Genomic DNA, 101,040 nt, shown 5'->3' with positions numbered 1-101,040 from the left:
CGATCTAATAGAAGCCATAATGTAGATCAAATTGAGGAAAAGGTTAATGCTGATTCAAATAGAAAGATGTCAGAACACACAGTGCATGACTTTTTTGTAGGAAAAGGGTCCTACTCTATATAAGGTCATAATGTTAAGGCTTATGGATGGATGGATGGATGGATGGATGGATGGATGAATAGATAGATAGATAGATAGATAGATAGATAGATAGATAGATAGATAGATAGATAGATAGATATAATAATCCCATAATTCTTTTAAGGAAGTTGTGTGGAGTTGGAACCTTTATGGATCTTATTTGTTTGTCAATCACATTTTATACTGTAGATGCTCAATCAGATTGAGGTCTGGGGAATTCAGAGGCTGAGATGTTCCTCAAACAGTTCCTGAACAATGTGTGCAGTATGTCAGGGTGCATTACTCAGCTAAAAAAGGACAATGCCATCAGAGAACACCGTTTTCATGAAACAGTGTAACTTGTTAGCAACAATGTTTAGAGGTTGGTGGTACGTGTTGAAGTTACAGCCATATAATTGGCAGGATATGAGGTTTCCCAGTAAAACATGTGATACACAAAGGATTACACTGCCTCCACCTGCTCGCCTTCCTTCTCTTTCCTAGGAAAAGTAATGCACACACACCTGACCATCCACATGATGTACAAGAGAACATGATTCATCAGAACAATCCACTTTCTTCCATTGCTCCATGGTCTGGTTCTGATGCTCATATTGCCAATTCAGGAGCTTTCAGTGGAGTACACAGGTTGGCATGGGTGCCCTTACTGGTCTGTGACTATGTAGGCTCATATGCAACAAACTATGATGCATTGTGTATTCTGGTTTCTTGATACCAGGAACATCCCCCAAGACGTGCAGTTTTGGAGATGCCCTGACCCAGTCCTCGAGCCATCACAGCTCGGCCATTGCAAAAAAAGTCACTGAAATCCTTACTTTTGCCCATTTTTTCTCCTTCCAACACATCAACTTTGAGAATTAATTGTTCGTTGCTCCCTAAAATAATCAATTAAATCTCATTAGCTCATTGTAACAAGATAATCAATCTACTTTTGCTTACGTACTTGTACTTTTAATGTTATGACATTAAAGTGATACTAATTATGGCGTTTATAATTGTTTAGGAAATGCTATATAATGTTAATAAATTTCTGTAAACATTTAAACATTGAAGTGTTATTTTTAAGGAACACGTATAACAAATTTCCATCTTATAACATCTGTATATACTGTATATACATATTTTTTATTATATTTTGTCTTATTTATTAAACCACTTTCATCATTTGACCACCAGATGGCGTTGTGTGCCATAGTAATTCCCCTGACTGCAGTTGTAGAGGGTAAAAGGGGTGTGTTATTCCATTTGCTGCTCAAACCTGACAGCGTTAACACTCCTTCGCTGATCAGGATGTGAGGATGGTTTTTATACATTTGTTTCCTGCTCACGTTCACTCCTGAATTGAACACCCTCCATGTGTGTGTGTGTGTGTGTGTGTGTGTGTGTGTGTGTGCGTGCATGTGCATTTATAAATAAGATCTCTTATTAAAAATCATTACAAGCTTTCTTTCTTCATATACCTAAATGCCTTCTCATATTTGCATGTGTTTCATCTTTAACAGGAATGTAAAATATGCGATTGAACGCAGGAATGCTCTAAAACATCTGTATTGAAATCCCAGACACAAAGGAAAGGTGCATTGCAGGGTGGAACATCATCCTGAGTCTAAAAACAGACCGTGGTGGGTGTTGAGTCTAAAGAGAGGCACTTGAGAGAAAGAGAGAGCTGTGTGAATAAACCTCCATTGATGGTTTCTTCTCCTCCTATTTCTTTTCCTCCTCCTCCTCCTCCTCCTCTTCCTCCTCCTTCTCCTCCTGTCTGCGCTGATTAGAGCGTCTGATCCTCTGCGGGACTGAGCGACCCACATCTCACTGCTGAAGCCTCGAACTGTGGACTAGAGGATTTCCAAACACATAACACGCTTCAACACTGAACACTGAAACACTGCCGCTGAACTCCTCAACATGGGTGAGTCCGAAACTTTCACTGTCCAGATCCACGAAATCAGTGTGACCAGGATTCTATACACAATACACTGGCGAAGTTTAATCAACACTGTCACTCTTTCTTTTGATTTAACACTCTGTGTGTTCAGTGGAGGTGTTTAACCATTCGACATTTATTCTGTGTTGATTCAACAGCTGGGTTTTTGCTATGTACTGTCTCTAGCATGTTAACACTGTAAGAATGAATGCTGTGTCTTTCACTTCGTGTAAAATAGTCTTTAAAATAGCTGTAGGTGTTGACTCAAGACATTCATTTATTGGTATTTGTTCTGTGATGGTATTTAACCAACATCGGTTTCTTTTGGTTGATTTTCTTCAGTGATTTATTAAGCAGTGATTTATTGCACTTTTGTTTGATGCCGTAAGTGTTTATAACACCTGTAGGTGTTGACTCAACATTTGATGGTATTTGTTTAGTAAAGGCGTTAAACCTACACTGCTTTGTTCCGGTTGAATTTCTTCACCACCCCAACAATACAGCTGTGTTTATAACACTGGGTATGTAGGTGTTGATTCAACACCCTGATCTAGCAGTATTTGTTTTGTGATGGTATTTGAACCAACGTTGTTTCCTTCTGGTCGATTTTATTCAGCACATGACAACTGCAGCAGTTATTTGGTGTACTTTTGTTTAATGGTGTATAGATGTTTATACTGTAAATTACACCTGTAGGTGTTGACGCAACATGTTCATTTAATGGTATTTGTTTGTTTTGAAAGTGTTTAACCAACATTGGTTGATTTTGGTAGATTTTCTTCAGCATATCAAGACTGCAGGGTGTACATGTGTTTGATGTTGCGAATGTCTATACTGTAACACCTCTAGGTATTGATTTAATATGCTGTTAAACACTGTGAAGGTATTTAACCTTTTAATATTTAAATGCTAAATTTGAACTTGCTATATTTTTTTAAAAGTAAGTTTTTGCTCCAAATGTTCAACTTTGCAAGTGTTTAGGATTGCTGTATGGGGCTGATTCAACACTACACAGCAAAATTCCCAGTGTTGATGTATCACTTCTTTCCAGTATAACACTATATGATGTTAATTTAGTGCATTTGTGTTAATTTAGTGTAGGTGTTCAATAAAAGTGTTTGACCAACATACAGTAAAGCACTTGGCATTTTTTTTCTATTTGCCCTTTTCATTATCACAGAAACAATCGTTATACAGTACAGTAGATGTTGAATCAACATTGTAGGAGGTAGAACAAAGACTGTAGGTGGCGATTAATCATGGTAGGTGTTAACAGAGCACAGTATGAGATGGAGGTGTAAATATCATGAACTCAACACTCAAAGATTAATAGCGAAGGATCAATATCAAAAACTGTAGATGTTGTAGGAGTGAATTCAACACTGCATGATGATACCAAGTATCATGGCTGTTTCCACAACCTCAACACTGTGCTGTATGTGTTAGGAAGATGGCTTTTGTGGTAGACTGAAGATTAGATTATTTGATCAGCTTTATCTTAGCGGTGTGCTATGTCTGCCTTGAAGGAGTTTTTAAACATCATGAGTGTTAAGCAGCTTTCCCACCGTCCTTAAATTGTTGCCTAAGCCAATACGCTCTTGTTAGGTTCTTCCTAGGATTTCTTAATAACCTTGAGAGCGTTTTGGCTTCCGCAAGAGACACAGCCTTCGTAACAGTACAAAATGTATTCATAGTTGGGTTAATCAAGCCTCTAGTTCCTCAGTTTTTTCTCTTTATATGCATCTATTCCCTGATTATGTATTGCACCACAGTATGTACTGTAGGGAGCCAGAACCAACAATGTAGTGTATGTGATTGGGAAAGAGATTTGATGATCGACCCTGGATTACTTGCTAGCTGCTATGAAATACATACTGTATGTGACATGATGTGGTGCACTGTCTGGATTTAAAAATAATACAAAACAGGGTGATCCAGGTCATTATCAAGAGGTGAAAATGAAATAAAGGTGAAGATGAAAAACTCTAAAAATGGGTTGCCAAGTTTACCTAAAATCACATAAATAGGTCTTGATGAATTTTAGGGGGTTTTGAGAGAATTTCTTGAGAACTCAGTACTTGGCATGAGTTTGCTACGGTTCAAAAGAGAGTTTGTACATGATTCCAGAGTGCATGATTGTCTACATTCCACAGGAAAAGCATAGCCAATTTGAGGCAAGAAACCAAGAACCATATTTTTTACTGTTGTACTAGAAAACTCTGCACGCTCAAGCAAAACATCTGTCGAAAATAAGCTTTACTTTAAAATGGTGATGTCGGTAAGACTTAAGTTGACCTCAGTAGTCTTTTAATCCTCAATCGTTTGAAGCTACATCTACCTCTAGGCATTTGGCAGACACCGTAATCCAGAGCGACTTACATTTTTATCTCATTATACTGTGCACCTTGTTTTTTTCCCCGATTTTCTCCCCAATTTAGTCATGGCCAATTCCTTCCCGTCACTAGGGGGCTCCCACATTTAGGCTACTACTAACATTCAGCCGGGAGGGCCGAAGACTATCACATGTTTCCTCCGAACCGCGTGACGCCAGCCGAACGCATCTTTTCGAACTGCTTGCTCACGCACCATTAGGGTCCACTAGGACCTTTTACAGTACCTCTCATCCCTCCCCTCTGAGAGAGCTCGGCCAATCAGTTCTCTCTAAGCCTCCGGCTGTGAGAGGTAACAGCATCACCCGGGGATTGAACCATATCATCTCCGGATGATAGGGCGAGCACTTTACTGTATCACTGCGCCTGTGGTTGTGGGGTTTGAACCTGGTATCTTCTGAACCATAGTCCAATGCCATGTCCATAGCTACCCCTGCCCTAAACTAAATCAAATACCATGCCTGTTGACTTAGGTGTTATAACTATTATTTTTGCACTCTGGGTATTAATTTGAATTGATCAACGCTAATTCACCAGATATGCTCAGTTAACACTAACAAGATTCATATAAGCTAGTTAGCTTCTACCGAACACTGGGGATTTTGCTGTGTGCTGGTTTTGTTACTGCAACACTGTATTTAAAGATAATTTACTTAGTTTAAGTGCTCTCTAGCTTTGAATTCAACACCTCAGATAAACTGTCTTGTCTGAACTTTGTAGTCATTAATTTAATTTCTCACATACAGTAAGTATCGACTCCTCCCTTCTTTTGACTGACTATGCAGATGACCAACCACAGACCTTTTACAGTATGGAGTGTACAGTGTTTGTGTTTCTTTTAGCTAACTGCTTTACAAAACTCATAACTTGATAAGTCAGGATTTTAATGTCTTACTCTATTCAAAAAGTCAGTGCTGTCAGCCAATCAGATTGCAGCTTATGACATCCTGAAGCTCATGGCCAGAAACGTAAGCATACGGGCGATATCTAATGATCCAATATTTTTGTTGCAGTATGGTTTTTGCATCCACTGTAATGGTTTTCAGATCTATCCAGTGTGAATGAGGCAGAACTTGGTAGGAGGTTGGTGGGCTGTTGTTATGTGACCTTAAAAATTGCAAAATGGCCAAATTTTAATGATGATGTTTCACTATTAGAGATGTGTGTGTGTGGATGGGGTTTGCCCGTCCCACTGTGCTTAATGGGTTTCCTTTAGATACTGCCAGTTTCCTCACACAGTCCAAAGACATGCAGATTAGGCTAATTGCCATTTCCAAAATTGCGGAAATTATGTATGCGTATGCCCTGCAATAGATTGGCACCCTGTTTAAGGTGTATGCCTCATGCCCAGAGTCCCCAACGCGTCCAGGCCTCCCACGATCCTGTACTGGATAAGTATTATAGAGAATAAGAGAGTAAATGAGTGAGTATGTTTAAACTAAAACACGGACTATTCAATGTCATTTCAATTATTTTCTTTGAAACTGCACAAGGTTACAGGACTCCAGGTTACTGCTCAGAGATGTTTTATACAAATAAAAAACAACTAAAAATTAAAATTCAACTGGGAAGGTGAAGACTATTATGTGTGATAATAGAATATACAGAAAAGCATCTATTCCATTCATTCTAAGCTAAACACTGGCCGATCGTTTGGTGGATCTGTACCGCATGCCTTCGTCAAACGTATTGAATACGGAAAGGTGGTCGAACCACCACCCTGACGTTCTGAGTTTGATTCAGCTTGGACCTGGTGTATGATTTAGCAGCTTGTGATAAAGGAGAAAATGTTAGTGTTGAGGACTCTTTCTTGAATCATCTGAAATCTGTTTATTGGTTTATGTTACATAACTGTGCTTTAGAAACAGTCTGGGATTGCAGATGTGTGGGAAGAGACGGACTTAAACTCTCAGCGGGAATTCGATGATAAGAGTGTGTTTACATCAATTTATGTGCATCAGGATACTTGATACTTATAAAGAGATCTCTCACACAGAAACACACACAAACCTTGAGCTCTGAACATGCACGTTAAAATGATGTATATAAAATTATATGAAAATGTGTGAAAAATCATATAGCTTTTGAATGCATGCTGAAGGCACCGTTACTCTTTTAAACAACTTTTAAGTCTAAAAAAAAAATATATTGTAAACTCATTTTGCTCAGCTTCCGCTAATGCAAAAAATTTTTGAATGACTCACGCCTGTATGCGCAACTTAGCTGGCGTTCGAATTGGTTTGGTTTGTGCATATGCAGAAAATGATTAGTATGCCGATGCAAAAAAAATAAATAAATAAAATTTATTCTTAAGGTGAAAATTCATAAGGGAGGGCATTTGTATGCCGAGGTACCACTGTATATGGTACATAACCCAAATAAAAGTTTTATGTATATGGTACATAAAAAAAAAAAATTAAGAAATAGCTAATGAATAAAACAATGCATGACATGCTGTTATGGGAAAATAATCATCGATGGAGTGGTGTTAGACTCACAGTACCACACTAAGGTTAATTATTTTTCTATAACAGAATATGCCAAAGTGTTTAATCTCCCTTATACTGCAGCAGTTTCTTTATGCTAGCAATGATTTATTTATTACAGCATGACTTCAAAGCTTTGAACTGTTTACTGATGGAAATCAAGTCATTACCTCACCAACCTCTCTCTTTCTCTTTTTTCTCTCTTTCTCTGTTGAAGTTATTAAAAAAACAAAAAACAAAGAGAGTACAAATCCTCAGCCCCGAAGACACAGTTAGAGTTTTATCTTGTGACTGTTACAGACAAAGTATTGCACTGGAGGCTGTTACTATAGAAACGACAACATATTCACAGTGTGTTAATATAAACCTCTGATTTGAAGTATTATAGAAAACAAATCGACACTGCGTTCATCTTATCGGCTCTAATTCAAAGCAGAGGTCCTCCGACAGAACCCCGAGTCGTAGTGTGTTGCAGTGATGTGAGACGGGTTCGGGGTGTTGAAATGACAGACAGGTCCTCTTTGAGCAGAACATAGGAGCTCTCTGTGGCTTTTGATTGCATGTGATATGGCTCTCAGCTGCGTCTTTCGCTCTTTGTGTGTCTCTTTCTCTTCATGACCGAGGCTCTGTAATATATGCACAAAGTCACATGAAGGATAAATAGGCGCATTATTTGGAACTTTTTGTGCCTCCTCCAAACATTCTGCTCTGCTGTGTGGGGTCTTTGACGGGCCTAACAAGCGTCCTCGTGTTTGTGTTTCCCCCCTCCGTCTGGATTCTCTCTCTCTCTCTCTCTCTCTCTCTCTCTTTTTCTTTTTTCTGCAGAATAGAAACTAATGTCAAGAATTTGAACTGGTGTTTAAGGGTATATTGGCCTCGAGCTTAAGACAGACTCAGAGACAGAGGGAGATTGTCTTGGTGTTATAGTTTCGGGACTAAATGTTCAGTTTTTCAGTTCAGTTTTTAATCTGATACTGTTTACTGATTATTGAGGAGGTGTTGATTAATTTTCTAAAACAGCAGCTCTGACAGAAATGCATCCACAAATCGCAGGTTCATGCCAATGTTATGATATGTTATGGTTTCTATAGTAACAGTCCCTCAAAGAAAAACATACCGTATATGGAAAATGCTGCATGCACTTTCCGTATATACAGATCAGCCATGACCTTATGACCAATTGCCTAATACTGAGTCCCACCCCTTCTGCAACCAAATCAGTGACATTCCGTGTGCTCTGTCACCTTCCTATCAGAACCAGCATTAACTTTTTCAGCAATAAGCTAGAGTAGGCCTTCTAATGGATTTGCCTGATGACATACTGTATGCATCAGTGAGCCTTGGTCGTACATTACCCTTTTGCTGGTTCACCAGTTTTCCTTCTTTGGACCACTTTTGGTATGTCTTCACCATTGCAGAATAGAAACATCCCACTAGTACTGAAGTTTTTTCGAGTTGCTCTGACCCAGTCATCTTGCCATTACAATTTGGCCCTTGTAAAAGTCGATAAAATCCTTATACAGTACTTGCCTATTTTTTTCTGCTTCCAACACATCAACTTCATCAGTGTTCACTTGCTGCGTAATCCAGTATCCCACCCACTTCTAAAAGCCATTGCAATGAGATTTTGTAATTGTTGTTTGTAATTACTGTTACAAAAGCCACATTGTGATGTCTAGACGCTGAGATCAGAACAACTCCAAAACTGCAGCTCTTGTGGGATGTTGGACCTATCAAAAGTGGTCCAAGGAAGGAAAACCGGTAACAAATGTAACTAATATATAAAATATACTGTATTTAGCTTAAATTACTGAATTTGTCTCCTAGCCTTACTTTCTCATACAGCCCTGTCAGCTATTCATTTTACTCACTCTCATTCATCGTCTATACCACTGTATCATGCGGGCACCTAGAGCCTACGCCAAGACACTTAGGGCACAAGGCGTGGTACAACCTGAAAAGGGTGCCAATACATCACAGGGCACAAACACACACACACACACACACACACACACACACACACACACACACACACACACACACACACTCTAATTCACACACTATGGGCAATTTGGAAAAGCCAATTAACTTAATCTCTTTGGCATTAGACTACGGTTCGGAAGGTCCCAGGTTCAAACCCCACAACCACCAAGTTGCCTCTGTTGGGCCCTTGAGCAAGGCCCTTAACCCTCAACTGCTTAGGTGTGTAATGAGATAAAAAATGTAAGTCGCTCTGGATAAGAGCGTCTGCCTAATGCCTAAATGTAACATGCAAACTCCACACGCAAAGACCCGCGACGGGAATCGCCACCAGTTTTAAACTTCCTTTCAGAGTAAAACACATAGTGTTATATTCTGTGGATAAGCTAGTGTATAAAGCTGCATCTGGTCATTGAAATCATGAGAAGACTAATGTTAAGCATTAGTATTAGCATTAGTCGAGCATTAGGATTGGCACTCCCAGCATTGTTGTGCTCTCGATTGTGTTTCCACTTGCTGAATTGAGTTCTTTGTTGCTGCTGTTGTTACTACTTTACCTTTCTCCCTGTTGGCTGATCGGCAATTTTTGACTTTGACATTTTTGAGATTGTTCGCCTCGTTGTTTCTATAAACACCAACCTACACCGGCATCCGTCTTTGCGAATGCATGACAGTTGGCACTTTTAAATCCAAAAGTTCTGGCACTGTGAGAATTTTTTGATTACGTGATCGCTGCTGTGAATAATGTTTGTGTTAAACCTACCGGCAAACGGAAGGGACATGATGGCGCCAATGAAAGAAGATTAGATAACATTAGATTTAACTTTACTGACATTGAGCAGAGTACAAGTGCGAAGCCAATAAAATAAAGTTTGCATCTATTAAAAAGTGCAAATGTGTCTGTTTCCACTAGGGATTGTCTAAAGTTCTGACTTGCTCGTGTTAATTAATGTAATGATACGGTACAGGGCCGAGGCCTTATAGAGCGACCATGCATGCGAACTACTATGCATGCCAATAAACAGAAAAAATAATCTTATTTCTACAAGCTTATGCCATCTGAAAAGGTGTTCTACACTGCAGGATGTGTTTCCTCTTCCAACCATAAATATCTAAATTCCTTTCCCTTTTAAAAAGTGATTTCCTAACACATGACAGTGCCTTCAATCTTTTTCTGAGTCAGATCACTCTGACTGGTGACGTACAGAGTCATATTTGTTAATAACAAGATAGATCTCCTTAAAAAGGACCTTCAATGTATAATCTGACATATACATCATCTTCTAGAATTTAGATGTTATATGGATCTCAATCGATCTTCCAGTCTAGAACTGTCTTAGGTGGAATTTGTATTGTATAAAATTTCGGATCATCCTTGCTTTATGACGATCATAAACTAATACAAGACCAGCACTCAAGTTAGCACTAAATTGTCTTTATTACATTGTTGTTGTTCTTTTCGAAAAAGTCTAGAGAAATCCAGAGGAAACAGCATCTGCCTGGATGCCTCATCTTCACGCTCCTCTTTTCTTTTGTGAAATGACGTGGGTAAAATTTCAAAAACAGACCATCTAACCTCGAGCCAAGGCCACCTGGCAGCTCGCAGGCTTTCCTCCCTTTATTATCTCACGATATGTGCAGTGTAAGGTTTCTAAAAAGAACAATAAACAGCTAGCAGAAGTGGTGCCCCTTCAAACACACCCTCTCGTGCTTTTTCCCCCTTCCTGTGGCTGAATGAACCTTCGCTCCATTGTTTTTGTTTTGCTCACTCTATCGCGCCTGTAAGTCTCAGCCTGTGGGCAAGTCTCTGATGACCTGACAGACAGACCGCGCCTCCAAATTCAAATGCACCCACTCTTTAACTGTGGAACGTTTGGTCATGTGCAGTAAAAAAAAAAAAAAAAACTGGAGAGAAGAAGAGTATGTGTTCTCCAATCCCGGGATCAGATTCCCTCAGAGATGGAGTAGGAGGGTGGACAAAGTCTTGAGTAATCTTGAGTGTGTGATAATCCTGTTCTTCACCACAGAGCACTTCTGTGTACTGTGTAATTATTTGTACCGTCCTACTGATTAGTTCTGTAGCTGTGTTTGTACACTCTCATATGGTGTATTGTCTGTCTTTACACAAGAAGAAACCATGTCTGCCCCAAAAACAACAACCCAAAAAACCACCTCGAGATTTAAGTGGGTTGAGTTTAAAGCACTACAGGTTCAATAGGTTTGCTGCCGGGGTGATTCCAGAGTCTGTTGGGGTGCTAGGCAAATATTTGCCTTCCCACCAGCATTCATCGCCTTTATCTTGTAAAAATAGTTCACCAGTCTAAGGCGGCTGCGTACTGGCCTGGAGCCATAAGCACTTAACTGCCTTGCCTGTTGAGGAGCAGCACCACTGGTTGACTGTAGTCTGTAATAACCTTGAAGTCTGTGTTTATAACCTTTGCAAACTGTTGTAATCCCAGTTTCTAAACCGGGCGGCATTGTCGCCTTGCACATCCAGGGTGCATGCAGTTTGCATGTTCTTCCTGTGGAGCTTGGTGGGTTTTCTCCTAGTCTTCTGGTTTAGTCCCACCATCAAAGTATGCAGATTAGGTTTTCCAAATTGCCTGTGATGGATTGGCACCCTATCCAGTGTGTACCCTACCTTGTGTCCTAAATCTTCTGGGATAGGCTCCAGGCCCCCTGTGACCTTGTCTACAGGATAAAGCGATATAGATATAGAATGAATAAATGAGTGAGTTTCTAAACCTAGTAATCTCTTTACCATTTGTTAAGTTTTATTTCACATAAACACAAATCCAAGGTAACCAGCATGCGCTACGACAGGTCACGTAAGAATGGAAGAATAAAAGTTACCACTGCTCACTGGGTAAAAGGGAACATAAACACATACAGAACATCTGTCTCTTTTATTGTTTTATATTGCTATGCTATGAAGATGCAGTTTTGATGCAGCCAACCTTATGTGATATGCAACGATATAGACACTAACCTGAACACAGAGTCTACCCCAGGATCCTTGAGTTGAGGGGGTGGCAATGATGAATATCATACCACCTCTACTCCCACACATAACTTCAACGTCTGATCTGAACATTAACCAAATTCCCAGATCCGGATCACCACGACCCTCGCACTGTGCCATGACCACACGACACAATTTTCACAAAATGTTGTAAGTTTCCTTTTTGAATGCATTTGCCTAAATATTATAATTGATTAGGTAAAATGAAAAATTTGGTGTATCTAGTCCAAGCTTGAGCTTGAGTGGGAGCTTCATCCAATGTTTGAAACCGTCTTCTGTCTTTTTAACAGGGGAATATAATTAAGGTTTCTGACAGCCTGGGACATTACTGAGATCTAATTTATTTAATGTTGCCAGTGTGGAGTGGGAGGTGGGAGTCTTGTGCTTCTGGCATCCTCAGAGAGCTGCAATATTGTTGATTTGTTCCAGTTCATTGTTTAATTTAAAGTCCTGGAGAATATATCTTGAAGCTTTCCTGTAAAGAATTGAAGAGGTCCTGTAGATACAATAAAAGTTCATCTGCACAAAGACTAATTTTATCTGGTGAATTTATATCCTGTATTCTATTTTAGTGTAGTTATAAACGGTACTTTATAATTGAATAAAGAATAGAAAGAGAGAGAGAGAGAGAGAGAGAGTGCAGGCATCCTTTCCTGGTTTATTTGTGAAAGGTGAAACTTTGTAAAGTGACTACATTTAGGATACAAATGTACTATTTCAAAAACCTGGTCTAGCTGTTACAGCTACTGTATGCCCTTTGGTGGGATTAGGGAATATTCAACCGCCTTGACTGCCTTAAAGAATGACATTACAGTGAAAAAAATATTATTATTATTATTATTATTATTATTATTATTATTATTATTATTATCTCTCAGTGTATTCGGAATAGAGATCATGTTTAACAGATTTCTGCCTTGTTTGCACATTCAACCTCCCAAAAGCTGGATCCTGAAGAAATAGTTTGGAAAAATCGGTTCAGCACAGATTTCTGCTCACCACAAATGTACTGCAGAAACTGCAGCATCTGTTTGAGATTGACTTTCAGTTCCTGAAATTCAACTAAATTAACATAATGTGTTTTGGAATTGCATAGATGACATTTTTGGGGCAAAGTGAGATATACATTTATGGCTCTATGAAGAATAATGTTGATTCTCAGTCAGGGAGACTGCAGGACAAACTCATACAGAAACTGACAGAGCCGTAGTTGAAATGAGGGTTGAGGATTACCGAGTGGTGCAGATCTCTAATAGCTTGAACCCCAACTATGTTATGAAATCCCTGGAGAACGATGTTGGAAACGCAAGTGGAACTAGTAGCCAATCTTTTTCTTCTTTCGGGCTGCTCCGGGAAGGGGTCGCCACAGCAGACTATTTGTCTCCGTCTAACAGAACTGGTAGCCAATGATCTTTATTAAATAATGTATAGGAATATGACAGTTAATTTCTCTTACAAAGCTGTCAACTCACTTCACACTGCTCTTACGGAAACACATATTTGCTTACATGCAAGAACACATATAGTTTGGAGGAGCATAAACTGACATTCTAGAGTGCCTAAAAGGGGTAAACAAGACAAAGACCTAATGAGCATCAATAAGACTAAACGATACAAAATAAGATAAGGCTTGACAGTATAAAGTTTGACAAGATAACGTAAAAACTTAAGACAGAACAGGTCAACAATTAAAAAAGACAATTTAACAACATAATACTTAGCAAGACAATACAAGATGGGAAGCAACAAGACAAAATACAAAAACACATGATAAGTCTTAATAATATAATGCAATACATGACACAGGTCAGCAAAATACAGACTCAGCTAGTCAAGGTTTAAGATGGCAAGACTCGACATAAGAAAGACAAGAGAAGAGAAGTTAGGTCTTCTTATGGCTGGGCAATTTAATACTTGACAGCTCAAGTCTTAAGACTTAACACAAAACAATTCAACACAACTAGTCACAGCAAGACAAGTCTCAACACCACAAGACTAGCCTTAACACAAGACTTGAATAGAGTTGTTCCTATTACTTTTACGCACTTAACACAATCCATGTCAATACAGAAACTGGCATTGGACCTGACTTTCTCACTTCATTTTGAAAGTGTTGAGGCAACATGATGGCTGCACATCACCATTTTGGTTATATGGGTGGTCGGATCATTATCCTCCACCCTTAGAACTCCAGTGGGTGTGCCCTGGTAACCTTATAGCAAGTTGAATGCTCCTTCCAAGTCAATATTATGTTTAAGTATCTTTGGACCAAAGTAATGGAAGACAATAGTGTAAGAAGTGTTATGCTCATTACACTTGCCTACAGTGGTAAAACACAAGCTTAATTTGTAGACAAAGGTTTATGGTTACTTCTTAATCCATATGCAGTCATAGAGCCAGTGATGGTCTCAATCAAAAAAGGAGAAATTGCAATAGGTTCCTGCATAGGGTTCCAATGGCTTTCCTTAGTCTCTGTGATAGTTTAAGGGGCTCACTGATGCTTGGAGTAGAGCCACTGCTCCCAAACTGAGCAAAGTCAGTTAAGCGGGCTCACTCAACATGCACTACAGTTAGCTTCCACTAGAGTCATATCAGGCATGTATTTGCATTTGCATTTGGGCATTTGGCAGACGCTCTTATCCAGAGCGACTTACATTTTTATCTCATTACACATCTGAGCAGTTAAGGGGTTAAGGGCCTTGCTCAAGGGCCCAACAGTGGCAACTTGGTGGTTGTGGGGTTTGAACCTGGGATCTTCCGAACCGTAGTCCAATGCCTTAACCACTGAGCTACCCCTGGCCCCTGGCATGTACCACAATACAGTGACACTGGCACAGACCCAGTATGCTCTTGAGAGATTCATAGCAATATAATACATGAGAAGACTCAACAACACAGGCTTTGACACAACACATCCTGTACATGACAATACTTGGCGTGAGAATGTTACATTTACCCAATATGGCTGATTCTTCTTCTCCATAGCTACTGTACTGTTGCAATTGAGCAGTTGTGGGTCAAGGGTGTTGCTTAAGGATCTAAAAGCAGCAGCAGCTTGGTGAGGCCTGAACTCATAACCCATAACCAGCTGCTACCCAGCCCATATGACCAGCTCAAGTCACCCTACTACCCCTTGGGGATCCCCTAAGAGTAACTTTAATATCTGAGTAATTTAGGTGCATAGAAGTACAAGTAATAGATTATGTTCTGAAAGCCTTTTTTGTAGCCAAGGAATAGCTTTGGTGGTCTCTGCCTTTGACTGCCAACCATTCAACAATGCAACGGACCCTCACTTATCCTCCAGCAGGTGATTGACCCACAGAAAGACCTGGGAGGGGGGCGGGGGGTATGTTGGTCCAGTCCCAACCAACAGGCACTGGCGAGCTCCCCCAGGTGTGGCCCTAGTTTCCCTATTTCAATTGATGTTAGAAGGCCCACTTTAATTTTTCATAGGGGTCTATGAGTCGCTCTTGGTCAATAAACAATAAATAATAAAGTTTTAAACAATAAATATTCAAGACCACATAAGGCAATGGATTCTGTAAACATGGATTATCTCACTGATACTCACAGCCCTTGCCTCTCTCCAGACCTGGGTTTTTGAACATTTAGTGTTATTTAAAGCTTTTTGCTTGAGCATGGAGAATCTCTTACCAGCGTGAAGCCTTGAAAAGGTCTCCCTCACACATATTGTTACTTTTTCCCCTGAAACCATCTAACCTTTATTCTTATAGCTTTGTATCAGCACAGGCTGATGGCATTCAGGACAATAGCTGGGCATGTGACCTCTTTCACTGACCTGTACAGTAAATTACGCTGATTTACAGTCTTGATTCAAGGAGGCTGGGAAAGGGATTTTTAAAGGCTTGCTGATTTACAGTGTGCACCTCTTATTTAGGGGGTTGCTGGGTATGATGACCTGGTCATGCATCTCACACTAAATCCAGATTAAAGCACCATAAAAAGTATTATCTCTTATCATATGAAATTAATCCAGATTTGACTCTTTTGAATCATTTTTGTACTTTTTGTAAGGTTACAGTGCATACACTTTAGTATTCTTGCAGTATTCCAAATGCTTAAGTAACAAGATCCCTTTGGGAGGACATAACTAAGGCAGATGTGAGTGTTGGATTCCTGACTTTTGCCTTGTAAATGTCACATTGTGTACTGTATTTTTACTTTTATGCTACATTTGTTCATACGACTTGTTGCCTTCATCATTGAGCTTATGCATGTGAACAGATCTGTCCTTCGATTAACTCGGCTCTGTGGAGGTGTGTGTTACCATGGTGACCATCCAAGAGTGATAACATAAAGCTGTTTTTTCCACTCTGACACTAGGCCAAGTCCGGCAAATTGAAGAATTCTTGGAAGTGTGTACGTGTGTGTGTGTGTGTGTGTGTGTGTGTGTTTAAGGAATTTTAATAATCAATCTTGAATCTGAAAATAACCAACTAAAACACACTACATCAGACAACCCTCTGACTGTGCAAAAGGTCTATAAATAAACCAGTGTGCATATGCTCTACTTTCTTGATTTGTTCCCTGATTTTCTTTCCTAGCATAATGCTAATGTACAGTATGTAGCATTTAAATGCTAAAAAGGTAGCAGCATGCTGGAGTATGCAAAGTTTAAAGGCTAGCCGGTAGCTAAAAACATTAAAGTATAAAAGCTAGCATAATGCTAGAGTATAAAATGTTTAAATGCTAACATGTAGCTAAAAACAAACAAAACACAAAACTCATAATATAGCTGGGATATACAACATTTAAATACTGACACAGTGCTTAGAACCTAGAGTACAAAAGCTAGCATCATGCTGGAGTATACAAAGTTTAAATGGTAGCATAATGCTTAAAACCTAGAGTACAAAGGTTAACATAATGAAGCATACAAAGTTTAAAGGCAAGCCTGTAGCTAAAACAAACAAAACACAAAAGCAATCTTAAAGCTGGAATATACAAAGTTTAATGCCTAGTCTGTAGCTAAGAACATCAACGTACAAAAGTACATAATGCCGGAGTATACATGGTTTAAAGGCTAGCATGTAGCTAAAAACAAACAAAACACAAAAGCAATAATGCAGCTAAAGTTTAAAGGCAAAAACATTGTTAAAAACATCAAAGTAAGAATGTTGTATGCAACAGTAGCATATGTATGCATATGATTAAATGCTAGCGTAACATGTTGTAACTTTATCAGTAGTGTTTTCTTGCTGAAAGTGCTTCTGTTACTGATGTTAAATGTGGGTTTTGGCTGGCAGCTGCTCTACGCTCAGTACTGCGGACCTTACCGACCTACTCTCGCCCATGCTGCGACCGATATTAATGTAATTATTAATTAACGATTGTATAACAACTGTGATGCAAAGTGATACATATAGTTAATATATTGTCCCAGTGCTGTTACTGCCTATTATAACCAGTCATGGATCGGAACTAATTATTGCACAACAGCTTGTATAGAGTTGGAATAAATAAAGCTCATAGCATGTGAGGAAAGATATTACAAAAAATGCAGATAACTGGAAATAAATAAAAGAAAAAAACGAAGAGAGGAAATTAGACAGAGACGGACATAGTTACAGAACTGTACCTAACACACTTATGCTAAGCAAGCCATAGTCTTGCCTTGCATCCTTAAGTAGCTGAAGCTGTGTAGAAATGAAATATTTAAACTGTGATAGACAACACAACTGTTTAAGCCATGGTAATCATCCTCCATTGCTCTCAGTTACACACAAATCTAATTCAGAAAGACACTGGGAGACTGCTGGCTTTATTGATGTAATAAAATACACTTTATCACTACAGGATTGAGTGTATTTATAATGAAGGTTTATAGAGAAAGATGTCTCTTCATATATTTGTAGTAGTAGTGTTATGTAATATTGTGGATTGGTCAACATAGCAGGAGTGCTGCTGACTGGGTATGTTTTCCGGCTGATGCTGGTGTGTTTCAGCGGGTGTTTCTGGCGGATGTGACCCAACTCAAGCCCTTTGACAGCGTGCACAGGAAGTGGGCTGGCTGACTTTTACCATTGCCTGTGGCAACTGAATAAAGGCCATCCAGAATTCGGACTGCATTCAGTAACATGACGGGTGTCTGCTTTCGCTTTTGAGTTTCCACAAAGAGAACACTGTGATGGCCTTTTTGAGAAAAATAACAACATTGTTTTCTCTATTTATTAGCCCAAGGTGACGAATTTCACATGTCTCGAGAGGATGCTTGCGTTAATCCGTTTTTACGCCAACTGGAACATTAGACAACAAAGCACCAAGAAGTTACTGATTTACATCAAAGCAAAGTGGGCGGAGACCCAGACCTTAAAATAGTTGTAGTTGCATAACAGCGCATTGAACACATTGTTCCACAACTGCAAGTAATCAAGCATTTTCTATTGATCCATTTATACAGTACAGTTTTGGAAACCTTTGAAGAAGACCATATGAGATCCCAGGTCTGAATTCTGTGCATTATTGTGGGTTTTCCTTGTGAGTGGGTCAACAATCCACATTATCTGGTAGAAAACTGACCCACATGAATCAAAAAATGTTATGAGAATTTAATTTTTCTCTACATTAGCATGTTTTGCTCATATTGTGTTTATAACATTTTAAAAGTTTAGCTTTATGCCAGTTAGCCCAATCTACATGTCTTTGTACTGTCTTTATACAAAATTCACACACAGAGACCTGAAGACGGGACTCGGGCCCTCAACCCTGAAGGTGTGAGGCGACGGTACTAACCATCAGGTCACTATCACTTTGGTTTTGCTGCTAAGTTTGTTTAAATACAATTAAAATGTCTCAAATGTTCACCCTTCATGTTCGTCATAAACATCATCCAATATCTCAAATAATGTAGCAGTAATTTAATTATAAAACAAACAAACAAACCTGGACAGGGTGCCAAACAAATAAGAACAAAATAAGAACACAATGTAACAAAAAACAAACAAAACAAACATATAACATTTTTTGCTTCATGGTTTTATATGTTAAAACAGCAACCATAAAATAATTACTTTAAAATGTAATTGATAATATTTCTATTAATTATCAAAGAAAGAACTTCTAAGAGTTTTTAAACCAATAAATATGTATTTATAAACTTTTCCCTGTTAAATAATAATAATAATAATAATAATAATAATAATAATAATAATAATAAAAGAGTTAAATCAACCTGAATCAAAATTCTGAATCTGTTTGTGTGTGTGTGAGTGTGTTTTGTTTTTCTGGTTTTTTTTTGTTTGTTTGTTTGTTTTTTGTTTTTTTAGTTAATTTGAGGTAAAACCCCCAAAACAGTTCCAGTATATTTACTGTCTTAGATAGACATCTGGTCATGTGACTTACTGTTTTCAACCAAAGCTTCTAGCATTAAATCACTTTTATTATTTGCCTTTCTTTTACTGCTTTATTAGTTTTACATTATTTTGTATTATTTTTAAACTAATTCTTATATATAGTTTTTTGAAATTTATCATATATGTTAGTATATTTCTGTCCTATTATTTTATGATTTCACAAATCTTACAAAATTATTCAAAATAGAATAAAATAGGGCCTCATGCCCTAAGTCACCTGGGAGAGGCTCCAGGTCGCCCGCAACTCTGTACAAAGGATAAAGCAGGATAGATGATAAGTGAGCGTGAGTGCGTTATAATATACTGTAACATAATAAAGCAATATCACATCTGATGTCGTGCTGCCGTATTGAATTATATAACAGTTCAATTTATTGTCATCATATTATGATTTGTTTCTCTCTTTAACCAGTTATTTTGCTCCACCAACACATATCGTTCCATGACTGGAGGAACTACCTAATTGTTACAGGGGTTAGAGAGGGATTTATGATTCAGCCTTGTGTTTAAAGCTAGTTAGTTTTGTAACTTGGGTTAGTTGTGAACAGAACACAGGACAGTTTAGTGGTGGTTTGGAACAACTGAGAAGAGAGTACTAAGGAGACATTTTGTTGTTTAAGATGACACAACATTATCAGGTGTTTTTTCTGGCTGAAAGTGCTTCTGTGACTTGATTTGAATGTGGCAGGCAGCTGCTCTCTCCTCGGTACTACAGACTGTACAGACCTACTTTTGTAGTAATTTAACCACAAAATATTAATTATGAATTGTGTACCTAAACAGATAGTGTTTATTCTACAATATTATATATGTAGGGAACAATATAGTGCAAAATGTATCATTGTACCCAGTAAAGAGACTGATGACTTAACACTGTGCTGGTCCACCAAGGCCTCAGTATGACCCTACAAAGCAGATGCTTCCTGCTGTAGAATGGGAGCGTAGGGACAAGCTGTCTAATTGTGTGATGTTTCCTTTAGCCATAGGATGAACATGTATGAGAGCATTGTGTCTTGTGTGAATGAGTAAACATATGTACTGAAGCGTATCTTGTTAGAAACAGAACACATGTTTGAGAGAATTGTGTTGGTGGGAACAAGATGTTAAAGAAGTGTCACGTAAATGTACATAAGCATGCATAGAAGAGACGAGAGCTTTTTCCTCTGCAGAGAAACTGCTCGGCTGTATTTTGAAAAGAACAACCGACAGTTAGTGTAATTAACGATTTGTAAGACATCTAGGACATAGAGTGATACATATACAGTAGTTAGAACATCCCAGTGTTGTTCTTCTTTATATTACCACTCTTGTCCAATCAGCTCATTTTGGTGGAACTGTTGTATGATAATAAGAATATAATACTTATGAATACAATACTTGTTGCATTGTTATTTTTACCTAACTTAATTAATACTTAATTATTATTATTATTATTATTATTATTATTATTATTATTATTATTATTATTATTATTAATAATTTTATTATTATTTAATAATTTGTGAGACAATTGAAAATGCATTTGCCATTCAATAACCAATAAAGTTTTCTCATTAATTTATTCATGCACATATGTACATATGTATGTTAAAGCACAGACACCTTGGCTCTATATACACCACACTCCATAGTTTACCCTACAATAAAACCACATCAAGCATTAAATTAGCAATATTCCCTTTTTTGTTAAAGAAAGAATTTTTTGTATCCTACACCATTTTTTTTAGTTCCAGTGGAAAAAATAAGTAAATATTTATTTTGCTTCTAAAGCTAATAAATAAAATAATGCACTGAGCACTGTGAAAGCCCTTACAAGCTTTCTTTTTTAGAGTAATGTCATTTTATACATTTAATTAATATGACACAATAAGATGAGTGGGAGGTTTTTCTTTTATTTTTGCAAGAACAGTAAATAGGACCTAATTGCAGCTGAAGAAACGTCAGACCTCTCATGCCGTAGGATTGGTCCGATGAATCAATGAAGCCAATCGGTTGTCTTTGTGGCTTTACTGAGGCATATCTGATTTGGTTAAAATTGAGAAAATCTGCATCATGGCCCCAGAAAACGAACAGTCAATCTCCGTCATGGTGTGTATTAAGAGATACTCAGCCGGAGCTGATTCCTAAAACAGCCCTGTGTATCAGTCCTGCTCTAAAGGGTTCAGCTCCACTACATCATCAGCTATAAACTATTCCTGGTGCCAACACTGGGTGCGGACATGAGCCCGACCGTATGGCAGGGTGTATCAGAGCATAACCCTGTGTGTGTGTGTGTACGTGTGTGTGTGTGCGTGTGCGTGGAGCTAGGATTAATGTCTCCTCTTTGCAGCATGGCAGAGCTAGCAGTGGAGATATTACCAAAGCTTTTCAGCTGTGTCTCTTCTCACACACACACACACACACACACACACACACACACACACACACACACACACCATCAGGCACACATAGATATCAGGCCCACTTTGGACTCAATTTCCACGTAGTGATGGGAAGTTTGAATCATTTTAGTGACTCGATTCTTTGAATCTCCTAAATTAAAATGAACGAGTCATTTAATTCATTTTGTTCTTTTGATCAGAAATAAAATTAAATGTTACATTATTAATAAACAGACCCCAACAAGTCTACATAGACAAATTTTTGCTATAGTTCCTGTAATAAAAATATTACAATGCAGCTAAGGATATATTATAATAAACAGAATGAGCAGCTCACCTCTCATATCTTCTAGTCTGAATCGTTCGTTCTTTTGAATCTATTGCACTGCCTAGCGTGTATGGGAGTCACGTGACAAAAGAACAAACGATTCAGACCAAAATAATCAAAGGTAAATACTCATTTCTGTTTTCTGTTTGTAACCTACGGAGGTTTTGCGATGCCCAGTAGAAAATGAAAGAATCACTCTCCGAGACTACCCGTTCTTCTGAGTCATGTTAATGATGTGTTCAAAAACAACTAATCGTTCATGAATGACCCATCACTATTCACATCGATTAGGCCCATCTAATTACTGCTATGATGTGTGATTGATTAATTAAACACACATTTGATGGTGAGATCCACAACACAATAATTTACCACAACTTTCTGTCTTTGATTATTTTCCCATAACAGAACAACTCACAGTGTTGGAGGTGGTTGAGATGATGTAAAGCACATTATCAGAAAAGGTCTGTGGGGAATGGTGATCCTGGCAGTGCTTTAACACACACACACACACACACACACACACACACACACACACACACACACTCATGTGAAAAGAATAAAGTATTAGAATCGATTATTCAGCTGGTGATTTACTTAGTAACGTTAGAGCACAGGCTTTTAGCGCACACAGTGTAAGATATATCCCAGTGTTTTAAACGCTCTTCGAAATGTTTTTTATCACGATAATAGACTCTGTGAATGTTGAACTTTTGCTTTATTGGATATGCATTAATGTGAGTTTCCTTTATAAGGTGTCAAATATAGGTGGAAATGGATGTACTGCTTGGAAATATTTTCAGTCATACTAATATTATTATTAAACTTTTATTAGATAAAACAATTTCCCTGGTTATTTCACTCTTGCTGTTTATGGAATAGGCTCCCGATCCACCAGGTTTCTTGAATGCGAAAATTTTTCCCTGATTTCTAATCAGGTGTAATTATGCTTCTTCACGTTAAACAAATGCAATCATTTCATTTGTATACCAGTGGACTCCTTAAAATTGGGTCAGTGACGAATCAGTATTAAATCAGTATTAAATCAGTATATATTATTACCGCTGAAAAAAATTCAAGGAAAGACTTAGTTCCGGTTTGACTTGAACCATACATACACATATGAGGGGCATTTAAAATGATTCAGGGATACGTCTTCTCTTAAAATTTTTCTGAGCAATACATACAGTTGAGCAGTACATACAAGTCATAATGTAGTATCAAATTTGTACTAAATGAGTCTCAGATCGATAATGAATCAGAATCTGTTGGTGCATGACAGATCTGTGTTGACCCAGTATTTGATCAGTATTAAATCAACACTATATCAGAATAAGATTTTCATTAAATCAACGTTGGATTAGGACTAAATCTGTATGAAATCTCTGTGCTTAATCAAAATTACATTTGTATTAAATAGGTATTGGATCAGTAAGGAATCAGTATTCAGAATTTGATTCCTACTTAATCAGCATATGGTCTGTATTGAGTCTTTATTGAATCAACATTGGATTAATAGGGAATCTGTATTTAATAAGTATTGGTTCAGTGTTGAATCAGCATATGGGTGAGTACTGATCCTGCTTTCAATCAGGATTGAATCTTTTTTAAATACCTATTCAATCAGTAATTAATCTGTATTTTATCAGAATTAGATTTTTACTGAATCAGCATTGGGTCTGTACTAAATCAGTATTGATTCAGTATGGAATTAGCTTTAAATCAGAGTAAGATTCTTACTAAATCATTGTTGGATTGGCACTAAATCTGTATTGAATCTGTGTTTAATCATCATTGATTTGAATTGAATAAGTATTAAATCAATAATAAATTACAATTCGATCAGAATGTAATTCTTTGTGAATCAACACAATTGATATAATCAGAATTAAATCAACGTTGGATTAATTCGGAATCTGTAGTCAAAAAGTATTAAATGTGTATTGAATCAGCATTGTTTTAGTATTAAATCTATATTAAATTAGGATATAATCTATTTTAAAGATGAAGCAGTATTGGATGTGGAATGAATTCCTACTGAAATAGGTTAGGATCTGTGTTCAATCTTATTTAAATACTTCAATCAGTATTAAATCTGCTTTAAATGATTCGGTCAATACTGATATTCTATATATTAGAATGCCTACTGAATCGGCATTGCAATTGCACTGAATCAGTATTGAATCAGTATTGAATCAGCATTATATTAATAGGGAATCTGTATTAAATATGTATTGAAATTATATTTAACCAGTATTGACTGAAAATTAAATAGGCATTTGCTCACTAATTAATTATTATGGGATCAGAAACAAGTTTCTACTGAAATACTGTAGCATTCTATTTTACCGAATCCCTATTGAATCAGTATTGTCACAGTTTTAAAACATCATTAAATCAGGACTAAATGTATTTATGTAGTTTTATGTAGTTTTATGTAGTTTTAATGTACTTTTGTCTTTTTATTTTTATTTTTTATTATTTAGTCAAAATATAAAAGTTCTCTCAGCAATATGCTCAGGTTCCAACCAAATCACCTGATTATGAAGATGTAACAATTGTGCAAATCACGTTACTCTCTGATCACTCTGAGTTAACCAGGATAAAAGAACATTTTTGTCTCTGACACACACAAAGGTCAGACGTAATCATGACTTGAATTACACGCTGCCTCGGATGCTTTAGATTAAATTAAGTGTACTTAAATAAAAGGGACTGCGGTAAACTAACAGATGATTGGATTGACTGGTCAACTTATCCCTTCTTCTCTTTCCTCGCTGTTGTTGCTAGGTTCATTCATGTTGCTGTCATGGTGACCGCAGTGCCATGGTGACAGTCTCTCAGGTGACATTAATGCCATTGACATTTTTATTATACAATGAAGACAAATACTGTACAGTATGACTCCCTGAGATAGCAGCCATGTCATAAACTCAGGATGAGTTTGATAAGAGAATCAAGTTGGTTAATGCATAAGTTATTTAAATCAGTGGTGTGAGTAAGGGTTCAACAGTAATGTGGGTGGAGAACTCTGGAGCTGGAGCTTTGAACAGCTCCTTCAGTTCATAAGACAGACATGTTCATGATAAAGACTCTTAGGAAGAAGGTGTAATACTGATTTAACACTAATCAAAGTTTACTCTACCTATACAGACCCAATAACAAGTCAATACAGCTTCAAAGCTGCCAAAACAACACTAAACCACCACTTTCCTAATCTTATATTATTGTAATTGGCAGCCATGATGCTGTATTGACTTGTTATTGGGTCTGTATAGGTAGAGTAAACTTTGATCAGTATTCTATTAGTATTAAGTCAGTATTTGATCAGTAAACAGTCACTTCAATATTGACATCTGTTTAATGAAAAATCTATTTCTTTATCAGTATTGTAATAGTATTCAGTTGGATGAGCATCAGCTCAGAAGCAAATAAATTCCAAATAAGGATTGGGTCAGTTTAAATTTATTATTAAATCAGTATTATATCAGTATTGAATTTGTATCTCATTATTTTAAAATCTGAATTAGCTCAGTGTTAGGTACAGATCAGTATTGATTCAGGATTTGAATTAGTACAAGCCTAGTTTTGAGTCCGCATTCAATAAGTATTGAATGAGTTCAAATCAGTATTGATGGTGGAGTGACTGGTTGCTTCACTTCCCAGGAAGTCCTCATATCTGTGTTTTCTACTCGTCCTTTTAGTTATGCTGTAATCATGGTTAGTCCTTGCATGCACGCTGCACTAACTAGACATTCACCAAAATAAAAGAAAAAATAAAGAAATTCAACACAAACAGTTTTGTATCTGAGGCTTTAATAACAAAAATAGACTCCATATTAACTTAAACATGTCTCTCCTGTTGTACTGAACGTCCAGCCTCCTAACACACAGTATGACTACAGATCAATCCCTGCTATCCGTTATCACCTAAAGAGGATGGGTTCCTTGTTGAGTGTGGTTCCTCTCAAGGTTTATTCCCATTGCCATCTCAGGCAGTTTCAATCTGATATTTTTGATTTATACATATTTCCTCACACTTGTCAAACTAATTTCCATAATTCTTTGTTGATGTGGTAAAGCTGCTTTAATGTGCTATACAAATAAAACTAAATTGAGTTAAATATTGAATCTGTTTTAAATCAGAATAAAATCCATGTTGAATCAGTGCTGACACAATTTCATGTTAGTATTGAATCAATATCATATTAGTGTTTATTTAGTGTTAGTTCAGAAGCAGATCAGCTCGGAATCAGTGTGAGATTGACTTTAAATCAAGATCACATAAGTGTTGAATTGGCATCATATCTGTATGAAATCAGTGCTGAATCTGTATTTCAGTATCAGATCAATATTGAATCAGAAGCAGGTCATAGGAAAATCAGTATCAGAAGAGCAGTGACTCATTAGATTAGGATTGATGATCAGTTTCTGATCTATATTGAATATTTTGTAGCTAAATATTATTGACTCTGTATTGCCTGTGCATTGACTTAAACACTGGACTCTGTAATGGCTCAGTATTAACTCAAATACTGACTTGGTACAGAAACTCAGTATTGATTGGGTAGTGACACAAATACTGACTCAGCAACGGCTCAGTATTGGCTCAGTGTTGACGCAGTGTTAACTCAAAGTTTGTCTCAGTCTTCTTTGTCTTTCGGCTGTTCCCTTTCAGGGGTCGCCACAGCGAATCATCTGCCTCCATCTAACCCTATCCTCTGCATCCTCTTTTCTCATACCAACTAACTTCATGTCCTCTCTCACTGCATCCATAAATTCCCTCTTTGGTCTTCCTCTAGACCTCCTGCCTGGCAGTTTAAACCTCAGCATTCTTCTACCGATATATTCACAATCTCTCCTCTGAACATGTCCAAACCACCTCAATCTGGCCTCTCTGATTTTATCTCCAAAACATCTAACGTGGGTTGTCCCTCTGATAAACTCATTCTTGATCCTATCCATCCTTGTCACTCCCAAAGAGAACCTTAACATCTTCAGCTCTGCTACCTCCAACTCTGCCTCCTGTTTTTTCTTCAGTGCCACTGTCTCTAAGCCGTAGAGCATTGCTGGTCTCACCACTGTCCTGTACACCTTTCCTTTCATTCTCGCTGATACTCTTTTATCGCACAACACACCTGACACTTTTCTCCACCCATTCCAACCTGCCTGTACCCGCCTCCTCACCTCCTTTAAACACTCTCCGTTGCTCTGGACCATTGACACTAAGTACTTAAAATCCTGCACCTTCTTTACCTCTGCTCCCTGTAGCCTCACCGTTCCTCTTGGGTCCCTCTCATTTACACACATGTAAATGCGGCTAACCTTTATTCCTCTGCTTTCCAGAGCATACCTCCACCTCTCCAAATTTTCCTCCACCTGTTCCCTGCTCTCGCTACAAAGCACAATGTCATCTGCAAACATCATAGTCAATGGAGACTCCTGTCTTACCTCATCTGTCATCCGGTCCATCACCAGAGCAAACAAAAAGGGGCTTAGAGCCGATCCTTGATGCAGACCCACCTTCACCTTGAACTCTTCTGTCACATCTATACCACATTTCACCACTGTCTTAGCACTCTTATACATGTCCTGCACCACTCTAACATACTTTACTGCCACTCCAGACTTCCTCATACAACACCACAGCTCCTCTCTCGGCACCCTGTTGTACGCTTTCTCTAATTCTACAAAGACTCAATGCAACTCTTTATTACCTTAAAGCAAATAATGCATCTGATGTACTCTTTCTAGGTATAAAACCATATTGCTGCTCACAAATGCTCCCCTTTGCCCTTAACCTAGCTTCCACTACTCTTTCCCACAGCTTTATTGAATGGCTCATGAGCTTTATACCTCTGTAATTGCCACAGCTTTGCACATCCCCCTTGTTCTTAAAAATCGGCACCAATACACTTCTTCTCCATTCCTCTGAAATCCTCTCATTCTCCAAGATCTTGTTAAACAAACTAGTAAGAAACTCTACTGCCACCTCTCCTAAGCATTTCCATACCTCCACAGGTATGTCATTAAGAACAACAGCCTTTCCATTCTTCATCCTCTTCAACGCCCTTCTCACCTCACTTTTACTAATATTTGCTACTTCCTGCTCCACAAAAGTCACCTTTTCTACTCTTTGTTCTTTTTCGTTTTCCTTATTTATCAACTCTTTAAAGTACTCCTTCCATCTTCCCATTACCCTCTTGGCACCAGTCAGTACATTTCCATCTCTATCTTTAATCACTCTAACCTGCTGCACATCCTTCCCATCTCTATCTCTCTGTCGTTTGGCCTTTGCCACCTCTACCTTCACCTTACGCTGCATCTCCCTGTAATCCTGTCTACTCACTTTAGGGTCCCACTTCTTCTTAGCTAGCCTCTTTCCCTGTATACACTCCTGGACATCCTCATTCCACCACCAAGTCTCCTTGTCCACTTTTCCCTTACCTGATGATACACCAAGTACCCTCCTACTGTACCTGTCTCCCTGATCACATTGGCTGTAGTTGTCCAGTCAACTGAAAGCACCTCCTGACCACCCATAGCCTGTCTTAACTCCTCCCTAAAGACTTCACAACATTCTTCCTTTCTCAGCTTTCACCACTTTGTCCTCTGCTCTACCTTTGTCCTCTTCACTTCCTCACCACCAGGATTATTTTACACACCACCATTCTGTGTTGTCTGGCTACACTCTCCCCTACCAACACTTTGCAGTCACTGATCTCTTTCAGATTACAACGTTGACACAAGATGTAGTCGACCTGAGTGCTTCTGCCTCCACTCTTATATGTCACCCTATGTTCCTGCCTCTTCTGGAAGAAAGTATTTACTACTGTCATTTCCATCCTCTTTGCAAAGTCCACCACCATCTGTCCTTCTACATTCCTGTCCTGAAGACCAAACCTGTCCATCACATTTTCATCACCTCTGTTCCCTTCCCCAACATGTCCAGTGAAGTCTGCACCAATCACCACTCTCTCACCTCTGGGGATGCTCTGCATCCCTTCATCTAACTTACTCCAGAATTTCTCCTTCTCTTCTAACTCACATCCTCCCCGTGGGGCATAACCACTAACAACATTGAACATTATCCCTTCAATTTCCAGCTTCACTCATCACCCTATCTGATAATCTTTTCACTAGAACATTCCCTACAAACTCCTCTTTTAGGATAACTCCTACTCTATTTCTTTTCCTTTCCACACCATGGTAAAACAATTTGAACCTTGCTCCTAAGCTTCTAGCCTTGCTACCTTTCCACCTGGTCTCCTGGACACTTCCTTCTCTGCATCATATCAACCAACTCTCTTCCCTTCCCTGTCATGGTCCAAACATTCAAAGTCCCTACTATCACTCCTAAACCCATAAACGCCTTTCCTCTTCTCTCTGTGCTTTTGAACACGCCTTCTTCCTCTCCCTCTTCGACCCAGTACTGAATCAAAATGTACTTACTTTGACTTTATTTTGACTCTACTGTTGACTTGCATTGACTCAAATACTGACTCAGCATCGGCTCAGTATTGACTGAGTATTTGCTCAATATTGGCTCATTCTTAACTCAGTAGTGACTCAAACAATGACTCGGTATTTAATCAGAACTGACCTAATACTGACTTCATTTTGACACTCTGTACTGACTCAAATACGGACACAGTACTAGCTCATTGTTGACTCAACACTGCTCAGTATTGACTCTGTACTGCCTCAGTATCAACTCAGTACTGCCTCGGTATTGAAGCTGCACCAGGTGATATAGAGATATCATTTTGTAAAGAGAAGCAGGATTCATGCTTCTGCATCTCGTCTATTTCTCAGTGAAAAGTGGAGTGAGGAGGGCAGTAGGTCTGGAGGGGGCTTTAACAAGAGGACCTGAGGGTGTGTGTGTGTATGTGTGTGTGTGTTTATGTGTGCATGTGTGTGTGTTTCTGGGACCCGCCCCTCCATCTGTTCCAGCGTTAGACATTGTATCTGTTTAGAGCATTGTGTGTCACAGCCACAGCACTCCAGCGCTCCTCCACCGGCCCTAATCACCTGCTCCATCCCACCATCTCTCTCTCTCTCTCTCTCTCTCTCTCTCCCTCTCTCTCTCTCTCTCTCACACACACACAGGCTTTAACTCTCTCTCTCTGAACTGCGTGATCATTAATCCCACCCGTCGTGCAGACACAGAGAAGGATCCCCAGCACACGCCCTCCTCCTTCTCCTTCTGCTTCTCTTCTTCCTCGTTTTTTCTCCTCCTCTAAGCGATGGTCTGCTTCTGCTGCGTGAGGGGTTTGCACATCTGAACGGTTTCAAGCTTACAAGCGTGTGCGTGTGTAAATCAGAGGTGAAAGGACTTTCCCAGAGCATCACTGGCCTCAAACACACTCTTTGGAGCGCACACGAACACACTGACACACACACACACACATACACACACACACACACACACAGAGTAGAGACCGTTACCTCGATACTCAGAGCAGAAACCGTGTCAAGTGCAGAGGGGCGAGTTTGGGCCGCGATGGAGGAGAACATGGAAGAAGGACAGACACAGAAAGGTATGATGTGAATGCAGTTCTTCATTCCTTTATTCATTCATGCTTTCATTTATACCTCTTTATAATCTGTCCATCATCTTCCTCATCATCTACGTGCATCACTGATCCAAGTCTCCATGGTTGATTTTTATGATGATGGTGCTGGAACTCTGATTTGGTGTATAGATGTTTTTGGAGCGTGTGTGTGTGTGTGCCATTTTTGCACTGATTTAACTTATCAATCTTCCTTCAGTATATCTCCCAGTCAGTACCTTCTTTCTTTCCCTTCCTCCTCTCCTTCTTCTGATTAAGACGCTGCAGGAATATTTCTCCTTTGCTCTCCTTTTTTTCTCTCCTTTCTAGTCAGGATCTCTTTAATGCATTGTGAGTTTCTGTGGTTTATCTCTCTGCTATTTCTGTGTGTGTGTGTGTGTGTGTGTGTGTGTGTGTCCGGGGGTCCGCTGATGCGGCAGTGAAACGGAAAATCGAATCTCGTGTCCTCCTCTATCAGATAGATGTTTCTGCAGCATTAATGAGACGATGATATACATGAAGGAACATGATAATGGACTGCGAGTGTGGAAGTGGAGGGCGTGGCAGTGTGTGTGTGTCCCTGTGTGTGCGTGTCTCTGTGGGGGGGGTGTGTTGGGGGAATTGTGACAGTGGCATTGGGTGGCATCAAAATAAAATAGGTTCTTTGAATGTCCTCGCTGTCGTTTAAAGCAAGGAACTTCCTTCTGTTAAAGACATGACCCAGTTCTTAGAGAGAGAAAGAGAGAGAGAGAGAGAACGATGCTCTGAGAGAATTGATGAAATAGAGTAATCGATGAAGAAAAATAAGGTAAAGGAGAAAAAGAAAAAATATGAGTTATGGAGTGTAGAGTAAAAGATTGAAAAAGTGAGATTGAGAAGGAATAGAAGAATGAAGAAAGGAATTTAGAGGAGGAGAAAGAGAGGGGAAGAAAGTAAGAAAAATGGAAATAAGGAAAGAATGAAGGAAGGAAGTGAGAGACAGATGGATGAAGAAAGAAAAGAAACAAGGAAATATGGAAAGAATTAAGGAAGTAAGAAGGAGGTTTAAGGAAGGTAAGGACACAGAGAGAGAGAGAGAGAGAGAGAGAAAAGAAAAGAAGCAGGGAAATAACTTAATGCAGGAAGGAAGAAAAGAAGGAATAAAGGATGAAAAAAAGCAAAAGAGATGGAGAGAAATAGAGGAGAGAGAGAGAGTGTGTGTGTGTGTGTGTGTGCGTGTGTGTGTGTGTGTGTAGAATACATGATGAGTGCACGCCTGACCGAACCTAAATGCAGTGAGCACAGTGAACACACGAGGAGCTCTTTATACAGCCAATCAGGTTGCAATGAGAGACATGTAGAGTGATGCTGAAAAGAGATGGACAGATACAGTAAGAGAGAGAGAGAGAGAGAGAGAGAGAGAGAGAGAGAGAGAAAGAGAGAACAAAAGACAAAAACAGGGAGAAAATAAGATGCCGGAAATGAGTTTTAGAAGAAAGAAAGAACAAAGAAGGAAAGAAAGAAAGAGGGGAAAAACAAAATTATAGAAAGAGAGACAGAAAGTGACAAAAGAAAAATGAAAGGAATAAAAAAGGGATAAAGGAGAGGTGAGGAAGAGATAGAGAGAGAAACAGAAAGGGAGCAGGGGAGGGACGGAGGAGGTTGATGCTAAATGTAGGTAGCAGACGTGAAGGTCTTGATTTATGAGATTTCTCTGAAAAGCCCTCATTAGTCCACACACACACACACACACACACACACACACACACACACACACACACACACACACACACACGGATAGAGGGAGGAAGAGGAAGAGAGGGAGGGAAAAAGAAGGAGTTGGTGGAAGGTTTCAAATTAAAGTTTGTACAGTAAGTGGATCAGCCATCATATCAAAAGTGTGGCTTCACCGTCATTACACGGAGTCTTTGTGCATGTGTGTGTGTGTGTGTGTGTGTGTGTCTAATAAGGAGTAATTTAGAATATCAGGTTCTGGGGTTAAATCTAAAATAGTGGAAAGCTAGGTTCCTATGTAGGCTGTATGAGCCCTTGTCCCACACCTCAAGTAGTTGGAAAGGGATTCGGGATTCAGCCTTGTGTTAGAAGCTAGTTAGCTTTGTACCTCACGTTAGCTGTTAGCAGTTTAAGATGACATAATGTTGAAGTGTAATCAGAAGTGTAAAAGTGCTTCTGAGACTGGAGTTGATTGTGGTTTTGGCAGGCACTTGCTCCCTCCTCAGTACTATGGAACATACAGACCTACGGTAGCAGTCAAAAGTTTGGACACACCTTCTAATTCAATGTTTTTTGTTGTGTGATTTATTTTCTACGTTCTAAAACAATACTGGGTTTTACGATAAAATAACTCATATGGTGTAATGTAATGAAATAACAACAAAAGCACCACCACCACCACCACCAACAACAACAACAACAACAGTCAGTTGTTATTTTAGGACATGAAGGTCAGCCGTTCCGGAACAGTTCTGGCAAGAACAGTATCGTGTCAAGTGCATTCGCAAAACTCATTAAACACCCAGATGAAACTGGTTCTCATGAAGACCATCACAGGAAGGCAGGACCAAGACTTACAGTACCTCTGCTGCAGAGAAGAAGTACCTTTGGAGTTACCAGCCTCAGAAATCACCAATTAACAACCAGCACTTAAGATTTTAGGCATTATGAAGGCTGTACAGAGCATGAGGAGCAGATACATCTCAAAATCAACTGTTCAAAGGAGATTATTGCATAATCTGGGTGCCTTCAGCATGCTTAGAGTTAGAAGGTGTGTCCAAACCTTTTACTGGTTGTGTACTTTTACTACTGTGTATAACTGTGTATAGGATATGAATTGCTGGATATGAATGAATGGAAAAAAACAATGAATACATCTGCAACCCAAACCATGCACTTGCTGCTTGATTCACTTGCTGCAGCCAGAGTCAGAATCGCTTTTTCAATAAAGTTCACTTTGGAGGGAAGCGAGACCATTTGGACTGTCCAGCCACTTTATCTGTCCTAATGGTGTAGCATTTGATCATCTATTATTCAAAACCCAGTCTATAAACAAATCACTCACCGATTTTATGGCCTCGGGTTCAGCTTATGGTCCAAATTATGTACAGTATATAGCTGCGTGTGTTATTGATTATACAGTCAGGATAATACTAAAATTAAATACCTGTTAGGATCTCCTTTCCTCACAGATGGCCATCAATCGCTCACCTTCCAACCACATGCTGGTGCTGAGTGGCGTGATCGATCTCCAAGCACTCTAGAGCTGCTGAATTTGTACTGTATCTGTAAGGTTTTTGTTAAAACTATTTTCTAATTTAAAAAAAAAATAAAGAGATCTGAACGTACCGCCAAAACAGACATCTTGGCTCAGGATATAGAACATCCCTGGAGGGTATGGGAATGAGATCAAATTATTAAATTGATCTAAACTTAAAAACTTAAATCATCAACATTTAACCAGTTGTAGAGATCCAGGTAACAAATGAATTCTTCATTTGGTGTTTTACCCAGGAAACAGCATTCAGGGCAGTTATTAGGGCTGAAATGTGGCTGTGTGCCTGAACAGGAGGTTGTAAAGTAGCCTTGTGCTTTTGTTTTCAGCCCTGAGTGATTTGGCCTTTCATTCTGTTAAGGATGTTTTATCACTGTTCAGTCTGACAGAACAGCTAAGAAGAATAGTCTGTGTTTCCAGGGGCTTTCTCACAACATCAGGACATCAATGAACAGAGATAAGAATTAAAGATGAACAGTGCAGTGTTACAGCTCTGATTAGATTCTGTATCTCTTGTAAACACCATGTGTTGGGTCCAGTTGGCAGCTCTTACTGAGTTTCCTTTTGTTGAAAGCTTTTGTCGGATGTACTGAAAACAACTAAAAACCAGTACTGGTCAAGACGATCTCAGACAAGACCAAGATCCAGACCAATCCGAACTAAAGTCTAAAAACATCAGTACAAGTCAAGATCAAGATAAGACCAAAATCCATACCAGTTAAGACCAAGACAAGACTATGACCCATTCCAGGTGATAAAGAGGCAAGACCAGCACTTATACCTTCAGAGACTAGGACCGCAGAACAATTTTTGTGCTGACACCAGCCAACACCAGTGCCAAAATCCATGGCAAAAAAAACTCACCTGAATACTATTCTAGATGAGTTAGGACAAGACATTGACCCATAATAATCAGCAAAGGACCTAGTTCTATTCAAACCAAGACAAGACAAGACCAACAATCACATCATGTTAGTCCAAGACTAGATCAAGACCCATAACAGCCTAGACATGCCTAGTACCTACCTATATCCATACCAGCCAACGCCTAGATTTGTCCTGGTTTTTGTCATCATGGGCTTTTGTCTTTGTACTGATCTTAATTAAGTTGTCTTGAATCTTCAAACCGACCCTCAATGAAACCCATACAATCTGAGACTAAGCCTAGATCGCTCTCAGGCCATATTTGATGGTAAATAACTCCAAAGAAATATGTTAGTTTATGTTCAAATCAAACACTTTTCTAATTGTTAACACCGTAGTCACTATAGATGAACAGAATCGTTTAGCAGAATCTTGAGAGTCTATTAAAAAAACAACAACATAAATGTCCTGGACCAGACGTTTAAAAACACTTACAGTCTTTTATTTATAGGAATGAAATTTTGCAGACTGGTAGAAATGTGTGCTCTGCCTTGAATTGATTTTTTCCTCATTTCTTTTCAGAGCTAAAGTCTTGCCAGCCATACAGAACGTTGTTTTATAAAAAGAATTGATATAAAATCAATACTCGGACGGAGGCCTGAGGCTATGTGTATGTGAAGTGAAGTTTGAGAAATATACCAATACACCAGTGTTTGTGATGGATCGCGACACACCTCATTTCATTTTATCTTCAGTTTGAGATTGAGTGATATAATGATATGTCATTATTATAATGATTTATACAACACTTTTGAATTCTGTTAGAGATTTACCCACCATTAGGAAGATAAGTACTTGGTTAGGTTTTCAGTAAACAAGAAACCGGTTAGCATAGCGTTTGCTACAGCTACAATGTCATATCAGCTAAGCTAGTTGGCTAGTGGCTAAATTTAGCTTCAATTACATTGTATTGTGTAATGCAAATAGGTGCAACTTCATCAAGCCAAAGAAGTTATAAGGAAAAAGTTTTAAACTTTACACTTATTGACCAAGAAGTGTCTATGATTTGTCAAAACCAGTGACTGTAATTAGATTAGATTAGATTAGATTCAAGTTTATTGAGCAAAGTAGTAATAGTACAAAGCCAATAAAATACATTTTACTGATAATTATTTTGCAGATTGGAGTTTGCATGTTCTTCCCATGGTTGGTGGGTTTGCTCTGGGCTCTCCAGTTTCCTCCCACAGTCCAAAAACATGCAGATTAATTAAGTGGCATTACCAAATTGCCCGTAGTGTGTGAATGTAAGTTTAAATGTGTGTGTCGGTGTGTGTATGTAAATTTTGAGGTTCTAAGATGGTTGTACAAGATAGGAATAAATAAAATGGTCACCACTGGCCTCCATGGTCTCTAGTTGGACTTGGGAGTATCCCAGCTGAATGGATAAATTTTGCAGATTGTGCAATGAGGGATTGTGGGTCAGGCTCCGAGTTGTGGGTTTCCAAAGAGTTCTGGGTTTAAGCACGACCACTGGGTTGGTGGTCCTTGGGCAATTCCCTTACACCCCACACAATCCAAGCACTTCCTGCCGTGTCTGTCTCAAAGCCCAGTTAGATAATGGGAGAGTTTCAATTTGAACCTTATCTGATGTAAAACAATTTCTTTATGATCGTGGAATTGATTAAAACCATCAATGAATATACATTTTTATTTAGGATCCAAACTGAGTCTGCACTGAGCCGTAATGTCATTAGTCTTAGCTAATTAAGCACTGTTGTGGCATAAACTGTCTCTCATTTACACACAGTGTCTGGCATCGTCCTCGTCTAATGTGCTCATCGATTTTTCTTTTTCATTTTACAAGCTTCTCATTTTTATGGCGCACACAGGAGACATTGGGAAGGTTTATCACAACCAAGGAAAAAACAGGTCTGATCGATTTTACAAAACTGTTTGGATATGGGTAATTAAAATAAATCACAGTGGGGGATGTATTATCATGAGCTTCATGCAAAATTTTGTGCTTTAGCGGGAAAAATTCCCGTACAGTAATTTGTTGTTGTTGTTTTACATTAATTACATGTAATGTCGCGTTCCTGTGCCATCCTGAGTTTGTGTTCCTGGTGTGAGCGCTCCTGATTTTCCTTAGTAGTAGAAGTGTACTGTATGGTGGTTTCCTTGTTATTTGAGGATTAATGGGCCAAGCTGAATCGTCAGAGACACGTAATGTTGTGGCGGTGAAGTGCTTGAGTCTACCACTCCTCATCTAACCTCTTCTAATGAGCGTGTGCATGTGTGCCTTGCGATAGATTGGCAGCCTGTCCGGGGTGTACCCCGCCTCAAATCTCCTGGGATAAGCTTCAGGCGTCCCGTGACCCTGTACAGGATATGCGGGAGAGAAATGAATGAATGAATGACCAATAATTTGGACAGGCTGTCATGGTTGTTTGAGATTTATAGAAGGAAAAGGTGTGTCATTTGTATAAAAAGCCTGTCAGGCTGCAGCTTGTGTGTGTGTGTGTGTGTGTGTGTTGTCTGTGACTCTAATTGGATGTGTGTATTGTTATGAGAGTGTGTTATTAGTGTCGACAGCAGCTGAAGCATTATGTCCATACACACACACACACACACACACACACACACATACACACGCGCGCACACGCACTCACTTCCTGCCTGTCAACATCTTCTGAAAACGTTTATGAAGTGCAGAGAAGGGAGCCGTCCGTTCAGCACACTCTCATTTTGAGCATTTTGTAGTTTCTCAATCCTCCTTTGCTTTGTGATAACAGGAGCTAATATGTTCTACAGTATAACATAATAAACAGGTTAAAAAAGTACTGATTGTTTTTTCATTAAATAACAGAATAAGTAATCATTAGCAATTTTTAGAGAAAATTTTTAGAGAAAACAAAAAACGCTGTCCGTGGTGCTTCCATTGATTATTTTCCGCAACAGCAAAGCATGGCAAGTTTTATGTCTTTAGTTTGTGTGTATGGATTTAGACTCCTACACGTCCTTTGTTAAGGCTCGACTCCAGTCATTGACGAGATAAACACCACATGGTGTTTTCAGGCCCGGGTGCCTGGCTCAGCTCAGAGCCTCTGTTACAGCAGTTTGACCTTGCGCTGAAATCTCCACCCATGTGCAACACAAACGTTGATAACAAAGTGTTCTTCCATCCTTCTTTGATTCCATTCTTATTGATTCCCTGTGCTGGTCAAACACTTTTTACTATCTGGCTATGAAAACGCTCGTCTTCTCAGCAGCAGTATAATGTATCCTAGTATCCTAAAAAATCTCTATGGCAACATCAGTCCATCTTTACACAATAATCACAATAAACTACACAACTGTTCGCAGAAACACAAGCATGGAACAAGTATCTGGTGTTGCATTTTTCTCTTACAGAAGTGTTTTAGCGCTCAAGTTATGATGCATAACCTTTCCGCCTTTTAATGATGTAAGGAATTAAGCACACGGTCAGGGTCATGTTTTTATAGGAGATAAATCATGCATGAGGGCCAATGGTTAGCACTGTGGCCTCGCACCTCCAGTGTCGCGGTTTGATTCATGCCTTGAGTCTGTGTGTGTGAAGTTTACATGTTCCTCCTGTGCTTGGTGGGTGCTGATCTCAGGGTATTCCTCCCACAGTCAAAGAGTAGGCTAATTGGCATTTCCAAACTGCCTGTATATTGTGCCTTACATTTGATCCGCCCCCCTCCCCCATCTAGGCTGTACCCCGCCTTTTGCCCCAGGTCCCCTGGGATAGGCTCCAGGCCACCTGTGCCCCTGTACAGTATAAGCTGTAACGTGAGTAAATCATGATTGAACAAAATGTACTGTTCCCATGACAACAGTGTTTATTTTTTTTTGCCATAACTGCATGTCCTGAATTTTTTTTTTAAATTTATTTTATTGTGAATCACATAAAAAATAAATCAGCACCTTCTAAACCAATGAGAATCAAGAGCTCAACAAACATCTTTATATTATATTAATGAGCATTGTAGGTTGCAGGAGGTCGGGATCGTCATATAGTAAAATATCTTACCCTTTAGAGCACTGTTCATTAGTGTGATGTCATAGTTTATCCCAGCAAACCATTGGATAATGATGATTGGATATACGGATAGATAACGGCAATGATTCTGCATCTGAGAATTACTGTACAGAGACACCGGCAGCGTCGAGAAGGATTCTTCAATTATCACTAGAGTACATCAGGGAGACTGAGGTGTGTGTGTGTGTGTGTGTGTGTGTGTGTGTGTGTAGTTTTTGTTTTCATTACAGGTGTATAAATAGGATTTAACATCACACAGTTCTTAGATGGTGTCATTGTGATAATTAAAAATAATAACAGCCAGAATCATTTATCAAACATGACTAGATAGTTATTTATTCCAGATTGATTATTAGTAAGATGCGATTGTCTGAAGATGAATAGATTAAATTGATTAGGGATCAAGAAGACATTCTAAATCACAATAAGTGCAGACCCGAACGCTGAACCTGATCTGTATAGTTATTAAATGATGTGTATTTATTATGTATAGTGTCTTGTCTAAAACAGTACAGTGTGCAGTGTTATATGTCTTGGCATAAACAAACAAACAAACAAACAAAAAAAGCGATTTTGATTCAAAAATACAATCACTGCTTTTGATTTGAAAACATTATCTTGACAAAGAACAAGCTAAATATATTATATACAGTATAATCCATAATCTACCAGTAGAGTAATACGGCTTTAAATGAGGTTTAAAAGAAATATGGCTGTATATTTTGAATTTATTATACAGTATATTCACCTAAATAAGCAAAATCATAGCATTAGTGATCTCAACTTCTTTGAGGTTTTATAAATTGGTAGTTTCCATTGATTTCCACTGAATACTACCGAAAATTAAACAACTTTTAGCCGGCGTCAGTTTTGCTAGCAGATGCTGACAGGAAGGTGATAATAACTCGTATAATCACTCTTGACAACTGTGTTGAACAGAAAAGCATCTCAAAGTGCACGAATGAGCAGGTAGATACTCCTTATCCTGTAAAAGCTCTGCAGTCACATAGACTTCCATTTAAAGAGAAGGGGTACTTCACTGTGCGGCGCAGATATGAGATTCTGCTTCAACGCACTCTAATGACTTGGAGATAGCATCTTGTAAACATTGCGGCTTATTGACCAATTGCTCGGTGCTAACACTGTGTTTGTGTGCGTGTGAGTGTGTGCACGTGTGTGGGCCGGAGATATGATTGGGGTCCCTGGCTTTGTTATCCTTTTGTTTGGTGATGGAGGAAGGAGGGATGTTCATGCTGTTTCCTACACACACACACACGCACGCACACACACACACAGACACACACACACACCTGTCTGTTTGGTCCAGGGCAAGGACGTATTTAATTGCCATGGATCATATGGGAGAACAGTACAGGACACGATGAAACACACACACACACACACACACACACACACACACACACACACACACACACACATGCATGTTTACAGCATTCTTCCCCATAGTCCTCCTGAATATACTCTATTAAAGCAGGAAATTAAAAAAAAGCATGTACCTCTGCGCTGTCATATTCTGTATTTCCAAACAGTACAGAAAGTGTTGTGTTTGCTTTATTTAGTTGTATTGTTTGTACTTTAATAGCGGATACAGTGTAATACGTCTGCTTTTGTTTTCACTTGCATCCAATTCATCCAAAGAGATCATGAGACTCGTCTGGAACTTCCAGTCCCATGGCTTTGTCTGTTTTTTCCTTTCTTGTTGCATGACATGTTTGTCCTTGTCCTCATAAAAGCTCCTAAAGGGGGGCGATGTTGTGATTGGGGCGAGGTTGGGTAGGATGTTGTTGTTGTTGTGTGTGTGTGTGTGTGTGTGTGTGTGTGTGTGTGTGTGTGTGTGTGTAAAGGGTGTTAATTGATAAGAGATTTGCGGCATCATAAATAAACTTGCCAGACACATTTTCAATCACTTTCCAACACAATTATTTTACCTAGTGTATAAGAGACAGAAAAAAACACGACATCTGAATAATTATTTTTCTTTGTGTCCCACTGATCTGCTGAAACAAAGCCCCGGGCAAAGCGTGGCACCTTATTCACAGCTCTAACAACACTCTGGACCAGAATGTGTAACAAAGACATCTTGGAGCAAAGTTTTCCTTTTTTATTCCCCTTTTAGAATTTTTCGATTTTTTTCTCTAATTTAGTCGTAGTTCATTTTCACATTATTAATGTGAAATAATATTTACCAAGTAAGTATTTAGTACTAAAAGATAGCTTGATACATGGGGAACAGGTTTACAGTAGAAAGGTACAAAGAAAGTAATATGGAAAACAAAAAGGGTCAAAATATGAGGGGAAAGGGTCATACTGTACTGTATGTTAGTTTTTCTTAACCACATTGTTTAATCAAAACAATTACAACGTCACACCAAGAACAACAACAAAAAAGCTGTTTTAGGTCTGTAATAAAACAGACCTTAAAAGATCTTAAAAGCTGGGTCGCTTATCCGTAAAGAACCCTTTAAGAACCTTGGTCTTTGTATACAAATAAAATAATTAATACCTAAAAACAGTCAAACTTTAACAATCTAGCAATTTTTTTTTTTTTGTAAAGGGCTTCTGCATGTATGAGAAAGCACGTGAGGAGAAATTTACTGTACATCAAAAACATATTTTTTTCTGAAATGGTTTTAAATTTGGTAGCTTTACATGATAAGCTGTTATGATAGGAAACAACCTAAAATACCAACATAAAATAACAAAAATTGTACAATAAAAGCTTTTGATCTGGTGGTGCAGGATGTTCTGGGTGTGTGCTACCTTTATCGGGAAGTCTGTTATTTTGTGATATAATATAAGTGGGTCACTTCGCCCAAGCACAGTTTTGCATTGTTAGGTTGTCATGGCAACATCAGTGACCGAGTGCACATATTGTATGTGGAAGTATGACCTGCTTAAAAAATCCTTAGCTGAATAAAATAAATACTGCACTGGATACCATGAATACAGTATAAAGAATTTTTTTTTAACATATACTGTGTTTTCTGATTTAGTGGTCATTTTAATGTTGCAACCTGCATTTTCATCATGCACCTTAAAACATGTTGCTTAAACAAGTATATACATTTACACACACATGTGCTAACAATTTGGTTATAACACTTTTGGTTATATTTCTGAATGTCCAAAAAAAAATTCATTTTTAAATTCTTGAATCTGATTAGTTAGATGGCACTGAGTATTTTTTTAAATATTTCATAGTTTCTGTAGTAACAACTTGACCACAAACCTGATTTGACAGCAAAATGAGAGAACTTCATTTTTGTGTTCTAGAATTGTGCATGCTAGAATTTTGTCTGTAAAATGTTGTTTTGTGTAAGTTGTTTGTTTTGTGTTTTGTGTACACACACTGTATAAGAATGCTTTCTTTTGAGTTGTTGCATTGCAATACATTTATATCTTCACTTATTTCAGCCAAATGCAACAAATAAACAAACAACAGCAACAGTCATAATAATTATGCATGACATAATTATGTGAAATAATTATGCAGATTAGATCCCGGATGGCACAACGCATGACTGTGTGTATGTTCATGTAAACAGAATGGGCCAGCTACTGTCGCGCTGTTGTTGTCTTTATGTCCCAGAGGAAACACATGTTCATGTTCACACTTTCAGACGGGAAGCATTTATGTTATGTTAAAGAGCAGCAACTTATTACATAGTAAAAAATAATAAATGAAGTACTCTATCTATCTATCTATCTATCTATCTATCTATCTATCTATCTATCTATCTATCTATCTATAAATTCTTCCATCCATCCACAATCCAACAATTCTCCCGTGTTGAATAACCACATCATATACAGTACACTCGAAAGGGTGTTAAATCAACACAGAAATGGTACATACCCTTATGCAACATTAATGGTGGAAAAAGATCTGGAATACAGAAAGAATTTGCTTTATTGCTTTTTGGTGACTCTCAAGCAATACATACACCCTACAGACAAGGTACATTTACTGTACAGACAATGCATGATACTGTACACAGGCAGCACACAGCATACAAGTACTATTCAGATTAGCTTTTTTAGATTTTAAAATTAAAAGTTTGTTACCATCTGTCAGGGTTCATAAATTGTATATTAATGTTCAACATTTAGTAAAAAGCCTAAACGGATAAAACAAAAATAAATAAATAAATAAATAAATGAATTCATAAAAAAAAAAAAAAAGTAAAATTGAGGGTACTTTTTTTGTTTGTTTTGTTTTCCCACTGCTATCTGCTAAATCAATCATGGGGGCACAAACAATTTCAGCAAACTGTACATGACTGATAATGCATTTATATATAGATATTAGAACTGGAAAAATCATCTATTTACTCAATAGTACGTTTTATTCCTATAATGTGTTATACAGTTTTCAATCCATGGTTCTTTTTTGTCTGTCTGGTCACGTGACCTGCTCTTACAGCTACAGTTTTAACAACGCCTCATCTTTTCCTTTCTTAACAACTAAACATTAGATACTTCTGAACCCTGACCTTGCTGGGCGTTTTTGAGTGTGTGTCTAAGTGTGTATGTGTGTGTCTGTTTAAGTCTGACAGATGGACAGTGAACAAGGGAGCGAGGGATAGAAAGGCAGATGGATGATGATGGGAGGGGTCAGGGGGAGACAGAGAGAGAGAGAGAGAGAGAGAGAGAGAGAAAGGGACAGACCGGTGCTTGCTTTGTTCGGTGTTGTTTACAGTATCAGGAAGCTTTGAAAAAAAAACCCCATCTAAGCCCTTGATTTATGGGTCTGCGTCAATCTTCGTTCCCTGCGCTCTTTGCTCAGCTCTTAGCTAGGCGTTACTTAATGATTAATGTGTTTATTTATTTATTTGCTTGGTGATTTATTTAGATGTTATGAGACTCAGAGGTGAAGTGGGAAGGCACGGCTTGAAGTAGCTTTCATGCTGTTAATACACGGCCATGGATAAATTATATGAGCTGAATGGGGTTTTCATGTGGCTCTAGGGAACAATGGTGCCATTTCAGTCTAAATTGTATGTACAGATTTACATTTGCATCCTTGACCACTTACCGACAGAGAGTTTGAACATTGAACATGCTTAAAATACTAAACATGCAGACGTCAGCCAGACACAAGACACAGTTTTACTGTTCAGAAGTTACGTGAAATTATACCAAACTTTGAAATTATTGGGTCAAGCACAGCAACATGTGACACAATACAGTATGTCACCAGAGAATGTGTAATTATCTTAAATGTGAACAAATCTATGTTTTATTTAAGCAGCAGCACACTGGAGACCATGCTGCTGTGATGAATATCAGCATGTGGAAGTAGGTCCAAGTACTAAAGATATTATAGCCATGCTAATTTTCCATATACTGTAGAAGCACAACCTTGAGTGTGATATTGCTTTTATATAACAGTTCCACAACACCATTTATCATCAACAGATTATAATAAGTTTCTTTATTTAACCAGTTATCTTTGCTCTGCCAGGACATATCCTTCTGCGGCTGGTGGAACTACTGTAACTAAGCGCGACTGGTGAAGCAATGGTTAGCAAGCGACAGCTAGTGTAATTACCATTGGTGAAAGTAGTTTTAAATCCTTACAGGTACTACAGTATGTAGACAAAAGGTGAGGAGAATAATCCTGGGGCAATCCTGAGAATTTTTTACGAGATTTACTTCATATTTCCCCTTTAAAATATCAGTGGGTGATGAGGTTGAATCCCAAACTGTGTTAAATGGAAAGAAAGTGCACTATTTAAGGTATAGAACCTCTTGGTCCACATACCAAGTAGTGCCCTTGACCAAGGGTTAATGATTCTTAGAACACATATGACATATATGACATATACGTTTAATTTAAACTTAAAATTAAAGTTAAATTAAGTAAAATTAACTAAAAGTTAAAAAGTAAACGTTAAATAAGTTAAAAAGTTAAACTTAAAGTTGAACATTTCAGGGGTTGTTATGCTCTACATCACCACTCATGGAATGGCTCTTATCCAATCAGATTACTCAGTCAGTCACTTATACCACAAACATAATAAAGCAAATATATCAATATAAAAATATATATACTTTTTTAAACAAATTTTTAATTTAAATTGACTTGTTCCATTGTGCGACCTGACACTTTTTTCTATTTACAAATCAGACTGACATTATCTAGCAAACAAATTTGAACAAAGCTACAGGTAGTCATCTTTGTCTAAGATGTCTAGCTTAAATAAAGGCTGTTAGCTAGCTCTAACATTTTCACCATAACCAAGCTCTACCTATGTAGTGTTAGCTAAGTAGTTTCTTGGTGCAGATTTAAATAAGCAATATACATTAGGACAGCATTGAAGGGGTTAAACAAATGATTTCTCATTAACATGACAAATTTTGTTTTCTTATTAGTAAAAAAAGATACTTTTCATTTATGTGTGTGTGTGTGTGTATATATATATATATATATATATATATATATATATATATATATATATATATATATATATTAATAGATTCTCTTTATCACAAAGCAATGAGGCAAGCACAGATAAGCAAGAATGATGAAAAAAGATGAAAGCAGAGACATAGAGGGCAGCAGTATAGAGGGAGAGACTGAATAATTGATAGTGATGGCAGACCCCCTTTTTGAGCCGCTCTTCAATAATGAATGAATCCTCCTCGTTTGTGTCCACCTCATCCCCGAGTCCTAGCTGAACCTCTGAGCTCTGATGCTAAACGCCGTCATGAAAGCCAAGATGCTTCAGGGAATTCTGAACGGATAACAGCTTGAATACAACGCCCCCTGCTTCACGTAGCACTAACGATTTAATGTGAGGCAATGAGCAGTAAAGGTGAAGAGACAGTTGAGTTTATGGGTGATTAATGCAGCGTGGAAGTGTTTGCTACAGTCATAAAGCAGAGATTCATCAACCGGAACAAGAGTCCTGATTAAGGCATGGAAGTGGAGACAAGATTTTTACAAAAATGCTTTCCTGCTTGTGCATGACTGTTCCTGAACTGATGTAAAATCAGCCATTAATTTTTAAGCAATAAGTATTTCTGGTCTTTATACTGTATTGTTTCTTGCAGGCTGCCCAAAAAAACAAAAAACAAAAACAAACAACAAAAAAAAAACAGTAGGTCTTAGAGCTGCGTGATAACTCCAGGGACTCTAATTTAATTCAGAGTTTAGTATCTGTCTATGTGGAGTTACACAAGTTCTCACCATGTCCATGGGGGTTACCTTGGGTTATTTTGGTCTCCATGTGCCTCCTAGAGCCATGAAGACAGGATACAGTATAATCATAAATAGTGTAAACAAGAACTGAAAAACCCTTAGTGACAACACTCATAGGTCTTCTAAAGAGTGGTTTTAAAACTAAATTGTGAGAGCTCTGGTTGTCACCATCTTGGCAGGAAGTGGATCTGCGTAAACCCCAGTTAATCCATAAATATGTGAATGTTTAATCCATACATATGCATATGTACCTCACAGCACGGTGCAATTTTTTTTTTTCTCGCATATCCCAGTTAGGAAGCTGGGGTAAGAGTGCAGGGTCAGCCAGGATACAGTGCTCCCAGAGCAGATAAAGTTAAGGGCCTTTCTAAAGGGCTCACCAGCAGCAACTTGGCAGTGCTGGGACTTGAACGCCCAACCTTCCGAACAATACCCCAGTAACCCACAGCCTTTTGAGTCATTTGAGGCATCACTATCCTCTGAAAACCACGCCGAACACACAAAAACACACCTACTTACCACAGTTACCACAATCTAGCTAGCATAGCTTAAGCATAGCTAATATGCTAAAGTGGCTAATTTATATGCTAGGTTACTATGCATTGCACACCCTACACATCTCCTGCATTTCTTGTGGTATGCTTAACGACTGTACAACCATTCTAGTTAGCTGGTTCGTTAAAGGGATGCACTGCAGACATCTAGCAGTTTGACACCTGCAATGCAGCTGTCACTACAATTATCCTCGGCCCTAATTATGAATACTTTTTATGGCTTATTATAATTTAACGTAGAAATTCACCCCAGTACAATATACAACAGTAGTCATGAATCTAGGAAATCTAGCTATCGAGACCAAAACCATTTTTTAAAGAAAAAACAAACATGCAGTGCTAAGTCCTACCCCGCTTAAAAAAAAAAAAAAATGAACATTTTTAATTATGTTATAAAGTTGGACTCACTTTTGGAGCCTATTGGACATTCGTGGAACTGCATGTTTTTCCACTTCCATATTGGCTTCCATATTGCATTTTGCCTATTGGATGTAACTTTTATAATAGTTAATTTAAATGTACCTACAAATAAATAAGAGGGTACTGTGTACAGACAGAAAATGTTTTACATGTGGATCTTCTTGCGATGAATAATATAAGTAATTTACCAGAAATGCATGATCGATAGTGCTCAGGTGTAAATTTGAACCTGAGCCTCAAATCAAGCACATCATGCAGCATTGTCATGTAAAAGTAAACGCACCCCGCCTCTGTGTCTGGCTGAGAAATCTGCAAAGCTTTTTAACACAAAGGCTGCTCACTAATTCTCAGTGTTTTAATGAGCGCCTGCCTCTTCTTTGGGCCTCAACCATCACTCATCATGCATTATGGGACGCCTCTGTCTCCACCCACCTGCTTTCTGCCTATCTGCGGAGCTCTGCAGGCTCCTACAGCCCTGTTAACGGATCCTATAGGATAAAAATAACAAGCAGCTTAAATCCAGGGAGCGCCGGATCCAGGGCAGGTCCACTGGAACACCGAGGTTCTTTGTTTCAGACACAAAAGGAAAGAAAACAGTGATTTTTTTTTCAAGTCATGGCAGGCTTTTGATATGGAAATGGAAAATGGTAATTTTTTTTTTGAATGGGTGATTATGTGCTTGTACGGCCCTCGACAGCTTGTTGTGTGTACTGTTTGCTTAATCAAAGCCAGAGTCACGATTACACAATATAAAAATGATACCCACATATATCTAGCTCATTTTTTAAAACTTGTTTTCATCATGGAGCTCATGGTGCATGAAACATTTTCAATGTTCAACCCTGATTAAGAGCTGAATATTACACTGAATATAGCAATGGGAGTTCAATTTAATCCAGCCATAAATTTGTTGCGTTGTGCATTAGCATTTGCATTTTATCATCCCAAAGCAAAAGTATTATTACCTACATAAAAAATAAAGATATCCTCATAAAGGACATTTGCAAATTTTTTGGAAGTGTCTTCCTTTTTTCTTTTAGTACTTTATTCTACTGCAATTGGCAGTAAAGTAAAATGTGGAAGAAAGTGGAACAACAACAAAATGACCAACTATATATATATACATATATATACTGTATATATATATATATATATATATATATATATATATATATTTTTTTTTTTTTTTTTTTTTTTTCAGCACAGCTGAACATCATGTCTTAAAATAACAATTCACTTTCGTTTTTGTTACATAATTCCATTATTCCATATGCATTATTTTAGACTTTTGAAATCTCCAGGATTGTTTTAGAAAGTGGAAAATAATAATTCCCAGCCAATGCCCCAACCCCAGCCACTGGATGTAGTGCCGGTTCCAAGCCCAGATAAAAGGGGAGGGTTGTGTCAGGAAGGGCATCCGGCATAAAACCTGTGCCAAGTTGTTGTGTGGATCAGAGAGTCCGCTGTGGCGACCAACCTGACGGGAGCAGCTGAAAGACAAACAGCAATTAAATATATAAAACATACTGTACACCAGGCATACTACTACTAAGATTTTTTTTACTTAATGTATGAGTTCTGATTTTCATAGACTACAATCACATATCATAATCTACTTCTTTGGTCATGAGTTGAGATTGATGGTCTTTGAATGCATAATGTGCCACTGTGACCAAAGATGGTGGACAACAGCAATGTTCCAATGTTAAAACTGTGAGATTAAAATCTTTAGCTCTGCTATGATCCATGTCTAAAACCCAATGATATCTGGACAGCAAGGTTACAGGACAGAGTATATAAAAAATATTTAGAGATTAATGTGATAGATGATGTTAAAAAAATTACAGACTTAAAAAAAAAAAAAAAAAAAAAAAAACTTTACTAAATTTACTAAACAAAGCCTAAAGTTAAAATTACTAAGTGGTTGTGTAATTGTAAAATTTCTGCATCTGTCTCTTACTTTGGCTGCATATATATTTTTTTCAATTATTATGTCACTGGACCAGAATTATGCAAATTACTTTGTACAAACAGCATTTATTTCCATTACAGGATAAAAAAAAAAGCCACTGCTCCTATGGTGTGGTGTAAATCTGTCCCCCAGGTGCCTGTGCAGTGTTCAACTAATTGAAAATCCGTCACTCTGTCATTTGGCATTCATAAGCATCAGTCACGCCGATTCTAACACATTAAAGGAGTGATTGGGCAAATAGGAGGTGGCAGACGGTGCCATCAGTCTTATACACACACACACACACACACACACACACACACACACACACACACAAACACACACCCACATTTCCACCCACTCTCTCATTAATGCACAAGCATGTCGTAATAAAAGTCTGACAGATGAATTATGAACAGTCTGAAGCAAATTCTTTACAAACACCATAAAATCCTTAACAATATATAGGAACCATGTATTAACCTGATACAATTCACACAGATGTCAAGTTCTAGACTCAAAAGGTGCTGATTACATTTCTGTAACAGCATCTCTGACATTAGTGCGACACATTACAGATGATTTATATAGTGATGGATTTAAACTATTGGATTTAATGAGGTGTAATTGGTGATATGGTGCAGTTTTACGGAGGGAGTCAATTTTATGGAGTGCTTTACAGAGTAAAGTAGTCAGAGCTATAGGTGAAATAAAATAAAAATATATCATTTAATTTAAAAAGGGAATCTTTTCATATGTTTTACATTTATTGTATGCAAAGTTAAATATTCCAAGCATTTTCTTTTTTATTTCAGTGATTATGGATTACATTAAAAATCCAGTATCTCAAAATAGCTTGGAAGAGTGTGGGACTGGAGACAGTGCACAAGCCTCTCCTGAACCTCATACAGTAAGGAAGGTTGGCTATTAAATGAGAAGCACCTGACTCAACAATACAAAGATGTTCTGAGTATTGTGGTTCTGTTAGCTCAGATGTATTTTATTTTTTATTGACCCCAAAAGCAGGAAAGCTGAAAAGAGTCCATGAACATTTTTTATTCCGTAGTACAGTATACTGGATAACCCACCCCTAAGGGAACTGGTGGCCTCTGTAACTCCTATGAGCTTGTTATCACGGCGGCTAATGCGAGTGAAGGTCACTGGTGACTGGCGGTCAGGAGCGGGTCTGTTGCAGATGAGACACTAACTGGTTCTCTAACAATGACACACGGTCAGAGTGATTACACACCACTTCAGTGCATTTCCAAGAGTCCTGAAAAGTGAGGGCATGCATGTAGGGAAATAAATAAATAAATAAATAAATAAATAATCTTAATACGTAATGGGCTTTAACAGCAAGCAGTGTATGTTATTAAAATAATTATTTAACACTTAAGTAATACATGGGTTACTACTAATCTTAGGACAAACACTAATTAGCTTAACTGAAACTGCTAACTAGCTCAACTATTAATGTTTTCCTAAATGCCCTTAAATGCATACAAAACTTATGAAAATATATATATTTTCTTTTTATTTTATTTATTTTTAATATTTTTGGTATATAGTCCTAAGATCCTACAGATCATGTTGCCACAGAATGTATAGCAATTCAAAACAATGTGGGAAGTCAATAAATTGGACTACCATCCCTTTTGCCAAAGTGAGTCCTAAACTGTGATGTGGTTATTAGCACGAGGACGCACAAGGACACAACCTCGAGTGTGATATTGTTTTTGTACAACACCTCCACAAACACCATTTATTATTAACAGATTATGGTTTGTTTCTTTATATATCCAGTTATTTTGCTCCACCAACATATCCAGGAACTAACTAACTGCGACTGGCGGAGCTGGCGACCAACAGTTAGTGTAATGTGATGGGTTGAAAACTGAAAAACCTAAAAGTTCTTACTGTACTATGTAGCCAAAGGTGTGGAGAATAAACCATGAAGGCAATGTACAGTCCTCTTTATATTAACATTGTTAATATAAGTAATACATATAGTTAAACATCCAAGTGCTGTTGCTGTCTATTATCAACACTCAGATTGCTTGGTCAGGGTTGGGGTTAGGATTAGGGTTAAAAATAATCTGATATTAATCTATTAGTAATTAATTATTCTGTAATAGCTATAAAAAAGATAATGCAGTGAATTATTACACTAAATAATTGCACTTTAATCAACATACAGTAGCTTATTATAGTGATTAGTAACTATCAAGTAACACCTAAATACTTACTGTTATGATAGTAAGTACTTAATTATTAATTAATTATTCTCCACCCACCCAGTGCAACCAACTCTTTCATCTGCTACATGAATCACTGCATTATGTTATTACAGAAGTTAAATTTGTACTGGAAGAAAAGGCGACGGGGTGTTTGAATTGTCTGGCGAAGAGAAATTTTAACAGCTATTTAAAAGCGGACATGAAGTAGACACATGAAATGGTGTAACTCATCAGAGAAAATCTTGTCATTTAAAGACCCACTTTTCCAAGTAGTCATCAAGTAAAGTGCTGATCAACACCTACATCCTTCCGCTCTGCTCTCAGTGTGTGTAGGAGTTTAAGTTTAATCAGCTTGAGGTGAAGAATAAGAAAGTTCTTTAAATGAACACCGTGAAGTCTAGTCATGAGTACGGTCCTGAGTTTACGACTTCTAAGTGAATAATTGTACAGCAATGTAGGTGTAAATGTAGTCTACTGGTCAGTTTTATATTTATATACTGATTGGTTGAGATGGTGGATCACAGTTTTTAATTAATATTGCTTCAATACTTCTAATTAAAAAATGCATTTAAAAAAAAAAACAAAGAACATTTGTTGACATTGACTGTAAGAATATATTCATTGAAGGAGTCTCCAGTTCAACAATTTGTAAAAGTCTGGGAAGTTTACCTTCTTTTATATGTTTACACTTACAGGATTTCTCAATGGACAAAAACAATCCTGAAAACAGAACAGAAATTAACTTATTTATCGCTGGAAATTAATAAAAAATTATTTTGGACTTTAGTTTAAACTAAAAATTAACTACGCTTCATCGCATCAACCCACTGTTGATTACTTTACTTTAACAGCATGACACAGTGTATTGCATATCCTTAAGCCTTTACTCTGTTCTTGACCATCATTTTCAGTAACTTAGGACGCTCTAGTCTGGTTAGCTTAATGTTCTTAATAATCACTCATAATTGCCATGTGTGTAATGAAGAACCAATATTGTGTGTGGATTTACACGCAGCAGCAGCAACAGCAGCATCACTATCACACACCATACCCTTGAGATCACACACTCTCCTCTCGTCAGCAGTTTAAACTGGAAAGTTAATTTATACGACTGGGAAAAGTATCTCTCCTGAGGGTGTGTAAAGGAATGAAGAAGAGTGAAAGCTCCTGTAGGACACACTCATGAGAGTAAGACTTTTCTGCTGAAATAATCATTAGCTCCAGGTCTGTTGGGGATCTTTATTACAGGAAGATTTTTTTTTTTACTTGTTTTGTTACACTGCAGAAATAAAATAAACAAATAAATAAATAAATAAATAAATAAATAAATAAATATACAACTATCAGCACCAGTGTAAATATATTAAATGCAATAAATAATAGGGATGGGAATCATCAGGGACCAGCACAAGCAGGACGACACAGGATTCTGTGAGTAGTTTAGAGTGCACCACCTGTAGGATTGTAGATTATAGCGAGAGATAAACAACATGTTATCATCTCAAATGCAAACTTATATTAAAAAAATATATAATTAAAAAAAATAATAATAATTGGTGACAACGTCAAGGCATCCTGTCACCAAGCTCTCCCCTAAAACAACATCTCAGACTTTATAATCTCAGACTTCGCCCTCTTTCCGAATATAAAGAGTTAGTTCAAAGGTTTTGCTGCATCACTGCAGAGATTCAGCGCGAATCACAGAAGGTGCTTGACACGCTTCAAAAAAGAAGAGCTCCAGGACATATTCCAGAATTGGCAGGAACGCTTGGAACACTATATTGCTGTGCAAGTGGACTAGTGATAGTGTGTAAATGTAGTGATAGTGTGTAAACATGGCGATGTAATTATAGATAAATAAAATACTCTCTTATAAACAGAGCTAATCTCGAAACGTTTTAATACCACTGCATAATGATCAATTTTACCAAAAGATAAAAAAAAGAACATAAATTCATAAAACATTTAAATATCTGGAATATTTTTTTTTTTAAAGTCCAATTTCAAACTGTTGCCATTTGTTGCCATTTATCGCCGTTACTTTTCATTACATTATATTATTTTAATGTACATTGTACAAGGACTTGTTTTTTTTTCTACTATTTTTTTTGTAGGTGGAGTTTTTCTGGGGGTGAAAACTGATAACCTAGGGGTCATTTTTTCTTATCGTTTCCTATACAGGAAACTTGAATTCTTGGATTTCCAAACAATGCTCAGACAGGATGTGTGATTATTCTGAGGGTAAATACAGTGAGAAGATGAAATCAAAAATCCAAAAAGCTCAGAGAAAACTACTTCACGCTTAATGAATAATTAATTGATTATATTAGTGTAATAACGTGGGTCTGTATGGCGTTCTGTACCAGCACATGATATCAGAGGAGCTCAATCAGTCTCAGAAATAAATTGATATCGACTCTAATATTCCACTTATATTGAAAGTAATAGTCCAGATGGGGAAAATGCATAATTGCAGCCCTTTAATTGCCCTGACACAAAATAATTTTAAGCAGAAATTGAGAGGGTGGTATAAACATTTGATGTTGGAATAAAATATTCTTTCTGCCCATGTTTGCCCCATGTGGGGGTAACATTTGGTGATGTGACCAATTTCTGGAGGCAAAATTTTCTTCCATTCCTGATCAGTGAACTGCATAAGACCAAACAACTCTCATACCCCTGCCCTTACTTTAGACTATCATTCAGTGGCTCTCTGGCTGAGAAAGGAGATCCGATTGGCTCATATTTCACTTGTAGTAAAGCATCTAACTAATCATAGATGAGACTACTGTAAATTCCTAAAACCAATTGGAACTCAGAAGGCAGGATTTATTGGAAAAGATGTGAAGTGAACTTCAAAGATGGGGGGAAAACTTTTTTTTGTCATCTTTTATATTTCTGGCAGATTGAACAGAACCAGAACCACTTTGTGCACTTCAAAAAAGTTATAATCTTATTAAATTCTTTGACATGTAAATGCAAAAACGATTTGCTGTTCAGATCAGCAGTTATGTTGAAATCTCTAATTGGAATGATTTCAATCAGATTAAATAAACATTGTTCGTATCAACACGAGGAACAACTGTTTTACACACACTCACCTGCTCCTGTCACTTGTGCAGCATTGGACTGTTCAAAATAAGAAATAAATACATATGTCGCTTTAAACAAACTAAAAGCTCATTTGCTCATCAATCGTGCCTTTTTGCAGGATAGATATAGTACATGTAATTACTACGGTCATAGTCTTAGTTTGTGCTATTTAAGGGTTTTTTTTTGTTGTAAACACTATTTTGTTCATTTACATTTAAATTTCTGTACTTAGTGTTGTTTGTAAGAGGACAGCGAGTAACATAATTTCAATTCTCTATATGTATGTACTGTACATGTAGCAGAATTGACAATAAGGTTGACTTTTTGACTTTGACAATTATCCATATGAACAACTACTGACACTCTCTCATATCGGGCTCTCGATTACAGAAAACACACACAGAGACCACTTTCGTAATTAATTTAATCAATTTTCCTGTTGAAAAACAATTTGAGATACTCCTCTGACCCACACTTCCCGTTCCTTTCTTGAGAATAATGGCCCATTTTATCATCAGGAAGCCTTTTTTAGTCTTTTTTAATGAAAGTCTCACTGTAGCTCTGCCTAATTGGGATGCAGTTTTGTTCCACACGTCTCTGGAGTGTTATTTTCAGCTCTCTTAGTTCCTCTGCATTCGTAATGTGCTACTGAAGTAGCATGATGCATAATTTTTTCCCCCTTATAACATCTGGAATAGTGCATATTGCACAGAAGGTAGTGGAAAGGTGTCGCAGATGGTAATGCAAACATAATGGAGATGTGGTTTCATAAGCAGCAACTGAAATTGAATATGCATTATCCTGGTATAGGTTTAAATGAACCAAAGACTAAAGAACCATGAATATTTGCTTAGTTTACAATGTTTTATTGTTTTTCTTCAGGGTTAAAGATGAAGTGCTTCATTCATACAGGTTTAAATATGAATCTTTGTCTCTGAATAAGCTGGTTTCTATGCTTTAAGAAGGATATTTTTACTCCTAAGAGGAAGATGATGGACAACATCTATTCTCATAGTGTAATCTGTGCACAAATGCATGCTACTGTTGGATAGTTTCCAGTGTATAGTTTTTTGTCGAGACAGCAGCACGGTTTACGAGCTCCCATAAATCTTAACCGCAGACGGACAAAAGCATGTAATTTGTGGTGTGTGCTGTTTGCTTGCAGGCGTGTCACAGCTGTAAATCTTTCAGCAGGACAGTTTGGATTGGTCACAATGCCATTTAGCATCTCCTTATAAGACAGCAGACTGTAATAAATAGGCTCAGGGTAAGGAGCAGAGCTCTACTGCCAGCCAAAATGGAAAATTGTATCACATTGATGGCTCTACTCTATAGTAGTCTGAGAAAAGGTCTTTATGATAATTTGCTCATTTCTGCTAATCGATAAACTACTGGCTAAATAGCACCAACTCAATCTAACATCAAATGTCAACTTTTCCAAAAGGCCGAAACTGTTGACCATCAAATTGACTGTACAAAATGACCCCAAAAGTGTTCTTTTTATAGACCCAATTTAAGCATGCTGATAAGATTAGATTTCAACCGTTCACATATGCACTATTAAATTCCAGCATATTTAGACAGCAATTTTTTACCAACAAATCCTAATTTTTCCAAACTGACACTAATATGTATTATTACTCTTTTATATTTCCTCAACTAACAACTATAGCCAATATTATATTGATATTCTTTGACTAACACCAATATTCGACATCAAATCCAAGCTAGCACCCACTAGATTCTCAATTATATTAACTATTATACCACTATTTACTATTTTTATATGAAAAAGTTGATTTAAATAACCTCAGTACTAACAATATAAATACAAATATTTTTATATTGACATATTGGACATTTTATATTGATATATTGACATTAACCAAAACCAACTATTTCCCAAACATCTTTATTCACCATCAAATAAAAATGCTTCCTCATTTATCACTTATACTCATTATTGAAACCAAATATTTGGTTTCCACCTACCACCAAAATTTACTATTAAACTTAAATATTTGTCCATCTACCTTCAGTAGTCCCAAACAACATTAATATTAAAATAATTTCCTACATTACACCAAGTATAACATTCAAAACCAAATATCTCTTAACCTAACACCAATTATTACGATGAAGACAAAATATTTCACAAATTACCATAAAAATAACTATTTTCCTACTTTAAATTAATGTTAATCATCAAACTAAACATTTCAGAATCTAACACCCATATTCACTATTAACACCAAATAATCCCCAATCTACGCCCCATCAAACCTAAATATTTCTTAATGTAACACTAATAATTACCATAAATACCGAATGTCATCATCTAACATTATTATTCACCATCAAAACCAAAGATGCCCCATCTTACAAAAATTATTATTATAAAGACAAATACTTTATAAAACCAAATACTTTATCATCTAACACTTATATTTACCATCATCGCCAAATATGTCCCTAACTTACATAAATTATTACCATAAAAACTAATATTTTTCTACCTTTAACCAATGATTATCATTAAAATCAAATTGGTCTGAGTCTAATACCATTTTTCACTCTCAAAACTTCTAATCTAACACCAACATTTACCATAAAAAACAGATATTTCTTAATGTCACCCTGATATTCACCATCAAAACCATTATCATTACTTAACCAGCACACATTGTTAAAATTTATAAAGATCATTTAATTGAACATGTTTTAACACTAGAAGCACCGAGCAGCGGTCATTTGCCTGCAAGGGGGAAAAAAAAAAAAATTACTTCCCACTCGATCAAATTCCAGGACCCTTCTTTCATGACATTTCAAAGTGGCACGGTGGCACGGTGGTGGAGTGGTTAGCACTGTCACCTTGGACCTCCAGAGTCTGGGTTTGATTCCCGGCCAGGCGCGATTCCCGCCTCTGTGTGCATGGAGTTTGCATGTTTTCCTGTGCTTGGTGGGTTACCTCTGGGTACTCCGGTTTCTTTCCACTGTCCAAAGATATGTAGGTTAGGCTAATTGACGTTCCCAAATTGCCAGTAGTGTGTGAATGAAAGTGTGTGTGTGCCCTGTGATAGATTGGCACCCTGTCCAGGGTGTACCCTGCCTCGTGCCCTAAGTCTCCTAGGATAGGCTTCAGGTCGCGCGACCCTGAATACAGGATAAAGCGATATAGAAGATGAGTGAGTGAGCTGTTTTAAGCAGTGATTAGTACTAAAAAGTTTATGTGAGTAATACTGACATTTAAAGTAATACTGGAATTTAATGTTGTAAAGGTGGTCATGACCATCTTTCAAGAAACTAATCATTAGAAGTGCCCCACTTACAGACAGATGCTTTTTTCATCGCTCATTGATGATCAATGAAAATCTACAAGTTCCCTCTCCTAATTGTCATTTTAAGATGTGTTGTTTTGTTTTGCTCTAGGGTGCTCTGACTGCTGTATGAAATGCCTGAGCGGGATTCCCTACGCCTCTCTCATCGCCACCGTCCTGCTTTATGCCGGTGTGGCACTCTTCTGCGGCTGTGGGCATGAAGCTCTCTCTGGCACCGTCACCATTTTGCAGAACTATTTTGAAGTGGTCCAGTCATCACCTGAGACCCTGGACGTGTTTACCATGTGAGTACTGACTGTCATTAAAGAACACACACATACACCAAAACGTACTGCGTATTTCACCCAAATCACCCAGCAATTAATGTCCCTTTACGAAAATAATAGCTAAATAAATAAATAAATAAATAAATAAATAAAGGGTTTAATTAAAGGTTTAAATCACATGATTGTGACAGCTGGGTGCCTTACAAAGATCATACATTTGAATAGTTGTAGGTTGAATAAAATATTTGCTGAAAAGTAAATGCTAGGATGCAGGAGGTTTGAATGATTTTCATGTTATTGAAGTAAAAGTGTGACATATATTTTAATGTAGCTAAAGTTTTGTGCATATTCATTATGAAATCCCAGCATGTCACTTTAAAACCCTTTGGAGTGTGGCTTTCTGAAGACTTTTTTTTTTTGCAGTGAGTCAGGGCTATTCTTATGCTTGTATTTGTGTACTGTAAATCTCCAGCATTTGCCAAAAAAGTAGTTGCTAAAACATTTTAACAAAGAGCACAAACTGAGCTTTTATAATATGGCTGATGTAAATTTGTCAGAATCATGTGCAATTTTAAAACTTATGCCAGAGTACACATCTAAGAAAAAGCTATTTAAACTTAAAGCTGAAAAACTGTGAAAATGCAGTATTAATGAAGTTCTTATTTTGTTTCGAACACAAAAAGTCTTGAATATGTGCCTATAGCAAAAACACTCAGAAGGAGATTTCATTAGGAATAAAGTGACTTCTCTGCCTAAACTCAGCAGGGCCTTCTTTTCACTGAATAGCTCAGATCGATTAGTTTTCATGCATATGAAAGACCAATAGTTATACAGTAGTTAGCTATAGTTATACCGGTTATGGTATGAGCATTTCATGGCCGTATCATGGCTATGTCATCAGGTGTTTAAAACGATTATCAGTACTATGGATTCCATGGTTGTACCATTTCTTTAATGTAGCTTGTTTGCTTTGTGGCTGCATTATGTCCATTATATCCATTACCATATCCATATTGAGGCTGTATCATGGCCACATCGGATCATACAATACAGTAGATGCATCATGGTTGTGCCATGGTCAGGTTGTAATACATAGTAAATCTAAATCAGCCAGCAGATGAATTTTGGTTTGGTTCCCCTGACAAAACACTGCAGAATCGTTACTCAGCTACCCACCTACTCACACACACACACACACACACACACACACAGAGAAAAGATGAGGAGAAGATTGATCTTCCAGGCCTAAGTGTGAGACCTAGCTGAAATCCTGCTTAGGGAATTAAATTGTTCTGGAATCGCTCTGGGTTGCCGTAGTACACCTGCTCACATCAACCTGAGAAAGAGAGAGAGAAAGAGAGAGAGAGAAAGAGAGAGAGAGAGAGAGAATATGAAAGTAGAAAAGTAGGAAATGAACAGGGGAAATATGTTGTACTGTTTGATGGATGACATGCAGGGAGAAATGGATGGAGGGAGGTTTAGGGTAAAGAAGCAGAGATCTACAGTATAAACTGGAGGCGGAGGCGAGCATGGAAAGAACGAGAGCACTAGATGATGGGAACAGCAGATTGCATTAGTCACAATCTCCTTTTCTGCTCCGTCCAACACGCCCACTGACCATCACACACTGAAACGCAGTAATTTCAGACTTAAACATTTTTACTTCTATATTAATGCATAATTAATGCATGCTCATCCAAATAAAAATCTAGCACATCAGTATAATTACAGACCATGACGCATTCTATCAGTCTCACCTGTCTGCTCACAAGGTGCATGCATGGTAAAGTGTGTAAAGAGCACATCTGTGGATCATTATAATACCATTCTTAATGTTTTGGCACCCCCACAAAGCTTTGCATAGAGAAATTTTGTAGGCCACCAAATAAACCATCTCTATATAGCTGTGTCTCTACTCCACTGTAGGTCAAGTTCACCTTTTTTGACCTTCTCAGATGCTCCATGTTGTGCCATCTGAGGGAACTTGCTGTGCTTTTCAAACGGAAGTTGTTGACCATATATGGCGATTTGTGGGTGTTTCTTTATGCAAATGTTTGTGTCCATGCCCGGGCACATCAATTTAGTACTTGTGGGATTTATTAATGGCTAACACACCAAAAATGGCAAAATCAAACACCTAAATAAATCAAACATCAAATCAGAGTTTAGTGGTATTGCTCTTTAATAGGAACACAGTTATGTGTGTATAATAAAACATACTGTTTGCACACCTTTCCCCTTCTTATTCAAACAGACTTTGCAAGTACAATATGCTTTCATGTCCAATAAATTTGAGATTCATCCTTGGGAGCTCGATTGTAAAATACTGCCACATAATTGTGGATGTTGTGTCTCTTTGTTTGCTTTGTTTAACTGTTTTGACTGTCTCTATTTACCAGGCACATAAATCCACACACAGAAAGTTCCATTGTTTCACAATTGATCACCGAGACATACAGTAAGATTAGTGTAATCTGGTTGATGGGTTCACTCTGTGATTTTGCAGGATTGATATCTTGAAGTACGTGATCATCGGTGTGGCTGCAGCCTTCTTGGTCTACGGGATCCTGCTGATGGTGGAGGGCTTCTTCACCACCGGGGCAATCCGTGATCTCTATGGAGATTTTAAGATCACGACGTGTGGCCGCTGCGTGAGCGCCTGGGTAAGACACACGGCCATGTTAGCGAAAATGCAGAAATGTCAGCATGGTGTGTGAATTCTGGCTCTGACTGTTTCTCAACCTCAGCTACATCACTTAATCTTGTGTCGTTTTACTAATCACATGTTAAAGACAGTATCACTTATTGAAATTGTGGCTCTGCTTATTTCTCTCTCTTACACCATCCACACACACATAGGAAACTTTGCAATGCTAATGCAAATCGAGTGCAATAAAGTGGCTATTTGATCGACAGCTCTGTGTATGAGCTCTGATTAGAATAGATTGATGCTGTTTATCGCTACTCAACCAATGCTGTACCATTAATTAACAAATGTGTCTCTGTATTAATTACACCTCAAGCTATCAGCTCTTTATTTATTGTCTCCTTCTCTCTCAGTTCATCATGTTGACCTATATCTTCATGCTGGCCTGGCTGGGCGTGACGGCCTTCACCTCTCTCCCAGTCTTCATGTACTTCAACATCTGGAACACCTGCCAGAACATGACACTGTATGATGGAGCCAACTTGTGCTTTGATCTGCGCACATTTGGTATGCAATGACGGGACAGATCTGTTTGGTCTTAGAGGTGTAAAGTTCTGGATTTTGGTTGGTCAGAACATTCTGATTATTGATGTGGAGCTAACAGATAACAGCTTTATATTAATGTGTTGGTATTGTGTCTGGTTATGAGTTGTGATTTTAATTGAATGAGGCTCTTTCTAGCCATTCAGGTCTCATTTTTCATTAATGGAAAGCCGTGTCCCAGATTATTAGAGGCTCACAGATCCTTTCTGTTCTCCATTCCATTTCTATCTACACTGTAAAAAACATAAAATAAAATATTATTATTACTGTTATTTTCATTATTATTATAATCATCATAAGCAGCAGCAGCAGCATTAAAGCAGGTTTAATAAAAACAGCATCAATTAATTAAGTTAATTAATAAAGTATCTATATAAATAAAAGAAGGGAATAATAGCGCTGATGTAGTATAAGTGATTTTTAATGTTTTGAAGTTATTTTAAGCAAAAATATTTTTTTATCCGATCTACTGTACTTTTTTTTTTATTTCTTATCTGTGATTCACTCTCCGATTACTGAAGAGGGAGTGTATTCGGCTGATAAAAAAAAGTACAACTTAGCGTAAACAAGGTGTAAGATACTCAACCTTACAAATTGGATTTCTTTGTATTAATAAGTTGGAGAGTTCTGCCGTACAGACAGACAGACAGACAGACAGACAGACAAACAGACATGTACGTGGCCTTCAACCCGAAATAATAATATTACTGATTACATTAAAGTGGTGGTGTTATTTTTTTTTTACTCCCACCCTTTGAAAAAAAAGTTTATATTGGCAGTTTAATGTGTATGTAAAACTGGATGATGCAATTAAACACCAAACAGAGAGAGAATAATGAATAAGGTTAATAAATAATCATGAGATTAAACATTTCTCTCTCTCTCTCTCTCTCTCTCTCTCTCTCTCTCTCTCTCTCTCTCTTTCTGGATTTTCTTTCAGGAATTGTACCCACTTCTGAGGAAAAGAGTATCTGCACTAGCTCCAGCAAGTTTAAAGACATGTGCGATTCTGAGGTCAGTGTTATCCTTAGCACCAGATTTTTGACAATAATAGAACTCTCTGAAGCTGTACTTAAAAAGGAACCTATATCTATATCTATATCTATATCTATATGATTTAGGTTGATGCATAAATTTGGATTTTTGGACAAAAGACAAGCCTGCACTCATCTTCAACAATAATATAAGAATTCAACTATTTGTCCCATGTACCTTACAACACAGTAAAATAATAAGTAATAATAAGTTTTTTTTTTTTTTTTTTACATTTAATGTTTTTCGAAACAACTTTCTCTTCCTACTTACATTATAGCAATTTATAAAAAAAAATAATAATAATTTTGTCCTCCAGCTGGACCTGACGTTTCACTTGTTCGTGTGCGCTCTGGCGGGGGCAGGAGGGGCCTTCATCGCCATGGTGAGCCAGTTTAAATATATAACACTCTCTCTCTCTCTCTCTATCTCATTCTCTTCCCCTTTATCACACTTTATCACTCTTTCTACTGCTCTGTCTCTCTCTGTACAGTACATCACTGTAAGTCTGGCACATTACAGCTCCCTGTCTTTCTCTTATACAATCCGTCTCATTGTTTCTCGCTCAGTCACTTCCTATCTCACTCTGTTCATCTCTTTATCGCTACGTCTTCACGGCTCTTCACTTTTCTCCTTATCCAGGGACGAGCGGGTAATAAGATCATTAGTGCGCCTGTGGGAAAGCTGTAAGAACAGTACTCTTGCCTAGTTTGTTTGCAGCGAGATCAGATTAAGCAGGATAAAAATAGTGACATGGAATAGTATTAAAAAAATGATGGGATAAGAAAGGCGCTAGTCGGGATGGGGTCTTCTGTTGCGTTTATTGTTTTTTAGGCGAATATGACATGCGAGAGTTCAACAGACTTCAACAGGTTAGTAGTGCAGCAGGTGGGAGGGGCTTACAGATCCAATTGATAAAGTTCTTTGTCCATTAGATAATTATTGCTGCAATTCCGAGGCTAAAATCCAGACTAGTGATTTATCCGCTCTTCCGACATTCCTTTATACCTTTTATATATCTTTATTTACATTTTTCCTTCTTTTATTTATGATTGTTTTATTAATCTTTTTCTGTCTTTTATCATCCTCTATACTGTATCTTTCTATCTCTTTTATCTTCACTATGTATACGTATTTAGGCCTTTCTCTATCTTTCTTTCTTCCACTGTTCTCTCGCTCTCTCTCTCTCTCTCTCTCTCTCTCTTTCTCATATAATTTTTATACAGCCAAAAAATAAATACAAACTTAAAAAATAGAAAATATACAGTATGTGGACATACAGAGGGGCCCAAAAATGTACATTTGGCAGACGCTCTTATCCAGCGTCCAGATTTGTGTCTCTTGTTTTTCATAGTTTGTGGTGTGTGTGTGTGTGTCTGTGTGTATAATGATTGTTTAGTGCATGTGGTGTATGTACTGTCATTAGTGAATGTTTATTGTAAATAGTGTGTTTAGTGTGTATGTGATCATCAGTGGTGATAATTATCACTTGGTGATATGCTTGAGCTCTTCATCTGTGCACAGAGATACCAGAGAGAAAGAGAGAGAGAGAGAGTCGAACTCTCTCAGTGTAGTGTTTAAGTGAGACTTTCAAACCTACAGCATTTCTATCATTGAAGTTATTTAAGTTGTCATTTAAGCAACTCATTTAAATAGACATGTCCATGTGCAACAGGCAAGTGAAAGGCAGATTAAGACTTGTGGATTAATGAAAGAGTAAAAAAGGGAGCACATGCAAGAGACAAAAACAATTTGAAGGAATAAAAACGTTGCTGTTTGTCTCTAAAACAAACTGAATCATTGGTTCAAGTGATAGCATCCCCAAATCCCCAAATTTTAATCTATTAATCAGTTTTAATCCAGATTTTTTTGGACTATGCACAAAAAGTTCAGATTCTATGTGTTAATTACATAGACTGCAAGAAACAGCTTTCTCAGTTCACTAACATTTTCACTAAGGACAAAACCAGAAAACATATTCAGTGCATTTTGTAAAATTACATTGGGGCAATAATAACAACAATCAGTGTTTAATTACTTGAACAGATGCCAGTACAGGCCTTATTCAAATGGTTGAAATGTCACTTTATGGTAAAGAGAGAGAGAGAGAGAGAGAGAGAGAGAGAGAGAGAGAACAGGGGTTCAGAGAAAGAGAAACAGAGGGAGGGAGAAAGAAACAGAAAGCGAGATAGAGAGAAAGGGAGGGAAGTAGGGTGGTGAAGAAAGAATAAGAGGAATGCTCTGCATTGAAAATGCATGGGGCACTGTTGCCATGGAAACACAGGATGGGAGAAGAGAAGGGAGTAACGAAAAAAAAATAGAAAAGAAAACTGTGTGCATATGTGTGTGTGTGTGTGTGTGTGTGTAAGTGAGAGAGAGAGAGAGGGGGGAGGGGGGGAGAAACAGCCACTCCCTGCGCCACCAAAAAAGAAAAACAGATGAGAAATATATAAGTAGTGTGTGTGTGTGTGTTTGTGTGTGTGTGTGTGTGGCCATGTGTGTTAGATATTACTGGGTTTATCTGTGCTGCTAAGTATGTATACATCTTTATAAATATGCAGGTGTGAATATAAAAATATAAGGGTGTGTGTGTGTGTGTGTGTGTGTGTGACAGAGAGAGAGAGAGAATCTTCAGTCGTGCTCTCTCTTGTTAGGTTTATTATATAATTACATCATCACCTCAGCACTGCATCCCACTCGGATATGCAGCATTTACAAGGAAACCACGCCACCTGGTGTCTGTAAAGCTCTCTGGCTGGTTTGGATTTTCATAATTGAGGTGTTTTAGCATGAAAAGCTAAATCTTTCATCAATATTTAAATGCATAATAAATAAATAAATAAATAAATAAAACATTGACAAGCAATGTAGTCTATAGTCATTACATCACTACAGCCCAGGAGTGCAGCTGTAGGTGGTAGTTGTAATACTGTATGTTTTACATGGACGAAACTAACAAACAAACACAAACAAACAAACAAACAAACAAACAAACAAACAAACAAAAACTATGTAGATATGCTTCAGTTCATATCTGCATTCCTCAAACCTTAAATAAGTCAGGGTCAATGTTATCATTATTAAAAAAAAAAAAAACTAAAACATAAATATTTAAAACTTTATTATAAATAAAATAAGACTTAACAACCCTAAATTTTGAGAATTTAGAAAGATTTTTTTTGCAAACTATTATATATAAAAAAATCATTTTTATATGTATGAGGTTAGCATCAGCGTCTCATCCTTTTTGTAAAGTACGATCATTTATTTTCCAGAAAACTTTAAACAAGATACAGAAAAAATTTTAGAATAAAAGAAAGATTTTAAGATGCATTCTACTAAAAGACCTAAAGCAGATTTTTATTTTTATTTTTAATTTTTACTATTTATACTAATTGTAGAAATTCAGTAATAGATATTTTTTTACACAATTAACAATTTCTCTGATAATATATTCATACAATAATCCAATAACCACAGCAATTGAACATAAAAAAATCACAAACATAAACAATTGAATCAATTACAGCAAGTGAGAAAAGGTAAAATGTTAACTGCATGTCCTTTATAACCAGTATTTCTAAAATTAAGCTAATAGCAATTTATTAAAAAAAGGTTTTAAATCTAAATATTTTTTGTATTAAAATATTTACTAATATAACATAAAATATAAGAAACATAAAATAGCCAAAACCACACACATTATATATATATATATATATATATATATATATATATATATATATATATATATATATATATATATATATATAATGATTTTGATTGTATTAAATAAAAAAGGAAATAGCAAAGCTACTATATGATATTTGATTATCTTTTTATAATAATTCTATATTTACTGCTAATTAAAGAGGTAAAATTTATATATATATATATATATATATATATATATATATATATATATATATATATATATATATATATGGAAAAACATTATTGTATTATGTATCTCAATATTTAAAAATGTTTATTTAGCATGAATGATATAGTGGCACTCATCTGCTCTCTCTATCTGTCTTGTGTCTATGTGATGTCATTGGTCATGTGACAGATGGTGTCCAGCTCTGTCCTTGTGCGTAATTATGCCACACTGGTCACTCTGAGCCTGGGAAGATTCTGCACACGATTCTGAAGCATTGGGTCTGTTGTGTTGACTCCGTCTGCCATGACAGTCAGACACGGAAATGACCCCCAGCCCTAACGACCTCTCCTTAATTAACTTAATTTAAAACTTCCCAGGCTTCTATGTGTTCCTATTTTCACTTTCTGTATCTGTTATTGTGACGTGGTGATTCACCTGCCGGGCTCAGTCTTTTAGTTGTGTTAGTTACGCCAATAGCTATCTATCTATGCAGGAAATGTTTAATGACTGCAGTGTAAGGCTAGTGTAATTACATAATACAGTACATTAATAGTAAATAGGATATACCATTTGCATTAATGTTTAGCAAGTCTGATCACATACTGCAGCAGATTCAGTAGTATCATCGATCAATACATATAATATTATAATGCAGCAATTTAGTGGTTTAATCAAACATTGTATCATATACTGGAGTGGCGTCTGTAGTTTTATCAAATATCATAACACAATGTAATGTTATCAAATCAGTTCAGGTCAGCAGTTTTATCTAAAATCAAACCAAGATTGGAATTAAGATTGTTTTACAGGACATTAAATGATATGGTACCATAGCAGATACCCAGCATTGTTAAATATTATATTGTGCTTTTGGTATTACAAAATATCGAATTATGGCCCTTTAAGTAACAGTAGTGATTACAGTATTTATGTCATTGTGGTGGACCAGTTTGCCGAGGGGAATCACCACGTTCTCCGGTCAAAGCAGGCGAGAAATCCTTTAAAACTTACCCTCATGAACTGACAATGTGACTCTCTGTTTAAAAATAATCAGTAACTCAGTTGTTGTTTTGATAGTTTTTTAAACGATCTAAACTTTTCCCATCCTGTGTCCTTCCTCCGTCATGTTGTCTCTGAGACGATATGATACATATTAACGCTCCTGGGTCATGACCTGCACCCTGAAGTGTTTGTGAATATAACAGTCTAAACTTTTTATTTTATTTCCGAGTGCAGTAACCTCCCTGCGTCACATTACTAACCCTTTGTCCGTGGCCGGTGTGGCTCTGTTGGTGCAGGTGCACTACCTGATGGTCCTGGCAGCCAACTGGGCCTACGTGAAGGACGCGTGCCGCATGCAGAAGTATGAAGACATCAAGAGCAAGGAGGAGCAGGAACTACATGATATTCACTCCACTCGCTCCAAAGAGCGCCTCAACGCCTACACATAAACCACACATATACACACACATACACACGCACATAAACACGCACTTAAACACACAATTTCAAGCATGCCTTTTCCCTTCCTTAAACAACACATAAACATACACACAAACAAAGACACACACATGCACACACACACACACCAATGAATTTGATTGGTTAGAGGATTAGTGCCAGAATGGACATTTTTTTTTTTTTTTGCTTCTATATGTTTTCATTTTTCTTTTCTGCCTTGTCAGTTAGTTAGTTGGCTCTCATCCATCAGTGTTGCTAAAGAAAAAAATATGAGCAAATCCACATACGATCTGTGAAACCATCACAAAGCATTCAAATGAGTCGTTATTCAAGTTAAATGAATCAGTTTCAGCTACATGAAAACAAGCTCCACCCACTATTATCTTTTTAGCATGTAATTAACATATGGCACACCCTTATTACTTATACATCTTTTGTAGAACTGTTAAAATGGCTTAATAAATTGTGTCTACCTGGATAATATACTATGTTGAATATAAGTAGTATTTCAGTTAATTCCATTATGTAAACAAAATACAAAATTAAATAACAATCTAAATTAGGGACACATTTATTATTATTTGTTATATTCAATGAATAATATAATAAAAATAACCTAAATTCACATTCTGTAGTTGAGGATTATAATCAGTTCAAAAATTGGGTAAAACATTAATATATATTTTTTAAAATAAAATCAAAATATATAAAAACGAGAGGAATCATCAAATCTTACTTTTATATTTATGTCCAAATGTTAAAATGTTTATGCTAAGATTTTTACACTGCTTCTTGAGATCTAAATTTGGAGTTTAATAATTGCAAATATTTTAAAAATGAATTATTTGCACAAGTTTTTCATCCGCTTTGCTTATAAGCAACTTTGATGAATAAGAGCCATTTGTTTCTTTAAAGACACAAATATCGCAAGTTAACAACATGGCAAACTTCTTCTACTTTTTAGCTTGAAAAGTATTTTTTGAGCTGTTAATTAGTCTGATTTTTTTTTTTTGTTCAGAAATAGGATTATGATATGTCATGTGGGATAAGAATGGAAAAAATAGCCACAGTGCTAGCTACACTGGTATTTATACTTCTCTGGGTATAAATAATACCTGGTTAACATTTTTAACCTCTGTGGAAAAAAAACTTAAAATATAAAAAAGACATAAAAAAGCTAGCTGGCTAAGATGCTAACATCTAGCTATTTATTGTCATGTTAGCACTGTTATTTGTTTTTTTTTAACACAATAAACTGCCTTGTATGCCTCAGAAAAGGTTTTAAATGTAAAACATGAATAAAACACTTAAGCGCTAAACACTGGATACTGTTTAGGTTTTTTAGAGAACTAGCATAGCTAGCACTACGGCTGGTTTAGCAGTACATCTCCTGAACATCACAATCCTTTTAGTCTGAACACAAACAACAACAAACGAATATCTGTTTTAATTAAATGTTTTTTATGATACTTAACCTTATTTAAATGTTAATTTAGGCACATTGGCATACTTCATAGAGTTTAAACTGGGCTTTGTTTTGTTGTTTTTATGTAACATCCAAAGCTAAAATGTGACAAAACCTGTGAGATTTCACAGATTCCTTTTCCAGCAAAATCTCAACCATTTTTTAAATCTTTTGAATTATTTTTTATTTTACAAAAAACTATTTGTTAAGTCTCACATACATACAATAATAAGATGTAGAAGCTGTGACGCTGGTGCTTTATCTCAAAACATTTTTAAAAGCTCTAATGTGTGTATTTTCTCTAAAAATGGAAAGATTCTGAACAAAAAAAGTGCAAAAAATACTTTTTGTTAAGATAGTCAACTTTTCAATTGGCGAATTAGACAGATTATTTTCCAGCACATTCTCAGAAGATTTCAGGACCTTAAAATAACTTTTTATTGCTCAAGTGTAGCTTTTTATCGTACGTATCAAAGTATATTATGATGTTTTGTGACACTGGTGCTTTGTCTCAGGCTGTTCGTTAAGCTGTAAAGTGCAAAACCACAAAGATGTCCAGAGAGGCTATTTATTATTATTATTATTATTATTATTATTATTATTATTATTATTATTGGGAGAGTTTTCCCTCTCTCGGGGTCACCACATTGGATCATTTGATCCACAAGTTATTAGCACAAGTTTTTTTTTTATCAAATATTATTTTATTATTGTTTTATTTTTTATAACATTTAGCTTTATAATTGGAATGGTTGGAGCTAGCTTAAAATGATAAAGCTAAAATACTAATTAAAACATTTGAAATGAAAATTAGGTGACCCAAAAATCATAAGCAAATATATAACAACAATAACAACAACAATAATAATAATAATAATAATAATAATATTAATAATAATTAAAGGATTAGTCTCTCTGAGTCATAGAATTGTGAAAGTCAAATAAAAAGTAAAAGAGATTGTCTTGCTGATCGAGCACCTGTTTTAGATTTGCCTTGGAGAGATTTCGTACATTTTTCTCTCATCCATCACAAGCCATAATCTCACTAACATACAAACATTTTTTTTCTGCTTATTTTATTTGCTTGTTTTTTAGCTTTAACTTTTTTAAATGCTTCAATGCGAGATTAAAAAGAAGTCGAGCATCACTCCTCTGCACTGTATATACACACATATCTATATCTATATATAAATGTATACATATATTTTCTGGTCGTTTCCGGGCATGTGAAAAAGAGTTTCAAAAACTTAATTGATGTTTGGGGATAAACCCAATGATCACTGTCCATGTTTGGGACTAAAATAATAATAATAATATGTAAGAAATAAATACTTATATAATAATAATTACAGTTTTGTGGTCTTTGGATTATAACATGTGGTGGTTTATTTAAAACATTGAATTTGAATATCGCTGCCAGCATGCTGAAACAAAATTAACAAAAAAGAGGAAAGTATCCTAAAAATAATAATGGGCACAACAGTTTTATTATTATTATTATTATTATTATTATTATTATTATTATTATTTTAATGTTTTTAAATTTTTTTTTTTTTTTACTGCAGAGTTGAATTTGTTTTATTAAATAATAAAATGTAATTTTATTACAAAATAAAGAATGGTTACAACAAGGTAGAAACAATATGTTTTCTTTTCTTTGCTTATAAAAGATTGTTTTTGTGCCCTGTTATTTTTGGGACATCTCATTTATATTTGATACATTCAATTTTATTTGATTATTTAATATTTAATAATCTGGACCAAACTCTTTGACTGGATTTAGCCAACTGTAACTGCCCTGAGAGTTTCCTGACTCGGGTTCTGACACCATCGTATTTTTAACTTTTCGCCATTGTGAGTTTTTTTTAATTTTTTATTCTTCCTACTGTAAATGCATTTGGGTTCTCATTGCCGAGTCGCTGTACTGTTAAATCTCCAGCATCGATTTTTACACCAGACTGGGCAAAAATAAATAATAAATAAATCATTGTATTAGCTAAAGACAGTGAATCTAGTCGTTGTTTGTGGCATGATTATAAAATAGTTTTTAACTGATTACAAAAAAAAAAATTTCATTTTTACACTGACTGTCTTGCTGATTTCTTCTTCTTCTCCTTCTTCTTCTTTAGTGTGCAGTATTTGAGTAGCTAATGGAACAGTATTAAAGGATAAATATCTTACTCGATTGTAGTGTTTGACTTTCGTCCTAGCTTGAATCAGAAGATGATCACTGATGTTGCATATACAGTATTCAGCAATCTCTCTCTCTCTCTCTCTCTCTCTCTCATGTCAGTCTTTTGTACTTTCACTAAGAATGCTTTGTAGCTGGCTGTACAATTAATCAGTTTTTGTACATAAATGTGCCAAGAGCTTGACAGTGGCTTTTTTTTTTTTTTTTTTTTCATTATTTTCCTTTTTTTTCCATCTTTGAATTGTAGAATTAAACTTGCTTGCAAAAATAAAGACACTTGTGTACTTGTTAATAAAGGACTCTTTGTCTGTTTTTCTGTTGCATGTGGCTCAAATACTGAGAGGTTTAGCTATTTGACAGCAATTCATTTTTCAATATATTTAGAGCTTTGGCTAAAATGAAAAGAAAAAGCATTAATTACATTCACAAATCTTGAGTAGGATGACATGATAATTTTAAGCTCATAATGTAATCTAAATAGATTTTATAATATAAAACATAAATTACAAAAAAATGGAAATTTAAAATAATGGACAATACTGAGATTTTAAGGTAATGGGATAATAATAATAATAATAATAATAATAATAATAATAATAATAATAATTGTTATCATTATATCATTATAATCAATAAACCATAATTTGTAGTATTTGTAATGTACAGTATGTTTTTATAAGGAGAAAATGGATAGCTAAGAGTTACATAAATGCATAACTTAATAACCAGTCTAATAACTATAGACCATAATACTAAAGTATGACACTTAAGTATACAGAATGTCTTTTAACCTCACTGTCCTTCTTCCTTCTTCAGCACTTTGCTTTTGTTTGTTACATAATTACAGAATTTTATTGGTCTATTAAAGCTGATAATAAAGTTTTATATAAATAGATAAATAAAGTTTTTAATAGTGTTTTAGGATTTAAAACTGCCGTATTGAGGGGTGGCAGAGTGGCTCAGTGGTTAGCACTGTCGCCTTGCACCTTCAGGGTCCAGGTGAATAGAAGATGAATGTGTGGTACTGAGAAGAATTTTTTTTTTTTTTAAGGTTTTAAAATGAAATCATTGAAAATGCAAGACACATATTTGTATATTTGTTTTTTTGTTTACATAGATAGTTCATTCTATCCTTTCTCATTTTTTTTAAAATTATATTTCTTCCTTTCTTATATATATATTTCTTTCCTTCATTAATTCCTTCCTTTATTATTTTTCCCTTAAAGTTATTTTTTATTATTATTATACATGTATGCATGTGTAGAGATGAAAGTATAACTGTAAGCATTTATAGAAATCCACACTATATTTATTCTTCTGTCACCCCAAATAAGTTTGTATACAACTTAGAAATACCAATTTGATTATGGTAAAAAATAAAAACAAATAAAAAAAGATTACTGAGAAAAGCGCTCAGCACTTAGTGTTTTCTGCACCATCAATAGTGAAGTGTATGAAAACCTGAGCTGTGCTACACCTTCAGAACAGAGGGTGGCATTGGACACCATAAAAACCTTCTCAGTCAGAAAGGTCTGCACGCAGACATTTTTATTTATTAGTCTTAAGGATTTATTAAATCCTTTATTATTTTTTTTCTTCTTTTTTTCCATATTTTTATGACAAAAACAAGAACAAAAAATTTGGGGGTTGTGCTGGTGTAAAAAAATTAAATAAAACATGTAGTAGTGTGATGAAGTTACTGAGTTACTGTTACCACCATAAAGTTGCCTGTTTTTCAATAACACCACGGTTTGTCTTTAATTACTATGGTAATTTGCTAATCAATAATTTACTTTTTTATCAACTAAAATAAGAATGGTGTTTAATCAATTTATAGTTACATATGATGTTCTATAAACATGCTAATTTCTGTTCTCAGTTATGTTTAAGCAAATAAACAGTTTGACAGAAAAATGCAATAAACACCAATTTTGCACTTTTATGTTGTCATTAAGAAAATGCTTAAATTAATAACCACTATATAGTCTTATTTGAGACTTATTTGACAGATAAGGTAAGACAGGAGTCTCCATGGACTATGATGTTTGCAGACGACAAATCATCGACAGATCAGCGAGAATGAAAGAAAAGGTGTACGGACAGTGGTGAGACCAGCAATGCTTTACGGATGAGAGACAGTGGCACTGAAAAAAAGACATAAGGCAGAGCTAAAGGTAGCAGAGCTGAAGATGTTGAGGTTCTCCTTGGAAGTGACAAGCATGGATAGGATCAAGAATAAGTTCATCAAAGGGACAACCCATGTTAGATGTTTTGGGGATAAAGTCAGAGAGGCCAGATTGAGGTGGTTTGGACATGTTCAGAGGAGAGATGGTGAATATATCGGTAGAAGGATGCTGAGGTTGGAACTGCCAGGCAGGAGGTCTAGAGAAAAACCAAAGAGGAGATTTATGGATGCAGTGAGAAAGGACATGAAGTTAGTTGGTGTGAGAGAAGAGGATGCAGAGGATAGGGTTAGATGGAGGCAGATACCTAAAACAATTTAGAAATTTAAAAATAAACTTAGAAATAGAAAAGTAATAAGGAATAGAAAAATAAACTTTCTTCCAATTGACCTTGAAGGACAAAATATCTGACATAAAACAGAGGGCTTCAGCACAGAGGGCTTCAGCAATGAAAAAGTCTGAATAAATTATTCAGTTCACTTCCATTTCAATTCACTAAGCTTTATTAGCGAGTTTTCAACAAAGAGTTGTAAAAATGACAAGGAGCTGTTTATTGCGAAATGCATGAAGTGCTGCAGGTATCGACAGAAACCACAGTGTGTCAGGAACTGGAGAGGAATCTGACAATCACGTTCTAATCTCTTTCATCCTCTCCGTATGTCTCTGTTTCTTCTGGAGGAGGATTTAACACACGACTGATCCATTAGCAAATACACCCACACCTACATCCATATTCACGGGTGGCCAGAAGATAACAGAACCACTGGACCATTCGGGGATGTCAGCAACGTCAGCCAAATTAGGAAGACTTTAAATGAGTAGAGTGGGCTGATCCAGACTCGGCCTCATTAGCACATAGACACACCTAAATCTGTACTCAGAGACTAGAAAGTCACATTTCCCTTACACTCTGGAGAGTTGCTGGTGAAGACGTGTGTCGTATTTTTGCTCCTAAGATTTGAGGCAGATACTGGATGGAGACAGATGAGGAGGTGATTATGAGATAAATGTAAAACCAGGATGAAAAAGTTTTTCAGCACAGGTACCGTTCTTCTGGTTAGACATATAGTGAGGTTTTTAAGTAGTTTTAATGATTAATTTTAGGATAAGCATATAATGAAGTAAGGCAAGGTCGAATTGATTCCTTTGCTGACATTAAAAAAATGCCCCAATATAGTAAAATTCAAGTAGATCAGTAAAATACAATACAAAACAATACATTACAGGACCATAAAATACAGTACAATACATTACAATACAATACAGGACAGAACAACACAGTTTTAACACAGGAATTTAATACAGTATAGTAAAATACAATATATACAAAATACAAATACAAAAATGCAGTAGAACATTGGACTGGGAAATAACAAAATAATGGAATACAATACAATACGATACGAGCACACGATACGATAAGATGCGATATGATACAATATGATTCTATACTATACTATACTATACTAAACTATACTATAGTACTATAATATACTATGCAATGCTATACAATGCACTAGATTACATAATAATCTCTTTCAAAATGGCACTGTTGAGAGCAAGGATGGAGAAAAAAAGTAATCTACTAACTTTATACAGAAGTGTACACTATATACAGTACTAAAATAGTAGCTTTTGAATCATGCTGTATGTTTTATGTAACTTTACACTGTATAATTTATGCCATTTTGAGAACAGAATAAAGGAAAGGCTGGACTTAAGTCCTGCACCTAATTTGCTATGCTGCTGTTTGCATTCATGTAAAAGGAAGTAAGGGATTAACATTTTATTGAGCAGTCAATATATGTAGGCAACCACCAAAATGGCCTATGTCAGAAATAAAACTGTGTAGAAATGCCGTTTCATCCTTTAAAGATGAGTTTAAATATAACATAATCCTTGCTAAAGCTAAACTGTATAAAAGCATCAACTTTATGTAGTTCCTTCCCTCTAGAGACAGAGGCTGTAAAACGATCTGTGTGTGGTGTATGGCATTTATGAGACTGGAACGGGGGGATAACATGAACAGTGAGATCGATTTGCCTTCAACAGATATCTGGCCATGAACGTAATGAGACCTCACACACTGTCGCTAATGAAATGCCGGTCATAAACACTGGTCATATAAACCAGTGCAATAAACATGATGAAAAAGGCTGTAGTCGTGCAGACATCATGCAAAATGAACACAAATATTAATATTTAATAATGAAAATTAATATGCATCATGACATTGAAATGATGCTTTAAAACACAGTAACACAATTACATCAGCAGCTCTCACTGAAATTAAGATTTACCCAAAATATGTTGTGTATTTTGCAGGCTGTATATAACCAGGCCAAAACCTCACAGCCCATTTGGCCCTGTGCAGCCTCCATAGTGTGGCCAAAACAAGCATGGCAGTAACACAGACAAGACTGTTTAAACTGAACTAGATAACAGACGAAACAATTTTAAACAACATGTAAGAACACAACAAGTAAGTCCAGTAAATGTTCTTGCTGGTATATATTTATTTGTTTTTGATATGAAGTTTATATGGCAAGTTACAGGTAATTTATATTGTGTTGCAAATTAAAAGTGAAGCAAGATAGAAAATCTCTTAATGTATTGAAAGTGTCAAACACATGGGAAGAAGTTTTATTTCAATTCTTTTCTTCTTTCTCAGAAGTTTTCTTTCTATTTGTTATATATAACTAATACAGTATTAAAGGAGACATAGACATTACCTCACCGATTTAATGGATGGCTAATTAAACAGGACAGAGTGCTGAGTCTTGAGGTACACCAATGCAGGATGTGCATAAAACATTTTATTAAAATTAAACTTAGTTCAATTGTAATTGTATATCACTTTTAACAAGTCAGCTAGTGTTTAACAATGTTAGCTAGCTAGCTATTATATATATATTTAGAAGTCAGTGGACATGTTTTATTAATTTTGTAAAGACCACACATTTATATAATTTTATTTCTACACCCTAGAACTTTAAACCCAATTCTAATTGTAACCACAGTAGGCAAAGCCATAATCTAAATAAAAGCAAGCAAGCAAGCAAGCAAAAGAACTTATTTCTTCATTTTTGTTTAATGAAGACCGGGTGATTATGATCATATTTGACTCCATTTGATGCTTGCTATTGGGAATAAAATAATAATACATAAAAAATATAAGTGAGAAAGCACAGTGGAATAGTGGTTAGCCCTGTGGCCTTGCATCTTCAGGGTCCATGGTTTGATTCCCACCTTAGGTCTCTGTGTGTGTGCATACTTGTGTGCCCTGCAATGTACTGGCATCCTGTTGTGTACTCTGCCATGTGCTCTCAGTCCACTGGTATAGGCTAGAGGTATTCTGCGAACATGTATAGGAAAAGTAGTATAGAGAATGATGGAGGATATGAGATGAGTGGTTTAGATGAAAAAGTGAAGTGAGGTGATTAGGGAACCTTGAGGTACACCAGTGTACCTCAAGTCTAAATTTAGATATAGCATGGCCTTTATTATTATTTCTTTTTTTTATTTTTTATTACTAGCTTCTCAGTTTTAATGACCTCTAATAATCAGGTGCTGGGTTTCTCCACAAATGCTAATTCCTAGGTTTTACCTGATACAGTACACTACTGTAGCTGTTTTTAAATCCTACTCTTCCCATATTTCCTTGATAAATTGTGCGAAAAGAGTTGCTGTATTTGATATGACCTCTTGGTGTCTGTCACTTTTTTCGTGCACTCCACTCAGACCTTTAAAAAGTTAAAGAAATCAATGAATCTGGAAATATTATGCACACTACTGCATGACAAAATTAACAGCATGTAAATTAATTCAAATGCTGTTGATAAAACTATTGCTAATGTTTTATAAAAGAGAGCATGACCCATATAAGAAAACAAAGAGATAAATCAGTCTATAAAGTCTTTTGAGATTGTTTTTTTGAAGAGCTCTAAATCAGCTTAGAACAAAATCTTTTTAATATTAAACATGCAATTTTCAATAATTGTATTCATGAACACTTGCTGCTTTGTTGTCTCACTTCAGCTCTGGTTGCTGCTAATCATTCACAGCTGCTCATGAATAAAGTCCCTTATATCTATAATCCTGCTTCTTCTATGTTTTATGTTTTTTAGTTTACTTAAGACTATTTTTCTTTGTTTTTGATAAATGATCATCATTCTGTCAAATTCCTTTTTTTTTTTTTTTTTTAATTTGGCACCTGTTTCTTTCCTAGTTACACCCTAGATGTCTGTGAGGCTGGTACTGAATAATGACTAACTACAGAATTTGTCTCATTTGGCCTCAAATGTTTTACATGGCCAATGCTTTCTGCTCTTCTTACTGTGGTACTGGTTAATTAGTATATGCCGATGCTTGTTGCCATTAGGGGTTTAATGATTACATTATTTGGAGTGTATAATCAATTTCAAAGGCAATGACTGAAACAAATCAGTGGCACTGTGGTGAGCACTGTGGTTAGTACCGTAGCCTCTCACCTCCAAGATCAATCATTCGAGACCTGTCTAGGCATTTGTGTGTATAGAGTCTACATATTCTGCTTGGTGGGTTTCCTCTGGGTACTCTGGTTTCCTCTCAAAGTTCAAAGGCATGCAGAGTAGGCTAATTGGTGTTCTCAAATTCCCTGTAGTGTGCGAGTGAGTGGGTGCCCACATTGGCATCACATTCAGGGTGTATGCCACCTTGTGCCCCTCCCACAAAACCCTGTAAAACAACATCATGCAATAGTGAGGACTTCATGAACTTTTTTAATAATAAAATTGTAAATATTAGGCATAAAATTGAGGTTTTGAAACCGAACAATGTAATTGATGCAGATGTTAATCTAGCCATGTCAGACCAGAACCTAGAATACTTTACTCCCCTTGAAGAGAATGAACTAATTTCACTCATCTCTTCTTCAAATTCATCAACCTGTATATTAGATCCTGTACCGACACATTTTCTTAAACAGATAGTACCAGCAATAATAGAACCCCTGTTGAGAATAATTAATTCTTTACTCAGCATTGGATATGTTCCAAAATCTTTTAAATTAGCAGTTATCAAACCAATAATTAAGAAACCTGACCTCGACCCCTGTCAGCTGTCCAGTTACAGACCAATATCAAACCTCCCCTTTATCTCTAAGATCCTGGAAAAGATAGTAGCGGAGCAGCTATGCTCATATATACATAGAAATGGCATACATGAACTGTATCAGTCAGGATTTAGGCCTCATCACAGTACAGAGACAGCGCTCGTTAAAGTAGTAAATGACATTCTATTGGCCTCTGATCAGGGTTGTGTAACTATGCTTGTATTACTTGACCTCAGTGCAGCTTTTGACACTGTTGATCACGCTATTCTTCTTCACAGATTAGAAAATGTAGTGGGAATTAAGGGTACAGCCCTCTCCTGGCTCAGATCCTATCTGACCCATCGTTATCAGTATGTAGACTTAAATGGTGATTATTCTGCATGTTCTCTAGTGGAGTTTGGCGTTCCGCAGGGTTCAGTTTTAGGTCCACTGCTTTTTTCCCTTTACATGCTTCCTCTGGGCAACATAATCCGTAAGCATGGTATTAGTTTTCATTGTTATGCTGACGATACACAGTTATATGTCTCAGCAAAACCTGATGAGAAAAAACAGCTTACTAAAATTGAGCAATGTGTGCAGGACATAAGAAATTGGATGCTAATTAACTTCCTTCTGCTAAATCCGGATAAGACAGAAGTTCTAGTCATAGGACCGCATACAGCTAGGAGTAAAATTTTTGATCACACCGTAACTTTAGATGGCCTTTCTGTTCCATCAAATGCAACAGTGAAAGACCTTGGTGTGATTATTGATTCCAGCCTTTCATTTGAAGCACATGTAGATAATATTACCAGGATAGCATTCTTTCACCTCAAATATTGCCAGAATAAGAAATTTATTGTCGCTAAACGACGCAGAAAAACTAGTTCATGCTTTTATCACCTCTAGGTTGGACTATTGTAATGCCTTACTGTCTGGTTGTTCAGCTAGATGCATAAATAAGCTTCAGCTAGTCCAGAATGCAGCAGCGAGAGTCCTCACCAGAACCAGAAGATATGAGCACATCACCCCTATCTTATCTTCACTCCATTGGCTCCCTGTGAAATTTCGCATTGATTTTAAAATACTACTCTTGACATATGAAGCATTAAATGGTCTCGCGCCGCAGTACCTGAGCGAACTGCTAGTGTCTTACGATCCGCCACGCCTACTTCGATCAAAGGATGCAGGCTGCTTGTCAGTACAGCGTATTATAAAAAATACAGCTGGGGGCAGAGCTTTTTCTTACAAAGCCCCAAAGTTATGGAATAGTCTTCCAAATAGTGTTCGGGACTCAGACACAGTCTCAGTGTTTAAGTCCAGGCTAAAAACCTATTTATTTAGCCAAGCATTTTTATAAATAGATTTGCCATAGGTAAAGGAGCAGATCTGGGGGACTCATGGACGTAGAGTATTATGGTGAGCTGGTATGTTTGGATGCTGTCTTCCTCACTCTCATTGATCACTCAGGTTTGCTGACGATAGGGTGATTGTTTGCTTTACATGTCAGGAAGCCCTCATGTTTGTGTTTCCTTCTGGCTCTCCCTTTTAGTTATGCTGTCATAGTTAGTCCTGCCAGAGTCTCTGCTTGCACGCTACAGTTAATATACATTCACATTATACATTGTGTGACTGTGACCATACCTAACTGCCATCTCTCCTCTTCTTCTCTTCCCCCCCGTCTTTCTCTTTCTTCTCTCCTCCTGTCTCCCCCTTTCACTCTTTTTCTCTCTCTGTCGAGCTACACATGTCGTTCCTGAGCTGCCAGTGATCCAGACTCCCTCTGCCCTCCGGACCTGTCTGACCCATCCTGGTGCCCCGCTTCTGGCTGAAGATCTCGTCACATGGATGCCCCGTGTGTCTCTTTGGGATGCGTCTGGTGTCTGGGAATGATTCTCTCTACCTAGAAAATGGTTCTGGCCTTGACTGGTGTTGGCAACTGTTTCTCTGGGGACTTAACAGTTCGATAGTTCATGACTGGAACTTCTTACAAGTCTACCTGGGTCTTCAATAACTACCTGGACTCCATATTAACATCAATTGACATCAGCTATTATAGCTGAACTGCCTCCCACCCTACACACTGTATAAATGCAGATCATTTACTGCTTTCTGTTTCACCCAAATGAGGATGGGTTCCCTGTTGAGTCTGGTTCCTCTCAAGGTTTCTTCCTATTACCATCTCAGGGAGTTTTTCCTTGCCACTGTCGCCCTCGGCTTGCTCACCAGGGACAAACTGACCATTTTGATTCATACAAATTCACATTTCATACAAACTTAAATAATTCTTTTGACTATGTAAAGCTGCTTTGCGGCAATGAAAATTGCTAAAAGCGCTATACAAATAAAATTGAATTGAATTGAACTGTACAGGATAAACGCAATAGAGAATGAGTGAGTGAGTATGTGAAACAAATCTGGGCACATCATAAATTGATGATGATGATGATGATGATGATTATTATTAGAACTCAATTAGAGTCAAAAATGGTTTAATACTCTGATAACTGAAATAGTCAGCATTGTTTACAACTCCTGAGAGGAAAGGCTTCTTATGGTCCTAATCATTTCTTAAATAAATGTTTCCTTGAAGCAATTTAAATTTTAGTTAAATTATAATTGATTTTTTCAGAATTAAAAGAAACTGATGTTGATTTTAACCCTAAAATCCAACATAAAAATGAGCTACTGTTCAATAGCAGCAAAACCAAACATCTGTACAGTAATTCTAGTTTTACCAAGTGCTCAGGACTTTCAGTTGTTTCCATCATCATTAGTTTTACAATCAGACTAACTTCTGACAATATCTATTTTTTTTTATCTGCCTGTGTTTTAACCCTTGATGTGCATGAATATGTCGTATAATTTAAAAAAAGTGTAAATATTTTCACTTTATTTACATTTCAGCATTGGGCAGATGCCCTTATCCAAAGTGACTTACATTTTTTTCTTAATACATCTTATTACACATCTGAGCAGTTGAGGATAAGGGCCTAACAGTGGCAACTTGGTCATGGTTGGGTTTGAAACTGGGACCTCCTGGACCATTCTTCAATGCCTTAACCACTGAGCTACCCCTGCCACTTACATATAGAATATACACACAGTAGTCAAAAATTGTGACCGAAATTCTAATGTAATGCTTTTGTTATTTTTTTTTTTTTTTAAGTTATTTATGTTCTACATTCTAGGGCAATATTATGATCAAAACTATGAAATAACACACATGGCATTAGATAATCAAGTAATAGCAACTGTTTCTTTAATACTTGGACTAAACCCTTGGACTAATGACACTTAGTTCATAACCTAGCAATCCAGTGTAAGTATCTATCCAGTGACGGAACATTCAAAGCACTTTTTGTAAGTTGCTCCAGATAAAAGCGTCTGCAAATTGCCTAAATGTAAATAACAACAACAATCATATGTTATTTTAAAACATGAAGCTCAGCTGTTCTGGATCAGTTCTTTCAAGAACAGTATTGTGTCAAGTGCATATGGAAAACCCATCACACACCATGATGAAACTGTCTCTCATAAACACTTTCCCAGGAAAGCAAGACCAAAACGGACCTCTGCTGCAGAGGAGAAGTTCATTTAGAGTCACCAGACACATCTCGTTATCAACTGTTCAAGGGAGATTATTGTATATTTTGGGTGCCTTTAGCCTGGATACTAATCATGGAATTAGAATTAGGTGTTCCCAGACATTTGCCTGGTACTGTACAAGCGTACATGGTGTCATGCTTGTCTGCCAAAATAACACAATACTCTTAATCTGGTTGTTCAAAAGATTTTGTCTTCACTTCACTTTCTTTATGCAAAGTAAATGTAATGTAACATGCATTATTCTTATCAACACCAATTTCTGTCTGGGTATTGCAGTCCCTCATTAGCACCTCCGATGAGCTGCGTCCCTGTTTGCTTCCGACAGCTCCTGCTGATTAGTGAAAGCGCTGTAATGTGATCTAAACTGCCTCCGGTTGTTTATTTATTTGATTTATTTATTTATTTATTTATTTATTTATTTTCCCAAGGCAATTGGAGTTGAATGTTGTCTAGCTTAATATGCAGAGCTCGTGGGACCTGCACGCTGTCACCCTGAGCAATTCGTCTCGAGCCATGGGAAATTAAAATCAAACTTGAAGGGTTTCGAGGAAGACTGGCATTGTGGTTACACATAAGAGATGAGACATAGATTGCGCATAATAAACCTGTGTGCAGTGGAACACTGTGTTTTTTAATTGTTTATGGATTTATCAAATGGGTAAGGGATTAGAGGCTGTGTTCTCATGCGGTGTATCCTAAAGTGTTTGATTCCTGTTATACCACAGCAATTTGCAAGTGATTACAATTTTTAACTCTTTACATATTTATTTAAATTTGTGCAGAGGCCAGGAAACAATTAATTACTCCAAATATCTAAGAAACATAAAATGTCTTCTGTCGTCACTTAAAGATTGCCTGTACAGACATCTAGAGGAAGTTAATTCCACCACCTACTGTAGGTGACAGAACAGATAACAGCCTAGGTCTGTGTCTTCCCCGACCCCTGAGAGATGGAGAGACCACTCGAGCAGTGCTGGAGGATCAGAGGTAATGTGGTGGGGTGTGATTAAAGTTGAGAGGTAAGTGGATGCTGGCCCATTTTTAGCTTTGTAGGCAAACATCCGTGTTTTGAATTTGATGCCAGGCAGCTATAGGAAGCCAGTGCAGGGGGTGGAGAAGTGACGTGGATGTCCCTGTGGTCCTGATCTCGATCTGTCAGACTTTTATCTGTTTTATAAAACAAGCATTATTATTATATTTAATTTTAATACACACCTTAGCCGTTGAGAGCTGAGGGCTAACAGTGGCAACTTGACTCGAACCACCTGAAGTCAAAAATAATCTGGGTGTATTAAAATGTCTGTTGGGAACTGGTGGCTCAGTGGTGCAGTAGGTGTTTCGCCTGCCTTGCGGAAGGCCTGGGTTCGATTCCCAGCCAGTGCCCAAACCCCCCAGCCACTGATGCAGTGCTGGTCCCAAGCCCGGATTAAATGAGAGGGTTGCGTCAGGAAGGGCATTCGGCGTAAAACCTGTGCCAAGTTGTTGTGCGGACTGGAAATTCCGCCGTGGCGACCCTTTGCCGGGAACAGCCAAAAGACCAACAACATTAAAACATCTGTTGGCGGCAGCAGTGGTAAAGCGCTCGCCCTATCATCCGGGGAGCGCTGGTTCGAACCCTGGGTGATGCTGTTTTCCTCTCGCAGCTGGAGACCTAGAGAGAGCTGATTGGCCGAGCTCTCTCAGAGGGGAGGAATGAGAGGTACTTGCGCTCCCACATTAATCACTGCTCTACAGCCATTTTGGGGCGTCTGTGAGCTTGCGCATGCTCAAGGAGCGGCTAGCGCTTTCCTCTGAGTGTGTTACTCCACCCCAAATTGTGCGTGAGCAAGCAGTTCGAAAAGATGCGGTCGGCTGGTGTCACGCGGTTCGGAGGAAACACGGGATAGTCTTCGCCCTCCTGACGGATGGTAGTAGTAGCCTTAATGTGGGAGCCCCTTAGCAACGGGGAGGAATTGGCCACTCATGTGCTTATTACAGTGAGATGGTTACTGAAGAGCTGAAACTCTAAAGTGAATTCTGATCAAACAGAGAGGACCACTATCCAAGGGCGTGATCTTTCATGATGATGTACGTCCGCACATTTCTGCCCACACCGTCAACACTGCAAAAAGTACGTTTTGAGGTGTTAAAGCATACTCCCCATACTCCTGATCTTTGTGAGATTTTCAGACAAAGTTTGGGTCACCATATTCCGTGACCAATCCCACAGTAAATGCAACTAGCCCAACTCTGCACCACTCTAATTATCCACTCTACACTTTCACATGTTATTTTCATTAATACTAGTGCTGTCTACAAGCCTTTAATCTTCAGGTCTAAAAGCTTTAACCTTCATGTGCTCTTTTCTTTAATTAGGTACTCATTTAGAGTCTTATTAGGCTCATCTAAGTGTGAGCAGTTAATATGTTCTACAATGACTTTGCTTTCTTTGTCAGGCATAAAGAACTCCAGGGGTCCAAAAACTTTTGTCTAAGATTTTCATATGTAAAGAAAAAAAAAAAAACATCATTCTGTAAAACACACTTGGCTATAGAACACTTGACTATAGTATGCTACCCTTGGGTTAATCATGCAAAAAACATAAATTACGAACATGAATCTGGGATTTAAAAAAAAAAAATTTTTTGGAGACACCATGCCATTTCTTAATCTTGATGCAGCTTCCTGACACAGTCTTACTGTTTAATTGAGGCTTAATGTGGCTTCAACTGAAACCTTTTTTTGGCCTGATTTTAAAGCTGGTGGATTTGTAGAGCTTTAATGGAAGTGCACATGTAATTGAGTTCTGGTTAATAAGCACACCTGAATGTGGGGATCTACATAAGCCATCATGTCACTACTGTAAAAAGAGCAAGTGAGTAAATGTTAATGCAGAAAGAGCGTGAGAAAAACAACAAATGAAGAAGACAGTAGAGTCCCACCAGCTGCTATAGCTTTAAATGTATTTTTCTAACACAGTTCTTTTGAAAAAGTTTTAACCAAACCTAAATGTCAGGACAAGCTTCTTTTTCTTTTTGCGTGTTTTGTTTAGCCAACACATTTCAACCAGATGCGATATAAACCTTTCTGGAAAGCATGCATTGGTATTTACACAAATAGAGATAAAAGCTTGCCAGAAGTTGAGACTAGCTGAAACGAGATTGAAGGAGCAAAGTTGAGGAACTGCAAGAGACAGAACTTGCACAATGCAAAATGCAAGCAATAAAAAAAATAATATATATCTTTTTGGATTAGGCCACACCCACGTTGGGTATAATACTGCAAATCATCTAAAGTTTATATATAAAGTGTACCATCGGCATGATGAACATTTCCCGATTAAGCTTGAACTTTTTTTTTAACTTCATCCTACTGAACTATTTTAGAAAATCTTTTATACACAGCTGCTTTTCTATAGATTTTTTTTTCCTTTAGATGTTAGTATGTAAAGGTCTGTAGATTTACCTCTATGTAACTTGTTAACTAAAGTTCTATAGGTATTCCATTTGGTTTCTATAGAAATTCTATAGAACTTGTTCTTTAGAGTCCATGGGGTGCCTATTTTAAAATTTATCCTATGTAATTGTTGTTTCCTAGACATTATTCCCTAATTTCCAATAAATTCCAGTCATCAGCTTTCAGTGTTTTACTGTCTATGTATGTATTTACAGTATAATTTTAAAGAGAATCTACATGTCATCCATCAAAGACTGAGCAAAGGGTTTAAAGTTATTAGTAAAGTACAATAAGAGCTGTGCATATTTTATAGATAATGTAGAAATAAGACAATTCTAAAAGATTTCTGAGATATTGTAAGAGGGACGATTCTATAAACAAGGTGAAAGTTCAATAGAATGTGCATTTATTCGAATAATTCCCCTGTAGAGTTCTGTAGAGTGTCAGTGTCAAAGCAGGAGTTTCATAGTGTCCTACTGCAAGTGTATAGAGTTGAAGTTTTCTATTTAAATTATATAGAATTTTATAGAAGTATTGTGTTCCATGTTTGCAGGGCTGAGTTCAAGTGCACTGTTTTGTGTTGGACATTTAAGTACAATAGATACAAGTATCAAGGCTGACCCCAGTTACGCTAGGATATGCAAAGAAAGCATTTCACGATGCAGTAATGTACATGTGACAAATAAAATATTAACTTAAAAAAAGATTTTTCCTGTGCAATAATGTATATGTGAAAAATAAAGGGTTAACCAACTAACCTTACACACCCTAATGGATATACTGTACATCCCAATGAATACATGGCCCCCAATGGAAACACAACTCAATGGACAGCCGTTAATTAATATACACCATATGTTGTATATTTCATTGCTTATTTTTGCACAATAATTGGCCATACACTCAGATAGATACCCACCCTAATGCATGCACACTCTTGTGTATACAGTATACACCCCTTTTAGTGTGGTTTTACTTTTAGTTTGACTTACAATAACAACACTCAGAGGAATAGATTTTTAGAGGCTTGACAAATACTAAATTAGTAGTCTAAACATGAAGTCTGCTTATTTCAGATGCCCAAGGAATGATTCATCCCATCTTATCATGATTTGCCCATCTCACTAGTAGAAAATGTGAAAATTTTATCATACTATATCAAGTGGTTTCTCCTGGCAGAAAAATAATTCCTCCAAACTAAAAAATTTATAAAAAATAAAAATTAAGTTTTAAAAAGGTAATATCTGTTGTTGTTGTTATTATTATTATTATTATTATTATTATTATGTTATTTAGCTAGATAAGTGAAATATATGAGGATTTCTTTTTTCATTTTAGCTTTTTAAAATGATTTAAATAATTTTGCAGCACATTTTTAGATTTATACTTTTCAATAAGCATACATATCTCTGTCTCAAGGGTCAACACAAAGAATTGGAAATGTTAGGTTAATATGCAAATCACAAAGCTGACTATAAAGAACTGTGTGCATGTCTGTTAGATGATCAATAAGGATAAACAGTGTACAGTGATGTCACCATGCTGTGTGTGTGTGTGTGTGTGTGTGTGTTGTTTTTTTCCCCCTGGCTGTGAAAAGTCATGAGGAGGAAATGAACATTTGAATAAGAGAAAGACCCGAGGATGAGGAGAGCCAGAGTTCAGTTCACATTGATTAATAATATTTATTACACTCTTGTTTTTTTTTTCTTTCCTTGACTTTAATTAGATGTGTGTGTGTGTGTGGGGGGGGGGGGAACACCTCATTCAGCTCTTAATAAAAGGAAATGAAAAAGTGCTAGAGGTCAGACACACACACACACACACACACACACACACACACACAAATCCACACACTTTGCATTTCTTCATTAACCACAAAATTGAGTCAGAGAGAAATTACAATAAGTAAGGAATAAATCTCTAAGGAAATAATTACCATTGGAGTGGAGGGATGGAGCAGAGTTACTGTTAAGACCTTAAAGTTGATTATTTTCCTACAATGGCTTGGCCCCAAGTTTTTTGTTTATGTTGTATCACAGTACTTTGACACCCATTTGACAACTCACTTGATTAGATAAAATCCATGCAGCTTGTCATAGATCTTCTTACAACCAGAAGATATGAGCACATCACCCCTATCTTATCTTCACTGCGTTGGCTCCCTATGAAATTCCGCATTAATTTTAAACTACTACTATTGACATATAAAGAATTAAATGGTCTCGCACCGCAGTACCTGAGTGAACTGCTAGTGTCTTACGATCCGCCACGCCTACTTCGATCAAAGGATGCAGGCTGCTTGTCAGTACCGCGTATTATGAAAAATACAGCTGGGGGCAGAGCTTTTTCTTTCATAGCACCAAAATTATGGAATAGTCTTCCAAATAGTATTCGAGACTCAGACACAGTCTCAGTGTTTAAGTCCAGGCTAAAAACCCATTATTTAGCCAAGCATTTTTGTAAATAGATCTGCCATAGGTAAAGGAGTATCATGGTGAACTGGTATGTTTAGATGCTGTCCTCCCCACTCTCACTGATCACTCAGGTTTGTTGACGGTGAAGTGACGGTTGCTTTACATCTCAGGAAGCTCTCATGTCTGTGTTTCCTTCTGGCTCTCCCTTTTAGTGGAGAGCCAGAAGGAAGTCCTGCCTGAGTCTCTGCTTGCACTCTACACTACTAAACCCAACTGCCATCTCTCTTTCACTTCTGCTCTCTCCTCTTCTCTCTCTCTTCTTCTCTCTCTCCCTCTCTCTTTTTCCTTCTACCTGTCTCTCTGTTGAGCTATACATGTCGCTCCTGAGCAGCCATACAGAAGCAATCCAGACCTCCTCTGCCCTCTGGAGCTTCTGGTCGGAGATCTCATCGCATGGATGCCCCGTGTGGTCTGCCTGGGATGCGTTGGTGATGGTTCAGCTTTTTCACGATGATGGTCCTGTCCTCGGCTGATGCAGACAGCTGTTCTGTGAGGACTTAATAGTTCAGGACTGGAGTTTCCTACAGTCTACCTGAGCCTTCACAAACGAACTGGACTCCATTTTATTACATCTCCTGTTATACTTCGTTATCACCCAAATGAGGAGGGGGTTCCCTGTTGAGTCTGGTTCCTCTCAAGGTTTCTTCCTATTACCATCTCAGGGAGTTTTTCCTTGCCAACTGGCTTGCTCATCAGAAACAGTCTTAACATTTTGATTCATACCCATTCACATTTCTTACAAACTTAAATATTTATTTTGATTGTGTAAAACTGCTTTGTAACAATGTCAGTTGTTAAAAACGCTATACAAATAAAATTGAATTGAATTGAACAAACTACTGAAGTTAAACATTTCTGTCCTGAAAACTTTTTTGTCAAATATCTTTAAAAAAAATAAACCTATGAAGTTTTACTACAAATTAAGCAATCATATAATACATTTTTATTTGTGCCAGCACTAAACATAAATGCATAAGCAGGAATGTTTTATTTATTCATTCGCTGTTTTTTTACAATTTATTTTGCATTACAATTTAGATTTTACAATTTTGAACAATCCATCATTGTTTTATTTTTTTTTATCTATTTTAAAATTTTACCAGAATTACAGAAAAGAGGACTTTCACGGTAATCAGGGAGCCCAAACTCCTCCTTCCCAATATCAGGTGGTGGTTTTAAATTCACAGAGAGGAAGCACAGAGGTCCGAAATCTCTCTATATGAAAGTGTGCGTGAAATCTCTGTTTCTTCTGGTAGTCCCTTCTCAGGATTTTGACCTTCAAGAAATGTACATTTACATTTAGGCATTTGACAGACACTTTTATTTAGAGTCACTTACAAAAGTGCTTTGTAGTTTCCATCATTAGATGGATACTTACACTGGGTTAATAGGTTACTACAGTAAATAAGTACTATCAGTTAAAGACTGTTGGGAAATTTGGACAGAACTTGGTGCAGTGCGAGGTGTGACTAAAGCGGAGAGGTACTGTGGGTGGGTGCTGGGCCGTTTTTGGCTTTGTAGACAAGCATCAGTGTTTATAATCTATATGAGATTATGTGCTGAATCTCATTAGTTTATTAGAGTTCTGCTAAAGGAGGGGAAGGAATGTCCTGAAGTTTTGTTGTTGTGGTCTTCCAGATTTTTTTCCTGCAGAAGGCAATTTTGGCAGAAGTCACAAGGCTTGCTACATTCTTAAAACATCTAAACATGTCTTAATGGATCATTTTTCTCTAGTGAATGAAATAAGGGGTGTTCTGCACAATCACACCAAGACTTTTCATTGTGCACAAAAACAAAATACAGTTATTTCTCTATATAATTCTCTGCTACACTAAATGCTACTTTTCTCAGCATTTCACTAGTGCTTGCACACCATTAAAGTTTTTTAGGTACACCGGAGCCATTATCAGTCTGCCTGCTTCATGTCTGAAATACTGCCCTCCCAGGAAGCCATTTATTGTTTCCCCAAAATCAGGACGGTACAGGGAATGTGGCAATAACTTCCAGTCAAGTTGTTTTAGTGTGTCAGTGGTGTGGTGGGCAGCATGAGGTTGTGCATTGTGGTGCAAAAACAAAACAGCTGTTTTTTTTGTAAGAGCTTTATGCACATCTCGCAGAACCTAAGAATAGCATATGCCATGTTTGTCCCAAAAAATCCTGGACATAAAGTAACATATCCTACAGATGCAATTGCTTGATCATTGTATTTATATCTAATTTTACAACAGTGGTTGGACCTCCGGTCAACATTCACACAGCACAGGAAAATTGTAAAAGCCAATTAGACAAATCTGCATGCCTTGGGAGGAAATTGGAGTACCTGGACGAAACCCACCAAGAATGGAGAGAACATGCAAACTTCATGCACACAGACCGTGAGGTGGGAATTCAACTTTATAGAAGGTAGTGACGGCATTCTAGATACATAATACTAGATAAACATAAACAGGATAGTTTAAAACTAATGCAGCAAATCTTTTATGTTTAAGAAGAACAAGCTATACTGGTTATTAAGAATGCTGTGAGTCTTACTGGTACTGCCAACTGTGTTTGCATTTTGAATCAGTAATATTCATCACCATTTCAGTAATTGACAGATTAGAGACACTTCAATACTGATAAGTAAAAACTGTGTGTCAAGCTTGAACAAGTAAGATACGTTTTCCAATAAATCTTTAGATCTTGGTTGAGCAAAATAATAATAATAAATCTAAACACACTTCCATTCAGTCCCAAAGGAGCCAGAGGCCCTCAGGAGCCGTTCATCAACGTACAGCAATTCCTTCTGAACTGTACAGTAGCTTGTTTTTAGTAGTGAAATAATTCAAATGTTTGATTTGCTTAAATTGTTGATAATAGATACATTTGTTTTTTAATGCAGAAACATTTAATTGACACATGTTAATGACATTTAAAAAAAGTCAGGCTTCACGCGTCATGGATTATACACACACTTACACACACACACTGCAGCTGACTGACAGACACACTGACCCTTATGTTGTATAACATTTATCATTTGCAGGCGAAAAATGTCAAAGAACGATCCCATCAGTGGGAAAGCAGTGAGAGATGGTTGGCAGGAAGTCATATTCCTACAGGCTAAACACACAGGAAAATGTCAATACACACTCCAGATTAAAGGTTCAGTTTCACTAAATGTTAGCCTCATGTCTTCCTGAGACGAGGTCTAAGCATTTTAGTTCCAGTCACAACATAAAAGCTCTGATATAACTCACATTCCTCACTGTCAGTGGGAAAAGCAGATCTCTGTGTGAAAGGCATCGGGGAAATGAATAGGGATTGACTGATATATTGTGAAAATCCGTTTCTCTTGGCTTCCTTTTTTTATCTCTGTGCTTTTTACAGTGCTTTAAAACCACAGAGAAAGATGGAGCGTGGAGTGTTTCCTGTATTTTTGTTTGTGGGGGGATTTACAGTTAGTAAGGTATAAATCACTCCATGTTGTGCTCTGCTACTGTAGGAAAATCATCAATTCCAGGATGAAGTGACGGCTTGTACAACAGCATATTTCTACTACAATTACATATTTCTAGATTCTTTCTCTCACAGTAGAAATGCACTTATGCTGAAATGTATATATATATGTATATGTGTATGTATATATATATATGTATATGTGTATGTATATATATATATGTATATGTGTATGTGTATATATATATATATATATATATATATATACAGTGGTGTGAAAAACTATTTGCCCGTTTCCTGATTTCTTATTCTTTTGCATGTTTGTCACTCAAAATGTTTCTGATCATCAAACACATTTAACTATTAGTCAAAGATAACACAAGTAAACACAAAATGCAGTTTTTAAATGATGGTTTTTATTATTTAGGGAGAAAAAAAATCCAAACCTACATGGCCCTGTGTGAAAAAGTAATTGCCCCCTGAACCTAATAACTGGTTGGGCCACCCTTAGCAGCAATAACTGCAATCAAGCGTTTGCGATAACTTGCAACGAGTCTTTTACAGCGCTCTGGAGGAATTTTGGCCCACTCATCTTTGCAGAATTGTTGTAATTCAGCTTTATTTGAGGGTTTTCTAGCATGAACCGCCTTTTTAATGTCATGCCACAACATCTCAATAGGATTCAGGTCAGGACTTTGACTAGGCCACTCCAAAGTCTTTATTTTGTTTTTCTTCAGCCATTCAGAGGTGGATTTGCTGGTGTGTTTTGGGTCATTGTCCTGCTGCAGCACCCAAGATCGCTTCAGCTTGAGTTGACGAACAGATGGCCGGACATTCTCCTTCAGGATTTTTTGGTAGACAGTAGAATTCATGGTTCCATCTATCACAGCAAGTCTTCCAGGTCCTGAAGCAGCAAAACAACCCCAGACCATCACACTACCACCACCATATTTTACTGTTGGTATGATGTTCTTTTTCTGAAATGCTGTGTTACTTTTACGCCAGATGTAACGGGACACGCACCTTCCAAAAAGTTCAACTTTTGTCTCGTCGGTCCACAAGGTATTTTCCCAAAAGTCTTGGCAATCATTAAGATGTTTTTTAGCAAAATTGAGACGAGCCTTAATGTTCTTTTTGCTTAAAAGTGGTTTGTGCCTTGGAAATCTGCCATGCAGGCCGTTTTTGCCCAGTCTCTTTCTTATGGTGGAGTCGTGAACACTGACCTTAATTGAGGCAAGTGAGGCCTGCAGTTCTTTAGAGGTTGTCCTGGGGTCTTTTGTGGCCTCTCGGATGAGTTGTCTCTGCGCTCTTGGGGTAAATTTGGTCGGCCAGCCACTCCTGGGAAGGTTCACCACTGTTCCATGTTTTAGCCATTTGAGGATAATGGCTCTCACTGTGGTTCGCTGGAGTCCCAAAGCTTTAGAAATGGCTTTATTACCTTTACCAGACTGATAGATCTCAATTACTTTTGTTCTCATTTGTTCCTGAATTTCTTTGGATCTTGGCATGATGTCTAGCTTTTGAGGTGCTTTTGGTCTACTTCTCTGTGTCAGGTAGCTCCTATTTAAGTGATTTCTTGATTGAAACAGGTGTGGCAGTAATCAGGCCTGGGGGTGACTACAGAAATTGAACTCAGGTGTGATAAACCACAGTTAAGTTATTTTTTAACAAGGGGGGCAATCACTTTTTCACACAGAGTCATGTAGATAGGAGTTTTTTTTCTCCCTTAATAACGTAAACCTTCATTTAAAAACTGCATTTTGTGTTCAATTATGTTATCTTTGACTAATAGTTAACGTTTTTTGATGAGCAGAAACATTTAAGTGTGACAAACATGCAAAAGAATAAGAAATCAGGGCAAATAGTTTTTCACACCACTGTATGTATATATATACACACACATACCTTTCCTCAGAGCAGGACAGCGATCTTTCTAGTGAAATATGCACTGTGATGTTTTCGGTAGACAATATCTCAGCTATAACCGATCAGAAAAATCAACACTCATCTCAGCAGATCTGCTGAAGCTATTTATATAATATGGCGAATTTGATATGAGTTCATTGCACAGCTTGGTGTAAATGTTACAGTATGTAAATGAGGAGTTTTAACAGACACTGCTGGAAGACATGAGGGTCATTAATCACACAGTGTCACACCGTGATAGTCACTAAGATCATATGGACATGCATACATAAATACATACATACATGATTATTATCTTACATTTAAAAAAAAACTCAATATTAGAGATTCCTTCCATAAACAGAGGTCGCATACATCTGTATAATGTCTTGGTGGATATACCTCGATTAAATCCCAATGTCTCAGTGACATATTACCAATTAGCAAATGATCTCCTTGCTGATTCTCGATCAGGTCGACATTAGCCATTCATATGTGTGCTTTAAGGGAAGACATCCTCTAAGGCTGGGGATGACTTCTCTTTACCAAGAATTAATCTGGTACCTTTTTTTCTTTGATTAACACTACATTTTGTTGTTTACATTAATAAATCAGGAAGGTATTCCTAAGAGATGTTCACGTCAAATATGACAGTCTACGATAATTAATGTAAAAGTGATAGTGGACTTGACGTAGACTAACCACCTGTTTTGTTCTGTAAGCAGGATGAAAAAAAAGGAATGAACCCACCTCCTTAACTGAAAATGAGTCACATCCAATTCCTCTTCTACTTCGTCCAGTGGTAAATAATGGAGTGATGAACACGTCCCTCACTCCGCATGTTAATTGCATTTGGTGGAAAGACAGATGTATGGGGATCACAGCTAGTGAAATATGATAATGGAAAGTTTACAGCGTGTCTCTGTCTGTGAGCGAGAGCCGAACAGAGTGGTATTGACAGCACAGTCTGGGTATAACGGCGCGTCCATACTAAAGAGGAAGAATAATCAATTGATTCATGAGGTTATGTGTTTCTAATGATTCTGTGTCTGCTCGTTAGCCGCCTGCAGCCAGTGATCGGAGGAATTGAACAAACTTCACATACGATCATGAAATGCTGTTACTGGGAAGAGGAACTGTGATTTTAGAGCAAGAGGGAAAAAAAAGTTAGAAAAATTTCTTTCTCTCTCTCTCTCTCTCTCTCTCTCTCTCTATCACAGACACACACACAATTTGCATATCAGCCAAAACATGGTATTGGTGCTAAAAGGGTCGCTGTGTGAAAACGTGAATTTTCAGATAGAATCATATACAGTAACACCATTTTTCATAATATTTAATGCTTTTTATCTCCTGATAAACATGATCCTTTTCAAATCCTTGTAAACATGCATAAGCATTTATATTTTTATCAGATAAAAAGAAACACTTTTGCTAAATATAGTTTAATGCTCTTTTATGTAGTGTCATAAATTTTTTAAATTCAAATCTTTCAATGATCTTAATTGTCGTTTAGATGAACCTTGGCCAATTTAGATTTTACATGAATAGAAACACACCTAAAAAAGTGTATTATTCTAAAAGAAAAAAAATCTTAAGATATTGCGACATGAATTTGACATACTTATGGACAATACAGATTTTTGGGTGAAAAAAAAATCCCTAATTTTGCACTGAATAATTTAATTTAAGCAACAATTTTAAGATCACACATCCTATACTCATAAAGAAATATAAATAATTAGCATTTAAAATTGTTACTGTTTAAAGCGAGACAGTATAAAGCTAAAAAAAATGGCAATTTATAACATAAAATATCTCCAAAAAAGGAGATGACTTGACTTCCATGAATGTAAATTTAGCTATTTTTGTTATTAGACATCCAGTATGGTTTGTCAGCTTGTTTTGTATCAATCTTCAGCTCAATCTAAAATATATTCCACTCATGACAACCATAAATGCCTTGAAAACCTAAGATTGGTGGTGGTTTGTAACATTAACATCACTGATACAAAGTAATCCACTTACCAAACCATTTCAAAAAGCACCTCAATGTTAGTTTATAAGGTTTATCCTTTATATAATAAAAGAGGTAAATATTTCAGGAAAACCAACGTGGCATGATGGAGAATGATAAGGACCTCAATAACATTTGGAATAAAAGTGCACATCGGGCATCACTGCCTTGGGGCGTGTTATTGCCTCTCTCTTTCTCGCTGCTCCTATTGGGTGCATTTCTCATTTATTTCCTCCTTTCATTACTCTCAAGTGTCTGTCCACACAATGAAACGTGGGAGGTTAAAAAAAAAGAAAAAGAAGCCAGATGGAGCAATAAGAGCACCGTAAGTGTGTATTTCACACTGTGCCAGATGGGGCGTGTTAAATGACAGTATCTTTCATAAAGAATTGTGTTTTGATTCCAATCATATAGAGGAAGTTTGTAAAAATAAACCGGACATCATACAAGCGGAGATGAAGGAGAACTCAATCGAAGCACTTGAAAGTGAGCAAAACTTTCACTTACAATCTAAAGGAGCGTTTTTTTTTTAACAAGACGTAAGTGTGTGTGAAAACCATTTCCTCTTATGACTCTCATTTCAGAACCTAAACACTTTTCCACCTCCTGTTGTGCGGAAGTGCTGTCTTCAAGGTTTAAGCTTTGACTCTGATGCATTTGCTAAGCCTCCTCTCAAGGGATGAAGTGTTTCAGCTCAGATCAAAGCTTCAGGGGTTCACGGTTCTAGCTGTACTGTACGTACTATCTAGCATGTCATTAGGGTAATCAAAGTGAAAATGTGCTTCTTTTACTGACAAAAACACAAAGGTTTTTTTTTGTTGCTGTGTTTAGGGTGACATGCATCATGATACGCGGTGAACCAAAGAGGCCAGGAAAAGGATATTTAAAGCAGCCATTCTTATCAGAATAATAATTTCTTCTCCGCGCTTTCTGTTCAGGGCTACGGTCTCCCCAGTCACTGCTGTGCAGGTGTGAACGTAATACATCGTTTCATTCGTAACGGTGGTGCGAGCAAAAATAAACGCCCCACTTGTGATTTGCATAAGACAAGTGCAGCGTGCAGTAATTTGTACCGTTTGACGCCAAAACAACAGAAGAGCATAAACAGGGTTGTTTAAATATCTATTTGGACCGGTACGCTGAGGAAGGTGACAGTTTCTTAAAGAGAGAATCATTACTGGTGACAAGACACGGCTTCATCACTACGAGCCTGAGAGTAAATGGCAGAAGCATCCTCAATCTCCGACCAAGACAAAGTTAAAAAAATCAACCATCAGCTGGAAAATCAATGCTTACAGTTTTCTGGGATTCTCAAGAGCCAGTATTAGAACATTATCAGGAAAAAGGTTTAATTATCACCAGTGCTCGTTACAGTGAGACACTTATTGGAGAGGTGAAGGCTAAAAGTCGGATTAAACGCAGAGGAAAGCTGTTCAAGGCTGTTGTGATGTTGCATGATGATACACATCCACACACTATTGTGCACTTCTGTCTGTAAAAACTCTGAAGCATCCTCCTTTCACCTGTTTGGTCTCCTGAAAGCAGCCCTACAAGGACGAAGATTCAGTTCTGATAAAGACGTGAAGCCAGTAGTGCATTCTGAAAACATTCTGAAACATTCTTTTATGACAGATTCCCCGAAAGATGAAATATTAAAAGATCTCCGAAATATCTTCAAGCTGATGTTGCAGCAAACAAATCAGCATTCAACAAGATTTAATGAACACTAACATAACTCACACCACTTATCTCCCTGGAAGATTGTGTGCAGCTTGACATACAGTATATTTCCAAACATACAGCACCACCAGGCTCACATGTTGACTCAATCTATAAAATAGTATAATAAAATAAATAAAATGAGATAAAATTTTTAAAGTTCAGCGCACTTAAAAAAATAAATAATAAAAACACCTGAGGTCTGTCCCGAAGGTCGGCTACTCAGCGGAAAGGTTTGTTTCTCACTTGAACGATGCATTTCACTGTGAACTCCCAAATGATGCTGACCTTTATGTGGAGAGCTTCACACTCACTTGTTCGGCAGAGGATTTTAGGCAAAGTGATGTACAAATGACGAAGGGTCTAACACAGATGCAAAGCTAAGCAAAAGAAGTAAATAAAAAAATGATCAAATATAGCACTTAACTTCATTTGAATTATGTTCAAGTGAGATGTTGTTAAATTCGAAAATGTACCATAAAATAAGTGTGTGATCAGATTATTTCATTAGACTCATTAGAGCAGACACGTGGCCCACCCTGTTTGGTGTTGTATCATTACCGGTTTAATAAAGGTTAATCATTTTTAACACACTTGCTTTCGAAGAACGTTTAAGGTGTTGTTTTAGTAAACACCTCTGATGTTTCGCAAAACAACTGACCTTTAAACTGCTCCATTTTTCTGAGTGGTCCTTCTGGGCATGACATTTCGTTGTCATTGTTTATACGTTCGAATCATATTAGACAGCTGTTTTACACTAGCGGAATACACTTAGCTTCTTATGTCATTTTAAAATTAAAGACTCAACCTCACTCAAAAGGTTAAACATGATAAGAAATTACACAATTTGCATTTAGGCATTTGGCAGACGCTCTTATCCAGAGCGACTTACATTTTCATCTCATTACACATCTGAGCAGTTAAGGGCCTTGCTTAAGGGCCCAACAGTGGCAACTTGGTGGTTGTGGGGTTTGAACCTGGGATCTTCTGAACCGTAGGCCAATGCCTTAACCACTGAGCTACCCCTGGCCTTTCAACACAAACTGGCTAAACCGTTCTCACCATATATCAAACGTTTGAGATTTTTACATCAGAAGACCAAGTGCCAGCAGCAAGTGAACTCATCTGTTGTTTATGTACTTAATATTTTGTAAGTCTGTTTCTTGTGGTCTATAGCTTTTTTCCCATAATGAATATATAAATAAATAAATAAATAAATAGTGTATACAGTGTGTGTGTGTGTATATATATATATATATATATATATATATATATATATATATATATATATATATATATATTATATATCATTTTAGTAAGTGAGTAAGTGAGTAAGCAAGCAAACAGTGCTTGGGGAAAATAAGTATGCAATGAAGCAAGTAAGTTATTAAATAAGTAAGTAATTCAGCAAGTATTGCAAGTATGGACATAAGAAAGTAAGTGAATATGTGTAAGTAGGTGTATTTAGGTGTACTATAAATTATGTAAGTTATTTTTTGTGTAAGTAAGTAGGACAACAAGTAACAAAATAAAAAAGGTAGCAAGCAAGTATGTACGCAAGTTTGTATGCAAGTATGTAGTGTAAGTACAGGACCAAGTAAGTACATAAGTGAGAATACATATGTTTGTAAGTAAGCAAGCAAGTAAGTACCAAAGTAAGTTTGTAAGTAAAAAAAAAAAAAAAAAAAGCAAGTGAGCAATAAAATAGGTAATAATGTATATAAGTAAGAATGTACTGTATGAAAGTAACCAAGTAAACAAGATAAATAAGTATTTAAGTAAATTAATATGCCAATAAGCAAGCAAGCAGGTTTGTTAAGTAGGTAGGTTCAGTAAGCAGCCAATAATATATATTTGATTTATTTGTATATATGAAATTAAAATCATATTGGTGTATGTGCAGATTATTCCAACACAGAAATGTGGCAGGCGTTTATGTCACACTGGGGCCGTGTTACAGTCGTTCCTCCCTGAATGCAACAGTAGGCAGCGTCATCAACAACTTCTCTTAATGCTGCCTAAAAATTGTCCAGTCTTGTTGAGATGAAACAGCCATTTTATTTGCAGATGTGAATTCATGATGGTGGTTGATTGTGCGTTTGCGCAAGTTATTATATAAGTTCTTATTCTGTTCCATAAAAGGTGTACATTTTAATCTGGTAAGCAGTAGCATAGAGAGTATGATTATAGGAGAATGACGCAGCCTGCCAGTTTACCTTCAGTATGTCTTATAACCTAGACTTACAAATGTGTCCAAACCTTCAACACTAATTGGAAGGCTGTTTTATCGCTGGGGTGACATGTAGGGGAAAGACTGACCCTGCTGTAGTCACCATTATTCCATGTACTAATAAAGAACCTGCATTTTCTTACCCTGAATTAAAATGCACCTGAATATTAAGGGCTCAATGGAGCACAGATCTGTGAACAGAATAAAGCCCTGACACGCTGGTTGAAAGCTCTCTTACAGCAGAGATCTTAATACTAAAGAACAGTTCATCATATCATCCAGTTGCTAATGACAAGTGACAGTGCAGCTGAGTAATAATGAGGGGTTATAACTATAACATCTCCTGAGCCACTTGCTGCTCCAAGCAAGAAAATATGATTTGAACGTAATGAACATGACATTTTTCGAAATCCTGCCACCGATACATTCAGCCTCTGAGATGACAGAAAAGTGGGAATATTAGAAAACAGAAACATTTCAACATGGTGAAACAGGAAGATAATGAAATATCTTTCTCGCTGTATCGGTGGCACACAATGCAGGATAAACAAGAAAACAGTACAGAATGTCTAATGTATCGTTCATACAGCTACTGTATGTCCCTATGATGACCTCAATGTGCGATAATTTTATTTTTATGAAACCCTGGAAACTAGCTTCATACATAGGACATTATTGTCAAAATTGATATGTATTTGAGACATTTATATTATTAAATTTTATGATTTTAAGGCCAATGTTACACACTATATTGCCAAAAGTATTCACCTGCCTGCCTTCACAGGCATTTGAATTTGACTAACATTCACTTCTTCATTGATAGAATTTAAAATGATCCATGTCCCATCTATGTATTCATGGACTTTGCTTTGTGCACTGGTGCGCAGTCCTGTTGGAACTTTTGTGGGTTTGTTTTTCAGTCATTGGCCTCGGCTCGTTACTTCCAGGAAAAGGAACTCTCAACCAAGACATTTTGGACAATTTCATGCTTCCAACTTTGTGGGAACAGTTTGGGGATGGCCTCTTCCTGTTCTTACATGATTGCATACTAGTGCACAAAGCACGGTCCATAAAGACATGAATGGGTGAGTTTAGTGTGGAAGAATATGACTGGCATCAACCTGATAGAACACCTTCGGGATAAATTAGAGCGGGGACTGCAAGCGAGGCCTTCTCGTCCAACAACAGTGTCTGAACACACAAATGCACTTCTGGAAGAACGTTGAAAGAATCCTATAAAAAAATACTCTTGAACCTTGTGGAAAGACTTCCCAGAGGAGTTGAATCTGTTATAATCTAGCTGCAAAGGATTGGCCACCATCATATGTAAGCCTATGGATCAAGAATTGGGTTTTTGGATACTTTTGGCAATATAGTGTATTAATTATAATATTATCAATATTGACATTAAAGGGAAACCTATTATGTAATATCTCCTTTTTAGTTATGTTTAGAGATTTAAATCGGCCTCCTGATTGCATGTACAAACAAAAGATGTTTCCTTGCTTCATATTCTTTTTCCGTTTTTTTTATATTAGCCAGAGCTTAAACAAGCCAGTTACATCTTTCCCCTTTTGTGACCTCATTGAAGAAGAATACTTTTTTAGCATTATGCTTTTAGCATTATTTTAGCATTATTACAAAGCCCATGGTTTACACACTCAGACTGTATTTTGCATGAAACAAAATAATTAATAAATTTCTTTAAGCACCACCATGAAAAGCATTTGCATTTACATAACACATGGGAAATTAACAGCTGACTTCATTACTCACAAAAGGCAACATATTCATTCACATCCAAGGTCATAAAATAATTAT

At 37.0% G+C, this 101,040-nt stretch overlaps 1 protein-coding gene across 4 annotated transcripts; it reads left to right on the top strand.

The window, feature by feature from the left end:
• Positions 1-1,639: 1,639 nt before the first annotated feature.
• Positions 1,640-71,430, top strand: gpm6ab (glycoprotein M6Ab). 4 transcript variants are annotated; one of them, XM_053502137.1, is made up of 8 exons: positions 1,640-1,763; positions 1,914-2,050; positions 57,682-57,874; positions 60,363-60,519; positions 60,917-61,070; positions 62,047-62,120; positions 62,458-62,523; positions 67,320-71,430. In XM_053502137.1, the coding sequence occupies exons 2-8, from the start codon at positions 2,047-2,049 to the stop codon at positions 67,470-67,472; spliced, it is 801 nt and encodes a 266-aa protein (XP_053358112.1). In that variant the 5' UTR covers positions 1,640-1,763; positions 1,914-2,046; the 3' UTR covers positions 67,473-71,430. The 4 variants fall into 4 exon arrangements, with proteins under 4 accessions (XP_053358112.1, XP_053358113.1, XP_053358115.1 ...); XM_053502138.1 differs by lacking the exon at positions 1,640-1,763 and having other exon boundaries at positions 1,867-2,050; XM_053502140.1 differs by lacking the exons at positions 1,640-1,763; positions 1,914-2,050 and adding an exon at positions 30,190-30,565.
• The last annotated feature ends 29,610 nt before the right edge of the window (positions 71,431-101,040 follow it).

This window comes from Clarias gariepinus, chromosome 8 (assembly GCF_024256425.1).
Source record: "Clarias gariepinus isolate MV-2021 ecotype Netherlands chromosome 8, CGAR_prim_01v2, whole genome shotgun sequence".
NCBI lineage: Eukaryota > Metazoa > Chordata > Actinopteri > Siluriformes > Clariidae > Clarias > Clarias gariepinus.
The sequence above is the reverse complement of the archived record's forward strand: the minus strand, read 5'-3'. Positions and strand labels throughout refer to the sequence as shown.

Bases quoted from the DNA above. Each gene is read 5' to 3' on its own strand.
- gpm6ab (XM_053502140.1), top strand. From the start codon at position 30,529: ATGGAGGAGAACATGGAAGAAGGACAGACACAGAAAG. The intron at 57,875-60,362 runs GTGAGTACTGAC...GTGATTTTGCAG, and splicing joins ACCCTGGACGTGTTTACCAT to GATTGATATCTTGAAGTACG. The intron at 61,071-62,046 runs GTATGCAATGAC...ATTTTCTTTCAG, and splicing joins CTTTGATCTGCGCACATTTG to GAATTGTACCCACTTCTGAG.